This window comes from Excalfactoria chinensis, chromosome 8 (assembly GCF_039878825.1).
Source record: "Excalfactoria chinensis isolate bCotChi1 chromosome 8, bCotChi1.hap2, whole genome shotgun sequence".
In the NCBI taxonomy this organism is placed as follows: Eukaryota; Metazoa; Chordata; class Aves; order Galliformes; family Phasianidae; genus Excalfactoria; species Excalfactoria chinensis.
In genome coordinates, this window is record NC_092832.1 from 3,250,818 (window position 1) to 3,393,794 (window position 142,977).

The window sequence follows — 142,977 nt, forward strand, 5'->3', positions numbered from 1 at the left end:
TGCGTGCATGACACAGCCCTGCCAGGTCTCAGTGACAACCAAACCACCCTCAGAACCACAGCCCAGCACAGACCTGGGCAGATTTCCCTCGCGGGGCGAGCGGATCCAGTTTCATTGCTAATGGCTTTCCCAGGATTTGCAGATGTGAATTACTTGCATTCCTGACTCCAAGGTGAGCGCAGGTGCATCGGACAGTCCTGTGAGCACACAGAGCCGCTATTGTGTGGCCAGGAGCATCGCCCGGTGCGTGCCAGCTGCCCGTGGATGCTCGAGTGCAGCTCTGTGCCTTCTGGAGGGCTCTCCTCTTTCTCCTCCAGGCAAGGAGAGCCTTAAAGGGGGGTCAAGCCCCAGCCTAGCCCTTGGGCTCTTGGTCTGGGGTCCAAGGAAAGCAGACCTGGCTTTAAGCTGCCTTCCTCAAACTCGCTCAGCTCAAACTCCAGGACTATTTAACACACTTCAGCTTCTTATAAAGTTTCTGTCAAGAAGGATTAGCAGCAGGCTGACAGATTGCTATTACAGCCCCAGTGAACTTTTAATACCTGCCGGTAAGTTGTGCGAGCCCCTTAAATCCTCCTGTGGATGCCTGGTTTGGGGACGGAAGCCATACATGGCTGCTATGAAGGGTACCTCCACTGCTGCCAGCAGGAAGAAGTGACCTCTGGGGGTTGTGGTGTAGCTCATGTGTGTGCATCAGTATTCATGCACCTTCCCCTACTACTGCCATCATGACTAAAACAATATCTACCGAGGCAGGTTCAAGCAGGAAACTAGGAAAATATCCTTCTCTGAAGGAGTGGTCAAATACTGGCATGAGCTGCCCAGGGTAGTGATGGAGTCACTGTCCCTGGAGGTGTTACAGAACCATGACGGTGTGGCACTGAGGGATGTGGTCAGAGGTAGGGATGGGCTGGGGTTGAAGCTGGTGATCTGAAAGATCTTCCCCAACCTTAATGATCCTGCGGTTCTATGAGTGAAGAGGAAAGCTTGATGACTTTCTTTACCCCCAGCAATGGTGGGGCTGATGTCAGTCCCTCCATGGTGCTGCAGCTTAAGCTGGGCCCCATCCCTCCTCCACTCCCCACACCCCTTTTCCCCCCACAGATTTTTTTGCCTTCTAAATCCCCATCTCCTGGAAGCATGGCAACGTGCAGGAAGATATTTACTACACTGGATAGTTTCCAGTTGACCCAGCTGCAGAAAAACTTTGAAACCGCCTTTGCCAAACTTCTGAAAATCAGAGGGCAGAAGTCACCCAATACTTAGTTGAAGGCTCATGAATTTCTGCGTGCTTAGGACAAAATACTGGAAGCAGCTTTTGGCCAGAATCTTTGTCCCAGAGTGCATCTGAATATGTTCCCTTTGAGTTTCTCAAGGCTTTGCCTAATGGGACACACGTTCTCCCAGCAGGTAACTTAGATCCAGAGTCTTATTAGCCTTTTGAAATGCCATCTTTCTGTTGTGCAGCACTGGACAAATTTGCGTAGCTTGGCAGAGATACTGTCATTCAACAAGAGGCTGCAGCCCAGCAAGATGTCTTGTCTGGCATGGCCAATGCAGTGCTGCTATTTTGGCCTCCTGCCTGCAGGACGTGCCTCCAGGCACCCAGAGAGAGCTGCAGAGAGGGATGCTGTCACCCTGTTGCTGTGGGCTTGGACACCCTTGTAGAATTCAGGGGTGATGGGTCCAAATCTGCTGCTACACATAGAGCGCTTGAGCATGAGTAGAGAATGGGAGCCCTTGGTTTCCTGGTGCTCGTCTCAGCCTCAAGCTGGGTTAACCTGGGCGGCTGCTCTTCAAGTGTCTTTTTTTTTTAATTGCACAGCCAAATGCTTTTTGGAAAGGCAGGCTATTATCCCCCCAAACAGCCAACTCTGAACCCAAAAGAGAAAGGGGCGAGGGGAGGGAGAGAGCACCAGAAAGGGGCCTTTGAAGTGAGCTGCCCAAATGCGACGTGTGACATCAGAGAGATGGCAGATAGCTGGCAGAACAAGGCTGCCTTTCAGCCTGCCCCAGCCCCGGCCAGCACACACTTTACACCCCACCTCCCGACGTGGGAGATGAAAGATGCCCCAGGCAGCCTGCCTGACCCCATTGCCTCTGCTATCTCCACTTGATTGCACAGTGTTTTGCTCCAAACAATTCTTCACTGTCTGGGCTGCACAGGTGAATCTCCCAGCTTGGCTGGCGAGCGGGGATGCCGCACATAGCAGGGCTGCCTGCTCACAGGGTGGTTTCTTAGGGCAGGCATTGTTCCACAGCAGGGCATGGAGGAGTGCTGGGGAGAAAGGGATGCGGCAGTGGTGGGCAGCACAGGAACAGGTCAGGTGTGCTGGGGGTAAGGAGCATCCTTGAGGACCTTGCAGCATGGTGAGCAGGTTGGTGAGCCCAGCATTGTGTTGAGTGCCGTGGTTTTCACTCCAAGAAAGCAACTGAGATGTGAGAGTAATTGTCTTCTCTGCCTGCTGCCAGATTCAATGCTTCATGTCCAAAGCTTGCTGAACTGCTCTCTTTGGGTCATTGCTTTACAAAGGTAGGAAGAAGGATCTCTGCATGCACGTCCGTACTGCGAAGAAACTCTGTTGCATACACTTTCACAATATGAAGAAGCTCTCTCTTAGAGAAGTGGTTCCACCGTGAGATACACAATGAGTAGTGCAGAAAATGAGATATGGTAAAATGACAGCAAATTCGGCATGTGTTCAATGCCTAGGGGGACAGTGGGTCTCTGAGATACCAAAGAGGGACATGGGAAAGTTTATTAATTTGGGATTGAAGCTGTTCTATAAGAAATTACAGAAGAAAGGTCTGGATAAATACAGGCCACAATGACTGTGTGCTTCAGGGAGGGCTGAGGATCTGTGGACCTTTATTTCTTTATTCTTAGTTGAGTTGAAGTTTGGATACCTGCCATCAATCATGAAACCACGAACAGGCTCCTTCTGAGTCTGTCTCTGAGCATCTCCCAATGGCGTCAAGGCCAGATGGGACTTGTCTCCTGGACACCCACTAATGGATCACTCATGTCTGCCTGTGGTACTCCTATGGCCTTCCAGATCTGTTGGGCCAGTTGGGGCAAGCACCCTGTTAGTGAGAGTAAGTTTCTGGTTAGAGCATGGTGGAAGGGAAGTGGTTCTAGAGCTGGAAGATCAATGTCCAGTGAAACTCAACTTCCACATGCTCTCTAGATGGGCTCAAGAAAGCCTTGAGTGTTCACATAGGACCAGGGATGTGTATGCATATCCTTCTCAGTAGGTTTTTCCTGAGCAGATGGAGACTGAGAGGCACTTCCTAGATATGCACGAGTGGGGTAGAAGTCAAGGCACTGAAGAGTATTTAAACAGTTGAGCTGTCCTAAGATCTAAGCACCCTTTTGACCTCTACCAAAAAGATCAGAGCCAAGTTTTCCATTGCATTCAGTGGCTTGTAAAGACTGAGTGCCCTAAAATCAATGTTACCACTGGGAACATGGAAATTAATTGTGTCAATCTATCACTCATCTTGCCCTATTACATCCAGTGATTAGAAGTTGGCCTCAAACGCATGAACAAAGTGTCTTCTGTGACAGATAACTGCTGGGCAGGAGATGACAGTGCATGACTGAGTGGTGGGGAGTAAAGAACAGAAGGAGAAACTGGGTTCATCACTGGTTTGGGGGGATTTTTTAGTTTTATTTATTTTGTGTGTGTGTTTGTCAAATGCACTTATTTCCTTGCTTGGGACTATTCAGGTCAGTATGACGTAAAAATGGTAAAGAAAGAATAAAGGAGGCAGTAGAGCAGGAAATCAGCAGGTTAACAGAGGAAAGTGGAGGAGGTTTGGATCCTTGTCAACCATCTTAGAGCACTGCTAGGAAGTAAGACACCAAGATGACTGCTCACCTGCAAATACATCACAGGGGATCCCACATCACTGAGGGATGTGGTCAGCAGGTATGGTGAGGATGGGCTGGGGTCAGACTCAGTGATCTTAGAGACCTTTCTGAGTTGTAATGCTTCTATAGTTCTATGATGCTATAGGGGTACTATTCAGCGACCTTCTAAAAGCCATGTAAGGCCAGGCTCTCTAAACATGTGAAAGACAATGGTATATTTTGGACATTTGTGTGTCTCCAGCTACCAACCTACTCTATCCAAACCTGGCTGTAGGGAGCAAACAGCATTGCTGGTGATCTTTTTGACTTCCTTGTCTCCACACAGACAGCTAGCTTGTAGACTGGAGGTGGGGATATCTCAGCCCTGGCTGTGAAACAGCTGGGGCTCCTGATGACTGCAGGGTGGAGATAATGAGCTAATGGCATGAGGACCTAGCTGGGCAGCCCGTAACAGCTGTAGCAGCTCAGAGCAGATTTGGGGTGAAGTGACTCCACCTGGCTATGGTTATAAGTTCAAATGATGTCGTGCTGAATAGCTTCTCTAAGGCAATGCGTATGTGTATATAAAATGCTTAAATGTTGCCATTTTGATCATGTCAAAGGCTGCTGCTCCCTGGCAGCATTTCCACATGCTCCGTGCTGTCTTCTAGCAAAGCCTGAATCTACAAAACGGAGTCAAAGTTGAGGTGAAGGAAGTCACCTACTCAGCAGTGAAACAGGTATGCAAGCTCTGTGTTAGTTAGGATAAATAGGCTGCTGGGCACCAAACTGAAAGCATCATGCAAACACCTGGATGCATCCTAGGTAATGCCACAGCCACTCCGTGCCTCAGTTTCCCTACTTTTGTCTTCTCCCAAACTCAACTTCTCAAGCCACAACACAATCTCAAGGTTCATGCATTTTATAGACTGGTGGGTGCTGCACACCTAAATAGCAGCGTGGCTCCATCCAAGTTTCCACCTTCTGCGCCCAGTGCTGGGCAGCCCTACGGCACTGGGTTTTTCCAGCTCCAAGGGGGCCTTTGCCACAAGGATGGGGTTGCAGCTGTCCCCACCCATGGGACCTCGGTGGTTGGTGCCACGTGTCCCCTCCCTGCCTCTCCTTCATTAAGGCACCGATCCCTTCCCAATAACGAGGGGGCTTCTGTTCGACAAAACCTGCCAATTAGTCATTCTGGCTGGGTATAAACGTGGCACTTGAACAGCTGAGGGGACGGCGGGCAGTCCTGCCCCTTCTCGCAGCATTGCCAAGCTTGCCATTAACACAATGTGACAACTAATCTCTCTATAGCATCTGACTGAGCAATTTTAATTAATAGCTCTGTACGCCTGCACACACGGCCGCACCCCCTCTGCTGAGCACAGGTACCGCATGCCTTCAAATCTCCTTCCCTTGCATTGCAGCCTGTGCTGACAAAAGGAGAAAAAACTGGCATGTTCTGTCCCCAAAGCATGCACTGAGTTTGGTGTGCTGGATTCCTTTAGGAGAGCTTGGCAGAGGAAAAGACACCATTACGATTAGGAAATGAGCTGGAGTTTTCTGTTGAGGAGTATGGATGGAAAAGATGGGCTCAGGAGGAGGTGGGATGCCAGTAGGGTTTGGGTCACAGAGGGATGATCCCATCCTTCCCCCAGCATCTTGACTCAGTGTTTCAGTGCATCTAATACAGGTGGTGTTGGGGAGCTGAAAGCAAAGATGTGGTACCAGAGTGGCTGGATGGTCTGGGTAGAAGAGCATGACCCTAGGGCATGGTGTTGGGAGCCCAAGGGAACAGCAAAGGCATGACCCAAAGTCATGGTGTTAGGAGCCCACAGGAACAGAAACCCCTGCTGATGGTGGTCCACAGGGCCATCAGTAAGTCATAAATGTAGGAGCCTTCTCAGTCAATAGATGTTTATGCTGTGCTATTGGACAAGGCATTTCTGGCTGGGAACATTCATTCAGCCTGAAGAGTTGTTCATTATGGGTAAACACAGGGGTTTGTGCTTTGTTTTCTTCTTATGGAGTGAGGTGTCTCCCCTTGGGAAGATGAGAGATACACAGGGCACTGGGCTGGAGACAAGGACACGGTCTCCTGGACCTGCTGACCATGCAGCCCTGCATGCCTCTGCCTTGTTCCTTGCTGGGGCCTCCTGGCCATGGCTCACTGATCCCTCTGAAGCATCTCTGGGGCAGCTATCATCTGAGCATGCCTCTGCCTTGCTCTTATAATAAATCATCCTGCACGCAGTAGGGCTGGGGCTGCCCCAAAGCAACCTTGGCACCCAAAATAACTAGTGACCTTATTCGGGGAGGGCTGTGGTAGGATGTAATCCCCATCTTAGGGGGGGTCACCTGGATGCTCTGTGCAAGGGAAGCTTTCCTGCCTTCAGATCACTTAGCAAAGAAATCGCATGCTTTGGACAGACAGCTGGGGTGGGCATCTCCACCCTGAGATGGAGTTCAGAAATAGGGGGTGGGAGGGTGGTGTGTGAGCCCCCAGCCCGGCAGCGGCTTGTGGCCACGGCCCTGCCCCATCTGCCCGCACGGCAGCGCTGCGGGGAGCTAATGAGAAGCAAGGTGAGAGGCAGGAGACGCGCTGACAACTCTCTGGCTCTGCAAGCTGCGGACGGCAGAAGGACGGCATCTGCACCCGCCCCCCCCCCATCCCTCCCCACCCCTCCCAGCATCTCCAACCTCATAATGAGGTTATTACCGGCCCTGCTGCTTGATGGCCAGCACCAGCATCCCTCGCCTTGTCCCCACCCCAATTCCCACTTGTGGCTGTGGGATGGGAAGGTTCACCCTGCCCTTGATTTTGGCAGGGGGGTTGCAATGGCTTTGACCTTGCTGGTGGAGGAGACAGTGTTCATGTGTGCTGCCTCTCCATTGCCTTCGTTATCTCGTGAGCGCTCCTGGCCACGTTTGGTGGTGGGAGAGGTCTCAGAGATAATTAAGTTCCTACAAGTTCAGTGATAATAGACAGGAGCTGGAGAGAGGCAGGAGGGCTCATACTGAGGAGCTCATGCCGGCTCATTCTGTAGGCACAGCTTACTCTGAACATGGTGCTGAGCTGGTGGGGTTTCCTGCTCTGTGTCTGTTTGGAAAAGAATGGAGTCTCTTAAGGATGTAGAATCTAGTCTGTGCTCACAACCTGCAGTGCAGGATTGCTGCTGCAGGGCACCAGGGACATGCAGGGAGGGACATGGCACAACTATTGTGCAATGGTTGCCCTGTGGCTCTGGTCTGGAGCATTGGGTGCCCATTCCCTGTGAGCAGGTTGCCAAGAGAGGTGGTGGATGCCTGGGGCTGTGCAAACGTTCAAGGACAGGCTGGATGGGGCTCTGAGCTGTAGGTGTCCCTGTTCATTGCAGGGGAGTTGGACAAGGTGGCTTTTAGGTGTCCCTTCCAACTCAAACAGTTCTATGCAATGCTGCCCATAGCAGTGTGGGCACTGTGCTGCTCGCTGTGCCAGGCTTTGTCCCTTCCACCATTACTACACTGACTTCAAGCCAAAGGAAGAAACAATGCTGGCACTAACCTGGCACCGCACAGATAAAGGCAGCTCACCCTCCTCTGCCCATGCACAGGTTGGAAGGGGACACGGGAGCAAAGCTGCTTCACCTGCATGGGGTGGGTTCAGAGACCCAGGGTCTGTCCCCGTGTCCATCCGTGCTCTGTCCCTTTGGCTGTGTCACCCTTGCAGCGGTGGGTGAGTGCAGCAGGGCCCCGTGCCGCTGAGTGGTTGCATCTAGAGGTTGGTAGCTCAGCCCACGGGAGGTGCTGGAGCTCGGTGAGTGATCTTTAAGGTCCGTTCCACCTTAGGCCGTTCTAATTTCTACGATCTCTGCTCAATCTCGACTCGTCGCTCCGCTGAGCCCGAGTCCTCCCTTCTCTGCGGGCCAGGCTCTCCCTCTGCTGGCCGAGACCGGAACGGCAGGGACGGAGGGACGGGTTACCCGATGGCAAACTCTGCCCAACCCAACAGTCAGAGCAGGGAGACCCCAATACCATCCACTTTCCAGCCCGATTCTTCCCTGCGATGGGTTTTGCACGGGTCGCTCCGAATTTGGCCCCTCTGGTTTCAGCCTCTCCTTTATGACCCTTTCCCTCTCTTGCACTGTGTGTTGCTGTTAAGCCCAGAAATTTCTGCAGCTGGAGGTGCTGCAGCTCTAAGGAAACACTCCAGTTTAAAACTGGGAGCCATTTCCAGCTGGAGCTTCCCTTTAGAGAAATGTCTGTTCAAGGTTTGTGGTCTTGAAACTACAGGATAGAGAAGGTAATCGTGTCCCAACCCAAGGAGAAAGGAGAGGTGATGTGTGTCCCTACGGTGTTCCCAGTCCAAAATGGGTTGTGCAGCCTTAGAGCAAGCTCAATTCTACAGAAACACGTGGGACACCTCACCCTGATGGCAGGACCTGGAGGGGTGGCATGGAGCCCAGCACCGTGCTGCAATGGGAACCCCCATGGAAAGATACTAAATAGCAATGGGCGGTGGGATTTTTCCCCTTTCACATATTCCATGGGGGGTCATCTTCTCCTTCCCTGCACTTTGGAAGAAAAATCCCTGCTGAATGACAAAGGTTTGTAAATGCTGCGGGATGGTTTGGTCCTCACTGGGATAAATCTGGTCGTTTGCTGAAGTGGGACTGGGAGTTGGGTGTGATATGGGGTAAGGGAGGTTTCTGCAAGCGTCCGTCTCTTAGTTAATATTAATCCATCTCCAGCTTTTTATCTTTGCTTGAAATAAAAGGAATCCAGCCATGGCAGAGTTCCCACTGCATTAAGAAGCTCATGAAAGCGCAGTGATGGATGCTTCTAGAGATGGCTCTCATTAATGTCTAATCCTTCCCATCAGCCCCACTTGTCCCTGACAATTTGAGCTCGTTAACCATTTTTTGCAGCACGTTTCAGGGGGACTTAAGTTGTACTGGTTTGGGTTTCAAACAGGAAGGACATGGAAGAGAGATTTCTGGTTTGGGTGAGATGAGCAGCTCCACCACCCATCCAGCCATCCCAGGTCACTGCAAGTGGGCTCACCCAGGAACAGCATGAAGGAGCTTTGGGGGATGAGTAGTTCCTGGTCCTCCTGGAGGAGAAAGAGGACCTAAAATTGGGACAGATATACTTGGAGGGTGGCCAACCACTGGAATGGCCTCCCCTTCCTTGGAGGTGTGGCCATGGCACTAAGGGCCATGGGTTGGTGATGGGACTCGGTAGTGTCTGGGCTGATGACTGGATGTGGTGAACTTGAAGGGCTTTCCCAAGCTAGATGGGTCTTAGAGATCCTTACCCAGGGACATGGTGCAGTCACTCTCCGTGGAGGTGCTCAAAGGAAGGGTAGATATCACACTGAGTGACGTGGTCTGAGTGGTCATAGATGTGTCTGGGTGGTTGGACTGGGTGATCTCAGAGGTCTTTCCAGCCTTTGTGATTCTATGATTCTATGTCTTAGCTGCACGCGTCTGTATTTGCAATTAGAGCGTTGGGCTTAAGCACATCTCGCAGCTAAATCTTGTGCTGAGGCTTTAAAGTAGGTGGATGGGAAGTGCTATGAAGTAAATAAGCAAAGCCCTTCCTTCGTGTGCAGCCACTTCTGTCTGCTTTCCACTAGAGGTAGCTGGAACCACACACAGCAGTGCCACATCCCAGCCCCAAAGCAGCGTCGGTACCAGCACTCAGCCTGCCATGGAAGGGTGTATCCAAAGCAGAAGGAAGCTCCACGCAGCTCCCTCCTCGTGGTCCATCCTCCCCCGAGCCGATTGTAAGCCCTATATTTTGGGGTATTTTGTGAGCAGAGACAAAACCCCCCTCTGCTGCTCACACAGCCCTTCAGCCCCAGGGACAGATGTCTGCAGCGCTGGGGAAGAGTAAACTGCTTTCAGCTGTTTGTTCTCACAAAGGAGGAATTGGGTGGGAGTTCAGTGGTTTAAGGGCATGTTTGGTGGAAATAATGTGATTTCTGTTGTTTTTTTTTTTCTTTTTTCTTTTTTGAAAGGAAGGAGCATATTGTGCAGGGCAGCCGCTGCTGGGGAGTTGCAATAACCTTGCAAAGTGAGGAGAGAAATAAGGTCAGGAGGAGAAGGGATTATCTGCCTTCCCTGCTCCCAAAGGGATTGGAGCCCTGACTTTTAATAATAGCAAGGAAAGAGGCAGACTTTGTGCTTACCCAGAGGAAAAGGCCCACATAGCACAAAGGATAAAGCAGAAAAAGCTCTTCTTATCTCACTTCACCTTCCCCATGCAGGTGGCTGTGCCTGGAGGTGCGGTTCCTGCCCCACAACTGCCATGGGTCAGGTTCAACCTGGTGCTGGTGATACCTTGTGGCACCATCCTGGCTGATGATGGAGACAAAGGACCTGGCACAGCTTTTTGTCTTGTGAGGGGTTGGACTTTGGGGCTGATGTAGAGTTGGGGTCACCATAGTGAGAAGGCTTTACATGGGCTCAGCAAACGTGCCCCCAGTTGGACCAGGATGGAACTGGAGGGGCTCCTGTCACATTATCTTTGCTCAGATTTTAGTATCAGCCCTGTAAGTTCTGCCCAATGCCAGCAGCCACCCTGGTGAACTGGGCAGGAGAAGGGCAATGGGTTGAGCGAAATGAGCTTTCTTATGGCACCTACTCATGGCCACCTGCCTGTGACACCTTCCTATGTTCCATTCCTCTGCAGGGCTAAGTCTTGACCCAGCACTCAGATACTCTCCAAAAGGAGCTGTGGGTTTCCAAGGCCATTCTCCACAGAGTGGGCAGCATTGGAGGGCAGTGAAGTTCTCTCTCTGCCCAGTGAGGTGCCAGGGAGATTTGACAGATGAAGACTGTTAATATTGAAGATATCATTATGCTGGCCACAGCTGCAATTCCTTCTGCAGCAATGTGTAAGGAGGGCATCAATATTAAGGTGAGTTACTAAATGTATCCTAAAGGTGAACTGAAAGGCATTTTGGAGGCTCCCATCCCAGGTTTGGAATGGTTTTGAGTGGTGGCTGCAGGCAGTGGGGCTGGAAAACTGGTTTGGGTACTGGTGTAAAGCTGGGGGTCTGGGTACTCCCAATGGGAATGTTGAGTTTTCTTTTTTGATGGAGGAAAGGAAATAATTTCTCTCTCTCAAAAATGAACGAAAACTTGGAAAATGTCGGGCAGGTTTATTTATTACCTCATCTATTAAAATAGCCACGTATCTATTTCAGTGTAGGGGCTGCAATTTATTTTACTTTTCCCACAAGTCACAGAACATCTGAATTTCTCTTTTTTCCCCCCCCGAGGAAATAATATGGCTGAGTTTGTCCCAAGGGGAAACCATGCTGGAGGGCGCAGCCTTCCATGGGGCAATCAGTTAGGGCTGGTCCAAGGACACCAGCAGACCCTGCACTGAACCTCTCTACTACAACCGTGTTCTCAAATATTACACCATCAACACTGTTCTCCATCTCTGTTTGGCTGCACAGATTTGGGTGTTTCTGCCTGAATTTCTCTTTTTTTGCACAAGAGCTTACTGTGTCCTGGACATTTGTCACCAAACTCATGCTATGTACATACACTGTGCCCAGAATGGGGGCTGATGGATTTGTGCTGGAAGGAGCCACGCTTACCTGTTCTTAGAACAGTTGCCCAAAACACGTTAATCCAAACCCATGAATAGAAAACCCCTCCGGTTTTTGTTGTGTGAGACAAAGACAGGTTTAGAGTAATAGAATCATTAAGGTTGGAAAGGACCTCTAACATCACCAAGCCCAACCATCATTTACTGCGTACAACATCTTACGTTCAAGTTACCCAATAATGCTGCAAGCACTACTTGCTGAGTTTGACGTTACTGCATATTGTTATGGCTTTTTCTAAGGAAAAAGGGGCTATTTTTGACTATTTGCTGCATTTCTTCTCAGTGTGGCTCACGCCGGGAACAGCTTCAGCTGCATCCCCGAGAGGACATTTCCCTTGGGAGCCCCGTGCCAGCCCCCACACCGCACCCGAGAAAAAGCTTTATTTATACTCATTTAGCTGCTCGCCTTTTACATAATTGCAATCATTAACCTTCTCGCTTAATGAAGAACACGCCCAGGGGCTGGTGGACCCCTCCCGGGCCACACTGTGGATTCCTGCCCGTTGCCATGAGTAGGCCAGCTGAGACATCCTTGGGAGGTGGCCTCAGGAGTGGGGCCCCAAACCTGCTCCGCATCCCAGTGCTGCTGGCAGTGGGATTTCAGCTCACGGTGCCCGTGGGGACGGCGGGGCTGGCGCTGGCATCTCATCTTGGCAGAGAAGTCATCCGCGCTGACCACGGGGAGGGCTTTTTGCCCGCCAGGTCCCACTTTGCTCCCCTATATTTAGCCCGTTATGAATATGGAATAGCGTTGAAAATGATTCGCGTAGACATCCCTCTGTCCAGCCGAATAACATCAACGGCGGTCGCAGGGAAGGCAGTGTTTGCCCTGACAGAGGTCCCTGTGCTGGGCAACACAAAGCCACACTGGTGGCCATGCAGAGCCCACCCCTGGGATGCTTGGGGTGCCATGGGGATCCAAGGGGCACAAGCCCTCTGACTGTTGTTTAAGGTCTCAGCTGGCTGGGGCAGGACCTGAGCGGTGTCCAGCTGTGCACCTATCTCTGGGGGCAAGGCCATCCCTGGCCCCAATCTGTATTCTGTGGAGCTGTGGAGCTCAAGCTTTAAACCCCTGCATTGCCCATGGGTGTGCTGAGTTGGACTAGATGGTCTGTGGACGGACCTGATGATCTCAGTGTTCTTTTCCAACCTGAATGATTCTATAATTCTATGCTCACCGTAGTGCTTGGCTGGGGAGCTCACATCTCTTCCAACAGCATGTGGATACCCTTCTGTCCACATCCTCCTACCCCTGTTGCCCATGGGGTTGGGGCACCCCACTGGCTAGGGATTCTGTCCCTGGGAACCATCAAATCATTCAGGTTGGAAAGATTACTGAGATCATCTAGTCCACCCATCAGCCCATCCCCACCGTGTCCCTCAGTGCCACATCTCTATGGTTCTTGATGTCTCCAGGGATGGTGAATCCACCACTTGCCTGAGAGGGACAGTCCCCAGTGGGAGCTTGGTGGCTCCAGGGCCATTAGTACGGGTTGGTGTCCCCATGTTCCCAGCAGAGACAGGAAACAGTGACAAGGGCCATCAGCTTGGGACAGCAGTGGCATTTATTATGGCTTGGTAGTACTGCTTCCACTCATTGCCCTGTCCCAAAGCCAGGCAGGGTGGAGAGTAAGTCCTGCCCCCCAGCAGAGACCCACAGCCCCTCTAGCTCCATTTTGTTGGACTGGGATTTGAAGAGCATTTGTGCAAAAGCTTTTGGGCATCGCAGGAAAGAGGGAAGCAGCTTTATCCGAGCCGTTAATGAAATGTCATTTGTGATTCACATCCACGGGCATCATGTGGTGACAGCCCCCGGTTGTGCCAGCTTGGAGGGGGGGCTTTTTATGGATGGGGGGAAAGGTTTTGCACACAGTGATGCAGCAGGGGCCAGAGGAGCCCCTCTACTCCCCCTGTGCTGACAGCAGCTCGTGCCCTGAGGGTGACTCTGCCCATGGTGGCATGGATATGGTTTTTCTATCCCCCCTTCCTTTGCCCATGCTGGAGGTCGAGGCAGAGGACGGTCCACACCAAACCTCCCTGTGAGGGAGGAGCTCAGCCAGCCTGCAAAATTTGCACCTCTGCAAGGCGAGAGCTCTGGCTCTCATTTGCATTTTTAATTAGCTGGGATCTGTAAGCACCTCTGGGCTCCCTGCCCTTGCCAGGGTGCTTTGTGAATGGGGTTCACTGTGGAAAATTAAGCATTTCAGGGGCCCACAAGGACCTGAGAACATGGAGATGACTTCCAATACCCAGGACAAGGAGCGTGGACCATCATTTGTCACCTTTGTGCCCATCAGGCTTCTTCCTCCCAGCCCTCATCCTCCTCCATCTCACCCCTATATCAACTCTTGACACTTTATTACCCCACTCTTGTGTCCCTCCAAAGCTACTAAAGCTCAACCTCATTAGCAATAATTAACAGGTATGGCACACATTCTCAGTGGATCTCCCTCCAGGTTGGGTCGCTCTGTCCCAGCCTTCATGATGCCCAAGGGGGACAGTGCCAACCCCCCACTCCCACTGTGCCACGCAGACACCACTGTCCCCTGCCCACCCCGGGGCTCTGCCTGCAGCTCCCATGAAATATTTCCCTACAAAGCAGAATTACCCCAAAGAGTGATGGGCAGGCAGGCGAGACCCACTCCTGTTGATGGAGGCCATAAGTTATAGACTCCCTGTGAACTGGAGAAAACATAACAATCACCTTTTATGAGCAAAACTTCCCACAATATATTAAATTCTCCAGCAAACAGACACGGGGTTTACTGCCAACTATAACTTTAATGCCTCCCAACCACTCGGATATTTTGGAGGGGGTTATGGATAACCAGGAGTGCTGCACCTTGCCCTGTGCCAGGCGGTGGCTGTGATGAGGATGGGGACGCTCCCCAGTATGTGTGCCACCCCCAGGTCAGGCTTTTTGGGGCCATTTCCTTGGTGGAGCCCACTGAGACCTGGCATTTCTGTGCTGGGAGCCGGGATGAGCAGTTATTAGAAGGAAACAGCTGGGAGCAAGATGATATTTAAACTGGTATTAGGAGAGCACCGTTGTAGGGAGATAATGCCTGGGGTGGTTTTGCAGCGCCGGTGCCGAGGGGCTGCTGCAGCCAGCGATACAGTTAATTTGCAGCCGGAGCTGGAGGCTGGCCTGCACTGATATTGCCGTGTTATTTAGAAGAGAAAGGTCAGGCCGGAGATTGAATAATCATTGACAAGAAACCCACGGGGGAGCGCAGGCAGCGACGCCAGGAGAGCTCGGGCATCCTTGTGCTGGTAGGGATTTTGGCTGACATCCTGCATCCCATATCCCACGTAGCACACCCTGCATCCCATGTCCCACATCCCATACCCCACACAGGGTATCCGTCCCACATCCCAAATCACACATCCCGCAGCTCACATCCCATCCTACATCGCATCTCACATTATGAGATCTAATCGCATTATGAGACATGAGGATGGGGTGATGCCTGATATCCAGGCACACCCAAACCTCTCCCCTCCAGCTCCCACTTTTTCGTTCCCCAAAAATACACCAGGATTGGTTTAGATTTTTTTTTTTTTTTTTTTTTTTTTTTTTTTTTTTTTTTTGCAACAAAAGAAACTATTTATTTGGAATATGCATTACCAGTACAAATCAGGAAACTGTAAAACCTACACCTTGTTAGTATCGTCATAGAACATAAAAGTCTCAACTGGGATCAGAAAGACAGAGGCCTTTTCTCTTTACAGAAGCAGAAAAGCTTAAAGTTTCAAAACCAGGTCGGAACAGAGAGTCTTTTTTTTTTTTTTTCTTTTTCTTTTTCTATTTGGAATCCATTGGGAAGGGGGAGGGGGGAGATGGGGAAGATGGGGGATAAAAAGGAGAAAAGAAAAAGCAACTCAGAACAACGGCATCATCTTTACAAGGGACAGAAAGGGCTCTGCGAGGAGAACAAAAAAAAAGCAAACCAACAAAACCAACCCCCCAGGCAACATCTGATTTACATCATCTGAATAATAATAATAATAATAATAATAATAAAAATAATAAAGGTGTACGAAAACAAAAGGACTCCAGGAAACCTCGGGAGTAAAAAGAACACCCTGAACCCTAAACCGTCCAGTGATGTGAGAAGCTCAGGTGTTTGGTTTTTTTTTTGGGGGGTGAGGTGAATGGGGAAAACCATCTTTGAAGAAGAGATTTCTTCTCCACGAGCCCCATCTGCAGCCATGCAATGCTGGGAGACCTACACTGGCGCTTTGTCTGCATTCTCTCCCTCATTTCTTGTTCCTTCCCAGGGCCGTGCAGCTTGGTGGCACCTGTAAGATCCATCCTAACCTAACACTCAAGGTAAATGGAGGCCATGGGGGTTGGCACCTCTATTGCTTCCCATCCCTTATTCTTGGATTGAGTTTGGTCAAGCGATGCATCCAAGATGAGCTCTGGAGCAGATGTACGGAGTGATGGCGAGGGAGGCATGCAGGGCAAAGAATAAAGGCACTGAAGCCTACAGTTGGAGTTTGGGGGAGAATTCATGGCTTCCTATCCCTTCTGTACAGCTCAATGCTGCATGTCGCCCTAAGGCATCTGAACTGCAGGCTCAGAGCTGCATCCCATTGGGGCATCGAAGCGGTTGCCAAGAGGTCTTGGGCAGCCAAACAGGTGGGGAACCCATGGAAAAGGACCCCACCAAAAAAACAACAACACCCCCAGCACTTTTCACATCACCTAGATCCCAGCTCTGAAGCCAAAGGGAGGGGGAAAGCTGCAAGGCCATTGTCTCGGACAGGTCAAAAGAAAGTCATCATCATCAAAGACCCCCCCCAACCCTCCCAAAAAAAAATAACGCCAAAAAAAGGAATTTCTGGGTCTCGACGTTAAGAAACATAAAGTGTTAGAATGTACCTATTAATGCTCACTATTCCAACCAGCTTTTTTTTTTTCTTTTTTTTTTTTTTTTTCTTAAAGTCTTACAAAATGAAATTTACCGTCACTTCCTTTAAACATCGCGTAATAAGAAACGAGTGCTCACAACTCTACGTTTGTTTGTTTGTTTGTTTGTTTTCTAGCGTCCCGGAACTAATTCACAAATGCGAGAAAACTGGAAAGAAAAAATAAAATAATAAAAAAATAATTAAACAAAAAAAAAAAAAAAAAAAGGGAAAAACGAAACGAAAGGGGAGATGAATGTAGGTAGTCTGATGTTATAAACTATACAGGAATGAAGCGCTTGTTGCCACAGGAAGAGCAGGGATGGACCCTTCCCCCCCCCAACCCTCCCCCCTCCTGCTCCACTTTGCGTGCTAAGAGGGCCGTGTTTCATCCTTTTATTATAAACACTATTAAATTCAGACCTGCGTTTTTTTGGTTCTGGGTTGTGGTTTTTTTTTTGTTTGTTTTTTTGTTTTTTTAATTTTTTTTTGTGTTTTTTTGTTGTTTTTTTTTCTTCTTTTTCTCCTTTATCTGAATATACAAGAACATTCATTATCAAATGTTCGTTTATCATCAATACTACAAAGAACGAGACACGAATCGCAAGAAACGATGGAAAATGTTAATAAAGCTGAAAGAATCCTCGAGTTTTTTGTTGTTTTTTTTTCCCATGGTTTTTGTGTTTTTTTTTTTTCCTTTTTTTTTTTTTTCCCGAGTTTCTGCAGTTTTTTGTTTGTTGGTTGGTTTTGTGTGTGGAGTTTTTTTGTTGTTTGCTTCGTTTTGTTGTTTGTTTGTTTTTAGTGGGGTTTTGCTGTTGTTGTTTTTTTCTTTTTGGTATCGAAGTCATGTTTTTTTTTTTGTTTTTTTGTTTTTTTGTCTTTTTTTGTGTTTTTCTGGGCAGAAAAAAAAATAATAAAAATTAAAAATAATTAAAATAACCACAACACTTTTTTTTTTTTTGGGGGGGGGGGGGGGAGGTGAAGGAAAGGGATGGGCGGAGAGGGGGTAAAACCACTTAAAAAATAGCACAGACATAAGGAGAACGACCGACGACGCGACCCAACCTGAGGGTGCCAAGTACCGTGGAGGAGGGAGAGCGGCGCTGTCCTCGGTGCTGTCCTCGCGTGGGACCAACTCGCTCCCGGCCCTCTGGATTTCACGCCCCGAAGCAAAGCATGGCAGAGGCAGCCCTACGCTGTATGTGCTGCCCGCAGCCTGGCCCTCTCCGACTGAGGTGGCGTGGAGTCTCTCCTTTTGGGATGAATCTCTCAAGATTTGGGGCACTCGCTCCCTTTTGTAAGCTGTGGGAGGCGTGTTCGTCCCATCACCCGTCCAGAAGCAACCATGGCATCGGCATTTTCTTGATGTGGAGGTCACCGGCTGCACGTTTGGGAGCCCCTATGGAAAGCCACGTCCCCAGGGCCACCCCCGAGGCACCACGAGCTGCTGGCACCGGGCTGTGGGTCAGTGCTGCTGCTTCCAGCAGAGAGGGTGGAAATGTTTCTGGCAGAGCTTTAATGTGAAATGTTTGCTCTGCACTAGCCATATTCCCAGCTCAAAGGAGCCAACACTGGTGGGGCAGAGTGAGAGCTGCGGACGTGAGCTGAGGTTAGGAGGCCTTAAGGTTTGTTGCCAGGTTGTTGCCCCATGCTGCCTGACAGAGCAAAGTGCTGCCCACCACCCATGACATGAGGCAGCGGGTGCCACTGCAATTCCCTCCTGCTGCCCAGAATCCCGCTGCAGCAGGATGAAGTCCTGTTTCCACCCATCACCAGCTGTTCCTAAAACAGATGGGAAAAGCTGGGCAGAAAACCCCACGGTATCTCCCAGGGCTTTGGATGCCCCTTCTCTGAGTAACTCCAAGCCACAGTGGAAGCACAACCCCCAAAGGGATGTCCACTCGCCATGCAGAGCTTCACCCTCAAGCAAAGCCATTGTATGACCCATTTCCAAAGACACCCAGAGCGCATCTAGCCTGTGGGGTCCCGTGCACCAGGCAACAGTTTGGGGATGCAGAGGGGGCCACCAACCCTTTCACCAAGAAACCCACGTTCTCCTTTCCCTCTGGTGGACCTGTAGGGGGAAGCACGAGCTAACACCGCGCAATGCTCTCTGCAGAACTCTATCTGCTGCTGGCCTCCCTAGGTGAGAAAACCACTCGTGTTCCATCCATCATTACTTTATGCTCAATCACATAAAGCACCATGGCCGTGCTCAGCACTTTGATTACCAGCAGTGACCCACCTGCCTCTGCTTCCTGCCCTCCCCACCAGCAATGCAGAACAGTGACCAGGAGGGATTATGGCAGGGTGCCCCTACTCAGGGCCAACGCCTTTGGGAGCAGTGGCAGAGCAGGGCTGGGAGAAGGGCAAGCAGTGCTGCCTGGGGGCTGGCAGTGGGTTGGTTGGTACCTCCATAATGCAGTGGGGAGACCCCGGCTTCAGCTCCTGCGCACAGCACGGTTGCAATGCCTTCCCTGCAGCCCACAGTGCACAGGGATGGCTCCAAGGGCACGGCACGGGTGCAATCAGTGTCCAGAGCAGTCGAGGTGAGGGTGCAGCAGGGCAGAGGGCTGCCGAGGCCATTTCCTATGGAGAGGTAGCGAGTGAGGAACAGAGTGAGCGGGGCAGCTTGGTGGAGAAGGAGCGAGACCCGACCGAGGTTTGGTTTTGGCTCAGTGCGAGGCCATGCACTGCTTTTGGTTCGGTTGGCGTGGCGGTGGTTGGTTTTTGCTTTTCCTCCTTAAAATCCTTCTAGCTGTCAAAATATCCTTCAGTGGGGAGGTGGGGGGAGGGAGGTGTTGTGGCGGCGGCAAGGGGGGGAGAGCGACTTCTACCCAGAAAAGAAAGGGAAGAGAGTATAAAGAAGTGTCCAGATTGGCTGAAAAAAGCATCCCGACGAAGAGAAGAGAAGAGAAGGAGTCTTCTTCTGTGTGCTGATTGGTTTCACCTCCAGTCTGACTGCTGCGGTGTTAGGAGAGGCCCCCTCCCCTCCCGCCCCGCCGGGGCCGGCTCAGCCAGGGATGCAATTTGCTGGGAGATCAGTTGGAGGTATCAGAGTGAACGCTGCCAGGGCCTTCTGTGGGGGAGGTCACCGACGATGGGGTAGTAGCGTCTTGCCAACCTCCATTAGCCTGCAGGGAGAGAGACAGGCAGACATCAGTCGTGGCAGCACAGAGCCCCACTGTAATGTCTCTGCCTACCCCCGGTCTCCATTTGGATAATGGAGCGGTGTTAGGGATGGAGGGTAAGGATACCCCACTCTGCCACCCCCTTCTCACTGTGGACACCCAAAGTACAAGAACAGCTCAGGATAGCACTGATGGAAACCTGAAGTTCTGATGAATTTCAAGCCTTCATGGAAATTCTGCTCTTTAAACTAAGTATGGGTTTCTGCAGAAACCCTGAACTCTGCTGGTTTTTAGCTCCACAAAAGGATCCTTCCCGATAGAAGAGGAAAATAGCAGACAACAGCATTGTTTATTGAACTTGAAACCCCTTCCTGGAACTCCATCTGGACCCAGGTGCTATGAGAACACAGAACAAGTGCTGTACACCAGCACACAACACTCCTATGAGTGCAACGTGTCCATGCCCCCTGGCTTCCTTGGGCTCAGTGGGTTGGAATCCAACCTGGAGCTCCCACTTACACCACATACACCAGCTGGCAGCAGAGAAGCCCACCCAGAGGTGCAGCTGAGCATCCTCCTCATCCAAGGGGTCGTACAGCAAAGGCAGGCAACTTTTTCCTCCCAAAGCCAATGGGTGCATTCCCACGCAGAGCCCCAGATCTCTGCAGGGCAGAGCCGGCCACAGGGCCCTGACTGCCAAGCACGACAGCTCACAGAAGCTGCTCTTCTCTGGCTGCCGACCCCTTTGGAGAGGAGCAGATGTTGCCCCCACCTTCCCTGCTCACTCTGACATTGATTCAGTGCTCGGCTAATTAATCCACCCCGACTCCTGCCTGTGCTGAGCCAGCAGCAGCAGCCATCCTGCTTTGGACGTGCCCAGGCTGCTTTGCCTGCTCTGGCCATCCCTGTGCCTCCTGCTCTAGGGCATCCGTCGCTGGGCCCAACAATCCCACAAGGGACCTTGTGGGAGGGGGGACACAGCAATGTTTGGGGACATATGGTCTCACCCAAAGCCCCGCATGTGACCCACTGCGGCCCCACTGCACATCTTGCTTCCCAGGACATGGCACCCACCCTTCTCCACATCTTGGTCCACTGCAAGAGGCAGCAATTACCGTAGATTATCAGCCCCACAATGACAGGCCGTGTAGAGAGAGACACAGAGCCAACTCCGCCGCCCAGAGACTGGCATATTCAAGTACACTTAGGACATTAATAGCAATTTACGTGCCATCAGTGAGAGAGAACCACAATAGCGGCGCTGGCAGCCTCTTATTACGAAGCCTGTTATTTGTTGGAGTTACAAGCTATAATCACAACAGAAACTTTCAAAACCCTTATCTTCCGTGACGCACCAAATCTATTTCAGAGCCGTAATTGCTATGTCACCGGAGAGTTTGCTGCTTAATGCACTCAGATGCCATTTAGTGTTTGCAGGGTCATTACAGCGAGCAGAAGGGGGGAGAGGCGGCGGGGGCCGCTCAGAGCAGGGCTCGGGCCCTATTGTGTTGCACTATTTTTAGAGGCTTTTTCATGCCTGCCGAGGCTGAGAGGAGCGAGGGGGAGAATATCTTGCAGACAACGGCTGTGGAGCCTCCATGTCCAGTGCTTCTCTCCCTGTCTGTCCAAAATGCTGGACAGCCCTTCTGGTCTCAAGACTGGGAACCAGCCCTCACCTCTGCTAGAAAAGGTGGTTTTGTGCCCTGATCGTCACCTCAGTCCCACCTAGTGGGAAAAGGAGATGCTGCTGGGGAGGTGCTGACCTCTGTTCCCATGGGCTTGGCCTTGAAGGTGCCCCACACATCACAACCTCCTCGTCCTCCAGCCAGAGTAGCCCCAGATTACAAACCAAGTGATGGACAGGAGGGGGGCCCTGTGAGGAGCCTTGCACACGGCTCTTGACTTCTGCACGGGGGAACATAGCTAAACACACACCAATGTTCTCCAGGACATCTCTTCAAATGTCACCTTCTGGTGCCAGAGCACTGCCGTGGCCTTGGTGATTGTCCAAGCGTAGAGCCAGGGTGATGGATTGCTGAAGTAACTGGGTTTGGGGCTGGTTTCTGCAGGTCTCACAGCATTTTTCCTCCAGCAAGTCTGGCTGGCTCCCAGCCCGGCCTCCTGCATGGGGCTGATTTCCTGCCAGTTCTTCAAGGAGCTTGCAGCTTCGCACAAAGCCTGTTGCCACATCCCACTGTACGTGGTCAAATCCTTGTCCCGCCAGCAACGGGCCAGGAAGTCAGGTCAGCCTCCCAACAAACCAAGTCTGACAGAGGGGAACAGGCTTCAAAGAGCCCTCCGAGAGTGGTGAGGCGCTGCCATTGCTGCCAAGAGCTGTGGGTGCCCCATCCCTGGAGGTGCCCAAGGGCATGCTGGATAAGGCCCTGGGCAGCCTGAGCCTGAGCTGCCAGGGGTCTCACACAAACAAGGAGGTCTCACCTCCTGCAGCCAGCATGGCCACTGAAGGTCCCTGTGGTCCCCGCTCCCAGCTGGCAGGCGTGGATGCACAACCACTGTGCTACGGAGCAGCACCATCACAATGACAAACACTGCTCTGTAAATAGGCAGAACGGCATTTTTAAATCAAAACTGCACACTGACTGACTTTAAAAATAGCCTCCCGTGTTAAGACTTTTCAGTGATGTATAAACTAGCCTGCTCGGTTTTCTTCATTAGAGGGTTAGGGATGGAGGGCACAAAGGGGAGACGGAAAGGAGGAGCTGCGTGTCCAGAAAGAAATTTCTGACAGGATTTTTCTTTAAGATGTCTATAAACCATTAATTAATTAGCAGACTGATCAGAGTTGTTGCAGCAACCCAGTCTGCATTAACAGCGTGTTTACAGGCAGATCCACGGGAGCAAGCACAGAGCTCCCCATGCACACGGCAAGGAGGATACACACAGGGACATCCCCTTCCCAGATGTAGTCAATGAGGACTTGAGTCCGAACCCAGCAAGGCCAAAAGAGACCTTGTGGGTATGCGCTGCCCAGCACCATCTCCACCTAGAGATGTGAAGCCGGCTGTTTTCGCTCTGCCTCAGCCATCGCTGCAGGTCACGGAGATCCAGTGGCAGGGACACGGCTGATCATCCTGCTAACGATGCACAGACAGTGCCGGGCGGGCTGTCAGCCGCTGAGCAGCTGCAACCAGCAAGACAGGCTCACAGAAGAACCACGGAGGAAATTGGGCTCTGGGTGTATTTCTGTCCTCAGCTGTCACGACGTGCACGCGTTTAAAAATTCATCTTCCACCAAGGAAGGCGAGCCCTGCGTGTTGTCTCCCCTGCCGAGCTTTACAGCGGTGGAGCTGGGCAACCTGCTGCTGCCTTCCCAGACCTGACGGGCTCCAGGGATGACTTAACCTCAGCCCTGTGCAGAGATCTTTGTGACAGGGCTCTTGACTCGGTTTCGGCTCATCTCCTTCCAGCAGCTCCCAGGGATGCTCGGGTTAGGCAGGGATCGCAGCTCTCTGCATTACTGGCAGCTTCCCTCTGCATCCCACTTCATTTCTGCAGCTTTAACAGGGTTGAGGAGAGGCAGGGAAAACATGCCCACTGCTCTGGCTATGAGACAGCCCCTGCCTGCACGGACCAACCTGGGACCTCACCCAGCACCATCACGTCCCAGAAGGCAGCCAGGCTGCAGGGGTGGCAGATCACTCATCTGGGAGCTGCCAAATGCTCTGGGATCCAGATGGATGGAAAGACATGCTGTTACAAGCAAAGGGTCTGGGGAAAGAAACGTAACCCAGAAGATGGTTCCTAAATCTTCTGCTCTCTTCTAGACTGGCTCCAAATGTTATATAGGGAAACACACTAACTAGATAAGGAGTCTCCCCTGAACTGGGTGGGCTGCTTACCCGCTTGCCTCCCTGCCTGTTTCTGACCCTCATCCTTCGCAATCCTGGCCCTTCTAAGCAACTTTGGGTTCCCGTCCTCCTAGAAACAAGCCAACACCATGTGCCACTCATCTTGGGTCACCATTTGGGAAGCTGCCACCGTCAGCTCACCTACTCCCAGTGCTTCTACCATTATGATCACAATTGGCTGCCAGAAATACGAGTCCATCCACTGATGTCCTACTTGGCTTTCAACTTTCCACTCCTTCTTTCTTCTCCCCACTCCCCTCGTCCCCCCCCCCCCGCCTTGTAATCCCCATCAGCAACCCTCCCCCCCAAATTTTGGCTTAAACCAGCCCACTGTTATTTTCCAAGCCAACTGCAACCATAATCAGCTCAGCCTCTTTCCTTGGGGGTATTTTAATTTATACAAAAGTATCATCTCTTATCATGATCAGCCTCCGATTCATTTACTCTTCAAGTATTAAAAAGCCAGAAAGGGAATAAATTCAGCGCACAGAGAAGTTAATGCGGAACGATAGGCTCTTTCATGTGGCATTTCCAAGCACCGTTTTTGCAATGGGCTTATGTAATGAGACATAATTATCTGCACATGTTCAATTACATTACTTCACAAATCCTCCCTGGCTCTGCCTCGTGACGTCAAGCTGCCCGCTAAGCCCCGGCACCCGGCAGAGAGGGGAGCGCAGCCCCCATCCTGCAGCCCCTTCATCCTTCACCCCCAGGGACTCCCCACGTCAGCAATGGTCTTTCAGACACCAAGAGCCCCAAGTTGGTCAGGTGAAAGGTGCCAAACAACAAAGCCCTCCTTGGAGGGCGAAGGGACTCAAAGGAAGTTGTGGCAGGGTGAGGTGCCCCACGGTTGGCAGATGAGGCCATGTTCTCCCGTCCCTGAATGAAAGGCAGAGGCAGGGAAGGGCTGGAGGCTGCGAGGAAGCTCTTTTAATGCCTCCTCATGTATCACATCTCCATCTCAGTGCCTCTGTTTCAAACTGACAGGAAGCCACAGACGCCGGCTGGCAGAGCTGAAGCTCCCTGGGCGTCCCTTGGCCGCCTCACTGCAGGCGGCATTTTGCTGGAGCAGCCCATGCTGCTGTTGGCCCAAGCCCAAAGCCAAGGTTGGGCCTGACCCCCTCTCCTCAAAGACAATACTCTCTCAGTCTTCCCGTGAGCTACAACGGCAGCAAAACACAACATGGCACCCATCACTTCCCCACGCAGCCCAAGACCACCCCACCTCAACCTTCATCCTCCTCGCCACCCAATGGGGTTGTGGTGCACGCCGACCACAGGCCACAGCCATCTTCCTCCCCTTGCCAGCCCGGCTGCCACCACCGCCACCACCACCCACTCCGTGAGCACAGCCTCCTTTTCCAGGCTGCCCTCTTCTCCCAGCTTGCTGTCACCGCCGCTGAGATGGTGGACGATTGATCTGAGAAATGAAGTTGGATTGCTGTCCCGAATCTACACTCGGTTCTCCTTGTGTGTGTCTGATCGATTTCACCCTGTACGACACAGCTTGTCGCTACGAATTTTCATGCTAGTCAGAACCCGCCAGCGCACCCAAGAACAAGGAGAAGATGCTCCAAAGCCCTCCCTCCCCCTCGCATCCTCCCCCAGTTCGGTTGGGCGAGGTTTTCTTGGGTTGCACTCATATTTTTTTCCCTTTCTCATTCTATTTATGACCATTACCGCCGTCAACCCCATCATCGCCGTGCTTTCAGCCCCCTCCCGCCCGCCCAGCCCGGCTACAGACGCTGGCCAAGGATGGGTTATTTTTAGGTGGCCGCTGCAGGATGCTGCCATCAGCCTCATCGGCGTGGAGCCATCTCTGGGCCAGGGAGCTCGTGGTGACATTCCCCACCGCGGTTACATGAGGTGTCACCTGTTTAGCAGTTCCTCTCAGCCGAACGCATGTGGCCGCAGGTGCCACGCGAACGCTGATCGGCTCTGACAGTCCTCGACGCCAGCTGCCTGCACAGAGCCTGCCCAGTCGCCACTTTTTTCGTGGGCAAAGCTCTGCCGTTGGCGTGACCGATACAGAAGCAATAAACTAGGTGACCGTAAAAGCAAAGACAAGTCCTACTAAGTGGCATTCTGAGCCCTATGGCTTTGAAATAATTGGTAGTGAGAGAACAAAAATGAAAGGGAGGGAAAAAAATAAAACAAGAACCCAAGCCTTTTTTTTTGTTGTTTTTTTTTCTTACACTGATGCCCTGCGGACTATACATCTGACTTGCTGCGAGTCCGTCACTGTATCCTCCTGTCTGGCTGATAACATGGCGAAGGGTATCCACCTAAACAGACCAACGACAACAAAGACACAAATTAGAGTGAACAAAAGGTTAGTGGGAAAAGCCGCTTCGGTTCATGTTTGTCACGGTAAAACAAATAAACAGCAATAATGATAGCACTGATAAAGGTATGTATTAAAGAGGGGGTGAGGAAAAGAACCGTGGTTGGACTCATGGTGAGAGCCAAGTCAGAGGAGCACTCCCTTGCCTCCCCTGGTGGCCTACCCCCGTCACACTCTTGGTGGCCTCGAGCCCTTGGACACCAAGAGCAGAGAGGGAGAACAGCGTGGCAAGCACAGGCTGGCACCTCCTGGGGCACATTGCTGTGACCAGCTCCAGCATCGTGCCCAAGGACCCACAGTCCTACCCCTATCCCCTTCCACACTTTGAGCTCACATCAGTGGAAAGAGATCTTTGGAGATGGGAGAAGACAGCTCCTCCTTCCATTTTGGGGGGCCCAGAGAGAATATACCTACCATGGTAAGGCACTGTCAGCTCACCTCTGTGTGCCTCACTCCTCTCCCTCCACTGAGCCCAGCCCCGGCAGTGGTACGCACAGTAACGTGCATCCCTGTGTCCAGCACTGCGAGGGGAGTGATGTGGGCTTTAGAAAGCTCTCCTTGCCCAATGTGAACACAGTGGCTGTCATCTCTCAACACAGAGCCTTAGACACCAGAGAGAAGACTCATGGCATATCTGGACATCAGGTAGGAAGGGGAAGATCTGAGTGAGCTACCAGCTACTTTGAATTCTTTCTTCTTCAAACATAGGTTGATGTTTCAGTAATGCTGCTCAAAGCTCTGTCTTGCTGCTGTCTATATGGGCAGTGTGAGTGCCTGCACTTTGGGAATATGGGGAGACAATGAGGGGTGACTTTTAGTTTAAAATAAAAAGTAAAAAAAACCCAAAACCCTAACTGTGTATTTGAACATTTCTCGCCTTGCAGCAGACACCTGGTTTGGCATCAAAGGAGTAAGCAGAAGCCATGTAAAACGAGACACCAGTCCAGACATCTGACCCCTTCCCTTGGAAGAATAAAGCAAGCCGAACCTAGACCTCATCTGCTTTTGTTTGAGTTCTCCTGAATCTCCTTTCCTCCTGTTATGACTATCAAGCCAGAGCCAAATGCATTCACAAAGTGTGGGCAAGTCTCCTCAAGACCATGGTTGGTTTGGTTGGGTGTTCGGTTTTGGTTTCTTTTTGATTGATTTTTTTGGGTGGTTGTTGCCTTTGTTTTTTTTTGCTTTTTTTATTTTTTTTATTTTTTTGGTTGGTTGGTTGGTTGTTTTTTTTGTTTGCTTTACTTTTTTTTTCTTTTTTTTAAGTGTTGGTTGGTTCGTTTGTGCTGGTTGAGATTTGCTCTTTTCAGACGGGAGGGAGAAGTGCCAATACAATCAAAGGCTCCTCCAACACTAATGCATTCACTGGCAGTACATCGGATGGGTCCCTACCTGTGACTGCACGTTGGCTCCAACCTGGGCCCCTTGGTAAGAATCCCCATTGAGAGACTGCACGCTCATGAACAAATCTCCAGAGTTTGACATGTTAAAAGAACTGGAAGAACCTGGAAAGGAAAGAGTGAGGCACCTGAATCACAGAAAGGAAAAAGATCCACCCCATGACTCTCAGCCAAGAGGAAGGAACAACATGCAAAGCAACCGCAAACACAAAACACACAATCAGGTTAGTAGTATGAAGAACAGAGCAAGCAAAAAAAAACCAACAACAACAAAAAAGGATGCACTCTTGAGGTTATTCAAAGCCACATGTTGTTACAGCTCAATGCCAAGAACATTCTTCAACAGCTCCTCAGCTGGAGGAAAGATTCTTCATGCTCTGGACTGAGATAAACAAAACCCGGCCTGGAGGACTCAGACAGCCCATTCGTATCCTTTATTTCAGGGCATCAAAATCCCTCAGGCAGCTTTGCAGATCTCAATTTTTGGAGATGTCTACCCGGTAGACTGCACCGGAGAACAGAATTACCCAAAGACGCCTCACTACCAAAAGCAGAAGCCACTTCAGCACGGCTAACCAGGCCCATGCTGCTGTTGTCTCTGAGAAGCTCAGGTCAGTGTGGGTAAGCCTAGGCCATGCAGACTTATGGGGCCCTTCTGCTGGGTGACCACATCCAAGCACCACCCCTTTCCATGCCCAGAGCTGCCTTGAGGGAGCGGTGCATGGTTTGCCTTCAGGACATCAGAATCCATCCCTGGGGTAAGCACAACGCACCAGGAGCGAAGGTTCATAAAAACAAGAAGGCACCCAGGCCAGGCTCCCATTAACTGATCTTGTTGGCACCCTTCTTTCAGCACAGCAAGCTGTTAAGAGTACATGGGCGCCCCAGTCCCACGGGGCCAGCTGCCCCAGAACAACGAGCTCTGTAAGCAAATCCCCACTGCATGCACCAGTCGCCAGCGATATGCTAAAAAACAATAACAGCAAGGGCAACTGGGTGGGATCAGGAATAAAAACAACAACCAAGAGATGATAAGGAAAAATAAAAAAAGGTCCCACTTCCAGCTTTGAGATATCTGAGCACCTCCTCGACTCCCGAACAGGAGAAACAAACCTATCGTGTAACTGGAAGGCAGGGGAGGAGGGAAGGGGGTTAAAAATAAATAAAAAGGTTTTATGGGATTATTTCAGAACTCATCGTGCAGATCAGCGCGTTAAGTGTGAGACAGCTCAACGTGCAAGGTTTGGTTATATACATGATGTTAGCCTTGGAAAGGAGAGACTTCAGGGGCCCAGGTCAGCTCTGCTTTCAGCTCCAACCCAAAATACGCTCTCATCATCTCCGCTGCTGCTTCCAGCTTGGAAGATTGGCAACCACAGTCCTGGTGGAACTGCCCAACTATGGCTCGTGTGTGTGCTCTGAGAAATGTCCAACAGTTCCCATCTCCTGTTGGGGGGGAGAGGGAAGAAACCCTCTGGGCAGTCCCCAGGCTCTGCCCTGACGATGAGCCAGGAAGGACCCGGATGGAAGCCAACATCAAGAAGGCTCAGGGGTTCAAGTCTGCAAGTAGGAGTTCTAAATTCATAAAATCATAGAGTGGTCTGGGTTGAAAAGCACTACAATAATCTCGTTTCAGCCGCCCTGCTATGTGTAGGGCCACCAACCATCGGACCAGGCTGCCCAGAGCCACATCCAGCCTGGCCTTGAATGCCTCCAGGGATGGGGCATCCACAGCCTCCTAGGGCAACCTGTTCCAGTGTGTCAGAGTTCGTGTTCATTACACCCTACTGCAAATCTTACTCTTTGCAAGTGACTCTTTTATCAGGGGTGCACATGGCGGAGCAACCTACCAATGCTGTGTGAAGTAAGCAGCACTAGGTGGCAGGGCTGCAGCCAGCACCTCCCTGCTCAGCGGTACCCAGCTCCTGTCGCTTCCCCACCTCTCAGGTTCTAAAGGCAAACAGCTATGGATGTCAACTGGCAGACTGAGGACATTCCTCACTGACACTGCTCAACCTAAAGCGTGAAGATGGTGAAGATAGACACTTTTCAAATACAAATAGCTGCTTCCTACTGGCTTTTCTGAATGATCACTTTGACTACCAGCATAAAGCCCAGGGCAGTGTGATGGCTTTTGTGCTCCTACAGCGGCTGAGAACCAAAGGATTTTGCAGTTAACCCACACAAGAAGCAAAGAATATCCTGCAATTACTTTAAGGTGAGCAAAACCCTTTGAGATGACACAAGCAATCAGTGTCAGAGCTGGAAAGAGGACCTGGAAAGCCCTGAGCATCTGACAGGACTCCACCATCACTCTACCCCCAAGCAGAGCAACATTTCATTCCACCTTCCCCTACCAAAACAAGGCAACAATAATAATAATAACAACAAATAAAAATACCATAAATGCATCTGGTTTTTATGGAAATTTAACAAACCTGCCCCTTAAAGCTGAGACTGGGAGGGAGGAAATAAAAATAAACAATCACAAACTCTAGTTCTGAAGAGCACCGGTGTCTTAGAAACCATGAGGAGCACTGGAGATGTCACTTACAAGATATACACTGCTATCGGCACGGGGTATTTTTACAATATATGTGCATATCTAAACAGTAAATATGTCTTGCTGCTGATGTGGATGCAAAGATAAATATGCGCATACCAATGGCCCGCATGTATGGATGCATTTGTATCAGAGCCATAATTGCAGAGAGCCCTTTGAGCTGCTACTCTGCTGTTTCAGCACTCTGCTGCCTATGTGCTAGCCATGTATGAAAATTACAATGGCCCAAAGCCTCAGAGACACGGCTATGAGGGACTGATGCACTGGGGCGGAAAAGGGGGGAAGGAAAAAGGCAAAGAGTCCTCAAAATTAAGACACTGGTATCCTTTGCAGAAACAAGTCGTATCTGTCTGCTGGAGGAGGCTCCATCCTTAATCTGATCTGTCCCTCTGGAAGGCTCTGTTGGCAACACACCACAACGGCCACAGTTTGACACAGACCTCCTTGAGAAGTGAAATGTAATAACCACCTTTTGAGCTTGTGGACCCACAATGAAAGGTCTCTGAACTTGGCACGTGTAAGGCCCTTGATGCTTGCATGCGCAGGCAAAAGAAAACAGGAAGAAACATTCACAGCAGTGTGAAACAGTGGTCCATCTTCAGCATCCACACATCTTATTAAGCTCAAGTCTAATCACCATCATTCCTCAGAGGTGAGCTCCCATCACAACACCAGCTTCAGAAAAAGTGGTGGCAATGCTTAAAAAGAAACGAGCTTTGGCACTCGGATCTTGTTATTGGGTGAAAGCCTACATCAAAGCAATGCCAACAATGAGATCTCTTCCACTTCTCACCTTTATCTGCTGCTTAGTCCTACCACCTACCACCAATGAGACATATCCAGGACCCTGAACCACTGAAATTAACTCTGGTCGTATACAGGAGATTCCTAATTAAAGTCAATGTCAAAAGTCAACCTACATGCACCAAAAATGCTTAATTTAATGTAACTTTTCCTTGTGTTTCTACCATGGCCAAAGATAAGGGAAGAAGATGATGGACCATGCAGCAGCTCAGATGGATAAAGTCTTTTAATCTGACACAAGGTCTAAAAGCAAACATAAGCTTGGGCTGGTCCTGCAGGACACCTGCTGTTCTTTCTCACTTGCCAAGCAACACTGAAGACAGTGAGACCATGACGAGCACGGTTTCTTCGCTCGCTCTGGCATCCCATAAAAAGTCACTGTCACAAACAAATGGGGGAAGGCAGAGAAGATACAGCCATTAGCTGGTGCCTGATGAAGTGCATCTCCAGATCCTGTCCATCAGCAGCTGTGCACAAAGATTTTTATAAAACAGAAGGATAAGCAGGTAAAAAAAATATAAGTTTAAAAAACCAAAAAGTTCAGGATAATTTTGGCAGCTCTGCATGGAAGATTTCACTGGATATCATCACCTAAGTGCAATCCTCCAGGACTCTGGTTGGCAAAAGGGTCAGTCCGCATAAAACAGCTCTCATTTGCCACATGGTTTTTTGTGCTGAGATTGTCCATACAATCAAAGTGAGGATGGGGAGTTGTTAGCCCAAATGAGCCAGACATCTCAGCTTATTTGAACATCTGGCTGATAAAACCCAACTGCGTGTATTCAGGATGAAAAGGTGTTTGACATTCAGGCCTGGGTGACTGAGGGTGGGGGACCCTGTGCTGAAGGTGCCAGATGGCCAGCCAGATGCAGCCCTTGCCCTTGTCAATGTGTGGCCAATCTCTTTGACTGACTGTAGCCATTCACCGAGCTCCGGTAACATGGCTGTCAATGTAGAGAACAGATGGGTCTGTGCAACCACAGCAGAAATGAATTTAGCTCCTGTCCCAGGTCCCAACACATCCAGTTCCACCTCCTCTTCCAACATCATGGCCCTCCAGGGACTACATCGCTGGTTGCCTCCTTCTCATGACCTGTCCTCTGTCTGCTCCCCTTCTTTCCATTTGCCCTGTCATGTATTCAAACTAGAATACCCTACAGATTGACAGCAAATCTAGTCTTTGTTCAGGCTCCTTCCTCAACAAAGTCCAATGATCTATAAACAGAAAAAAGACCATGGTATTCAAGGAGAGGTATCATCCACCTCAGTCCTTCGCCTCTTCATGCAGCACACCTGGATGGCTCACAATCCTTGGTGCCATCCTCCAAGTCTCTGACAGGTACTTCAGACCAAGCATGCACAGTGTGCTTTTGGCTGTCGGCACCTATGGCTCAACCTGAAGAAGGGCAGGTCAGGTGCTATCGGGACACATTTTCCCTACAACACAACAGTATAGGGATGCCTGGCTGAGCAGGGGAAATCTCAACCTGGGGTGCCACTGCTGGAGATAAAGTCCCAAGGTCCTGTCAGCTGTCTTCTCAAGGGAGGATATAAGGACATCCAATCCCACTGTCTCTGTAAGCTTTCCTAGAGACTGGGCTGTAGGGTCTCCCTGCTCTGCCACTGCTGCAGCATACAAGGAGAATGGTCAGCTCAGAAACACTTTGCTTCCAACACAGCAAGGACCTCCAAGGTGCAGGAGCTTGTGTGCATCAACAAGCTGCTTTAGCATTGCCTCAGCATGGGAAAAGGGGTTGCTGTTCCCAGGGAGTGGGCAAGGGAGCAAGAAAGAGGACCCAGGAGCTCATTCTTACATGTTAATAACAAGGCTGTTTGTTCTTCCTTGAAAGCACAGTGTAATCCAGGGAATATCTCAACTGTTTACTGCAGGGTACTGGCCAATCTATCACTGAAACAGCCATGTTACTGCCTGTGGGGACGTCAAAGAAACAGACTCACGCTGGAGCACTGTTTAAAAGGGCAGGCACAGGGGAAATACCTATATCCATGAGCCACTTCCAAACCTATTTGGGTCATCTGAAGCTCCTCTCTTGCCCTTCCACACCTTTGGTTCTGACTCCAGTCGAAAAAGGCAGAACAGGAGGAGAGCTGTGCCTCGTGGGCACAAGCTGTGTGTGCAGGGCAGCATGTAACCAGCAGGTAACCAACCTCCCAGCACACAGTTTTCCATCGCTCCTGGGAGCTGGGCATAACCAGAACAGAGCATGTCAACCACAGCCTGGCATCATTTTGGAGTCAGCCACTATAGATGAAGTGAGCATCGTTCTCTAGCAGAGGAGTTGAAATCCAGGCAAAGTGCTCTGTGCCTTTGACCCTCAAAACAAACAGATGGAAACCACAGCAAATGGGCAGGAAAAGGGGGAACGGGAAGGGAACAAAGTGACCCACAGGTCTCTTGGGTTCATCCTGACACAAAGGGAAAATAAAATCACGCAGAGCACGCTCTTGCAGGTGATGCACACATCATCATGTAAGCAATCAAAGGGAACCACAACAGAAAGAAAAGCAACAGACAGAAATCTGCCCCAAACGGCACGAGTTCAGACATCCCAGAAATGTTGGGCTTTATTAATGAGGGCCACTCATGCCTTCTACCCCCAGTGAAATGGAACAATTCGAACAAGGATTTTGTTCTCCTTTTTTAGCCCCCCGCCCCCCTTCTTTTCCTGTCTTCCCAAAGAGTTAACAATTCCATCCTATTTTTGTTGTTGTTTTTCTGGTCATTTTTCTGCTTTTGTTTCTGTTCATGGAACCCAACACATCGTCATTCACTCACATGGTCTGATCACATTGCTTTTCAAATAAGAACCAGAACAGAGAAGGGGAACCGAGTATAAAGCTTAAACAAATCCCCCCGCGCCTCCCAAAACAACCCCAAGAACCAAACCCATCTCTCTTCTTCCTTTTCAAGACCACAGAAGTGAGCCAACCAAAACCAGAAAATAAAAACCGGGACAACCCAAAGGAGAAAACGAGAGAGTCATTAGAGGGGAAAAAACAAACAGAAAATCAAACATCAACAACCCAAAATAAAATAAAACAAAACTAACCAGCTGAATTGGGAGTTGAGGGTGAGTTAGCCTGGCTTCCATGGGCTGACACATTGGTAGCCGTGACAGCCGTTTTGGCAGCATAAATATTGGCTTCCTCTTGAAATTTACCTATGTTCTTCTTGTACCGGATTCTCTTATTTCCAAACCAGTTTGATACCTAGAGTGAGTTTAAGAAAAGACAAAGGCGTTAACGTTCCTGCTCTGCAAAGAGTGCCTGGGTGAGGAAAAGGGATTAGTTTAAGTTAAGCAGTGCGTCCTAACTGTTTTTTTCCCCATCCGTTCAGGCATGGGAGGGAACACCTTCTACATACAGCAATCCCTTGAAAGACATGGGGGATACCTGAGAACAGGGGGGTTGTGTGGGTCCATCTGGTACCTTCAGGGCAGGGCTGTGTGCCTATCCCCAGTGTTTAGGGGACTGCTCTAAGGCCTCACTTCAGTCCCAGGGCACAAGCGTGTCCTTTGGAGGTGGCTGAAAATGATGGGCTGGATGTAAAGGCAGAGAGAAGCAGTGCAGCTGTGCTCCTGCCAGTCCTGGAGAGAGCTGCCTGCAGGAATGCAACATGACAGCAAAAAGCCCCGAGGAGCGGTGTGAGCAGGTGACCCTTAAAGCCCAGCGAGGTGACATCCTGGGCTCAGTGCTATGCATGCCTCAAAGAACAGTCACTTGGCCATCCTGCCTGGTGTCTGGACAAACATCCCATAGTCTGCATGTTCAGCACAGTAATAGGAAGCTCTGAGTAGGAGAAATGGGGCTGTAGTACCCTGCCAGGGCTGCACCTCCAGGGAAAGGGTTAGGGAAACTCCAGCACCATCATACACCCAGCACTCCCCAAATCCCAGTCAGTGCCTTGCTGACATAATCTTGTTCACTCGTGGCTGCAGCCAACGATTTCAGAGATGTAGGGAAGATTCAGCCTAGGGTCTGGGATGCAGCTCCCAGCTTCTTCTTCAGCAACACAGAGAACTGGGGGATGTCTTCCTATGTGCAGGTATCTAAGTGGAGACTCGCAGTCCCTCCTGACCTTGTTTTAGGAAGCTCAACAGGATGATGGAGACGGGCAAAGGCCAGAAGATGCTGTAATTCTCCAACAGAAGTTCCTCCTGGGGTTGATCGGAGCTGCCATCTTGAGCTGGGACTCAGAACAGATCAGCCCTTTCGATGAGACTCAAAGGATGTTCTCTGCTTGCTGCTGAGCAGCTCATAGTGCCCCCTCCCTCAAACAGACCGCCCTGGTGCCAAGTCAGAGAGGATAAGACTGGATGTTCATTCTGGGAAGCTCACCATTTTTTTTCCTCATCTTATGGAAATTGTTTTGACTTGAGCTGGAGTGCTCACAGACAGCTCAGCAGCTTCTGTAGAGAAGCAGCTTCATCCACCCATTTACCTGGTACTGAATTGCACCTACTGCTGCTGCTTAGGAGGAAAAGGAAAATGTAACATGCAGAGACTCTAGGGAGGCAAAAAGCAATAACTCAGATCAGCACCCAAGCCAGATCTGGGACTGAATACTCAATGGCACTGGGAGCAGGCATAGGTTGTTAAGAGCTCCGTTCCACCTCTCAGTCCAGCTTTCTCATTAATGGCAGTGTGCTCCATCTCCAGCTTCCCACTTAGCTCATAAGCACAGTATTTCTCCCGGGCATTTTCTCCCCACCAGGGAGAAGTTGTAAGTGAGAACAGATGAATTAAAAGTGAGAGGGGAAGCATCAGGACAGCTGCAGTTTTACTTGAGCCAATATGTCCTGTCTCCTGCAGGTAACTCTGGGCAGAATCAATGCTTGGATCTTCTGGCACAGGGGATGCAGTCAGAGCGGCACAGCAGGCATTCAGCACAGTGACGACTCCTACCCTCGGATGCTGCTGCTCCTGCTGAAGGCAGACATGCTCTCACAAGGACACCAGATGCTGCTGCTGTCTTCAGTTTACTCAAGTGATGAGCAGGCATGTGCCTTGGGGCTGGAAGGAGGCCCAAGACGGGGAGTGCAACAGGAGCCTGGAGGGAGTGCTAAGCTCACACGAGGATACGACTACCAGAGGCAACATTCTGGCCCTCAGTCACGAGGCTTGCTCCAAAAAGTGAGAAAACAAAGGGCAGGCCTGAGTAATGTGCAGCCAAACACTTCAAGGACCGACAGTGCTCCTCAAAAATCCCTGTAGCTGGCAGTTCATAAGTAAAAACTCCAGGAAGTACATGGCTGCTTCAAATACACAGAAATAATTCAGTCTGTCTTTACTGACCACTTTTCTCTGAGGGATAAGGAAATCAGGGAAAAATGACCCTGAGAAAGCCCGCTCTCCTCAAGCACTAACTCTAACCATCGGCCTGTGTGACCCAACCCCTTCCCACCAGGACCTTGTTCCTTCTGCCTCAATGGGCAAACTCTGCTCAACTCCTCCTACTGCCTTCAAAAACCCCTTGCCCTGAAGAACGGTCTTTCAGCTCAAACGAGCTCTTCTTGCAAACCAGCACTGATTCCCTGAGGAGAAAACTGCCTCCATGCATTGTGCTGAACTGCTTCTGTGCTGCTGACACCTCGACTGCACACACAGTCACACACATTACGTCTTCATCCCATCTGAGCCCTCTCCCAGATTCTACTTTTTCACCCACGTTAAATCTGCTGTCTACCTTCCTACTCACCAGTCTACTCTGATCCCATTTAGTAATTCAATGCTCAACAGTGGGACATAAGTAACTAGACTGAGGTCTAAGCGCCCTTCAAGGTGTTTGGTTGCCCTGAGCAGCATCTGTCTTTGCTGTATTTCTGGGCTCTCTCACCTGTGAGACTGTGATGCCGCATTTCTTGGCTAGCTCTTCTTTGGCTTCCTCACTGGGGTAAGGGTTGCTGAGATGGGAATAGAAATACTCATTCAGGATTTCCGTAGCCTGCTTGTTGAAGTTTCTTCTCTTCCGCCTTATAGGGAAGAAGAAAGGGAAAAGCAGAAGAAAAAGGAATCAGTACCAGAGATCCAGAAACAGGGACATAACTTTCACAGAATCATTAAGGTTGGAAAAGATCTCCTTGCTCAACCGTCTACCCATCCCCACCATGCCCACTAACCAGCAGAGCCATATCTCCATGGTTCGTGACTACCCCATCTGCGCTTTGCTAGGGCCTCCTCTCTCAGCACCTTCCAAAGCATGGAAGTCATGTCTCTTTAACGCCAGCACCCAGATCCTGCACCTGGGAAGGTGACCCCCGACACCTGGCTGTCCTAGCAGAAGATGTCAGTGCTGCTCTGCACAGCTCTGTGCTGAGAAAGCAGACACAGATAAGACCTTGGGGAAATCTGTTCCTTTTATAGCTGGATACGGCCAGCTATTTCTTCCCAAGTTATAGCTGCCTAGCCTCCCTATCCCAAGATGTAGCCCAAGCCTACAGTCTGCATCTAACCAGCTTGGAAAGTGAATAATTCTAAAGCACACAGAGAATCTGGGACAACAGAAACAGAAGGAAAAGAACAGGAAACCAGAGGGAACAGGACAGGCTACAGGATCAGCTCTCATCTCTAACTGAAGTGTCGCAGCAGAATCAGCAGTGTGTAGTTCTCAAGGGAAGGATAAGGAGGATTTGGTCCTGGTGGCTCAAAACCAAAACTCACCGTGCGTCCAGAAATCGGGAGCGCAAGATCATGACGGCTTCACACGTGCTTTGCTTCAACTGCATCTGGATGGAGCTGAACTTGCGGTGGATGATGCTCACCATCCGCTCTATCTCCTTTGGTGAGATGGGCCGGGTCCGGCTCTGCTCACGCAGCAGGTTCATCACGTGGGTGGTGAATTCGTTGCATGCCTGGGATGGCAAGAAAAGCAAAAGAAACCCCAGGATCGGAAGGTCATTCGACGGTGTCAAGGAGAGCACAGGGGCTGAACAGCTAAAGGAGATGCAGGCAGTAGCTTCAGTGGTTAAGGTTTGTTAGGGCAGATCCACAAAGGAGTGCTGCCTCTCCAGGGGACGTGGATTCCTCTCACTGGAGGAGAAAATCCCAATGGACACAGAGCAAAAGGCAGGAGTCAATTGTATGCTCTCAGATCCCATAGGTGGGAGCTGGAGTAACTGAAGCTCTAGGACCTGTCAGGATGTTCCAGCCCTTCTACTTCTGGATAGGGCTGGAGGAGCTACAGATGAATCTGAGGACCGCAAGCCTTTCAACCAGCACCATGTGTCCTGCAGAGCCCCTTCTGCTTTATGGGAACAGCTCCACAGCCCTGTCCTGGGCCCTTGGCACTTTGAATGAGAAGCGTGGAAGGATAATAATGACAGTCTGACTGAGGAAGGAGCTCGGACAGGCAAGCAGGCAATAATCCCATTAGTGTGCTGCGAGCACAGCACTGCCTGCCTGCTCCCACTTCCATGTTGAGGACTCAGCAGTGAGGGGCCAGGGAGAACTCTAGATGGAATGGAACTAGATGATATTTGAGGTTCCTTCCAATCCAAGCCACTCTATGATTCTATGAGTCTGAGTCTGGATGAAGGCAACCCCATTGCTCTCCCCCACCCCTTGGATGGCAAAACCAGATCCTGTGATTTCCAGAACCAGTTTTGGATCCAAGCCCCAAAACCCAGGTGAAAGCAGCATATGGCAACTACTTGGTGGCTCGAGAAACTTTAGGTGCTCCTGGGACACAGGCAGCTGCTCTGGGGAAAGCATCACCAGAACCCATCCCATGAGATAGAAAATGGGGCTCAAACACACACTGTGTGGATTGGTAACCCAAGGCTGACTGTCTTTCTCCCATCCCAAGTAATTTCTCCCCCTCTGCTCATCTTCCCCGGGGTCAGCCCATGGGGAGGTGATGATCCCTTCAGCCAAAAGCCCTGACCTGCCTGGGCTGTGGGGTTGGGTGTGAGAGCTCTGAGCCCAGTGACTCTTTGCTCCCAGACAGCTGAGCAATTTCAGCTTGTCTCCTCTTAGCGTGAAATAAGAGCATTAAAGGAAAATTGCAGGAGAGTGCTGCGCTGTCACAGCGACAGCCAGACACCGTGTGAAGCCAGACAGAGCTAGAAAGAGGGGGTACAGAGGTCAGGAGAGCCATCCCAACCCCTGGTTTTGCAGGGCTGCAGGTGGTGGTACTTGCTCTGCCTCCTGCAGCTGTAAAAATGTGGCCCGGCACATTTGATCCCAAAGCATCTTGGTGGTAAAAATGACACTGGAATGGGTAGTGAGAAGAAACAAGCCAGAGGGAAGGCGCTAGGAGGGCTCTGCCCTTCCCACTGCTCTCACTGGGCTGGGATGCCAGACGATGTGGGGTCCTTCTCCCTCTGCAGCCAGGGGCCTGAAGGATGAGCTGCGACATGCCTTGTGCCCCAGCCACGTGAGTCGGCCACGCTGCCCTGGGGCAGCGGCAGCAGCGGCTGAGGACAGCCACAAAGGTCAGCCCACGCCATGCACCCCCTCACTGCCAGCCCTCCTCGCCCCATGGCACAGTGCCTGCAACGCTGAGGCCGTGCTCTGCTTCAGCACCCAAAGGAGGGATGCTCGGGGTACAAACCACACTCATCACAAGAGCGAGTCGTGCAGCCTGGAAAAAAGCTCTGCGGAACATCTGGAAGCATTTGAAAGAAAGCGATTCGGAGCTTTGGCTTGCAAAGCTTCTCATGCAATTGTCAGTGTTACTAATAGCTGCATTCATGACCCAAATAGTTTGTCTTCTTTTTTTTTGTTTGTTTTTAAAGTATCATTTGCCACAAGAAAAAAGGCACATTTTCTTTTTTTCTTCCTTTTTTTTGCTTTTTTTTTTTTCCCCTTCTGGAAAATGAACTTTCCAAGCAGAAGTAATACACAAGAGAGATTCTGATTCAAGCTTAAGGGTCCTTGGAATACTGCCTGCAATGAGGCCAGTGCCTCAAAGAGGAGTCCCCTTCGACAGCGCTCATTTTTAGCCAAATGCAAAGGGAGGAGAGAAACAGGAAAACCGAAGGGGGAACACATGCTGAGCCTATTCTCATTGCACACCCCAGCACAGAACAAGAGCTGTCCCAGCGCTAAGAAGACACGTTTCCACTGCTGTTCAAAGCAACAGCTTGCACTGCCCGCGCTCTGCTAACAATAGATGTCAGTAGCGGTCCAAGGCTGTTTGCCTGGCGTGGGCAGCAGCACCGTGCTGCTCCCATCCCATCCCACGCCACGAATGAGCCTGTTACCTGCTCGTACTTCTCCAGCTCCGTGTGGTAGATCTGCCGGATCTGGGATAGCTTGGCTCTGTAGTCGGAGTGCTCCACCGAGTTGTCGGATCCGGCTCCTCCCGATGCGGCGGCGGCGGCGGCGGCAGCAGCAGAGCCCCCTCCTTTCTCGGGGCCCGCGACGCCCTCGGCCAGCAGCATGTTGTCTAACCGCATCAGCTGCGGGTCCGTGGGCTCCTCTTCCTGCGCTCCCCGGATGCTCAGCACTGTGGGGACACAAAGGGAAGGAGGAGATGCACCGGTGTGCAGGTACGGAGGGTCACTGCATGGTGACCCACGTGGCACAGCCCTAAGCTGCGAGATCCCCCCGGCTTCTGCAATTTCTCTCTCTCATTCCTGCCCCTTTCCCTCTAGAAATAGGGCAGAAGCAGCAGGAGCCTCCCATCAGAAGTAACCCAGAAAGCTGCATTTTGCTGCAAACACACAGCAAAGCTGCTCGCCCGCAGCCTGCAGCATTTCCCATCGCATCTGCACCGACGTGATGCTCCCACAGAATCAAAGGATCATAAAATCATTAAGGCTGTACAAGACCTCTAAGATATCTAGTCCAACCGTGCACCCATGACCACCGTGCCCATTAAACCACATCCTTTCTCGGTTCAGTTCCAACAACACCAACCAAAACCATGCTGAATGTTCCCAAACTTGCTGGAATCATTAATAGGGACCACTTCCCAATTCAAGCATGGGATGGAATGGCTCCAGCCCAAACCTCAGCTCGCCCAGACATCCTCAGCCTCAGGAGGAGGAGGCAGCAGCACAGAGCACAGGGCAGGCCATGCTTCAGTTTCCCTGTTTCTATATACGGGTGAAGCCAAAGCACAAGGAGCTTTTAGCCACTCAAGGAAATAATCCTAATAAGATGTATGAAATAAAATGTATCGTTTTCAAAAGGCCTTTTTTAGAATCCGGTTGTTCGAGTGAATTCTAAAAGAATTTGCTAAGAAAAAGGGCACCGATAAATCAATCCGCACAGAATGACTTGCCAAGGAGAGAATTCTTCTCCCCCCTCTGTACTTTAATGACTGCTCCCACTAAAAGTCGTTCTTGGAGTATTTCCCTCCACCAATTAACAGTGGGGTGCGCAGCTGCTGGGTGCCGCTCTGCCTGCAGACTGGGCTGAGGGGGAATACATGGGCACAAATGCAGACCCATGCAAAACTCGAGGGGTTTCATCACATGGAAATCTCACCATGGTCCCACCTGGCGGCTGTTTGCACACACAGACGTGGCCCTCGCTTTCCACGTGCACACAAACAGGTGTGCGCATCTGCACGGAATCAAATACATCCTCGACAAGGCAACAACAACAACAAAAAAAAGACATCTCAGAAAAGAAGCAAATTGTATTTTCCTGTCTCATCTGTCACAGGGACTCAAAACACGGTGGAAGCGCGTGAGCATCCCTCACGTGGAAGCTCTTGCATTGCTGGAGCTGGGTGATGCTGTATGGGCTGTAGGGAAGCGGTGCCTGAGGTACCTGGGATGCTCATCCCATCCCTTCTGAACCCCAGGCCACAGAAGCAGCAGCAAGAGCAAGTGCTTTTCACCACATTTAAAAGCATATCTGAAGGCAGATGCCAGTAAGATGTAAAACGAGAGTGGATGAGAAACAGAGCCAAGCAAGAAGTGCCTTCCTCCTGGCTCTGAAATATGCTAAAGATCACAGGATCACGGAATCATCAAGGTTGGAAAAGACCAATATTAAACGACTTCATACTAGAGACAATCGTTTATAAGAAGAAGGATGGGGGCATGGCACCAAACTGGGGAGCAGAGGCCGATTTCTAAGCAAGAGGAGTCCCCAGCAGATGGGTCCTGCACTCCTCGGCTCACACTGACATCACTGCTCTTCCATATGGGGAAGAAGTGACAACACTGGCCATATGAACTTGCTGTGGAATGAAGGGAATAAATCCCTATCTCACAATTAAAAGAGAACATTAAACTGAAGCGCATCAAAAGCCCAAATACAGATGGAACGCAGCTCGGGTAAAACACTCATTTAATAAAACAAACCCGAAAACAAATCAAAAAGAGAGCTGTCGAAACAGCTGCATCCGGATTTCAAAAGGGAAATATTTTGAGATTAAAAATCTCGGGAATCATTGACCTGACAGGTAGGCACAAGTGATTAATTAGTTTATGTTTGGCGAGCTGCTTTGTGATGGGAAGCACGGGCCATCACCGTGCTGCTGGAGCACTGGGATCCCTGTGTATGTGGGTATGCGTGGATATGTGTTCCCAGAACCCAGCAAGGGCTGGGGGTCAGGTGGAATAATGCTGCTGGGTAAATAAATGGGAAGGGCAGTGTGTCTGTATAGAACTGATGCAGCTCCCAACCAGCTACATCCCTCAGCCTGGTACCCCAGTGCCCTCCATTTGCAGCTCCTGATTAAAGAGAGGGGAAGGAGAAGCCAAAGGAAAGATAAGGACCGAGAGCTGGGACTGGGGGAGGCAAATTCGTGGCAGAGCTTCTGTCCTTGGCTGCTTTTCTGCAGGCTTGGCAGCCCCGAGCTGCAGCAAATGCCACTAGAGGGTGCTCAGCCCTTGCTGAGGGTTCCCGCTGGCACACAACGCATCTCTGTATGTACGTACATACATACACATACACAAATACACGTAAATAGAATGTATCCATACTCTAAAATCAAAGCAAAACCACACTCCTTGTCCCCATTTACACTGCTGCAAACCATCCCTCAGCTCGCTCGCTGTGCACTGAGCATGGCCCTTCCACGGCCACTGGTGACCAGGGTACCATCACCAGCAGCTGGGGATCACTGAAACCACATCCTCCCATCACCCCCACCCCCACCTCTGCCTCCCACATTAACAGAGCCATGTTCTCCTTCTCCTGCTGTCCCCAGTGGTGACCCCCAGCCAAGTGTACCCAGCACATGCCAGTGGGTCTCGTGCACCAGGTCAAGCCCAGGCAAGGGATGGCGATGCCTTGGGGACAGGAAGAAGATGTGGGGCAGAACAGAGGCCAAGCCAGGTGGTGATATGAGTCGGACACCGACACAAGCCAACTAAGGAAAGAAGCAAACTGAGGGCTTTGAAGGAGTAACAGAGGGCTCCAGCCCAAGCGGGAATGCTTTTAAATGGCTTTTCTCCTGGCTGTTCCTGCCTGTTCCCAACTTGCTGCAGTGCCTTTCCAGGGGGATGTTTAAAGGAGAAGGAGATTTCAAGTAAATGATTGCAACTTATCGAAAATAATGTGCTACTTAGCATCGGAGACAAGCATCCTGGCAGGCAGAAATGGGAAGCCGTGCCGGAGCAGATGGGAGTAATTAGGTTGTGATTTTCAGAAGGGTTTTCTTTCCTGCCTCCACTGTGCCTAAGATGTACTGAGGGGGGAACAACGCAGCCAGCAGCAGTCGCAGGAGAAGCAAGGATCCTTCTGCCACGGCTGTGAGCTTCCTGCATGCCTTTTCGATGGGGAAATGGGAGCAGCAATGCCACTTGTAGAGCCCCGCTGGCTGCTCTCACTGGCTACTTCCATAGACACGGACCACCTGGATGCCTCCTGAACCAGTACATTACATCTCCCCTGGCAGCAGATGACCAAGTTCTTGCCCAAACCCTTTCCTGCACTGGGATGTGCCATAAGCATGGTGATGGCACTGCAGCTCCTCCGGGAACACAGGAACTCCTATGTGCCCACTTACAAGCACATCAAACATCAACTCTCTTCTCACCCTTTGCAATTTAAGCACCATTCACAGTATCTGCTTGGGTTCAGAGAGCTCCAGCTTTACGATTTACACCAGCACACTGTTCAACTAAACACTTTTAGGTCTGAAACAACAGCCAGCAACCAGAGGGACTGCCGTGATGCCAACACTGTGCTAACAAAACCACTAACGAATCACATTATTTCAAGCTACTCTCAATATTCCCTGGAGCTTAGTTCTACATTTGTGAACATTTGAGATCAACAGCACTGAACCTGGTACAAAAACACTCCCATCTGCCTCAGATTTGAGGACAGTTAAAACTGCAAGGACTTAACATGTGCGGGTTGCTTGTGGCTGGCTGGGGCTCACACCTGTGTGTGTGTGTCCATACCCAGGGCAGCTGGAGCTGATCCACGCTGGCATGGCCCTTCAGTTGCTCTTCCCAAATTTGGCTTTTCAATACAGCCTCTAATCACTGCACACCTACCTAAATTCCTGCTGTTTTTTTTTCTATTCAAGTATACGCGCAGCTTGCTTTCTTCTGCAACAACAAAGCAAACACAAAGGAAAATACAAAATTCCCTAACTTGGCAGCCCTCAAGCTTGAAATCCTTCATAAATCAAGCCAACGTACCCGCACTGCATCAAGCACACGTTCAAAACACAGACAGAAACTACGGCCATACCTTGGCCAGTGTGGAGAGACAGCTCGGCCAATGCAGGGAGAGGCATTAAACTGCATATCTCCAAGTCACAGCCCTGTAAAATCACCAGTCACGGCCAACAAGGTGGAGTGTTTCCATGCTAAGTCAACCCAGAGCCTCTGAGACCTCACTTGGGTACGTCCACCGTGCAAAGCAACTGAGAAAATCAGCATCAAAACATCAGTGCTAATTTCCACCACGAATGGAAGCTGGTATTTCCAAGTACGCAGGCACACGCCCTTCCACCAAGTGGGAATTAAGAAAAGTTAGGGTTATTTTTTCTTCCAGTTGACATCAAAGTTCCCCTCCTTTCTCCAACCTTTCCAAAACTTACAAATGGATGAACAGATTTTTGCTCAGATTTTCCAAAACAGGCTGCCATGAGATGAGGCAAAATGGAAAATTTCAGCTGGCAAAAACGGCTTTTTGTGCATCTTCTTATTTATTTCACGGAGAAAGGAGGAACACTGTGAAACTGACGGGCCACTTCTGTCACCAGCTTTTGCAGTCCAAAAGCCATGAAACGAACCAACGAATCCCAGCAGCAACGTAAAAGCAGTGGCTCACACCCATAAGCTTGGCAAACTCAGCCCTTTGCGCAGCCAACTCCTCTCTCAGTGTGGGGATGTCCATCGGGGCTGCTTGGAAACCAAGCATTTCAGTGATTGTATGAGAGGATTCTGAAGGTGGGTTAAGTGTTCATCCAGTCCATAAGGCACACACAGCTGTGAAAAAAAATACGTGATGCCAAAGAGGCTGCAGTGAGGGGTTGTACAAGAAGCTAACCCCAAGAAGAAGACCTACTGACCACAACGCCCTACAGTGCTGCCGAAGCACCTGGACATGCAACACCCTGTGCTCACTGGCACCAACACAGCATGCAAGAAAACATGCCCGTTAATTGCACAATGATCCACGAGCGCTGTGTCTGCTCAGATTAAAGGTCCACCCAGCCCTGAGCACAACTCCAGCCATGGCCAAGAAGCCCCAGTAGACCCATCAGGGCCATGACCACAGAAGAAGCATCAGATGCTCCAGCACTCCCGTTTGAGCAGCTTGCATCGCAACCCAAATTCAGCTCAATCAGAAAGCATTTCCTGAACCAATAAAGAAATCTCTTTCCATTTCATGTCATCATTTTCCCCCTCCCTCCTTTTCTTTTTAATCAAAATTTGGGTCAGCTTCAAAAGAATCAAAAAGCGCTTCAGAAAATAATAACTCTGTATCATTCTGGGGCGGATGAGGCCAAATTATTTCCTGAATTCAACCCAAATTCACACACACAAAAAAAGTCTGAACTAACCTCACACTGTAATTTTGGAGTGTGGAGAATGGGAGGGGGGGGACTTATCACATGCCAAAACATCTCTCATCTCCCAACAGCAGCTCTCCATCATTTCAAGGGGGTGCAGCTCATGTGTGCCATGGAAGCTGCAGAAGGGAGAAGTGGATCGCACAGGATGGGGGGAATCTGCTCAAGTTTTCTCCCAGCTCCTCCCCAGTGCCAAACCAGTTGCCATAGAGAGAGAATCTGGCAGCACAACGCTCAAAAGGTTTGGAAAATGATTGCTAACACAGTGGAAAGAAAAACCCTCCAAAACTGAACAGTGACCTAAAATAGCCCTTTGCACAAAAAAACCCAAACAAAAACAACCCAAAAAATTGGTGACTGCTGAAGACCAGATTCCCTGAGCAGTGTGACTCCTTGGGCAGCAGGATGAGCACACGTTGAGTGCTTCTTTCCAGCCCTTCCCCACACTGCCTGGGTTAGTGCACGGCCAGCCAGTGAGCTGGGTACAGACACTTGCCTCCATGAGCCCAGTTAATGCGACGCTGGGGTACAACAAAGCATCCTGAATCAAACGTCTGTATTTTCCATTCTTCTCCTTACAGTCCTGGCACCGCCAGCCATGCTTACTCACAGGTCTTTTGATGCCATCCCATCCAGCAGCAATACTCCTTTCCATGCCTACATGGGAGTGACTTGGAGACATGTGATGCTGGGAATCACTCATTTCAATCACTTGTGGGGAAGAGGGCAACACAACACAAATGTGCTGACGCCTCCTGGAAGGTAGCTGGGACTCTTTCTAACCCCGAACTGTGATACGGGGCAAAAGAATAAGATTTGGTGTTCTAACAAGTCAACATAGGGCCCCATATCCACCCCTCAAATGGCAGTGCCTACAGTGGTGGGACCTCACCCTCATCTGCTGGAGCCTGTGACAGAGCACAGTCCCAAAAAGGGACTCTTCAAAGGGCAGAGCAAGTCATTGCACTCACGCCAATAGCTCAGGCATGGCACCGGGCACACATGGAAACACTCCTCAGCTCTGAGCTGGGAGTGGATGTGGGATTCTCTAAGCCCTAAAGGAACAAATCGGCAGACAAAAGATGGGACTGCTTCGAGGACAAGTCCAGTCATAAAAAAAAAAGCACCCTGAATGCCAGTTGGGCTGGGATCTGCCTCCTGCTCCGTGTGCCGCTTTGCATATGAATTCTCCTTGCTGAAAAGAAACCAGTCCTTTGAATGAGCTGAATCTACTAATGAGAAGCCGGGGCCTCTGCAGCCCCTCTGAGGACAGGGGTCCCGATCCCACCGCCCCAGGCCAGGCCCAGAGGCCTGGGAGGAACAAAGGGAGGCCTTCCCCAGAAGGAAGCAGTCTTTCCAACCGCTCTCCTCCTGCTAAGGTCACCTCCCTGCCCCGCTATGCCTGCTGCTCTCCATACAAAGCAGCCAGGCCAAGGAGTCATAGGTGAAAGAAGTGGCAGCAGTGGCCAAGGGCCAGGCACAGGAGAGTATCTCCTAAGCTGGAGGTCTCGGCGCCAAGCAATGGCAGGAGTTCTCGGAGCCATGGCTCAGGGCTGCGCCTTCCAGAGGCCTCTGCAGAAACAGCCATCACCTCCATGTCCAGGCAGAGATCTAGGAAGAGAGCGGGCAGGGACAGACAACATGCAACTCCCACTTGAGCCCCAAACGTATCACAGCTGCAAACTGATGCTCAAACAGTCCAATTTTGCTGGGGATTTGTGCAAACAAATGAGGATGTACCCAGAGCGATGCTCAGCCCCTTGTGCCACCACAGCAACCTGCTGGGCCTGGCCACAGCGGACCAGGCAAAGCCCAGTTCACTGCAAAGCAACAGCCGGTCAGCAGCGTTTTAAGGCCAGAAAGCAGCTCCAAACGTTCAGTTCCTTTTTTAAATAGAGGCCCCTTCTGTAAATGATCTGTTTGGACAGGAGTGAGAATGCTGCAAGAGTCCAAGCGCTTGTGAAATAGGATCGGCCGCGTTTGCTTCGGCTCCATGCGAAACATGTGGGGGAAGAAAGATACCCAAAATGGGTCTTTGCTGCTGAGGACTGGGGAGGAGAGAGGAGAGGAGACCATCCACCTCCGCGTGCCTGGGAGACACCAGAGAAAATGGAGAAAAATCGTTAAAAAGGATCAATTAATGGCATTTCTGTTTCAAGGTGTCTGTGTTTAGTTCTATTGCCAAGCAAGATCTCACTGACACACATTTCCACGCTGTGGGGCCACGGTTTAACAGGATCTGGGATGGTTCTCCCAAAATCAGGCTACGTTTTCGGGGCACAACCAGAAAGATGCAGGAGACCAAGCAGCAGACCCAAGGAGGTGATGGATAACCCCGGACAGCCCGATCTTGGGTTTTTAACCACAAAGCCATCCTCTCCCACCTCCCTGCAGGCTCTGAGGCTGACACCAGGCCTGAGTTGGGGGGCTGGCCAGACAGACTGACGCACAGCCCCCCGGCTCCTCCATCCTCCTGCGAGAGGCCCACGCCATAAACGGGCAGGAGATTAAAAAAGGGAGCAAAAATCTTCAACAAACTCCGGCTGCGTCCCAGATCAAAGATCATCTCCAGCGGGCCATCTGGTCCTTGTAAATGTAAAACCAAATTGAAAGCCCTGCCCTCACCTCCTCCGACTCCCCTGGCAATATCGCTTTTACCGTTTGGAGATGAGGAAGGAGCTCGCAAAAGGCATCTGTATGTAATATAGAGCCGCCGTGCAGCTGGGCTATAGCCTTGCTACCCCCCTTTTGTTAATCATGAAGCAGAGGTAAATGTTTTCTTTGGTTCTCCAGGGGCCCCATCGCTGCAAGGGGATTTGGGAAGAGCCTGCAGGAACAGCCCCAGGCTGGAACAGGGCCGCCTTGTGCCCCACAGCTAAGGACATGGCTGTCACCCTGGCCTGGATTTAAGACAGGACGCATCAGGAGAGAAGCTGCGTCCCCAGGCAGAGCGATGGGGTGTCCTGCAGCACCCCAGCATCCATGCAGCACCCTCCCTCCTTGTCCTCAGAGCATCTCATGCGTGTCCCCCGCCACTGCCCTATGTTCAGGAGGCAAAAGGGGACATGGGGATGGAAAGGGAGAGAACTGAGCTTCCAAAAGGGGATGCAGTGCCTCTGAGGCACAAAGGAACGGTGAAGAACTCTGCCTCTGCCAGCCCTAATACTCTAGGCTTGGCTTGAAAGCTGCACAGGAAACGTAGCAGGCAAAGAGGAGGCAGCTTGAGGAATTCCTACCCATCAAGCTTTATTGTGTTATTCCAACTAAGCAGAGACAAAAAGACAAATCTCAGCTCCCTACTTTCATTTATAATTGAACCCAGTCCAGAAGGATGGAGCAAGTACCATCTGTAATGCAGAGTGCATTAGCAGCCGGCAGAATGAAATATTCAAATTACTGTAGGCTACCTCGCATTTTAATGACAGGGTTACAAAAACCTGACTTGTAAGTGGAGATTGGACTGGAAGAACAGAAAGTTTGTTTTTCCAGCGCATGAATTAACCGAACAAAATGTTACTTTCAGGAAAAAAACAAAACAAAACAACCAACAAACCTCTTGCCTGGGTAATCCTGCAACATATTCCAATGGGCTATCAAGAGAAAAGAATATTATTCCATTTAGCTATCCTAATTGATGTATTACCTTGGGAAATGAAAGAAAACTCGGAGAAAAACGGGCAAGTGCTTTTTCCCTTTGGCTGAAGATGCTAAATAAACACACGGATGTGTGCACGAACCTCAACAGCTTGAACATGTACATGTGATGTGTGGCAGCGTGCAATTGCATCTGTAGGGTGTATGGGTGCAATACCTGCATTAGCAGCAGCCTTTCAATGCTGTGCACAATTTGAATATGCAAATCACCCCTTGATTTTCCTGCTTGTGCCTGTGCTGGGATCCATTCGTTTTGATATCGTTAATCAGGGCTGCCGAAAAGCCTGACACAGTAAGTGGCTGTAGCCCCTAGCAGTAGTCAAGATGGAGTGACAGGCTCCATTTAAGATGTCACAGCATATAATAAAGTGTAAAACTATACTTAAAGTAAACGAGATAGAAACAATAAACTTGACTCTGTCTTTGAACTTTCACGGTGAGCGGCACAGAGACATGGGCACACACGTGTACAAGTGGCTGGTGGGCACAGGACGGGGGTTGGGGTTGGTTGGTCCTCCAGTGCTGGTGCTGCCGTGTGGGGTGGCACAGGGGCTCTGCAGCCCTCCCCCCCCGTCCCTACAGCTGCCAAATCTCCCAGGTCACAACCAGAGTGGGCTGTGCTACATGGGACCGTACCTGGGCACGGAACCAGGAGCACAGCAGACACTGGAGCAAGATGAGGCCAATGCAAGGGGGACGTTCCTTGGCCACCTCCCATGCCAACGGAGGTGCCCAGCCCAAAAGCCCCATTTCACCCACAAAGCACCCCTCGGTACCCCAAATCCTCCTGTCGTCAGCCCTCTGCGCTGAAACAAACCAGTCGCTCTTCCTCCTGCTAAGCAGTTAAATTAGAGAGTATTCAATTAATAACAGCTGAATATTCTGTCACATTTAGGAAGATGTATGGTAAGACAAGCGAGTTGTGATGTCTGTGACAGAAATGATAAAAGTTCTCCCGACACAGCCTGGCAGATACTTGGCTGCAGGAGCCGTTTGCGCTCATGGACTCCAACGTCAGCGCAGACACAAGACCCGGCGCTGGCTTCAAAGAAGATGCTCCAAACCGAGCACGAAAAACCTTTGCCAAATCATTTGCAGGCAGCTCCCTCCTGTCCTCCTTCTGCCACCCAGCTGGGCCGGCCAGGCTGCGGTGTCCCGGCGTGTCCCCAAGGCAGGACTGCCACCCTCGGGTGCACACAAAGTGCTCTCCGCAGGGTTTGTGGGTGCACCAAGGGCAGGGAACGTGCTGGAGAACACTCTCCACCCTGCCTCTCCCCCCGGCGCTGCTCTTCTGGGGGGTTGTTTTTCACTGGTGTTGTTTGAGAACACAGTTTTGTTGCTAAGAAACTACCTCCGTATTGCTCCAAGAGCAAAGACAAAGCAACCGTCAAAATAACACGTTATTTTGACAGTAGCCAGATCATAACCATAAACGATCCATCTTCCCCGCTCTCCCGTGCGCTCATTAACGTGCTCTAAACACAGGATCGCTGTGGATAACCCACATGCAAGGGGCTCGTGCCCCACACCGGGCTGCACCGTATCCAATTCATCCCCCAGTAAGAGCAGAGTGAAGCGGGGCTGGGGGGAGGTGGCATATGCAGGAAGACGGCACGAGGTTTCTTAGCAAAAGATCCATTGAGATTTGAAGGGAGGAAGAAGGTGATACCTGTGCAGCTCTGTGCCTTGGCTCTGGTTTGAGGATGGCAAAGGGACATCCCTGCAGGCCCCCCTGGGCCCTCACTGCTGGTCCCACTGCCACGATGGAAGGAAGTCAGGCTGTGCCCACTGCCAGGTGGGAATGGGCAGCACTCTGTTATCAGAAAACACAGTATAGGAGCAAAACAGCCCTACAAGGCAGCAGCTCACCATGCGGGCTTTCACTGCCAAAGTGCTGAGCTCCACCCCAGCGAAGGAGAAAAAAGGGAAGCGCCAGGAGAGCTCTGCTGAAACCCACCAAACACCAAACAACAGTTCGCAGCAGAACAAAGCCCTCAAAACCCATTCTCCACTTGGGTCCCCCAGCCCACATGAAAGCGGCGTTTTCTGGGCTAATTACACAGGCTGCTCCGAGCCTTCTGGCTTAAAGCAAGCCGCAAAGTCAGACATCAAAGGGGCAAACTTTAAAATGAATACATGACAAAGACAGCAGAGTCAATGAGAGATTTCACTGCACTGCCTGCCAGGAACTGGGCTCACAATACACAGGTGACCCCTGGGGATGCCTTCCTTGGTGCACAAAGGAGAAATCTCGGTGGCATTTAGGGTGTGATGCTTGCAAGAGCGGGGTCACAGTGAAAGGAAGAATGGAACAACCCCTCTACTGGCTTCTACTAGCAGGAATCAAGGGGTAAGACAAAGCCACCCCACCAGCTCCCCCTCCAGCCTTCTCTGTGTGCTCTGAAGGCCTCGCAACACAGCCCCTGCACGCTCTGCAGCCCTCGTGCACCGAGATGCCTCCAGAACAGCAAGGCGTGACCAGAAATCCTGCGGGTTTTAGGGCTCTGCTCCTTCCATGGGCAGAAATGACCCCGGAGCACTGACACGAGGCATTTCCGCAGCGCCTCGGACAGGAGCAAGGGAACCCACACGGGATGCTCCTGTGTTCAGAACATCAGCACGCAAAGCTGTCATCCGAGGGATGCCACCGCGCTCCTGGAAGCAGCCTCCATCCGAAGCAACTCCATGCCTCTCCCTCTCCGGCACTGCTCCCATACAAGCCACGAACGCCCAGGCTCCCTTCCCAGTTATGGGCTGCAGGGGCTGGACGCTGCTCCCATACACAGCCAAGCAGAGGGACGAAGGCAGGAGGAAGGCTGGGATGACCACGCGTGGGGTGCGAGGGGAAGGTGTCAATTAGAGCGATGAGCCCCTGCACGTCCAAGTGCCTGACAGCCGGGCTGAGCCGAGCTGACAGCCCGAGCCGGGCCCACCCCGCTCCCCCTGCGCACCCCGGCCCTGAACCGGCGTGCAGAGCAGCAGCGTGGTGTCCCCATCCCTGCACCCAGAGATGCTCCTAATAACGGTAATTAGGGTGATCGGAGGCTTAAGCAGGTCACCGCCAGCCTGGAGGCAGAGCGTAATGAAGCAGCCCAGGCAGGGTGGGAAGGCGGAGAGGCACCGGATCTCCCCAACACAACTAATGAGCGCTGGGTAACGAGGTCTTGGAGACACGAGCCCAGTTTGGGGACACAGAGGAGGTGGTGGCAGAGCAGTGGGTGCTGGGTGGCATCTGCGTGTGCCACAGCCCTGCCCTCCCCTCCTGCCGCCCCAATCTGATTATGGCCAATACACGTCTCCCGCAGGGCTCCCGAACACTCTCCTCCCGGCTGAAGGATTTGCAGGGACGCAGCAAACTTGACCTGATGGTGGTGTTAATAGCCACGAGGCCCACGTCATCACTGAAATGGCCTCAGGGGGTGAGCTGATGGGTCTCCGAAGTCATCAGGACTACCCCACCTCATCGTGCTCCCCTTATTAAAACCATTCATCCTGGGAGCTAAATGAATATGTTTCATCTCCAAATGCTGAGACACAATGGCAAGCAGGCAGAGATCTAATAGAACAATACCCATCTAATCATTCCTATTTTTCTCCTTCATGCCGCACGTGCTGCTGCCAAGCTGTGCCCCACGGCATGCCCACAGCTCACTCCTGGGTGCCACCTCTGCCCCTCAGCGTCCTGCTGGGATAACAGGGATGCTCTGAGGTGCAGCTTTCCACAGCCTGCTGGAAGCCGGTTAGCGCAGCGAAGCCCCGCTCTGCCTCATTATCACTGCTATGAACAGTGGCTGCCAGCTGCCCCCGCCCCACCTGGGGACAGGGGGTGACCCTGGGCTGAAGCTGGGTACCAACCCCGCAGCACCGCGACCTGCCGGGCCCACCCAGGCTGCAGAGCTCATGTTCGCTGCTGTGGCAGGCTTCATAAGGCTCCGCTCTTTGACTGGCGTTGAGTTTATGTGAAAGTAATTAACAGTAATTAATCCTTAATTACAGTAATTAGCCAAGTCGCAGTAAATTAAACCACATCTGGAGCAGATGAGGGCTTCTGAACGGGAGGCTAGCGCAGGCGACAATCGGAGAGATGCTGAATTCATCTGACAGCATCTGATTAAGGCTACCTGTTGCAGGCAGCTCATTTGCATGGTGTTTTTGTTTGCAGTAACCCTTTCAGCTGGGCTCCTGCCCTGCACCTCCAGTCCTGCCCTGCTCCACCTCCCCATGTCACCCCACACGCTGCTGCCCTTTCTGGGGGATGCTGGGAATCCGTGAGCAGGGAGGAGCTGGGATGGAAGAGCCGGGGACATGAGGGTGGCAGAATCAGAGAACTGCAGAACGGCTTCTGCTGGAAGGGACCACAAAGCCCGTCCAGTTCCAAGCCTCGCCATGGGCTGGTTACAGATCAGGCTGCCCAGGGTCCCACCCAGTCTTGCCTTGGGATGGGACACCCACAGCTCTGTGTCCATCCTACAGCCCCAGCTCATCCTGGGCAGTGGCACTGAGCCTATATAAGTCCATGGTGATGCAGCAGGGGACGTTACCAGGGCACACCAAATGCCCACCCCATAGCTACAGCTGCAGAAGCAGCCTCAGCTTCCCCGCATCCTGTCTTGTAGCAGCTACAATAATAATAGTAATAATAATAATAACAACAACAACAGACCTGTGCTCCAAAGCGGAGCACATCAGCAAGAGGGTTTTCCCAGCACTGTGCAGCCTCAGAGGCCTTTGCTGATGTTCAGTCATGCTTGCAGGGAGGGGGAAATTCTTCCCTTTCTCACAATGAAGAAACCACAAGACAGCGATATGAAGCAGAGCACAAGAGGCTCAGCTATGGTTTGTGGTATCGGTACGCTAAGAGAAAGAGCTGAAGGAGCAAACTGTGCTGTCCTGATTCATCTGCACAAGGCCAGGAGGTTTGGTTGGCTCTGAATGCCTGCAGAAACACTGGGCACAAAGCACAGCAACAACTCTCATGGGGAACGGGTCCCCTCAGCAGTTCCCAGGATGGAGATGTCCATCCGCACAGAGATGCCAATGGGTCTCTGTGAGGAGAGCTGTAACTGGGATGGCCCGAGCACAATGGCCTGATTTCAGGAGGTATCTCAGGCTCCAGGGCTTAACTGCACACAGTGAACGAACATAAGTTACAGCACACTCAGCCTTTCCATCACAGGACGCACTGTGCCTTTGCACTGAGCTCCCCAACCTCACTGTAAGCATTAAAACCCTTCGATACTGAAACATCTTCCCTCCTGCAGAAGTAACGCCAGACAGAAGTGCCAAAGCCAACAGCTGCAACAGACCCTGGAAACGATCAGAAGAGCCTCATCCTGTGAAACACCGAACGGAGCAACATTTGTCTTTCACTGAGAAACAAAACAAACCTTGTGAATTTCCTGTGCACGCAGAATGTGGGTTCTGCACCTCCACTTATAGGATTCCCACATATCATTGAAACCAAGCCATGCCCTGCCAACAAACAAGGGCCACCCACCCTAAAAGGGCACTCTGGGAGCTGCACTGGGCCTGGAGAAATGGGCATCCCCGTGTCCTCTCCTCCTGGGAGAAAAGCTGTGTCTGCACGTGGTGCCACAACGACTTGTTCAATGGAATTTACTGCACCTGAACCACAACCTCTCCAAGAGGGATGGGGATTTTGTAGTTGACTTCATGTAGTGGGGAGGAGTCCTGGTTCACACTCCAAAACCGAACCCACTCCGTCCCTTCTGTGCCCCTTTTGCTTTCAATCGAAAGGTTTCTCAACTGATATCCAACCAGTTTTTTAACTGAGACCGTTCACAGCAAACCTGAGATCCTTCACAGCGCTAACAGCGCATCACATGGTCCTGCTGCAGCCAGATTCTAGATGAGAAAACATTACTCTTATGAACAAAAGAAACCCCCACAAACGCCTTAGAGAAAGACACCCCTCAAATGTACCTGCTCCTCTCACTGCTGACAATTCCATGCAATGGGGAGCAGCCCGGTGCCTCCTGCAAGATGGACACACATCTTCATCACTGCGTCCCGCTGCACCCAGACTGAAAGCAATCTGCTCCTTCACCAGCCCAGGATGTAACAGCACTGCCTGCTGCTTCCTCAGAGTGCTTCCTACTTGGAGGAGCCACAACCTGAGTCCCGTTGGGTTTTACTCACCAGGACAGCATCATTCTGGGACTGCGGAGGTCAGGCTGGGTGGGCTCTGAGCACGTGATGGAGCTGTAGGTGTCCCTGCTCACCGCAGGGAGGTTGGAGCAGATGGCCTTTAAGGGTCCCTTCTAACTCCAATGATTCTGTGATTCCGTGATACTAAGTTTTAACCTGAAATCAGTGCCTTCGAGCAGGGAAATTCCCGTAAGGCAGAGCAAAACCGGGTCCCTGCGTTTCACAACAGCCCAAGCCCAGGGTTGGGGGGCAGGGCTGTGTGGATGGACACCCACGTGTGCGCGTGCTCCTGGCGGCCCAAGGACCGGGGTCCCTCCTCATCCGCACGGTTCGAATTAATTATACACTTTAATTTCATGAATTATTAATTCGATTCTGACTCGGCAGCTTACGCTCACCCAGCGCTACAGACTCTACCATTCCAGCTTCATTAAAACATCACCAGCTGCCTGAGAGACAGACATTAAATAGCAGAGAGCAATAATAAAATTAAGCTCCCTGCGCATAGCAACAGAGTCTTCCCCAGCCCCTCTGGTGCACGGGGCCCTGCCAGCAGCTCTGCTCCCACCCCAAGGCTCCAGCAGCAGGGGGCTGGGGGGGGCTGTAGGGTGCTACATGGAGAGGGGCATCAAGGGACAGCCACGTCCGCTGCCTGCAGTGAGGACGGGGACAGCTCTGGGGTCGGGAACGGCTCCGAATAAATAAAGCCGGAGCGCTGCCTCTCAGCGTCTCCCTGGCAAAACAATTTATAGAGGGAAAATGTCGGAATTTAGACATTCCATTTAGCTGCTTCAGAAATCTAAGGACCCCAAACCTTGTGGGATTTGAGAAATCGATGGAATTAATTAAGGGAGATGTCCAGCGGTCTCCGCTAAGTAATCAGCAGGTACAGTAGACCTGAAATTCTATAAAGAAAAATGGGAAGGGATGACATTGAAGGAGGCAGTGGGGATTAAAAAATGAGCATCCGAGTGGTAAAGGCGCACACCCATTGATCGCTGCATTACGGATTAAGGCTTCAACGAGCAGCCAGAAGATTCTGTAGCAGAAAATGGTTACAGAGGATGAGCATGAACAGAGCGGATATATATAACCTCTGACAGCCGGGAACAACCGAACAGAGGACAGCTCTGCAGAGAACCCGAGAGCACCAAGTTTTGGGGAGGGGGAGGCTGGGGGCCCATGGAGCCATTTTGTGCAGGAACAACAGCCTGCGAGGGGATGTGATGGGGACAGGGTGCCCAGGGCCCAACCTGGGGACCTCAGTGTTGGGCAGGGAGGTGACATCACCACCACAGGGGACCGCTGGCTGCGCCCTTTGGCTGTGCCGTGCCATGGTTTCTTGAGCATCTCCCAGTGCTGTCCTTCCTTGTGCAGCACAAACCTTTGGGACCCTGAGGACGCAGCGCCCTGCTTGGCCATCCCCTGCCCAGTGCAGGGGAGGAGGCAGCAGGACCGAACAGGGCTTGCTGGAACATTTCAATGAGAAATCTCATACTGAAGCCCTGCAGAGCAGCTCTGTGGAGGTCACGAGGCTGAGGCCAGCCTCACCAACCTCCCTTCATACATATGGATGGAGCGAGGCAGCCGAGCTAAATGTCATGGTGCCAGCAGGGCTCTCAGGCAGCGGCAGGGACCCCCTGTGCAGGGGAAGGGTTACAGCAAATGCTGAGAGGATGATCCCCACAGCTGGGGGTCAGTGGGGAGCAGTGGTGGCTGAATTTAAACCCTATCCTTTCTCATTCTGCCCCCTCCTTCTCACCGAGGCTGGCAGTGCCATCTCCTGCAGCGATGGCTGAGGGATATGGATGCTGTGGTAGCACCTACATGCAGGTGCACAACACTCAAGGGCTACGGGATGCAAGGAGGGAGCTGAGCCCAGGATGCAACATGATAAACACAGCCCATCCTCCACCCCAGAAAGGTCTGTGCTGTGCTGGGAAGGCTCGCAGAGCCCACAAACCCTCAGGAGAGTGCCCTCCAGCACCAGCCCCACGTTACCCACCAGGCAGGAGATGCTCATCCTGCAGCCCGAGCGCCTTGAAATCGCACTTGTGAGGCCTTACGGGTGCCGAGCAACACGCCAGGCGGTGTGTGCTTTACAATCCATGTGTCGGAGAGCCCAGAGCAAAGGCTGAAGCAGATGCACAGTGTTGAGCACATTCATTCCCCTGGCTGAGTCGCAGCGCCAGGCACGAAGCAGCCCCAGCCCTCTGCCCCTGCCTCCCCGCCCCCAGCGCTCATTTGGCATCCAGTGCAATTAGCTCCCGGGGCACGTGTGGCCTCGCCACAAACATCCTGCTCAGAGCAGGACGCCTGCTCCCATGGGGCAAACATTAGTGGGACAACTGGAAACGTTCAACTTGATTATAATGCTTTAAGAAAAGGTCATGGTGAAATTTCAGCGCTTTACCTTGAGCTCTGTTTGTTCTGTGCAGGACGAGATGGGAACAGTCAGCTTGCCCTGGCTTGTGGCAGCCACGCAGCTCTGCCCGCGCTTCCAGGGCTGCAGAGCTGCATGAACCCCACGGCCCCGGGGACATCGGGAAGCCACCACACCAGTGGGAGCGCACAGCAGCCTTCTGCTGCTTCACCCCAAAACCGTCTTAACCTCTTGTACTTCTGCTTTTGGAATGGGCCCGAACACATCCAAAACAACATGCCATTACCTTCCAAGGAGACTGGGAGGTTTTCTAGCTCACCATTTAGTTTCATCCTTCCAGGTCTCAAAGGGCAGAAGCTCTGCAGGACAGCAAGTCTGAACACGGGGACACGGCACACCCCAAAACATGCGGATGTGGGGAGGGAGCAGCCGGGCAGCCCTCCTCCTCCGTACACTGCAATGGGAACAGCTCTGACCACAGCACACAGTTTGCTTTCGGTTGGGCGAGAGGAAAACCAAGGTCAGTTTTGTTTGTGGCCAACTGAAGGATGCTCTGCCCCCAGCCATGTTCCTGCTGCGATAATTAAATCTGGCGTCCAACCATTCGCTGCCAGGGGAGATCTCGAAAGGTCTCCGTGCAAGGCCAGGAGACGGGCTCTGGTAGAGATGAAGCCCATCTGCACCCACCAGCGTGCAGGCTCCCACGTGGGCGAATGGAGGAGGAAAAACCACAGGGAACCAAAGGGCCATTCCTAGGAAAGGGCAGCAGGCAGAAAGTGATGCTGTTCTGAATAAGCATCTCAGTTTGTTCAGGGGGGATCGCAGCCCCGTGCCCCCAACGCTTGCTCTAACTTTCCGGAGCGCACAGCCGCACCTGCCTGCAGAGCCGGGATGCTGTATTCCCAGTGCCCCAGCGCCGCTCATGAGAACTCCCAGCTGCTGCCAAAAGGTATTTTTAGCTGCATTATTTATTTGAACACCTGCCTGAGACTTCAAGGCAGAGTACGGAGCCTGAGCGAAGGAGGGAGGGAGGAGCGGCACCGGGCGCTGGACCGCTTCCACTGGAAGATTCGAGAGCAGAGACAAGGAACAAGTTTGGGATGTGGCAATGATGGGGATGGTACATCCAGGATCGTGGCACCAGCCCGAACTCTGCACTAGCACAGGGATGCTCCATCCACCCTCACTGTGGAGGGTGCTGCATTACGCACCTGAGCATCACTGAAGATGCACCAGCCCCCAACGCGGTGTCTGCAGCAGAACATTCAGTTCTCTGGGCATCTCTGAAGATGGAGATACTCACAAGTACCCCAGGGTGCTTTGGGGCACGGTGCAATTCATGGGGCAGCGGGCACGTGGGAAGCAACACAGCACACCCCGCACAATGACTGCATGCCTTTTTTGCCACCCCATTTAGTGATGCGAACAAAACCTCCCTCCCCTTCTGCTGCAGTAATCCCCCCTTCTCTCTGAAATCAGCCAGGAACAAGGAGGGACGGGGGGAAAAGCATCTAAAAATAAAGGCCAGGCCAGAGAATGTGCCTCTTGGTTGGGCTCCTGTGCTCACAGATCTGCTTATTTTGGCCTATCTCTCCCCAGCGATAAGGCAGCTAACAGCCCGTTATCAGCCAGTCAGTGAAAATGTGCTCCAGCCTGATTAGGGCTCAGTCTTTGCCAAGGTTATAAACAGCCGTTATCGTTCTCCCAAACAGAATAATCCGGACAGTATCAGCTCAGAAACATATGGGCCACACAGCGAAGATAGCCGCTGACGGACACTTCATTTTAATTGTAACGAGTGGTTAGCAGCAGCCTCCAGACAACAGACACAACTGCCCAATTGGCAGTGGGTTCTTCTCCTCTGCACCCCCCTCCCTCCTGCTCGCTGCTGCACTTCTCCTCTCCCCATTCTCCCTGGATCTAGAAGGAGATGGGGACCTGCAAGTCACCTGCGCACAGACAGGGGTGCACAGGGAGCCACCTGCTCCCACAGTGCTTTGCAGACCCTTGGTGAGCATCACCGCCACTCCAAGAGCCCTGCTTGGCCCCCACTGCTGTAGGGCACAAGGAACACACACGTGGCACCCTGCCGCTCGTTCCCATAGGTACTGCCACCCAGTCCCATGGGACCAGCTGCAGCTCAGCCAGGAGAGCAGGGAAGAGTGAGCTGCTTCCACTGCCTGTGCTCCCCTCTTCCCAATGGATGGAGAGTGGGGACCAAGGGGCACAGAGATGCCTCCTGATAGCAGACAGAGGGACAGCAAAGGGGCCCTAGCAGAGCACACAGCCCTGCAAACACAGGCGTTGTGAAGGGGCTCCCCTGCAGCACTCAGCATCCTGCAGCCCCCATCCCTGCTGCGGCCACCCCCCTTGATTCCAGCCCAAGTACTGTTCCAGCAGCACGGGGTGCTGGAGGAGGGGAGGCAGGCCCTCATTTCACATTCTCCCAGTGTCCTTTCCGTGTCATACTTCTTTTTTTTTCCCCCTCTCCCCCCTCCCTCTTCCCAAAAGGGGTGGTTTAGCTCAGAGAGTCTTAAACACATTTGCATTCCCAAGACAAGCTTAGGCATAAATTCATCTCAGCGCAAGGGATTTTTTTTTTCCCCTCCCTATCCTCCTTATTTTCTTCCCTTCTCCTGTCCTCTCCAAACCTGCAATGAATTCAGCAGGAACCCTTGCAATGCCGGTGCCGCCACGCTGTGCAGTGCAGGATTACAAGGGATGCGAGGGCTTTCCTTCCTCTCGGCTCACCACGCCGTGTCTCTGCCTGCTGCTGCTATTAACAACACGCAGAATAAGGCTCTGAGCCCCATTAGCTGCAGCACCTCCCCAGCCAGCCCCGGCCCCAATATACCACTGAGCTCCCTCTCCTGCAGGAAGGGAGGGGGGAAACCCCCACCAAAACCAGCGTTAATTTGGGGAGGCAAGTTAAAAACCTCAGGAAGACCCAGGACTGAGCTTCAAGTCACGGACACTTTCTCACATCATCTGTATTCCATTCTCGGTGCCAGCGGAGCTGTGATCAGAATATCCAAGGTCTCATAAAAGATTCAGGGCTTATTGACTTCCCGATGCTCGCTGCTGCTCCGTGCTGCTCCTCTCGCTCCCTCTCAGCCTCCAAAGGACCCGCGGCCCTTCCAAGTTGCCATCACAGATACCCACGCTGAAAAAAGGCTTCTCCTCAGCTGTGCTCTGTAAGCAGGATTTATCCCCACTGTGCCCCAGGCTGGAGGATGGGCAGGGTGCTGGCAGGACCGCTGGCACCACCCCACCTCCTTGCGAGGACCGCTCTGCATGCACTGAGATACTCCATGGTCAAGCTGTGCCTGTCTGTGCTGAGCCATCACTGCTTCTCATTCATATTCTTCCTCCTCCTCAACGCGCGCATGCAGATACTGCAATTACAGGGAGATTATTTCTCCCCAGCTAAAACCTAGCTAAATCTAATAGAAACACTAATTAAAGAGGCTAGCACGGGAACAGGATGGAAAGCAACCAGAGGATGGAGGGAGAGATGGTGGCCATGCCTTGCTGTGAAGGAGTGACAGCAGCTTAGCAAAGCCCCAGGGCCACCCCATGACAGACACACGTCCCCACGGTGACACTGGTCACTGGGGTGGGCAGGTGGAGCTACACGCTCAACTTTGAGTCCAACACTGAGGCAAAATCATGCCAAAGCTGGAGAGCAAACCTTCCTACAGGGAGCCGACAGGGCTTCCCACCGGCCCGCAGGCAGGACGAGCTCTCTGTAGGGTTCTGCTGTCTCCAGCAGCATTACAGCCCTGTTTTGCTGCATAAGCAGCTCTGAGCAAATCTGCAGACCCGAGAATCCCGTCCCTTCCCATTCATTATCTGTGCACTCCGCTGCAGCCCTGAGGAGCAGGCGGCAAGCAGGGCAAGCTGAGCCCTCCAGACACAGCACCCGACAGCAGAGTGCAGCACAGAAGCCCAGATGGGTCTCTGGCTGCGGTATAAATGGAGTCATTTACACGCTGCAAATGTCCACACACGAGTAACGCAGAGGTGCCCACCAGCACCACATGCAATCAAACCCCAACAGAACCATCGCATCTATGCAGGCACCCTGGTGTATTTCTGTGCTATCTGAAAGCCTTCCACGTGCACCCAGGCTCCTCGCTGATGGGCACACAAAAACAAGGCACATGCAAACACGCACCTGTCTTACACACACTCCAACACACACATCTTCCATGTTGGCGCATGGGGATGCACACACAGCACCTACCTGCACAGCCCGGCTCACGCACCTGTACACATCCAGGCCTGTGCAATATTTATACACACAGCGACGCCCCGCTGTGTGACAGCTCAGATTTTCAGTAATATCATAATATTATTTTTTAGATCAGTTAAGGTATAAAATGTGCACTCTCTCAGTCTTTAATATTAATAAGTCTTGTAACTAGCAGTTTCTCGTAGCTCCGAATTCTTGAGCACAACTAGAAAGGGCACTTATCCTGAAAAATCTAATAAATTTACAGTTTTATATACTTCCTTCAATTGTAAAAGTCTTGTTCAATAAACTTTAAAATGCCACTATAGAGCAATAACACAGACAGTATAAACCCAGCCCTGGGAAAGCTGTGCAACCAGAAATTGTTCCCCTTTCTGCTACAGCAATAAAGTTTTATATGTTTGAACTGACTGTAAAAAGGTTTGAATGTTGGCAACTGGGGAATAATCTGTCTTCTTTATAGTTATTATCATATTTCCCACAAGACCCTTTGGTCTGTGTCAATCCTTCTCGTATATGACACCTTTGTACTGTCAGCGAAAGCAAGAATACTTAACTTTTGGTGTGTGCGTGCGCATGTGACTACAGGTCCTTCTATCTGTTTTCCCTCAGATTACAGCACCCGGGAATAAATTATCTGTGACACGCTGCATTGGAAGCAGTTTACCAAATCAAGCTGATTTGGAGAGCAGCCTTCCTTCCTTCCTTCCTTCCCAGGGAGAAAGCGAAGCACGCCTTCACAAACAAGGGGATATTTCTCCTTTTTTCTTCCTTTCCTCTCGACTGGCTCCAGTGTAATTCAGGGAACGGGAAGATGTAAGGACCTGTAATAAAAAGGGATTTGCAGGCTGCTTCTGGGCGCAGCGGAGAAAAGCTCTTTAACTGACTGCCTGACTGCTGCCAGCCCTGCAGCAGCCCTGGGGCCGGCAACCACCCCCGTGTGGTGGCACCCACCTGAAGAACACATCTGGGCCGAACAGGGCTCCTCCTGCCTCTCTGCTGATGCTGGAAGCTGGAGATGGGTCCAGTAGCAGCAATCCAATGTTCGGCTGCTGGGGACAGAGCACCCGGACACCTCCACCTGTCCAACAACTGGGTGAATGTGCGCTCGGAACCCATAGAATCCGACTCAAATCTTACAGCAGCAGCAGGCAAATGCAAGGAAATGCCCTGAACATGTTACACCAACTAACAATGGCTCCAGTGCAGGGTGCAGGTGAGAGGATCCCAAAGCTCGGCCTGCCCCCAGCGTGGGGATCCCACAGGTGGTGATTGAGATGTCAGAAGAAGCGATGCTAAAACACGTTTGGAAAATGAAAAATGAGGAGTCACCGGGACCAGATAATACCTGTCTAAGAGTTCTGCAGGGACTCCGAAATAAAATGATTGCATATTTTCATTAGCAGCTCAATCTCTCATTACACCAGAGGACACAAAGTGTCATACCCTATTTTTAAAAAATGGAGTGAGATGAGCCACGGATTCACAGGCTCGTGAGCCGCACTTCAGTACCGGCTCAGATGATAAATAGGCAGGATAAAGCACCGAGATGGACACGATACCGCCGAGATTAACTAGCAGCGCCGCTAAGAAAGAGGAAAACACGCCTCGCTAATCTATTACAATTGCCGCGCACCCAACGACAGAAGGCACCGAGCACAGCTGATGCTCCTCGGATTCCCCCAAAGTTTCGTCGCTTACACGAGGACTAAAAGTTGGCGGAAGAGGTGGAAGAAGAAAAACCATCAGCTTTTTCAACCAGAAGCTCAAAAGGTGCATCCGAAGGCTCGCTGCTGTGCGGCACGCGCATCAGAAGGAGCAGCGGGAAGCTGGGGGAGAGCACGAGCAGCGCGGATTAGCTTGTTGCACCAAGGCTCCTGTAAGGCCGCGCACCCGAAGCTCCGTGAGCCGGAGCTAAGATGCTAGGTAAAAGTCAGCGAGGGTGAAATGCGCAAGGAAGTAATTTAATTACTCACACACGCTGGCCACGCCAAACCTGGTGCGGCCGGCCAGCTGAGCGTGAAGGCGAGGGGCGGGCAGCGCTGCAGGCCTGGTACCCGGCTGGCCCTGCTGCTGCCTCCTGACCTCGTCCTGCAGAGGAGGAAGCGCTGGGAGAGGGGTGTCCTGGTGGCCCCCCGGTGCTAAAAGCCGCGGCACACACAGCTCAGGCAAAGGCAATAAAAACAAGAGGAGCTGCGGAGAGACTTTGTAATGAGCAGAGCGAGGAGAGACTGGAACGAGCACCAAGCGCTCATTAGGCTTCAAAATGCAATTTGATAGCTACGTGGACGACGGGAAAAGCCATTTACGCGAACCAGAAGAGGAGTTCAGAGATGCAGGCGGAGCCGGGAGCCAGACAGCACACAGCTTCTGCCTGCACCGGGCTCTCAGCCTGCCTGCAGACACCAGAACCGAGAGCTGGAACCCAACCTGAGCACTGCAACCACACGGTGATGGCTTGGGACCCCGGTACAACACATGAGGCACAGAGCCGGGATCCATGGCTGCTGCTGGGTAAGGAAGGGCAGCCAAGGGGCTGCCAGGCTTCCACGCCACCCTCAGCAGAGCCCCAAGCGTACCCTAGAGGATGCTGCAGCAGCCCATTGTGCCTCATATAGCACGAGTGGCTTGGCTAATGAGCACCCGGCTCTGGCACCTGCACACTGATGGTCCCTGCACATCCAATGGCCCCACGGGTGCGAGCCCCACAGCAGAGCAGCGAGGGTTAAGGCCGGGCAGCACCGCATCCCTGCTCCGTGTGTTGTGAGAGTCCATTACCTCCCGCCACATTACCTCATTCATTTCTTACATGCGGATGGTTTATTCTCCCATGAGCACCCTCGCCGGCAGACATGGCTAGTATAAAGTCCCCTCCCTCTCCTGTATTTCTCTATCCATCACATTTAACACTCTGACAGTAACAGTCTATAATGTTTCTATTCTACAAAACCGCTCTGTCAACTCCGGGCTTCCAGAGCAGCAACTGAGGAAAATAAATAACATCAACGCCAGGCCCGACAGTATCACAGCTTGCTTTCTGCTGGGGGTTTATTTTATTTTATATATATATATATTTTTTAGAGAAAGGGAAAGCAAGAAAAGAAAAGAAAAAGGAGGGGGGGGGGGGAGGTGGGAGGAGGGAAAGAAGCGTGTGCATGCACAGTGCCAAGAAAGCATGCAAGGAAGGAGGGAATTTCCTCCCCCAACAACAGTCTGTGCAGACAAAGAGGGCCCCGCTGCCCCCAGCCCCGAACCCTCTGACCCCGCTCTTTCATCCCGGGGCTGTGGGGAGGGGACACGCCGCACCAACCCCCCCCATGGCCTTTGTTTGGGGCGCGGGGCCTGGATGCTACGCAGGCCTCACCGCAGCCTCCTGCTCCCAGAGCCGGCCCACGGCCCTGAGCCCCCGCTCAGGAATTGCTAATCCACTTAATAATCCGCACGCGGCTTAGCGGCCTCACGTTATTTCCCATCTACTTTCACTGCTGTGAAATCCCCCTGCACACAGCTCTGTCCAGGAAGGAGCAGCATTGCTGTGGCCACGCTGGTCCTTGGGCTGAGCATCCTCAGCATACCATCGTTTTAGGGTTGTTTGGGTGTTGTTCTTTTTTGTCATATTTTTGGTTTCCCCTGCAAGGACTAGGAAGTCATTGGCTTAAAGCTAATGAGCTGAGTAGGCTCCACCAGCAGAGACCCGTTCAGGTGGTGCTTTTCATAGGGAAAAAAGACAACATACATGCACAAGGACTTTTCCCATCAATCAGACAGAGACAGAGCCCTTGACAGCCCTGCAGACCTGGGGCTCAGCTCGGCAGGCAGCTCAGAGAACAGAGCAGGGAGGCTCTGCAAACAGCAAAGAGCAGCAGGAAATGTGTGGGATGGTGAGAAACAAAAGGGCTGGGAAAGCGGGGAACTGGTGGGGAGCATGCAGCATGGGCACTAACCTCCTGCTTATACCTCTCCCCAGTCCCTTTAGCTCCCAGGGTGCCGAAACAAGGCTGAGACCCATCTGAAAACTATCGGATCCACTTCAAGCTCCAATGGGGCCCATGCATGTGACCACGTGCACCTCGCCCATGTGCTCAAAACAATGCTTTCCCCCAAAAAAGAAAAGAAAAGAAGGGAAGAGAAGAAAACTGTTCCCTCCTTTGTTTACACACCTGCCAAGGCCTGACACTGCCTGCTGTCAGTCATCTGTATGTGCTGACGGGCTCCCAGCCGAAAGCAAGGCAGGAAACAGAGGGCCAGACCCTGCTCTAGCAGCTCATCCTGCAAGCACCAGGCTGGGGGAGAATGCACCAAGCAACCTGCTGAGCTTCGTGTTAGGAAAACACAGGGACTGGGGCTAACAGTTGGGGCTGGAAGGGGATGCACAATGAGGGCTCCTGAAGCAGCTATTTTGCCACATCTCCTGGTTCTGCTCTGGGCTTTCATTCCTCTGAAAAAAGAAACTTCCCACTTGCAAGAGCAAGAATAAAGCTTCCCACAGAGGTCTGACAGCATAATACGCATGCAGGCCCACGTGTACACATATATACCTATATAGGCATACTTACAGGAGGAACATGCAAGAGAAATACACAGAATGCACAACAAACACAAGCCACAAACCAAACTCCCAGCTTTGATGTGAAAAAAGCTCACAAATGCTTTTTTTTGGGGGGTTGAACTCTATTATTTTCCATTCACAAACATCCCTCAATAGCTATATACATACACAGACAAAATTTGTATTTAGCTAAGCCCTGTCACTGACAAGCGTGTTATTTGCTCCCTGAGCACAGTCATTACTGGGCTCTGAAAAGCCCCTCTGCCCAGTGCTAGAGGAGATGCTGTGCTGATCCCACTGACCCCAGTGTGAAGCCAGGGAGCTGCCCTGCACCAGGGGTGCCTGCAAACAGCAAGCGGGCTGAGATCTGCCGCCGGAACCTCTGTGCAGTTCTATCATGAATCCATTTCCTATTTGCTTTGGAGTCAGGATTTGCTGACAAACAATCCACAAAAACTCTAAAATTAAAGCAGGGCATTTGGGAGCTGCAGGGAGGGCTCACCACCAGCGTTGTGTGCTAATGAACGTGAGGGCCTCAAGTGGCACTAAGGGAAAAGCAGCCTGGGCCTTCCCATCCCTCTGCTGGCAAGCGCACGGATAGTTCTTTTGGGTAAAAAAAGGTAGCCAGACCCAGCCACTGAGCTTGGCGTGCAGGTTTTTGTGACCGTTTTGACCCAGTTTACAAACTCCAGGTGCGTGTGGGGCAGGGGAAGGCTCAGTTTCCAGCTGCAGGAAGCACGAGGTTCGGGCTGGTCTCTGCAGGTCAGGAAGAACCTGAGGAAGCCCCAGAACCCACAGTTTTAACCCAGCACCCTGGGATCCAACCTAGGGCTCCCCAGGGACCCGGTCACTGCGTGCACCAGAGGGCAGCAGTGACAAAGCCACCCAGCAAAGAGAGGCAACAAGGCTGGGTTTGTAGGACATTTCTCACCTGGAGCTCACTTTAAATGGAGGAAAAGAGAAAAGAAACATCACCCGCCACTCAACTCCTCCCCTTTACAGAACGCATGGTACCATTTACCTGCCAGATGCAACCTTGCAACAACCTAAGCCACAGCCTCATTTGCTGCCGCTGTGAGGACATCCCCAAACACCGTGGTGCCACAGCGGAGCAGCCCCCACAATTGGGCACCCATAAAATTCCAGTGCTACCACAAGGGAAAGCAAAACCCAGCAGCAACGGGACACCACGGGGTGGGATCCAAACTCCTCATCCAGCAGGCAGGCGGGATGCTCATACCTGAAGCTCAGGTGCAGACAACGAAGGACGATGAGACCCGTGGCCTGGTGATGGGCAGGGAGCAGGCAGAGTGGAGGCAGGCTGGCGAGCGGGCTGGGATGCATGTAATCAGAAGGGTTATCTAATGCTAGTTTCATTCTAATTGAGTCACTACCATATGTCACCCTGCAATAACAACGCAAGCAGCATGCAACTGAATACATATTTAATTCACATAATGGGTACAACAGTAGAAGTAATCAAGGCAGTTTGCCATAAGCCATAAAGAAATGTAGCTTGTTCCTATCGAGAAGCGTTACTGTGCGCGGGGAGAGCGGGCTCAGCGGGGCGAGCGGCCACGCTGCATTGCTGCAGTGCTGCAAGGAAGGGGGAGAGCAGACCCCAAACACACACACACACACACACACCCCAGCAAGGAGAGAAGGAGCCCATTCGATGCGAATAGAAATCAATGGGAGAATACTGTTGACGGATCGTTAGGCCCTTCAATATAATTAACAGTAATGGATTTATTGGCTGCAACTTAATGATTCGAATGTTAAATACCGGCCTGGAATTTCACCCTGCAGTCCAGCTGAGGCGATCGCTTTCTTTCTGGTCACAAAAAAGAGGCTGAGAAGTGGGGAAGGTGCCCGAGGTTGGTGTGGTGAGATCCCCACGCGCTGCTCTGCCAGCACTGCCAGTGGCACCGGCAGCCCCATGCGCTCACCGCCTTCATTTCCTCCCGCAACGAGAAGATGAATACGATCGAGGGCCACTCATCAATATCTTTGGACAGATCAAGCGGAGTTTTCATTAAAGCCGTATTAATGCTTTTGGATGCACAGCTGTGGACAGGTTGGGCTTCAGAAATAAAGGCCAGAGAGGAAAGGAAAGAGGAGAGAAAGAGCAAGGGAGCAGCGTCCGCTCCCAGCCGGGAATTGATGGTAAGCTGGCCCCGTCCCTCATTAGGAACCTCTCCCACCAACATGTTTTGATGTATATTTCATGAGGATAAACAAACATTCATTTCACTTTGGGAAGGTGCTTGCCGTAATGTATTGGCAGCCTCACCAGCAATGAGGGGACATTAATTTCCATTCTGGTGTTTAAACACTTTGTTGAGCCCCCATCACTCATTCCCAGCTCAGCACGGTGCGGTGCCGGGGGCCGCGTGTTGGGGCACAGGGGCAGGCAGCCCCCCCAGCCAAAGCAACCACGCTCCCCATTCATACCTGCAAATGCTCTCCCTGCAAAACAGGCTCCAGGAGTGTTTGCAGCTACAAGGAACTGCAGCGGAGCTCCAGCCCCCTGCTCCCACCAAACTCTCTGCTCAGGCACTCTACACAAGGGGCAGAATTAAAAGAGGTTACGGTATCAGAGAGTATCAGCAGCTCTGGGGTTGCTTTGTATTACAAAGCGTGCACAAAGACACGCAGACACACGCCCCTATCTATCTCCACATAAATGCAGGCAATACCATAAAAACATTCCTCCTTTCGCTTTACTTTGTGTGATCTGCTTTGTGGGAACGTTGTAGAGGCAGCAGAACTGTCTCCCTGCTTGTCTATGTGCCTGCTTGTTTCTGAGAGCAAAAAGCTCCTTAAAGGAGAAAACACATTAATGCCTTAAAAACAGCTTAAGACAGGAAAGCTGCTGGGATCAGAGCTACCAGGCAGCAAAACACCAAAGGACAGACACCTCCTTGCCCTCAGGCACCTTCTGCAGTAGGACCCCTGTGACAGGCTTTCATCAGCCATCACTGATGGCTCACCTGGCCTCATCACAAGCCTCGTGCCCTCCTGCAGAGGCTGCAGGGGCCGCGTCCATCCCAGCAGCACCTCCCAAATCCCTGCCTTGGCTTTTCCAAGGAGAGACTTCCCCAGCAGGATTGGAACAGACACCATTAAGCCGACCGTAGATCCCCTGGAGACACCAACCCACAGGCTATGTGGTGAGAATCAAAGCCAAAACCCCAACCACCAGCTCCACCTTGGCCTGCTACAGAACACCCCATCCATACATCACATCCATGCCCACACCCCCATCTCTGCTTTGAAACGAAGGCCAGATGTCCCACTGCAGCCATTCCATACACACCCAGCTGTCACCTTCACCCCACGGCTTCCCAGCCGTGTTGGGGCTCCTGGAAATGGCAGATCCATGGTCTGGAGCAGCATGGAAAATCCCAGGGTGTTCCCCTGCCTCTGTCCCCCCTCCCACGTTCAATAATCCTGTTAAACTCAACCCTGGCTGGATTAATCTCTTTCCCCAGACAAATGGGCGATTATTCAGGCGTCACATTGGGACTTTTAGGGTTTGTGTGCATTTCCACTGATCTTCTCTTGGCTTCTTTTGTAAATGGCTTTCACCGCTCCCCCGACGGCACGCACCATTCAATTCAGCCTCTCCATTAACACTTCAGATACAAATACCCGCTCCCCAGGGCTACCCACAACAAATACCGGCACAGCTTTGGGAATCCTCCTTTAGCTCACTACCAACATCCTGGTGGCCATAAAATCTACAGCTACTTGTGTGTGTCCTTATGGCTTCTGAAGTTTGACGAGACAAGCTCTGCAAATCTGGTCCAGCTCCCAGCACCGAGCAGCGACACCCGCAGCTCCATCAGTGCTCAGAGCCCATCCAGCCTGACCTTGGCTATCAGCAGGCATGGCACCCACAGCTCTCTGGGCAGCCTGTGCCTCACTGCCCTCAATGGAAAAATCGCTTACCCTGGAGAAGAAGCTGAGACCCACCAGGAAAAGCAAGAAGAGACCTTGAAGATGGTGCTCAAGCTCCCGGCCTGGGCAGCAGATCAGCACCAGTAGGGAACTGACTGGCACATACATACACACGTACGTATCAATATCTGCAAACAGAGTGGGATCAGACGCTGTTTCAACCCTTTTGGTTCTTTGCAAAAATCCACTTTTAAAGGTTCTTCGCTCCCTACTCCAAATAACACAGCCACATGAAAGCCAGCGAACACTGCTCCACTGGCCAGATGTTCTCCCTGCATGTCTCCAGCTATATTTATATACTTCAGTGACTACAATAAGTTAAAACTAATTTATACTCCGGCTTGCCCTGCCAACGCAAGCTGAACAGGAGAGGCCAGCTGCACTGAGCACCATAGGACTGTCCTACTGAGCTCCCGTTCACTGCCTGTCTGAGCCCAGCCAGGGCACAGTGATGCAAAGGAGCACAGTGTCCCCTAGATGCCAATGGGACCCTCTGCTGACAGTGAAAAGGTGGAAACCAGAAGAGCTCAGCTCTTCAAACCCCACACACCTGAGAAAGGAGGTGCTGAGTCACCCCAAGAAACCCCTCATGCTCCCCTGGGACAACACATGGACCAAAAGGCTGTAAAATCTGATGCCCCCCCACCCCCCCCCAGCCTCCATCCCTTAATCAGGATGGAGATAACCCAGGCAAAATTCCCATTAACCAGCTAATGCATATAACAGTGTTTCCCAGGCATCGCCGCTAGTGGCTAAATAACAGTCTTTATCCCCCAATTTCCCTTCATCATTTGTCATCTTTCAAATCAACTCAGTATTTCCTGAATCCTCGAGTACTAACAGGAAAAAAAGCCAAGGAGGAAAAGTGCTTAACCAGGAAAACTGGTTAATGTTTCCCACCCCTCTCCCTTCTCGTCCCACCAAACTTCTCACGTGCCACCCTGGGCATCCAAGCACAATCCAGGCAGCCCAGGGATACTGCATGGGGAGAGAAAATACCATCAGTGGCTTGCAGCAGCGTTTCACACCCATGGCTCAGAGCAGGGTCAGTGCTGCCATCTCCAAAGCCAGCTTTTCTTCTGTGCATTTTATGGGTTGTTTTTTTTTCCCCCCTTTAAAGCTTCCCCCCCCAGCCCTCTCCCTTTGCTTTCTAACACCAGCCCGACTGTGGGAGGGCAATTCCAGGGCAAGTGGAAAGCAGAGCAGAGCAGCTGCGGGTGTGCAGAGATGGGGAAGCTGCAAAGGGAATGCAAAAATGAAACCAAACATGAAGAAAAGGGGCTTTTAGAAAGACACAGGACTTGGGGAAAAAGCAAGGGCAGCACGAGTGGAGGGGAAGGGGGGGAATTCCTCTGGAAACCATTAATACTCCTGGAATCTTCAGGACTGAACCTGAATACAGACACTTAAGCTCTCAGCTCTGCCATTAACGCCAGGGCCTAAATTATTGATCTTTTGCCTTTATCAGCATAACAGTCACGTCCCGGTATCAAGATCTAACTACACTGCGGTCCCTGTGCTGCAGCCACTGAAATAATTAGGAGAAATTCTCATTAAAGGAGAGTGAAAGGTTCAGAGATGGAGACAGAGGAAAGGGTCTGCCAGGGTGTTTAATGTCTTCCACGGGGTCGAGAGAGTGCTCTGATCAAATCCCTGCTCAGGGCCCGGGGATGACAGCTTATCAAAAGGAGAAGTGCAAGCACTGGGCTGGGTACAGAAGCACACACACAGCCGTAGTGAGAGCGTGCTGCAGCCATGCACTGATCGGGTGAGGAATAAGGGGGGCTGAGGGGCTGGGGGGGATGAAGGCATGAAAAATAAATAAGGAAAAAAATATTAATAATGGAAAAGCCACTGTGGGCTGGTTTGGGGTGTCGGTGAGAGTGTGTGCAAGGAAGGAAGGCATGGTGAATGGGTCTGGAACCGGCCCTGCAGAGCTGGGATTGGACCCTGCAGTGAGAGAAGGGCTGCAGCCCTGGGGACACAGTCCCAACCTGATCCCTAATACACAGCACCACTATTGAGCTCAGGGCACTGGAAGGAAAACACAAAGCCAAAAGGGTCACGGCAGAACCCAAGCGAGGAGGAACAGCCTGACTCGTGGCTCCGGCCAGGCCCCAAAGCACTGCAACACACCGAACCCCAAACCTTCAGAAACATCTCAGCAAGCAGAGGGAAAAAATAACCATGGCCTGGTGGGCAGCAGGGTAAAGTCACCGGGGATTTCAGCAGGGCTGGGGAGGAGTGATGGCGAGATAAGGCAGAGGCTGGGGAGGGAGGGAGGAGGATAGGATGGATGTAAAAAGCAGGTCCCCTCCCCCCCGCACACACAAAGTTTGCCTATATTTAATGTCAACGCGTTGTAATTTAAAAGAAAAATTCCATTTCACTTGGCTAATCAGAATGGTTAGAGAGACCATTACCACAAACACTGGGAACATCTGAAATTGATTATTTTCTTACTTCATTCGGTTAATGAAATCCTCTAGCAACCGGGAGCTGGAGCAGACGGCTCTGTGGGGCGGAGGGACGCCGGGACAGCGCTGACCTTTCTGCCCGGGGCTGCAGGATTGGGGCCGGGCTCCCTTCCCACCATTTTGTGAGCCCGGAGATGCTTAGCATGGACAGCACATCCCGTAAGGAGCACCACATCATTAATGTCTTGGGCTGGTGCGGCGGGGAAGAGAAATGCAGGATGTCACCGCCTGATAGGGAAAAGACTCTGAGGTTATTTATTAGCGGACACTTACCACAAACTGCATTTTCTCCATTTGCATTCGATACGCTGCAGAAAGCTCAGCAGATGGAAAACGCAGCGGGATGGAGGGAGCAGCACCCTCACTGCCCCTGCACTGCCTCCCACCCACCTCATCCCTTCCTCACCAGCCCCGAGCGCCATCTCTCCACTCTCCATCAGTGCCACATGGTCTGACTGTGACCAGGAACCTGCAAGGCTCCATCGCTGCAACCAAGCTCTGGGGTCTCACCAAGCTTTGCCGTGCCCTACAGCAGCCACCGGACCACCAACGGCAGGACCTATCCTGCCGCCCAGGATCAGAGCCTGAAGGATGTTTGGAGGCTCAGTGTCATCGCCGGGTATCAAATCCCCGCCAGCAGCACTGCAAGGGCATCCCTGCCTCAGGGCCAGCCCCTGGGGGCCACGCTCCCTTCCATCCCATGGCTGCAGCTTCTCCCCTACCTCTGAAAAGTGGCCGAGTGTAATTACGCAGAAAGCTCCTCTGGAGCTATATCAATAAGACAGACGTCTGTTGTATCATTCTCTCTCAGTAAGGCATTTCTTCTCCCCAATTGCTCATATAGAATCATAGCCTAATAGCATGCTATTAACATAATTGCCAACACAACTAGTGTTCCGTGTCTCACAGCCATTTGCTTATTTTGCCATAAAGAACATCAAAAAACAGCCCGAAAACCCACAGCTGGGTGGTGTGGCCAAGGGGACCGGCCACTCACCCCAATGCCAGCTCAGCTGCTGCTTCTGGGACCTGCCCGGAGAGGGACTGGCACTGGAACCCAAGTCACAGCCCCAACCACGGCAGCAGCGTGCTCAGACCAGACTCCAGAGCAGACGTGTGCTAAGATCTAAACGGATTCTGCCAGGCGAAATGAAATTCCCATTATTTTTAATTAATCCTTAATTAAAATATATTACTCCGCAGATTCCGCAAATCTCTCTTAATATGCAAATGCGGCCCATTCAAGGATATTTACATATCATTAATTAAAACGGCACATTCTTTCAGTCTAACAAGCTGGGAGCTGTGGCTGTTGCCACACTGGCAAGAGAGCCCAGCCTGGCACTGCCACACTCATCTGCCAGAAAGATGCTCCATGTCATAGCAAAGGTGGGGAGGAGCAAGACGGAGCTGGGCGAAAGGAGACGGCACCCAGGGCTGCTCACACTGGGAAGTGATGAGTCTGGGAGGTCCTGGTCTCCTCCCCTTGGCCATGGGTGCAGAAGGTGCCAAAAGAGCCCCCCAGAGCCTGGCTGGGGCAGTGGATGTGTAGCTGCAAGGCAGCATCCATCCAGGAAGAAGGAGGGCCTTAAGCTGAGCCTTGTGGTCAGTACCCATCTACACGTGGTGTCTGAAGGCAGACAGTTCTCTGTGGCATCAGGGACACTTTGCCATCCTACTGAGAGCTCTCACCAAGGAGCACCCCACTACCCATCTGCCCAGCTCCGGAGCAGAGAGATCTCTATGCTTACACTAGCATACATCACCAGCAACATCCAGTTCCCAGTTCCAAATTCACTTTGGGCTGCTTTGCATTCAGCAAGACAACCCAACCCATCAGAAAGGGCCAGACCCTATCAGTCCTCTCAGCCCTGCAGCCCTTGGCTAGGTGGAAAAGTAGGTGATGATGTGTAAAAGGGAGGAAAGCTTGCCCTCCCCTGGCAGCCCATTCCACCAACACCAGTAGGATCCTCTGCTTCCTTCCCCAAGTCATAAGCACTCACACAGCAGGAACTGAGGCTCAAAGGGCAGCCTCATTCCATGTCTTGGAGATCAGAGAGGGTGAAGGGAGCTGCTTCTACCTCCTCTTGGGCCATGCACCCTCACTGGAGGACAATCTCCCAGATCTCTCCCAACCAAAGGGAGATCTCCACACCAGGTGAGGCCGGGGAGACCAGAGCCTTCCAGCAGCTTTCCCATAAGAATACAGAAAGCACAGAGCCTCAACCAGAGCTACAAACCCGCAGCAAGGCTCCTCCACGGGTGATTCTTGACGTCAAGCTGAGACAGCTGGGATGCCGCCCCTGCTCTGCCAGATGGAGTTGCTGTAGGACATACAAGCCGTCACCGTTTGGTTTGCTGATAGCTGACCAGCCAAGGAAATCTGGCCCGCGGACCATCTGGGCTGGCAGCGACCCATCAGCTCAACAGCAGCGGGCATGGCGCCGGAGCCTGAGTGCATGGCATGGGAGCCTGCTCCAAGGAGTGCAGAAGCCTTTGAGATACAGCATACCTGCAGAGAAGCCTCTCCAGAGCAATAAAACCCAGGTTTTCCAAGTAATTGAGCCTGGGCATGGGTCAAGCACAAGCCCATCACCCCCCAAGAGCATTTGGTTTTGCATGCATGATGACAGCTCCCCATTATCACCTGCAGCTTTCAAGTCTAACTGGTGCCAACAAGGAAGTTCAGCAGCTGAACCCAACAAGCAGCTCTCCTGTCCTTCACTGCTGGGGGAAAGAGGGCAAAAGAGCAGCAAGCTCCTAGAAAAAGAAGGCAACTACAGCCATGCCTTCACAGGAACGTACCAGGACAGCTACTTCTCATCACAGCTTGGATATACAGCTCCTATAAGCCAGGAGGATTTCAGCCTGCAGGACTGATTTCCATGCGAATGACAGCCCCTCTCCGATTGTCTCAATACTGTCACTATCTTCTTCCAGACGGAAAGAGCAGAAATTCAGCAAGCAGCTCCTCGTGCCGGATTGACAGATACTCTCAACAACAATTAATAAGCCTCTGTCCTTCTGCAGTGCTTTTCATCAGAGGACTTCAATGTGCTTGAATGAACTCGTCTCTACCGTACCACGGAGCCACAGCAAACGCACGTCAACCTCTGTAACACTGGGGAAACTGAGGCATGCTGCTGGGTGCCCTGGACCCTACCATGCGAGAAGCTTTGCACTTCTGCACTTAGCAATGCTGACTGACCCCATGATTCCTGAGACAGGTAGCTGGGAAGCAAAGCACCACATCGCTGTGCTAATGAGGAGGATCTCACAATAATCCTCCCGCATTAACAGGAATCAGTACCGAGCCAGCAAATGTTATTGAGTGCAAACCCTGCTCCTGTGCTCCGAAGCAAAACAGGAGCCATGTGGCCGGGTGAGCCAATTCCTGTCTCTGCAGTGAGCATCACCCAGCTCTATCCCTGCTTTGGTGGGGACACTGGGGAAGGGTCCCCCCCTTTCCCATGGCTCTTTTTTGCTCTTTCCACTTCTCTGGCCTCCTGGGCTGCATGCACCATCAGTCAATGTAGCACTGAGAGCCCAAAGCAGCTGGAGAGCCCCGTGTCACAGAGGTGATTTCCACTCTGCAGCTTCCTGCTCTCCCAACCAATGCGCAGCCCTTCATTTCCCTGCTACTATTTACCTCCAGCAAACAGAGAATACAACATGAACTGCTTAAATCAGAACAGCTGGTTGCATTTCAGTGCTTCCCATGGAAGGGAAAAGTGGCAATATCCCCATGTAACAGACTGATACTTGCACTGAGTTCATTCTGGGCTACGCTCACCCCTTTCTGATGCACAGGTTGTCTTTCTTTCAGCAGGCCTATCCCTATGGAGATACCTGCATGGAAAACACTTCTGTTTTATCACAGACTGTTCCTCTAGCAAGCATTCACATTGCTTAACTCCTTCATCAGACCTCTTTGCCATGCCAGGTGTCCCAGCCAGCAAACTGGCACAGCACAGGGCCATCCTGCCCCTGCACCATCCCTGGCACCGAGTCCTTCCTAAGAAGCAAGCAAGGCCAGGCCAGAGAGGGAATCGGGCTGGGTCTGAACTCATATCCAGTTTGTTTGCCAACCTGCACAGACAAAACCTGCCACCTCCCCATGCTCACCCTCAGACAGGTGGTTCTGGAGGCCCTTCCCTCCTCCAGCCCCTAGTGCCACTACCCTGGGAGCCACCGGGTTTAACACACTTCCCATTAAAGCCTCCAAACTGCCCCAAGTCCCCACCCAACGCTGACCCCAACCCGGAGTGCAGGACAGTGCCTGGACAGCACGGCACCAGGTGCCAAGTGCTTGATGAATTATGACAATTAACACCCCCCTGGCACCTCCTGCATCAGAGAGGTGTTTTAACCTTGGTGGTCTTGGCCCACGGCCAGACGAGGTGATTAAATGGCGGCTCCCTCCACTCTCCCTTTGCAGTTCCAATTGCACGTGAAATTGCTCCTCACTTCCCATCGCACCCAGTTGTGCCCTGGGTGGGTTAAAGCCATCACCAGTGTCCCCAGGGTTGGAGACAGCAGCCTGCAGGTCCTGAGCACACCCACCCCAATGGCTCCGGTGGGATACTTGGAGATGGGGAGAGCCACGTCTGGCATGTCCTCCTCCTCGTCTTCCTCCTCCCACTCCAAGCCTGCCCAAGCAGCTGGAGGCAGAGCCAGGGTCTTCATCTCCTGCCAACAGCAGCCCTGAGAGCCAGGGTGGTGCAGCCAAACCCCCAGCACGGCTGCTGTGACCAACGCAGAGGACAGCTAATGAAGTGCAGCTGGCTCAGCACAAGCAGAATGGAGCAGCTGGCTCTCTGCCACCGCTGATCTCTAGGATTTAAAGTGGGAACGAGTCTCCTCCTGCCACGAGCTGTGGATCCAGACAGGGAAGAAGCCCATGGACACACCCTCCATGCTCACCGAGGTCACATCCACAAAGCCAGCCAGGGACAAGGATGAGGCCTGCTGCCATAATGACGCTTGGGAAGGCTGGGGGTCTCTGCACACTTTATCCCCATCAGGAGGGCACCCAAGGCCAAGGACAAAGTCATCCCAAGCCCAGCCTCAAGGAGAAATCCCAGCTGCGCAGGGAACAGCTTAAACATACAAGCAGCTGGGAAATGGGAAACCTGGAAGGCAGTGAACCCCCACAACACGCAGTGCCCCCCTTCTCCCCTCCCCACCTCCCCTCATGCCTTGTTCTTGCTCTCCTTTCCCAGGCCGGGTTTAATTTGACACCTTGAGCTTTGGTAACGAGGTGGGGAGAGAAGAGCCACAGCGGAATTCATTAGGCTGAGCACTGCAGGGCCCGCTCTCAGCGCGCTAATGACATCGGAGGATAGGGAAACGAGACAGCCGCCACGCCAGATGAAATAAACATGAGCACTGTCAGCGCTGACAGCAAAAGGGACAAAATAAGGCAGGTAGAGACCTTTCCCCATCCGCTCAATGCAAAGCGACAGCTTCCACAGCCCTCTTTCCGCGGCTCCCCTTTGCCCTGCGCCTGGGAAAGCGAAAGGGTGGGGGAGATGGGGAAGGGAAAGAAAACGAGTGATTAAACCACCCCAGCAGGACCCAGGTGCCCCTTCCATTGGCTCCTGCAGCTGGAGCCCTGCTCGTACCACCTCCTTCCCGTGGGCTGGGCATGAGCCCAGGCTCTGCACAGGGGCAGCAGTGCACAAGTGCCCCCAGCTTTCTTCCCTCACAGTCTCATCTAGCGATGCTGAGGTTGGAGAAACCAGCTCTCAAGGAAGACAGAGCTGCTGGCCTTCCCAACTCTGCTCCATCTTGGGATGACTCTGAGGTACAACGCAGCTCTGCTCCAAGCCTTCTCACCCACCGCTTCCCAAATGCATCAGCTAGGGCAACAGCTGGGACACGGGGGCCCTGATGCTCTGCAAAGTGAAATGCTTCTCAAACAGTGGCTGCCACCAAAAGCAGGCTTTCCTACAAAGCACAGACCTGTCCCATCACACCACCACGAGAGGAGACCTCCTGTCCACAGCAGCACACAGCACAAGAGCTCATCCGCTGAAGGCCAGGCAGACAGCTGGGGGTGATGGATACTCTCACCCCATCAGGAGCTCCAGCTCTCTCCTTGGCTTTGGGGGTAATGTCTTCTGGCTGGATACAGTTTCCAGATGGCTCTCCTTCAGCATCTTCACTCTGGCTCTTTTAATGCTCCTGGTTGCTGGCTCCGCTCCCAGGACACAGCAGGACCCAGGAGGGGAAGGAGGCAAACCTCTGGAACACAGGAGCCCAGGGCTCCGCTCCTGTCGTGGCTCCTGATCCGGACCCAGCCTCAACAAGTCACACACACCTCGGTTTCCCCTCTTATGAAAACAGCTGAATCCCCATCTGGCCCTTTATTTTTTCCTTCCTCTTTGAGCAAAGGATGGCACTGGTTGTCAGATGCACTGCCAGATTTGCTGGATGTTCACCACCCTGATTTTCCCCCCCAGTGAAGAACCCCACACAACGATGGGAACACGGGACCCATCATATGGTTTAAATGACCCAGGGCTGTTTCCAGAAGTCCACTCAAAGGCCAGGAACACTTCCAGGCTCAGCCACTCACCCTTCCCTCCATCCTCAGCTTTTCTTCCCTCCCACCACTCCCCCCCCCCAAGCATCCCTTGAAAGCGAATGGCAATTGAGTTTGTAAGTCCCTATTCATCAAGGAAATTAATTCCTTATGCATAATTCATTTCTTTTGTCAACTTTTTTTCTTTCCTTCCCCCAAATGCTCCCAAATGCATCAGGAATGGAAGCAGCAATAGGAGAACGCAGGAGGCTGAGGGGTGGGAAGGAACAGCTTTGCTGTAAGCTATGCCTTGAAGCAACCTGGCCCCCTCCCCGCCCCCGGATCCTGGGTGTCACACAAGGGAGGCTGTCACAAAGTCTGAGCCACCCATGAGCAGCGAGTTTGCTGGTGGGGAGTCCCACATGCTGAAAGTTTGTGCAGGTGAGTTGGGGATGGTCCCGCTGCAGCCACCCCCTGGGTTCAGAGAGCACTCCAACCTTCACCGTCTGTCTTGTCCATCAGGAGGCATCTGCCCGTCTGGGTTATTTGTGGAGAACTCTGGAGCTGCGTCAGAGCCCTGCAGATCGCAAAGCTCTGCAGGCAGGTTTACCTCGTCGCAAACACGAGTCCGGAAGGAGGCCTGCTGGTAATGCTCCTTGGAAGAAAGCTTGGCTGCACCAGGACGAGCTGGCTAGAGCAGCAGGGCCTGCACTGGGACAGGGCGCTGAGCCCTTGGTTCCTCAGCAGCTTCCAGTCCAGACTGGAAAAGCTGGAGCCACACACAACGTTGTAACGCCAGCAGAATGCCACCATTCCCAGCAGGGCTTGGTAGGGCAGCAGCTTGGGTTACAGGGCTCAGTTACCGCTGACCTATCCACATTTACACTCACATCTCCTGCAGCCAACAAACCAGCTTTAGATCCATGACCAAAAAAGACTGCAGCGCACAGGCCTGTGCTGCTAATCCCCCAACTTGACGAGAAGTTTGCATGCAGCACCACTCAAACCCACGTTCAGAGACTTCCCACCCCGTAAGCTGGGAAACCCCATATAAATAAAGCTTAATTACTGCTGCTCCGACACAGCACACCCAGGCACAACACATGGAGCCAAACAAAGCCCAGGGAATCCCCGACTCCCCCGCTCCTGCACCAAGCAGACCCTCCAGCTGACGCTCAACCAAAGCCAGCACAACCACCTCCTTACCTGCAAAGCACCCCCCTTCCACAACCACATTTCTCCATCTGCTGGGGAGGGGAAGACAACCGCTTAATTTGCTTATTGCTTCTGCGCTTGCAACTCTCAGTGGCAACTGAATAGGAAAGGGAAAATTAAGGGCTGGGCCCAGGTGCCACTGCCACCTCCATTTCCTCTGCAGAGGGGCTATGGCCCTGGCCGCATCCTGCCCCAGCCCAGAGCAAAACGCGGCTCTCGTGCCGTTCCCTGCACTAAATTTGGACAGTAAGTAACACCACCTTGTCACGGGGGTGCAGAGAGCGTTTGCAACGCCCCATTTAACTGCACTGTACTCCTATCCACAGGCTTCATCAGCATATTTCAGCGGCGCCCTGATGGATGAAGATAGATGGGAGAACATCATCCTTGGTGAAATCACTGTTTTATCAAGGTTAAACCATCCCCACGCTGCACCACCTCCCTTTGTTGCTTCGTTTCCAATCACGAAATTAACGGCAGATATAATGGACATTCCCAGACCCCCATCCTGCCTCCCCAGCCCCACGGATCCTCCATGGGGTGGGCAGGGAGGGGACACGCGTGGAGCCCTCGCCCAGCTCTACGCTGCTCTGCTGAGCCCTCCCATGACCCAATAAAGCCCAAATCCAGGTGAATTTCACAAAGCTGCCCCCACAGCAGGCTGCCCCAGAAGCTCCCATGAAAGCCAAAGGCCAACGAGTGCTCCCTCTGCACTGGGTGAGAGAGCTGGGTGGGGAGCAGAGGATGAGGGAGGAGAGGATGAGGCTTTCAGTGGAGCCAGATGGCCTTGTGGTGAAAGCCTGAGGTGGAAGGGGATGCAGACGGCAGGCACGGCCATCAGTGACCTTTCTGCACTGCGAGGCTGGATGCGAGCCTGAGAGCCTGGGCAACTGGAGGAAAGGGGCACTGGAGCCAGGCAGGGAGGAGACAGGCTTTTATCTCTGGGTCACAAGTTCAACCCAAGCCCAGGCCACGGCGACAGAAAGCTGTTACCTTCTGGCACCCTGCAGGCTGGCGGTGTCCCCGGGGCTCCCCACGTCCCCAGCTGGCAGGTCTGGCTTCATAAACCTCCACCCAGCTCCCCCAGTGTCCCCCCTTCAGACACAGGGACGTGGCCCCAGCTGCTGGGCCAGGCCAACGCCAGAGCCAAGTAACCCACAAACCCAGCTTCACCCCATGAGTACATGAAGTCTCCGGCCCCCACCGTGCCCCCCGCACAGGAGGGTCAGAACCTGCCCTGTCTTACAGGGAAGGAGAAATGCACGGCCTTTCACACCATCTCTGGTGTCCAACCCATTTCTCCAAGGACGGACATCACGTGCTGGCTGCACAGGGACCTCGTGCAGCGTCACCAGGCCCTAAAGCACCTCGGGTGAAACCGGAGCAGCCTCTGTGATCCACACGTCCACCCCGCTGCAAACCCCGCTGCCAGGCTCCCAGGTCCCCTTGGCCCAGCCTATGGATGCCTTTTGGGGTTGGCTCGTCCCCTCCTGGAGGCACCTGTTATCCTTGTGGCCTCTGGCCAGAGGCTCGTCAGAGAACATGATCCTGGCAATTTGGGAACATGGAAGGGCAGACAATTAAGGTGGACTGCACGCAGCTTTTAAGCAGCCTGCGAGACACCTCAGCACAACCCCAGCCCCTTAAATACCTGTTTAAATCAGTACCTCTTTATAGCACTGCTTCTCCCTGCAGGGTGCTATTAAGTTACCATAGCATCTCTGGTTCGGGGCCAGCTGCCCTTTGGGTGGTCCCCAAGCACAGAAGGGTCAGGGTGGCTCCTGCAGGGTTGGCTGCTTCAGCCCCAGCTCTGCACCACTAAGGACAAAGCCAGCCCAGCGGCTGGGACCACTCTCCAGTTTGCCACACCATGCCAACAGGCTGCAAAAGCTCCCTTAGTGCTTCATAAGCACGGCTCGAAAGGAAACAGATGGTTTGAAAGTGACTGAACATCACTTTTATCCACGGGGAAACTGAGGCACAGGCAGCCCCGAGGGCTGGCTCAGGCTCAGGACACACAGCAGCATCAGGGCTGCCAGCTGACCCTGCTCCTGAGGGATCTCTCCTTTGCTCTTTCAGCAGCAGGGCAAAGCATCTCCGAAATGCAGCACGGCGGCCAGCTGGCCCTGGTAGGAGGGTGTTCATCGAGCCCTGCCGGGTACAGCTTTGGTGTCACCCTGCACACACACACACACACACACACAGAGCAACCAGGACAGGCAGCTGGAAAGCTCCAGGCTGGCTTTGTGCTTTGGGACTGGTTCCCTACGCCCTAAGCCCCCTATCCTGCAGCACCCAAGCATGCAGGAGATGGAGCTGGGATATAAAGCTTCCTGGAAGTTCCCCCTGAACCCACAGTGCAGCAAAGTGCCCCAGTTTACGGCCCTTATAAAAACATCTATACAGAAACAACATGTTCCGATGCATATAAGGCCAGTCCCTTCAGCCTTGGGCAGGTCCCAACACCATATTCAGGCGAAGGGAACACGCCGGCTTCCCGGTGAGCAGCACACATCCAAAGCTGGGCACAAAGCAGCAGCAGCTCCAGCCTCCCTGCAAGCTATATATGGAGTGTGGAGAGCAGGCTGGCCAGCTGCAGGCAGGGAGGAGAGGCTGGGAGAGCTGTGCTGACCAGCATTGGAGATATGGCTGCAAGAACCAGTGCCTAAAAGACTAAAGAGAGGACCTAGAGCAACGAAAAGCAAAACAGAAGCAAGACTTCCTGCAGTACAGGTGTCATTACAAAGCCCCCAACTGCAGCAGCAGCCATGCAAAGCAGCACAGACATGGCTCAACACAAGGCGTTCAGGCTGCAAACAGGAAGCATATGAACCTCTGAGTTTTGCAAGTGTCCCGTGTGCTGCAGACCCACACAGCTTTCTCTGTATGAACCCACAGGTCGTCCTGGCCCCAAACCTGGTCCCTGTCACAGGTCCCTGCATGGCAGCATGGCAGCCGATGGGAGCAGAGGCGCTGTGCATGGCTTTGCTGTCTCAGACACATCCAAGATGCAGGGACATTTGGACTTCAGTTCCTGGAGACAATTAAGAGAAATAAATCTGGCTCCTTTATTCCCAGCACAGGAGGGGGAACGATTTTCCCTAGCACTAATGGAGGTGCTTTTCCTTACATATATATCAGCGGAGATGATGTCCAGGCAGAACATTAAATTAGCCAGTCCCTATTAATTACAGCACTTCTATAGCTCTTTCCATCTTCCAAGTGCTTCACAAACAGCTTTCATTCCTGGGCACGTTATCTCCTTTCCAAAAACCTCCCTGAAGAGCTGGCAAAGCCCAGCAGACCGGGGGAGCCTTGGAGCGAGCGCTCCCCAGCGCAGGCAGCGTTTGCCCAAGCCCATTGTTTGGGGATGGTAATTTACGAGTCACAGAAGCAGCCAGAGCTCCCCAACGAGGTCTGCCCTGAGCCCACCCCATGCCCTGGGCTGCTGCTACCCCCAGCGCAGCGTTCCTTCCTCCCCCTGTTAAAATTAACGAGGTGGATTTGCAGAGACGAGCTGGCTACGGAGCCCCTCCCGCACCCGGAGTTTTTGGTTTTGTTCAAATTGAGCTGCAAGTCTTCTAAGTGCAAAGTTATACTAAGCATCATTTACTTTACTGCTGAGCACTAAGGGTTGGGGAGGGATGCGGCTGCTCCCCTCCCAGCGCATCGTAAAGCGCTCGGCACGCACACACTGCCTGCAGCTCCCTCTGCTCCAGTCCGGCAGCGCTCCCGGTGCCAAGAGCTACGGCCTGGAAAATGGCACTTGTGCTAAAGTGCCCGCATCAATCACATCTTCCCTCACACCAGCAGGGAGACAGGAAGGCGGGGAGAGATCCCACCAGCTCCAAGCGGGCTGGGAACGCTCCTGCACGCTGCCAGCAGCCTGGATGCGATGTGATGGAGGTTGAAACGGGAGGAGAAGGCAATGAAAGCCACCGTATCAATGCTTGCAGGAAGGAAGAGGAAATTGCAACTTTTCTAGCTAGAATTAGCAACACAGGCTAAAAGGATCCAGGGCAGAACGGAGCCACAGGGCACACGGCAGGAGCATCAAGCTCTGGTTTGACCTGAGAAGCCAGCACCTGCTTTCCAACTGGATCCCGTCCTCAGGACCTCTGAGTCATCATAACAGCATGCAAACTAGGCAGCGACAATGTGCATGTCACGTGTTGGACCCCCAGAGAAGAGGAACGGCACCTATGGGGCAGCCACCTGATTCAGTGCCACCTAGCCCCACCCAAACACAGAACAACCTCGGCTTTTTGGCCTCAAGGAACGGGAGCAAAGAGATCCTCAGCACATCAGCACCTACCTCGCACTGGGAGATCCAACACTAGGCCAGGCTCTTGCTCCTCAGTCTTCCAGCTAGAAGGAATGGGCAGCCACGCACAGCCTGAGCTCCCCTCCAGCACTGGGACAAGAGTACCCTTGGCGATGCTCACCAAATCATTTGTTAAGGTTGGAAGAGAACTCTAAGATCATCTCGATAACCACCAACCCATCCCCACCGAACCCTCAGTACCACATCTACAGGTGTGAACAGCTCCAGGGATGGTGACTGCACCACCCCACAGCGCAGCCTGTGCCGAAGCACCTCTGCTCCTTCCAAGAAGTTCTGCCTCATCCCCAACCTGAACCTCCTGTGGTACAACCTGAGCCCATCACCTCTCATGTTCTCCTGGCCTGCTCTGGGGGACACTCACCACAGGACGAGCCTCACGTCCCCCAAGAGATTCTTGCTTTGCAGGCAGCCCATCCCATCCCACTCCCACCGTGGGCAGGCCCATGAAGATGAGCCCTTCCAGCAGGCAAGGAGCACGGCCACGCTCAGCTCAGCGCACAGAGGCAAGAAAAGGAGAAGGAGAGTCCATCCAAAGCCACTTTCTAACCAGCCTTAATAAGTTAATGCAGAAATCCTCCCAAAGAGCGTGGCTACAGGAGACACTGGTCTCCACTGAATCAAGATCCGTTATGTTGTAATATAATAGATGTAAATTAAAACAGAAAATCTATCATGCCTCTAATGTAGCCTGATAGCTGAGCGTGTGGATCCGTACAAGCAGAAGCACAGAGAGGAAGGGTGATATATGGCAAAGCTGGATGGAGGGTGAAAAGCGTGGCGAGACGAGCCGGAGAATGGCGCAGCCCGCTCTACGCTCCTCAGACCCAAGGGCAAGAGAGGAATAAATGTTGATTAGTGTTGATTTTGTCCAACGAACGCTTGTCGAGTGACAGTTGGACTAAGCTGCTCTGAAAGAGAAGCATTAATCTTGGTCTGGTTTAAGTAGAGTATATTAATTTGTGTCATTTTTACTAAGTCGCACTGAGAAAGGCTCCTTACTGCTTTGCATCTGACTGCTTTGGTGCTTTAGCCTACTTTATTTTCACTCCCCCCCCCCCCCCCCCTTTTTCCCTCCTTCCCCCCTTTTAAACAGATACGGCAGCAGCAGCAACATATTCAAATAGCTCAGCAGGAGAGCGGGGGACCAAACGCTTCACTCCTGGATTAAGAAAATAAACTCCCAGGGTGTTGGCATAGCAACAGCATTTCAGATGAACTGCTATATATTCCGTGATTAATAAATTAACATTTTTTTCATATGGTTGTTCCTCCTTTTCTTCCCCTCCTTCCGACGGCAGGGAGGAGGCGGGCAGAGGGCAGGGGACATGGCAGTGATGTCCCCATGGGCTGGGGATGGGGCTGTGCTCCAGCACGGCACAGGGATGGTGTGGGGATCCCTTCCTGCTCTGCTCACAGCACGGGGCCTTCTGTTCCACGTGTGGAAATAGCGCATGGAGGCACCGCTATGCCAGTCAGGGCTGCAGAGTACTGACCACGGGGGAGGATGAGGATGTAAGAGCTGGGCAGGCAGCCTGTGGCACGCAGAAGGCTGGGCCAGAGGTGTTGCAATGCTGGGACGAGGCTGGTTCCAACTCCCCTTTCAGGTCTGAATAGCACCGACTTGCCAAGGAGCAGAAACAACGCAGAGGCGAGTCTCATTCCCTGCCCCACGGCCAGCTGCAAACCAGAAAAACAGCTCGCTCCCTCCCCACAGCCACCTCAAACTCGCCAGTGGGGACAGGGGCTGAAAACAATACATGCAAATAAACCCCATCCAAAAGCAGCCTGACCCTGAAACAGCGCGTGAACAGCAAATCAAGCCCAGCTTGCTTCCACACCTTTCCCAAACAAACCAGGGAGGGATTTGAGCCCAAAACACCAGCACGGGGCCTCTGCATTGCTCACTGACGTACGTATTTATTGGCCAGGGTGCAGCTGTGGTCCTGCTGCCAGCACACAGCCGGGTGTGTGTGCACACTCGTGCCCAGGGGCAGGCAGCAGCATGGGCAGGCACGGCGTGCACTGCTCCCACCCACCTCCCTGCGTGGGACAGATGTCTGCAGGTAGGTCTGATCCCCTCGCTGATGGATCAGCCCTTCCACAGCCACCTCCTCCTTCTGCTGCCTTCATCCTCTTGCTTTCTTACACGGAAAAGGGAGAAGCTGGAGAAAACACAGTGAATTAAGAGCAAAAGACTGCAAAGTTCCCCAGAGCAAACTGCAAGCACAGAGTTAATTTTCCAAAGCTGAAGCAGGTAACGAGAGCTCCTGCCCATTCTGCAAGCCAGCAGCGAGCCTCTGCGAATGTAACCCGGCACTGAAATCAGACCCTCCCTGAGGAGCACCGGTCAGTGACTGACCCAAATTCAGACGCTCTCCCCCCACTGCCAGAGCTGGCAAAGTGACCGGCACTGCCCTGTGCCTGCCTGCGGGCCTCAGCCTGAGAGCAGCGGGGAGAAAGCCAGCAGGCAGGGTTAATGATAGCCCCGGCACCAGCAGAACATCACAACGATAGAAGGGAGCGGGATGTGATGAGCGGAGCAAAGGGAGCAGCGGGAACAAAGAGCCCTGCAGAAGCGCCTGGCTCCTGGGGGCAGCAACAGCACCTCCAGCCCCCAGCCCAACACCCACACTGCACACCTCGTGTCTGCTTCTCACACAGGAGCAGGCTTCTCACGAGAGCACCGCTCGGGCAGCTCCGACACGTCACCAAGGGGGTTAACAGCAAGCCAAAACCAGCAGCTCTGCGCTGCTGCCCGCACACAGCTTCAGGCATGCAGCAGAAAAACAAGACGAGTCCCAGCTGGTAGGAATCGGTGAAGCTCCCCTAGCACCAGCGGAACACCCTGCTGTAAGCCAGCTGCTGATCCCTCCCGGTCTCCTACCAGGTCTCAACACATCTCCCCCACAGCATCTCTCCCCAGCCGTGCGAAGCTGTGCCGTCGCAGCATCCCCTGTATGGCAGCAGGGTCTCAATCTGCGCCTCCGGGGCACCGCTACACCCACGAGACCTTCCTGTGCTGTCAGCAATCCTACAGACATTCAAACCTTCCAATTGCAGCCGCTGGGGAGAGGGAAGCCCGGAGCAGCCCCACAGTGCTTCCCTGGCCCAATGCTGCAGGGAGCAGCGCTGCCACGCTTTGCTCTTAGTGTTATCTCTCAAGTCGCAGCACAAAGGGCTACTTACAGAACCCTCACCGGCACCGTGCTGTTTCTCAATGACTTCTCTTATGGATCCTGCAGGATAAAGCATATGAAAGCGCTTCTGCAGCTGCATACGGAGCATTTGGGGTAGCTAAGGATTATTTATGGAACCGCCAGGCCCTGCACAGCACCTGTGTGTTCAGGGGAAGATGGAAGCAAGTGACATTTTAAGTGCCAATACCAAACTTCAGGGGCAACTTCAGTTACTGGCACATTCTGTGCTGCCCAACCCTTCCCTACTGCCACCCATCCAGCCCCAGGTATTTTAGGATCCATCAATCACTTGGAGCAGCTCTTTTCCCAGGGCACAGCACACAAAGAGGAGCAACCCTCTGCTTTCCATGGGGCCATCCAGGGCTGGCATCACAACCGACAGTGGTACAAGATCCTGCAGGCCCTGCTGCTGTCTGGATGCTGCCCTGCACAGAGGATGCCCCTTTCAGCAGTGTGACAGTGGTCCTCTCACTGCTCAGTCCTCACACCAGCGTGCTGGACCAGATGGTGCTCAGCACCCCCTCCAGGGCCAGCCTCAAGCATGGGATCCTCTTAAAAACTAGAGAAATCATTAAGGTTAGAGAAGACTATTAGAATAATCGAATCAATCACCAGCCCGCCCCCACCATACCCACATCTCCATGGCTCTGGAACACCTCCAGGGACGATGACCCCACCACCTCCCTGGGCAGCCTGTGCTCACCACTCTTCCTGAGCTGTTCCTAATATCCGACCTGAAACACAAGCAGTCAGTCAGCCAGGAGTGGGATGGGGGACGGACCTGCTTCTGACTTTGCTTGTCAGTTCATGCCTTGTCTGATGTGACGTTCACCATACAGCTCCCAGCCACACTGCCCATCAGGTAACCCTTTCCTTAGCAAGAAGGAGTTTCTTCTTTGAAAATGAATAAATAAATACAATTCTTTAACCACAACCAAATCTGGGGAGGACATGTGATTTCAAACTCAGGCCAAGAACACCAATGAGACCATTAGTCGTTAACTCCATACTGCTCAGCAATCACAGGGTAGTAGTTCAGCCTGGAGCACAACGCCCACCCACAGGACAGGTGTAGGGGTGCCTCCAACCTGCTGCTCTCCATTCAGATGCTGCACTGCACCTGTGCAGCTCCACTAAGGCACACCTATAGACCTGCTCTCCAGCATCTGCAGCCAAGACCACGCAAGAGAAACCTGCAAAGGATCTGCTGCCATCGTGCTTTTGCAAAAGACAGCACCGAGCTCCAGAGGGACGCAAAGAAATGATCCAAACAGGCAGAACACAATCCATGCCATGAGCAGATCTCCTTCCACCCGGCATCCTGGAGTTGCTTGAGCCTCCATACACCTCCACAGAGGTACAGTGCCAACACCAATCTCCCCTCAGCGGTGGTAGATCCCCCCCGTTTGTTATGGACCTTAACAAGATTCCACCAGGAAGGGAGAATTCCTCCCGGGAGCTCCCCAGCCCCACACACGTGCAGTTGCACAGCCCTCTTCGTTTTACTGATATTAATAAGATGTCTGGAGACACATGCCATAGGCAGTTAGGAACAGGAACTAAGATCTCTGCTGCTCTATCAAGTGTGGCTGCGCAGCCCAGAAAGCCCACCGCTGCACTCTTTTTGCCAAGCCACGCTGCAAATAACACATCTAATTTGCTCTCCGCTGTGCTCCTTAGGTCTTTTGCAACATTACTGATTTCCAGGAGCTTTCCTCCCACTGAATCTTTCCGGTTTGGATGGCGACGGCGCTATTTTGCAATTCCTTCCTCGCGCATTTATGAAGCGGTGCCGTTTGCCACTAAAAAGCAGCTTGCTGGGTTCTAACCCAAAGGCAGCGGCGTTCCAACAGCCGGGAAGCTAATACTATACATTACCATAGCGGTAGGCAGGGAGAGAGACACTGATGTCTGCACCATCCCCGCGTGCCCGACGTGGGAGCGGGCGGCACGCGGTGCCGATCGATAGATCAAGATCAATCGCTTCCATTGCGCCGGGCGCTAAGTGTGGCGGGGATTGAATTAAAGCACGGCCTGTAAGAGCAGCTATAAGTTATGCCTTGTTCCCTTTTAAGAAAGAGACCCATAAAACCCAGCTTTTTTTTTATTCCCACCCCCCCATCACTGCCCCCACCCTTTTTCAATTAGGTGAGTGGAAGGACGGATGGTGCAAATACATTCTGCTCAAGTTCTAAGTGCTTCTGAAACCCCTCCCCGTCACAGCGTTTAGTAACGCAAGATTTAAGATGCCCAATTAATTCTTCCCCAACAAGGAGCCAAAAGTAGATGCAGGAGGAGGTTAAAAGCTAAGTGTTTAATTAATATTAAATTTATACGATTCTTTATCACTGAAAGCATTGTAAAATTGAAAAAGCAGTTAATTTTATGGTCGCTGTGTAGTCCTCTGCTTTGATCCCTGATCTGTGGAATAAAATCACGGAGTGGAGAGATTCTCGTTGCTTTATGGCACCTGCCCAGCAATGGGAAGGCTGTGGTGAGCATAGGATGGGGCCATCCCAGTTCTCCCTCTGCCCCAGCACTGAGCGGGCACGGTGGTACCCACACACAGAGCCAGGTTCCCTATGGCTCGTGGCACACGGCCCGCAATCGCCCTGAAACAAGAATTGGGTGCTATTTAGTTAGGTGCTGGTTTGACCCCAATGGGATGCTGCAGCCAGGAGGACACGCAGCACTGCAACTCGCTCCCTGCATCTCCTCCCTCACGTCTCACCTTCCCTTACAGAGGTGGTGACTCTGAACAAAGAACACGCAACCACCCGGATCCCCACCATCACCCAGCCCTGCCACCTGTGGGTAAGGACCCTCCAGGGCACAGCTAGCAACCTGCACAGCTCCCAAACACTTCTGCACAGCCTCGCTCAGCTCAGCTCTGGCTCCTGGCCTCCCCCGTGCCTATCAGTGAGCAAGACAAAGAGCTATTATGCAGAATGGATTTCAGTGGAAAGAGGGGAAAAAAAAAAAGAAGGGGGGTGGTGGAAGAGGAATCATTTCTGCGAGGGTTTGTTGGTTTTTTTTTTTGTGGGCTTTTTCTTTTCTTTGATCCCACTGGGAGCTTCATTATAATTTAGTTATTAGCAAGGGAAAAAAAATAAAATAAAACTCAAATAAGTAGAAGAATTTCAATGTTTTTAAAATGTATCTATGTATTTGAAGGGAAAAGGAAAAACCAACTGGATGAAAGTCCTCCAAGCTTCAAAGCGGCTGCAAATTCCCAATTCAAACACTTTAAGCAGCCCAACCAGCAGCGCTCTGCTTTTGGGATGATGGATCCATCCCTGCTCCCTGCCCAGGGTCCCACGGAGCACACACAGCCCAGACAGAAGCACATCTCCGTGCCAGCAGGACCGGCTGAGCCCACTCCTTGCACCCAGCCCATCAAGGGGTGCCTTAGGAAGAAGCTCCATAAGGGTCAGCACATGGCAGCTCTTGCCGAAGGGCAGAAATGTGTGATGCTGACTCAGCTGAAGCCCACATCAAAAAAAAATAGGAGAATCACCAAGGTTGGGAAGAACCACTGAGATCCCCAAGTCCAACCCCAACCCGTGCCCACCACTGACCGCATCCCTCAGCGTCACATCTCCATGGCTCTGTAGCACCCCCAGGGATGGTGACCCCTGTGGGCAGCCCGTGCCAGTGTGCCCAAACCGCTCTGCTGGAGCAAGTTTCTCCCTAATATCCAACCTGAGCCTCCCCGGTGCATCATCTCTCATCCTAAACAAAACCAAGTAATGCCTCCAAAAATATCCGAAGCTCTTAGAAAGGCCATTCCCAAGTCCCTTCAATTCAGCGTCTCCTTGCCAGAGAGAGGTGGCCTGCATATACTCATACGTTGAAGAAGTGAGAGTTTAAATGAGAATGCATTTGTATTAAAACCTTAATTTTAGGGCAGGTTTGAGAAGCCCTGCATATAAAGATGCACAAAGCAACAAAACAGTGCAGCTCTCAGGATACAGCTGGGAAAAGCGTGAAGTCATTAAGAAAGGACAAAGATTAGGCTTGATATCATGAAACAAGATCTACTAATTGGAGCTGCTTCACGAGCAACAGGAATTAACACTGTTAACCATTTGCTCTCAAAGGAGGGCAGTCCCTTTGCTGCCCTATGGGAAGCCCCAGGTCACGCAGGGAGCCCACCACGGTGGTGGGTGATACTTTGCTATCTTTAAGGTCCCTTCCAACCGTAGCCACCCTGAGATGCACACATAGAATCACAGGAAGGGCTGCCATTAGGTGACATTGATGGGACACAGGCAGCATGAGAGACATGGTGCTGCTCTGTGCCCTCTGCTCGCTCACAGGTGGAGCACAGCACGTCCAACGCAGGCAGCCCGACTGTATTTTATACATACGCGTGCAGCTATCGACAGATGGAGAGAGAAAATTACTGTGTCCATAAATTGAAGCTTTGGTCACGTCAGTTCAAGAAGCAGAATGGGAAATTTAGAGCCACAAAGCAGCTTGTGTCAGTCAAGTTGACGGGCACCAAGCCCAGCCCCTGGCCACGGCCAGGCAGCGCAGCCCCGCTCCTGCTCATCTCTTCCAGCAACTGTTTGTCTGAGGCCACATACAACTGGATTTGTCAAGCCCCCTTTTAACAACTTCTTGTCACAGTCCATTACCAAATTGCATATAGTTATATATTCCACTAATTAGGCTTCTAAAATATCATTAACATGTCTCTTGATCATTAGCATAACGTATGAGGCGTCCTCGTTAGGCACGACTCGAGTTTGTTAACGCGGTAATGAAAGGCACGGGGCTGATGCTGCAGGAACTGCACAGAGATGGGAGGCTGGGAACATCAAAAGTGTTAGTGCTGGGCTGAAAAAATAACAACAAGTCAGGGGGAGGCAGGCAGGGCAGAGCCAACCTCTGGGAAAGCAAGGTGATGTGGAGATAGGCCAGCATGGAGATACTGCAAACACACTGCGTGTGCTCCTGGGCATAAATACAGCCCTCTGATCTGAGGATGGTGCAAGGTAGGGATAAATGGGCATGATGGCCCTGAACCCACCATCGTGAGGATCTGGGAACAATGGAAGTTATGGCCAGGAGCCACATAATAGATTGACCCAAACCCAGCATACAGCCCAACCTTGGGCTAAAGCTGTCCGTGGAGACTTAGGGCCATGGGTTGGCTGAGAGGTTTCTATACATCTCCTATACTGAAATAAGTCTGGGTATGGGGGATGACAGCACAAAAAGCACCTCCAGTTGCACCCCTTCACCTCGGGGCACCATCTCAGCACGAACCCCGAGCCCAACACCACACAGTGTGGGATGTGCACGTCCCTCCCTCCTTCAGAAGTGCTCCCTCTGCCCTACCTACAACTGCAGCACCAGCCAGCACCTGCATCCAGCTGGCTCAGACTGAGCAAAACCAAGCAACCAGCACAGCTGTATCAGTGACAGAAGACCAGCACACACCAGGCACGAAACAACACGAGATGGAACCTGCTGGAGGACCAGCCCAAGATGGTACCACGGCATGGGACCTCGGTGAGGAGCATAGAGAAAGGCCTGAAAGGACTCCTGTTCCCAGATGGGACACCCAGACAGCAACGCTTACAACAGACACCTGTGTGCTTTGACGCATCCAGGGCCGGGGGGTGACGGATGTGAATTAATAGCCCAAGGTTTGACCAGGACAGATGCTTCCATGTCCAAGCCAGCTCATGTATCAGTGGTTACCACTGTTGCTATAAATAAGCAGCATTGGCTTTTTTTTTTTCTTTCCCTCCCCTTTGAGCAAATAACTCAATAAGTCACCGCATGAAAGATATTGTAAATAGCTCCAGCAGAGTGTAAGTTAGGGCTGCTTCCAATTAGCTTTCACTTACGCTCCCCCTGCCTGTGCCAAGTTTGCAGAGTATGTTCTCAACACGCCGCTGTCTGGGGAAGGATGAGGGGAGCAAACCCCGGCGCAATCCGTGCCACCGCTCCTCCAAGTGAGAAACCATCTTCCCATTGAAGCTGCAAAGGAGTCAAAGCAAGTGAAAACAGCCCGCCTGCCTTTATCTCCATCCAGATGTTAATGCGAAGGTTGGGGGGCGGGGGGGGGGGGGGGGGGGGGAGACCAGGAAACAACCAAGAGCTTTTCTTCAGCTGCTGAGAGCTCACATCGCCGCCGCCACAGCAACAGCTTGGAAATATGAAGCAGCAGAGAACTTTCATCAGAACAAAGACTTGAGCTCCGCAAAGGCAGCCCAGGGGCTCCACTCACATGCATGTGAAGCGAATCCCCCATGCCCCTAAGAAACGGGCAGGATGCACCTCGTGGGCAACGCCGCTGCCAGAACAACATGGGGATGATGGATGATTTTGCGAGGCTTCATCAAAACATTCCTCTTCTATGAGATAAACGTGGCGTTAGGCTCCTTCTGAGTTTGCACTCATTCATACACACAACCTTTGCGCCCCGCACATGCGTGCATCTTCACACGGCAGCTGGTCCCAATACCAGAGGAGCATCACAGCCAGGAAACTATCACCAGCAAGATAAAACACAGGGCAGGAGAATGTGGGATCGGCTGGCAGCCTGCAGGAATAGGAGTCCCAGGGAAGGGGCTGGATTCCCCACACCTGGGAGAGGCTCTGGGAGAACCACGAGTGCCCGTGCCTCACTGCTGTCATCAGCACCAACATAGGTCTCATGGGTCCATCCGAACCTGTTGCAAAGGATTCAGGGAGGTGGAGGGGAATCCAATTCTCCCATTGTACATCAGGTACCAGCCTCACCCAGGCCCTTGGCAAGGGGGTCAGCAACGCTCTGGGGCCCTTCTGCAGCCAGGGGAGGAGCAGGAGGTCTTCCCATGCAGGCAGATGCATTCATTCACGTTACAGCCATCTCCCTTCCCTGCCACCCCAACCATAACACTCTGCTGAAATATGGACACTGGAAGCCATCCATTGCTTTGGGGAGAGGGGGGCTGCAGCAGGCAGCACAGCACATATTGCTTTTGTTTGCTTCCTGGCTTTCAAGCCAAAAGCAACAATTGCAAAGAAGAAAAGAGAAAAAAAAAAAAGAAGAAAAAGAAAAAGCCAGTAACGTTTGATAATGCTTTTTGATTTGAGAGGGGTCAGGAAAAAGTTCCAGGAAAAGGAAGAGAAACAACCCTGTTCTAGACCCTTGAATGCAGCGTCAATCAGCTCTCACAGACCTGCAGCTTTGTGTTTCTCGGTGTGGCTTTTCAAACACCTCTACCCCCCCAAATCCCACTTGTGCCTTCTTCCCCTCTCCTGAGCCCTGGAGGTTTTGCTCCCTGCTACGTTCCCAACTGGCTGCAGCACCCTACGGCAGCTCCCAGAAGGAACCTCTCCTCTCCACAGCAGGAGGGCTCAGGGTTCACCTCTGCAATCTGGCCATCTCCACAATCTAAGCAGCTTCCTGGTGCTCCCACCTCCCTCCTACTGCCCATCCAACTCCAGTCCCTTCGCTGAGCCTTCCACACAAGGGAAGTGCACATTCTGCTGTGGCATTGTGCAGGTAGGGCACGGACATGAGCTACAAAAATACAGCTTAAAAACACATTGAGAATTAGCTTTGCCATGAAGGAGCAGAACCCCTTTTGTGCAGCCTGGCAACTCTACACAAGGAAGAAGTTTTTACCAGGCTGACTTAGGCGAGCAAAACAGAAGATTCAACTAACTGAAACAAAAAGCCTCAACAGCAACCGACCTATACAAACCCTGTCCAGCCCGGGACAAGGCAGCCCTTGCTCCAGATGAGTTTCTCCTTGGGAGCACAGCAAAGTCTCGTGTGCTTTGGTAGGAACACACCAGAACTCCTGCAGACCTCATTCACCATTTACTGGTTTTCTTTTGGAAAGAAGCCTTACGGCCCACCACAGGCTGTGGCTGGAAGGAGCACTAAGGCAATCCCAGTGCTGACAACACTGCAGCTCAGCGCTGCCCGGGCTGCACTTCTCTGAATAAACAGCATACCACCGCTATTTGTGCTCCTGGAGCACGTCCAGGCCTCGCATTGCATCAGGGAAGCTCTCCTTTACATCAGAGAGCAGATACACAGCGAGCTGCCTCCTACAACTGTGAACGATTCCGACACAAACACGCTGCTGGAAGATCACAGGGATGCTCCGGTAGCACAGGGGGCCCACATCAACCACCCGCTCACTTGGGCTGCTTTTTCCCAGCAGCCTTGCACCCAAGTGCAATGGACCACGCACAGCGCACTCAGAGCAAGCCTCATCTCCACGGACAAAGCCCCTGCATGAGAGCCTCCCTGCTGCCAGCCCTCGCTGCAATCAACTTTGTTTATTTTTGTTTGAGCAGAACTTCAGCTCTGAGAGGCTGAGAAAGGCTGAAAGGGGGGATGGAGTGCTGGAAAGCCAGGCCTGCACGCGGGTCTCCAAAGGGATTCAGACTGCGGGGTGGGAGGAGGGGTGAGCTCTCCTTTCCAAAGAGCTTTCAATAGGAAACAGATGTTGAGGGCCCAAGCACCGAGAGCAGGGTCTGCAGCAGGCTTCCCTAGTTCCACGCTCCCAGCAGAATCTATTTTAATTAAAATATTTAAGTTCAAGCACGAGGCAAGGGGCAGCGGGAGCAGGGAAGGGCCGGGGTTACATGTGTGTTAGCGGAGCGGGTACCGGGGGGCCTGGCTGCAGGACCCCATCCTGCACCCCCAGCCCACACTCCCTCCCCTCCAGCAGGGCTTGACATAAATTCTGCTGACCTTGAGTGAAAAACTGCCTCGTTTCAGTACTGAAAAATAACATTACATCATGTAGCCTGTGTCAGGTTCCATAAATGCCCCCTTCCCTCCCTTCCTCCCTCCCTCCCTCTCCCAATGAGGGGGGGATGTAACCCAACACTATGAAAACACCAGCGCTGGAGAAGAAAAGGGGCCATTGTTGTGGACTGTCAGCTCCCTGCTCCTGCCTTAGGTGAAGAAAGATCTCGGAAAATGTTGGGCTGGGAGGTACAGGCCCCAGGCTCTCCCCTCATTGCACCATTCCCATTCTCTCCCCAATTCCCACCTTCCAAATCACTGCTTCTCCTTAGCTTGTGAGGGGCAGGCTTCTGCTGATTTATCCTCCTTCAGACCTATTTGTAGGGGTCAGCCCTGTGGAAAAAACTACACGACGGGAGGCCAGGAAGGCAAGCTACAAGATGACATGAGGTTAGGAGCCCGACTCGAAGCCTGGATGAGTTGAGTCAATCCACATGGTTGGGTTGAAGGAGTTCCCCCCAGGTGAGAATTTCTCCTGGCTTTTCTTCCTAAAGGAACGAAATGTCTTTGCAGGAAGGGGAAGCAGAGCAGAGGACATGTGGACACCCAAACCCAGCTCAGAGAGAAGAAACACAGGAACACTAGGGCCCATACGGAACAGAGCTGAGAGGAGCCCTGCCAAGCCACAGCCACCTGAGCACACCTCACAGCCTATAGGAGGCAAGGCAGACGCTGCTCATCCCATCGGTGCTCCTTCAGGTGGAGGCATGAGCCAGCAAGGAGGAAACCAGGACCTGCAGGACATCATAAACAGCATCAACAATGCACAGCACCCCAAGGCTGTGGGTACTGCAGAGTCCATCCTGTGTGTGTGCCCACAGGCAGCCCAGCTCAGCTCCAATCAAGGTGGCCCCACTTGGGGATGCGGGCAGGGCAGGCTGTGCTGCTTGCCCCAAGGCGAGCAAGCAGGCTCTAACCTGCTTTATTTACTTAGAGAGAGAGATGTGGGAGTCTGAGGCCCTGCAGACATCCACACTCAACTGAGTAAGGAAGGGGGGTGCAAACAGAGCAAGCCCCCTTGAAGCAGACACAGGGCAACAAGCAGCCGATACCAAATCATGGAGCAAAGTGTGCCAAGTCCAAACGCTGCACGAACCCCAGTTTAGGCACCAGCACTGTGCAAGCTACTGTGGCTCTCCCTATGGCAGTGCTGCAGGGGCAAAGCCCCAGCACTCAGGAGCAGAGGGGAAAGCAGCAGCCGGCTGCCTGCGACCTCGGGGCTGTGCATGGGTCGAGAGGAAATGGAGGAGAACACCCAGCTCGCCCCAGGCCCTCGGCTCTCAAATGTATTTTCTCATTAACGTGTAATACGGTTTTATTGTCTCAAACAATGTCTGTTTTCGATCAGTTCCTTTATCCCAGGCACCGCCGCTCCGAGAGACCGAGGCCAGATGGTTCCTATTGCAGGAGGCTTCCCGCTCTTCCCCTCCTCCCGTCCCCACCGCCACCCGCCCGGTAATTCCTTACAAATTCCTGGAATGCCTGTGCCCTCCGAAAACCAGCCGCAGGGAACGAGGCCTGGGTCCCCCCATGAGGGGCTGGGGTCCCCACCGCGGCTCACCCCATTCCATCACCACGCACACTCCTCCTTGCTGCTACACAGTGTGGCTGCTGTGCCCCTCTGAAGGGTTCAGACCCAACATTTGAGACCCACACACCTTTCCTAAGCCCACCAAGGTGTAGGGGAGGTGTGAGCCGCCCCCAGCCCCAAACGAAGCACTGACACATTACGCACTGACACATTACGCCCAGGAGGACGTTTGCCTGTAATCCCCACCACGTGCCAAACATCGCCCGGCCCCTGCAGCATGGCTCACAGCTCTGCTTTTCACCCACGCCTCCCAGCATTAATCCCCACACTCGCAGCTGGATCTCCACAGCGCTGCCCCTCCTTGGCTCACACTGCTCATCCCAAAAGCCAGGCGCCCACGTGGACCTTTGGCCAAACCAAAGGGAAGGCTCTGGGCAGCCTGCTAGGCCAGCCTCAGCATCCACTGCTCCAACAGCACGGCTCAAGCCCACCTTGAAGCACAGCTGTGGGGTTCAGCAACACCCCAACTGCTCCCACCATCCCCTGAGCAACCCTACGACAGCGTTCCCCAGAGGAGCAGGGTGCTTTCTGCAGGGATGCAGGCCTCTCAGCCTTAGAAAGCACAGGCAGCAGCCCCGCAGAACAAAGCCCAGCGCCGAGTGAAAGCAGCAGGGGGAAAGCAGGGAAGGAGAAAGCGATCGTTCAGCCTGGCATGGGGCCAGGAGACGAGTGTTAACACCCTTAAAGATGGGAAGAGCGCCACGAGAGCAAAAAAGAATCCCATCTGGGAAAAACCTGAGTCCAAGAGAAAGGGGAGAAAAAAAAGATGGCACCTTCTCCAAGGCTCTCAGCAACTGCTGCAAAGTCCCATGTAAGCATGCAGAATTCAGCTCCATTTTCATGGCCATCCCCCTGCCACGCTCCCAAGAGGAAGGGTGCCGGAGCCTCAGGAGCACCACCAAAATCCCACTTGCGCTGCAAGCAGGATGCCACCTTCTCCTCCATCTCATCCTCCTCAGCCACTCAGTTGGTTTTAGCAAGCGCTGCACCAAATCTGCCTCCACCTGGAGAAACTTCAGGCTGCACAGTTAAGAGTCCTGCCAAGCTCTGAGTGATGAAAAAATGGGAACAAATAAGGAGGCCGGAGGAGTCAGGCAGCCAGCTCTAACCTGCAGGAGCTCTAGTCATGCTCTACACACAGCCTTCCTACAGCACGACCACGAGCACCGAGTGCCCAGATGGAAACAGCCACTCCAAGATGCTCTAAAGGCAAAGCAACTGAAGCTGGAGGGCTCAGAGACGTTTGGTTCCAACTGGAGAAGCTCACGCACAGAAGAAAAGCTGGCACAGAGCAGAACAGAGGGACCCAAGGAGAGGAAACAACAGCACAGCAAGCAGGGGACACAAAGGCGTTTTGGTGATTTTCTTTCCCCTTAATTGCAAAGCAAACATCACCTGCCACCTTTGGGCACCTTCAGGCATTCCCAAAGAGCTTAACTTTGGCTCCATCCAGAAAGAAAATAACACAAAAATGTAAGAAGGGCCCACAGCAGGAAAGAGTGAGCAAGCTGAAACCTGATATCCTGCAATGCTGGACGCAGTGTCTGGCTTTTCTTACCGGCTCAGCCGACCTGTACGTGCCAGCCTGGGAACTCGTAATGGTTCCACTAACAGAACTTCATTAACTTTTTATACACTCGGCCGCTAATTTATAATCATTAGCGGACAAACAGCCAACAATTACGCAGGCAACACGTTAAGAAGAGAGGGAGAGAGTAAAGAAGCGGCGATGAGGACACGCTGGTGGAGCCATGGGGCAGGCAGAAGCTGGGAACATGCATCCCCATCATGGGGCTGGAATGTGACACACGGGGCCAGGAGAGACAGGGGTGACCTCTCCTAAGATTTACTGGTGCATGGGTTTGTGAGCTGTCATTCGTGCACTGGGCGGCTGAAAGGCAAACGGCGCAGGTGAGCGGGGGAGAAATCACACAAGCCCACTTCTTCTAAGAGAAAAAGGAATAATAAAGGAGGTAGATGGGAAGACAGCACACACTCCACATCACAAAGTCCCACAGCAGGCCAAGGAAGGGCCCCGCTGTGTAACACAGGGCAGCGGGCAGAGCGCAGCAGGCAGGCTTCCCTTCTCCCTCTACTACAACCTGAGCTGCTGCCATCGATCGAGCAGCCATGAGATGTGCAGCCGGCCCTGCAGCACAGCAGCAAGCTGGGTGACCTGACCGGCATCACTCAGCAACAAAACCAAACTGGCACCTCTCTGGCTCCCTTCGCCCCATGCCAGGCAGGTGAGCCCAGCCTTTGGAGATGTAAGCTTCCTGCAAAACAGGTCTAATAAACACTGCGTGCACCCTGCTGCAAAGCCTCCACCTGAGCTGCTCCAACCATCCAGCCCAGCAAAGCGCTGATGGCTTCAGGACAGCGTTTCACCTCTCTGCGTCCAAAACCCCAAGTACTGCATGCAGCACTGCAGCACCCCCTGAAAAAGGAGAGCAATGCTGGCGGATGGCCCTTGCTCCCCCCAGGGATTTGATGGCAAGATGCAGCTGTGTTTGAGCTGCACCACGCAGGACCCACCGTGCCCCATGAGGAGTTCCATCAGGGACTGAAAGCTCCATGAGCAGAGACACAGCAGCCCAGGCCCTGTCTTTCTTTAACATCACACGACAATACCGAGATACTGAAAGCTATAGAAGCGATTCTTTGTAAAGCTCCCACCAACATCCACTCTTCCACGTGACAAGCCCTCTTCCTTCTACAGCAGCTTAACAACCAAACGTGCAAGAAATAAAAGAGAATTAAAAACCTCTCCACCCAGAAGTGCAGCTCTCACAGGGTAATGCAGGGGATCAAGCAGCAAAGCTAATTTAGATGCAAATTCCAAGCAATAATCCTGCCTGGGACAGCCCCACAGCTCGCAGGATCGCTGTACCCACACACACTGCTTGTAAGGATGGCCCTGCACCATGGTCTGGAAGCACACAGCTTGTTTGGGTTGTTTCCCTTTGCTTGTTCAAAGTGCTACAAAACCCGCACTCTGCTCATCTGAGAAAAGCAGGGAGGGGAATGAGCCACACATTATAAGCCATCATGCAGTCCAAATTGGGTAATACCGTATGATCATACAATTAAAGGCGGAATGGCAGGATATGTACAGGGAGGAACAGTGGAGGTTGTTCGTGCAAACTTGGCTTTGGCATTTCCTGCCTTTGAACGCGCAGCTCGGCAGCGTTCATCTCCCGGCTGCAGGTTATGCCGTTGACAAAAGGGTTTTTCCTACCCCTCCTTCAAATAAATGAGGAAAACCCTCTAACCTGAGCACAACAAAAGCCAAGTGAAAGCCCCACGAAAGCAGCTTTTCCAACAGCTGCCCAAATACCTGTTTGTTTCAGGGCTTGCTATTCTAAGCAGCATCTCTCTAGAGTTACAGCTGTCCTTAAGGTTCTCCTAAGAGGGAACTGAAGTCAAATTGCAGAGAAATGCTTTTAATAAAACAAAATATAGGCAAAGGCTTAATTTCACAAATGTAAATATGAGACGTTTCCATCTTCTTTATGCTTCCCAAAAGCAAACCCAAAGAGCCGCCTTTGCTCAAAGACGTTGGGCAATTGAGCTGCACAAATTCACACAACGTTTCTGTCAACCCAAATACGTGCTTGTATTTCATTCCCTCCTCAAGACCTTTTAATTTGGAAAGGGGGGGGGGAATAAAAATAAATGAATTCCTCTTGCCTTATGAAACGAGGAAGGCAGCAATGCTTCCCAAGGCGGGAATGGAAAGGATGGGGAGAGGCACAAGCAGGACCCCACGCTCAGCCCCAGCCATGCCTCCACCACCCAAAGAAAGTAATAGGGCTGAGGTGGGATGTAGGAACACGATCATCCCATGGGAACCACCTGGTGAGTGCAAACAGCTCGGAGGAAGGCAGAGAAAACCCACAACAGGATCACATCAAGCTGGTAGGAAGCACTAACATCCAGGAACCTCTGACAGAGGAAGCTGAAAGCAGTCAGGCCCTATAAGGAAGAAGGAAGAGGCTCAAAACCAAGGCAGCAAGAATTAAGAAGACACCTGGACTTATCAGGTCCTGAAGATGCTTGTACAGCACGGGATGAGAGCAAAGGAATCACAAAGCAAGCAGTCAGTGCTGGAGCTGCCAGCAGCAGCCTGAAGGAAGAACACACTGAGCTGGGCCAAAAGGAGCCCAGCAGCAACGTTTGCATCACTGCAGCATCAGCGGCAACTGCTCTGTGCCTGGAGGGGCTCTCCTACAGGGGCTGCGCACATCTGGGAAGGCTTCCTTTGTTTGTAACCCCAAGAACCCCATCAGCAGGCAAGACTCCACGCCTCCTCAAGCAGAGGCCAGCCCCATCCACCTCCCATGAACAAGCAGGGAGGGACAGCACAAAGCACCCCATGCCATCACCCCACACATATCCACACCGAGGCTGGCCCCTCAGCCTGACTGCCAGCAAAGTACTGCCAAAGCCCTCCTGGGGGGGGGTCCATAACCCCAGCACCCCGTCCCCTCCCAGCGCCTCTCCCTCCCCCTAAGCTCACTCTCGGGCCCATCCTCCAGAACAATCTCGCTGCAGGCAGCTTTTGTAAGCCTCCAGCCCCAAAAGAAAAATGATGGGTTTGAACTCTTAACCCCGCCCCAGAAAAGGCTGGAATTAAAAGGGGTTTATGACTAAGTATGCAGATGGGAATACTGTAATAACAACAGGCAAAATGTTTGCCCAGCAGTTCTGGGCTCGTTCGGGAGGAAGGGAGAGCAGGGACGGGCGGCTTCTGGCCGGAGGATGACGCCACAGAGAAAGAATTCAGTGCCTCAGAGGGAAGGGAGGCTGCTGATAAATGTTGGGGCAGAGGCAGGGAGGGGGCCGGGACCCGAAGGCTCAGCTCCGGGGTTTCTGGCAACAGCAGCCGGCTGGCTCGGGAAGACACAGACATGGAGGAGGCAAGCAGGGGCTGGGAGAGACTGAAAAGAGACCTCAGCTCCAGGCTGACTTGGCTGCATCCCCAAGGAAAGGGCCAGCCGAGGAGCATACATCCTGCGGGATGCTGCTGTGTCCCTGTTCCCATCAGACAACAGGAGGCAGGTGGCACAGCTCCCCCCAGACCCTAAGTCCCCTCTGATTATTGGGGGACTGCACACATGGGCTCCTGTTCAGGGGCAGCCTGCAAGCACAAAGCTGGTTTTAAGAGCCCTCGGACACCAGCTCTGTTGAAAAGGTGCTTAAGTCACCGAGAAGTGTTTTTGGAGGATCTTACCTCTCAAATGAGCTGCGCAGAAAAGCCTCACAAACGGGGAGCTCAGACTAAACAAACCTCAGCCACCATACTGTGCTCTTAACTTAATGCTTCTGCACAAGGGGAGATGCTGCTCCTCTGCTGCCCATCCCTACAGCAGCCAGCTCCCACACAGGCTTGGATCCAAACTGGGCTCTTCCAGGCCACCAGGAACCCTCCTGGGGCAACAGCAAGTCCACCCAGGCCGCATGAGGCACCACCCAGCTCAACTTGGCGGCTCAGCAGCGCAGTGTCTTTTTGCAATGCTCTCAGCCCCAGGGAGATGCTCTTCAGCCCAAAGGAGAGGGAGGCAAGCACACATCAAGCAGACCACAAACTCCTTGCCAGGGAGATAGCTGACAGTTATTCACCCAGTGAGTCCTCCCACACTCTCAGCTGGCAGCAGGCAGGGCTCCTCTGCTGGCACCAGCCAGGAGAGCCACCAGCCCTGCACATTCCTCTTGGGAGAGAGATGGGCCCTTGCCCACACCCAGCGTGGTAGGAAGGTGCTGGGCACAGCCCAGCCTGATGCAAGAGCGCTTGTTGCCAAACCAACCATTGCAGAGTGCTTTGAGATCTGGAGCGAACACTCCCTAGCTGCTTCCCTGCAGGGCTGAGGACAAAGTCTGCAGAAAAACCATAGCACAATGGCAAGCCGAGAACTCCAGGAGGCTCCAGTTTGCAACACGGGATTTCCAAGCATCTCACACCCACCTTTGCTCAACAGGGACTCCAGGGCTTGCAGCATCAGCACACAGTTCTGACACGGCTCTTGTCACCTCCTGTTCACATGCTGCGTTAACCAGAGACTGGAGAGTAATGGAGGAGCCTTCAGGCCTTTCCCACTGCTAACAGTCCCTTTCCAAGTGCTACCTGTTGCACTTAGGAACAGAAATAGCCTTACCCTCATTGCTGTGGGACTGCTCTAAAGGACACCCTGGAACCATCTACAGCACCCAAAACTGCTGCTATTAACACAGCACAGAGATAAGAGATAAAGCCTCCAAGTTTGCTTCTCGTAACGTCCACAGAGATCTTTATTCTGCCTCACATACAGGGCAAGTGCCTCTAAGGACACGTGTGCTGCTGCCATTTGTGGGGTCGGGAAAGCCAGGCCCTATAAAGCAGGAGGATGCTCTGCAAAGGGCTTTGACAGCAGAGACCCACGCTTCAGTCCCTTTTAACAGCACCTGCCTGCAGTGGGTACACAGCGTGCAAATGCACAGCTCCCTTCATGGCCACTGCTCTGTGATGGTACAACAGCAAGAGCTGACATGCTGGGAAGCGCTCGGATCGGGTAATGGAGGGTGTAGGAGACTCACAAGAAGAGCCCTGTGAGTCAGAGCAGCTGGCTGGGGGCCAGGAAAGCTCTGCAAGACCAGGGAACAAAACAGGGCAATGCCTGCAAATCCCCAGCCCGTTCCTGCTGCTTCCGAGGTGACCCCAGAGCGGGCCAGGCAGACAGCAGCACACAGTGCTGCAAGGAGGCATGCAGGACCCCTTCCTGCTTAGTGCACGGCAGGGCCTCCAACAGCCAGGTATGGAGTCTGTCTGCATAAGGGATGGATATTCGTGTCTCCCAGCAAAGGATGATGACCATCTTCCCACAGAAACCTCACCCGCCTGCAGGCTTGTGAGATCCGTGCTTCCAACCCTGCCAAACTTGGTGCCACGGCCAACCCAGCTTCCATGAAAGCACCCACAAAAACCCTGCCGTGAGGCGCAACTTGCAGACATCCCTGCCAAGCTGTTATTTTTCATGTAAAGAAAGATGAGAGGAGGTGAATGGTGGGGAAGGCACCTGAAAGAGGGATCAACGGGATTCATCTGAAGCATCTGACAGTTGGACGAGATAGGTAAGTGCTATCCTGCAGCATCTATCAGCAGCAGGCAGAAAGGAGCAAGTTTGAAGGACGTGCTTTAGCGGACACGAGCGATGGGTTGATGGTTGGACTAGATGATCCTAGGGGTCTTTTCCAGCCTTAATGAGTGTGATTCTAAGTTTGCAGTGAGAAGCACAAGCCAAAAGCTGGCCCAGCAGAGATGGCGAAGGCAAGAGCCGAGCTGTGCCCCTTTCCCAAGGGCAGCCTCAGCTGCAGAGTGACCTCCATTCTTGCCTCCAAGGCACCCTTATCTCAGATCCATTATGGCCCTTAGCCCCTTCCTTCCCCTGCCTGCAACCAGAGGCACACCCAGAGCTAAGAGCAGCAGCTAACTTTATCCGGTCCTTCTTCCCCACCTCTATTGTCACTAAAAATTCATCCAGCTTCTGCCAAAAAAATACCACTACTCTCCAACAGAAAAGCAGCCCTGCTCTTTTAAATCTGCCCCCCCTAAATAAAGATGAGCCCACACCAACCCGGGACCTTTCCTCCTCCCCACCAAGGACTTTCACAGAGCCGGGTCCCGTCAGCCTGTCTGTGGCATTTGATTCCTGTCTGTCACTAAGTGATGAGGACAAAGGGTGAGGAGTCAGGAAAAGGTCTGAGCCACTTTGTTCATCGTCTGGATACGAACTTTGGATGAACTCCGTGGGGAAAGAGAAAAGCCGCATGGAGTGGGACGCACCATGCAGAGCTCTCTCTCTCCACCAAGAAAAAAAAAAGAAGAGAGCCTTGAACAAGGGGAAGGGGTGGGAGGGGAAGGGAGAGGAGTGCGGAGCATTCCCCATCCCCATGGCGGCGGGCAGTCCTGAGAGCTCCCTGCTCCGAGGAGACAGAAGGATATTCAAGCCGCCTTCCCAGGAGGCATGTTCAATAAAGCAGGATGCCAACGCAGCCTTTTCTCAAACAAATCTGTTAGCGGCGGGCCGGGGGCCAGCCACAAGGGCTCGCTTTTTAAAGCAACCCAATGGGAATTTCCTAATAAATTTATTTCTTTATTTTTTAAAAAAGGCCCACAGTGGCACGGTTTAAAGGAAGCTCGCTGGCAGCACTGAGAGCTGTCTTACATGCAGACCTCCCTGGAAACACAGAGGAAGGATATTGGGATGCACTGAGGGCCAGGCAGCCAAAAACATGCAAGTGTTCCCCATCCCCTCCCCAGTACAAAGCAGGGGAACCGAGCGCTCACACTGCGGCTATTGAGGCAAAAGGCTGGAGGACCAAAAGCCTGAAACTGCTACTCCTGCTGCCACAAACCCTCACTGATCTCAAGGACCAACTGTGCAAAGCAGTCACCACGAGGCACACACAGCTCCTTTGCTTCACGCTGCTCCTCCAAGCGAAGGCAAACCAGTTTGTGACTGGAGAGCCCCATGGCAGCCATGCCAATGTGACTTCAATCAGTCCCTCCTGGGCTGGGAATGATGGCAGCAAAACCACAATCAATTTTCTTTTCAGCAGCTCTCAGTGAGCAGCTCCAATGCTCTGGCCACAGAGGGGAGACGCCTCCCCCAGCAGCACCACAGGCAGCGATCTGGAGTTGATCCCCCCAGTGCCACAGCACGGGGATCAAGAAGAGCCCTGTGCCACACCACAGAGGACAGTTATTGCAACTGCATCCCTTTTCTCTCTGCTCCCTATCAGCAGTCAAACAACCCTGCATCAGCCAGCTCTACGTGGTACACAATCAAAACAGCCCAAAGCAGCAAAACCACAGAAGGCAAGGGAGTGGTTTCCCTTAACTAAAGGCAAAACACACAGAACACAGAGTCCCGATCAAGACAAAAGTTGTACTCCTCATGTAATGCCCAGCACATCCAGCGCAGGACATGGAGAGCTGCAGGGCTGGCCAAGGAAGCACTGACTCCAGCTCCAGCCTGGCCTGTCTGCTCAGGGAGATGACTGCTCAGTACCAGGCAGGATAGGGAAAGCAGAGCTGGGACTCATGGAGGCAGAAAGAATCAAGGCTTGAGTTCATCTGTGCAAAGATGCATGCAGCTCCAGCCCTCCCACAGATCCGCCCACTGCACGCAAAGACCAGAGAGAGAAGAGAGGAATGGGAAACAAGCTCATTTCTGCAGAGGAACCAGGCAAAGAGACAGCTAATAAGCAGAAGCTGGGAACACGGGGTCCTCCCTCTGCTGCCGGCCTCCTCCACGTCCCCCAGGAGCACATGCTAAGAGGGAACACACAGAGGCACTGCCTGGGACCTCTGACAGAGAAACTGCTCCGAGCACTGCCAGTCCCCAGGGGCTGCCTCTAAATTACACCAGCAGTGTGCCAGGACAAGCTGGCTCCACAGAGAAAACACGGTGTGGTTTGGAGGAGCCTGCTCCGCTGCATGCAGCAGAAAGGTCCAAAAGCTCCATCAGCAAGAGCCCCCTCCCAGCAGCACTGCCAGGGCTTGAGCTACCCCAGCCCTAGGCTAAAGGGACCCTTGGACAGGGCCCAAGAAGGGCTGTCTGATGGATGAGACCATCAGCATGACCTCTTGGAGTGCTGACAAGGAGCTGGCAGGCAGGGAGAGCACCTAACAGGAGCCCGTGAGCACCCAGATCCGCAGCCCTAATAGGAGAAGCAAATACAGTCAAAGGAAACCAGAAGGGATCAGGACAAGGGGACTCGGAGCGATGGAGGCCTGCCACACGCTCAGGACCTGAGCGAGCAGTTTCCATTTTAATCAGCAGACAGCCTCCTGATTAAACAGGAGCTCAAAAATTATTCTAATAGAGATCCTTTCAAACACAAACCGCAGGGACCTCTCCTAATTGTGCAGTTCCTTTCTCAATCACAGCCTACGTATATAATAAGGCAGGTCTGTCCTCCGCCCTTGCCTACAGCCACATGCCTTGATATTCAGGACCCAACGAGCTCCATGCAGGCCTACAGCATGCCGTGGCCAAGCCACACCAAGGAGCAGGAGGGATCTTCCAGCACAGGGGAGTTGGACTAGAAAACCTCGAAGGCTTCTCTCCAACTCAAGCAGTTCACTCAAGCTCTGTACCTCCATCTCCCCTCCTATAGTAGGGCTCCGCAATATTCCTTCTGCAAGCACCAGATCCCAAAACCAAGCAGTTCTAACTGGGGCCATCAAGGTACAAAGCACCACATGCTACAGCACTTGCCCCCTGCGTGCAGCCTGCTTGCTGTTTGCCCATGGAGCACCTCATCAAGCTGAACACGCTCCCATCGACAGGGAATGTTTCCGAGCCTTAATCAAACACCGCAGAAAAGGGATTAGAAAGCCTGTCCTGCCATCAGCATGGACTTTGCCACCTTTCTGCTGCACAGTAACAGCCTCAGATTCATTTAAAGATCAGGGACTTCCTCTACCTCCGTCCTTCTCTGTATGTTATCTAGTCTCATATCATATGTGGCTCTGTCAGATAAACCATTTCCATTTGCCCCAGGATGGTCTTCCTAAACCTCCACCGCAGTAGCACACATCATCCCTGTCCCCCTTTTGGCACTCCAGGCCTTGCTCTGCTCCCTTCCAGTGGCACACCTCACCCCCATCCGAATGCAAATACGAGCCTTCTACAATAGGAAACAAAGTAAAACAAACTAAACCCCCGCAGCAACCCAGACCTGGTTACCCAACTGATCCATCACCACGACAAAAAGGAAGAAACCAAGCAGGCTCGGAGCTCTGCAGCCTGGGCCAACAATGATCCAGCCAGCATCCAACCCAGCAGGGCCCAGATGGCAGCACGGGCACCATCACGCTCTGTAATGCGGTTTCCTTCCTTCTGCTGGGTGGAGGACACAGTGCCTAACAGCTGCTCCCACCGCTGCCTGCCGCCAATAAAGGACGGCAGAGATAAAAGATCACTTTTGCCCTGTGACCTTCTCTGCCATATTCCCCCAACCCCTCCAAAGCTTAAGCGGCCCAGGTGTGCAAATGTTACCGAATGCCCTTGCCAGAAGGAAAGTAAATTCCAGCCAGGCAGGGAAATGCCAGCCACAGTCAGACCTCAAGATGTGCAAATAGCAGCCAGGGACCTTCGGGAGAGGAGCAGCCCCAGCCCACGCGCTCCTGCCGATAATCCTTCCTGGGACACTTCCACCAGCAGCGCCTGGACCAGAAGAACCATGTTGAACTATCAGAGGGAGAGCAAAATACAGACATACTGAAATATGCCATTGCGCTACACGACCTTGTGGTCACTGGGGGACAGGACTACGGTAGGGCTTTGCAGGAGCCAGTGCTGCGTGCCCCAGGCAACAAGCCCAGGGATCAAAGGAGATGCTTTGCTTCTCCGGGTGCCTGCAGAAGGCTCTGTGCCTCCAAACAGAGCACCTATATGGGTGCGACGAAGTTAAGGAGCAGCCTCTTTGGGAAATTCCACGTGAGGTACAAAGGGAAAAGCGGGCTGCTAAGAGCTTACTGAGCAAAGCGCTTCACGCCGCTTCATTTCACACTGCTGGAAGCGTAAATCAGTGAGTCGCACCTCGGATTTTTCTCCATTAGCAAAGTATATTGCAACCCCCCCATCGCCGATACCAATTGCTACGTCACATCTGCTGACCAGCTCCAACAGCTCAGGATTTTCTAGGGCGATAATACATCCCCCAGAAACACCATTCCTGCCACCTGCTCCCTGCGCTGGGAGCAGGGACATGCAGACCCCTCGGTCCTTAGCAGGCAGCCTGGTCACACGGGACTCGTACTCAGCACTGAGCCAATACATTTGCAACCTTTTTAAGGATAGAGCCCGCTCAAGTTAGGAGCTGAATTCAAAGCCTGAACGTGGAGACCAACCCACCCAGAGGCGTTGCAACCAGCAGGCGCCAGGTATTGTATCATTCCTAACGTTTCACCCGAGAACCACCACGCGTGAGAAAAGAAGGAGCTGTGTAAACAAGCAGACACACACCCACAAGCAGCTTGGGCTTCCAAACACTAACGCTGGGATGAGAAAGGCACGTTTCAGAGAGTTACAGGCAGATTCACTTTCATTTTGGCTTCAGCCCTGTGCGTATCGAGCGTCAAAGGAAAGAGTCGCACTGGATTAGAAGGAAAGAAAGCTGCAGTGCGGAAACGTGTGCAGGACTGGGACTGCTGAAGTTGGGAAAGGAGCAGCAAGGAACAATGCACACTTAGCAACCGGAACGGTATTTCTGCCGCTTAACCTGCCACTGTTAATTTTGCTAATCGACATCACTCTGGAATTTGAAAATGTTATCCAACCAGGAGAGAAACTTGATTTTCCTCTTCTGGTAACAAGGAGAGGCAGGCCAGCAGGGCTAAACCAAATGTGTAGTTACAAAACGCCGTGCAGAGAGGGAAGGTAGGGAAGCAAGGAACCGAGCTTCTCAGTCTGGACTCTGATGAGAAACAAGTCCAGCCGTCCGCAGCAAAGCCGGGCTGGGTCCGCTTGCAGCTCTGTTTGTTTTTCCATCAAGACTGAAGTAAAATGGCAAAGTTATTTCAGCTCGTTGCGACTCCTTGCAGCACTGCATGATCCGAGGGGTTTCAATTGATCTGTATGTTTTTAAGAGGGTGGGAAAACAACCCTTCAGGCCGCTCAGGGCAAGGCAAAAAGCTATTTCGGGTAAGGCTTCTATAAATAAAAGGCCGTGCAAACTGAACGCGCTGGGCAGGGCGAGGACAGTGACAACGCTCTGCTCTCTCAAGGCGTCGGAGGGGATCGCTGCGATCTGTTCCATCAGCTCCCCAAAATGCTCAGATCAGGGACAGGCAAGGCCATTCCCCAGCACAGCACTGCCGGCTCTGGGGGAAGCAGCTGGTAAAGCACAATCTGTATGCAAAGGTTTTCCCAGCCAAGCTATCGCCTGGATTCCTCCCTCCATTCCCCAGCTCTGCTCGCCGGGCCTAAAGAAAGCTATTAAGGGCTGGGAAAGGGAGATTAGCAACAGCCAACAGAAGGCGAGCAGAGAAAAGGTGACTGTACAGGGAGGAGACCCTGATTTAAAAACACCGCTTAGACAAGAGAAGCACCCTAATCTGCAAGAGCCCCCTCCTGGAGCCCATTTTGGGGTGACCCTAGAAGAAGTAGCTAAGCCCTGTGAAAGCCCAGAAAGCTTGAAGATGGCATTCAGGGCCAAGCTGCTATGTTTTACAACAGGCAGCAGATGTGCAGGCTTGTTTCTGGACCAGGGAACAGCCCCCAGTCCCGCAGCAGGGCACAACAGGCTGTCCCCCACCCTTCCACAGCTTACACATGGCTGCAGGACTGCGTGTCTCAGGATCACATTGTTCTGACTTTGAAGAAAAAAAAAACAACACACAAGGGCAGGGCTCGTGAACAAGGCCAAGAGATATAATTCTTCAGTGCCTTTTTCTTCCCATCCCAATCCCAGCACAGGCAGTGCCCCAGCAGCTCCCCACCCCGAGCACTGCAGCATGTGAAGGCCCTGCTGGCAGCCCGATAGCTCCATGCCATAATGTGTGCAGCACAGAGCCTCCTCGGGCCACAGCTTTCTGCAGTTTATATCCATAGTGCCCATCACCTTGTGTTATTTAAGCCAGCTGCTGGGGGAGGCAGTGCCCCTGAGACAGACCCGTACGCAGCAGCTGACTGCCCAGCCCTCCAAACCACTGAGTTGGGTGGCTGGGCAGACATTGTTATATTGGCACCTAATGCAACCTGGCAGCATTTAGGCATCACGTGCTACTCCAGACTGGCAGCCAGGAGGCCTGATAACGTTCCCAAACAGCTCTGCCACCCTCCTGAACACTTGCCAGGGCAACCAAACCCAGACAGTTTCTGCATGGGTGTTCAGGGAAAGCCAAGGTACACAGGCTGAGGAGGGGAAGGGCCCAGGTTTATTAGATTATGGACTGTCCCCACGCAAACAGGGATGTATTGATCCAGCCTGCAAACACCTGGCTGGGAATAAAAGCAGCCCCTGAGTATACAGAAGCTGCTATAGATTATTAACCAGATCCACAGCTGTAAATCACATTACCTCCTTCAAAAGGCCGAATCAGGACCGAGTTCCCTTGTGTTAGGTGCTGTACAAGCAGGAAAGCATATATCCTAGCTGTGCAAGGGAGTGTTCCTTCTGGCAGCCAGAAGCAAAACATTCAGCACAGGAGTGGGGAGCCCTCCAGGAACACACTGCTCCCCCACACGAACCCCCAAACCAAGCATAAAGAAACTCACTGCCTAAGAAAACTGCCCTAGGAATGCAAGGGAACAAGAAAAATCAAAGAGCTAGGGAAATAATATATATATGTATATATATATATATATATATACATATATATATGCATATATTACTTATCTGGACACAAACTCACCCACTGCTCCTGCAGCTGCCTGGAGAGCTTTATTTTGCACCAGGTGCATGCATTGCAAACAGCCCCTCCAGTGCACAGAGCCAACAGCATGAGCTCCCTGCATCCCAAAGCACCCCAACTACAAACACAGGAAGGGAAAAAAGACAGGAAAATGCTTAATGCAGCTTCTCAGAAGATCACGAAATCCTCTGCAGAGCTTCAACAACAGAGAACACAGCAGCTCCTGGATTAAAGGAAGATCTGGGAAATGAGGTGCTACACCAGTGACAAAGGAGGAATCCCGTATTTCTCTGTTCTCCCTGCCAAGATCCCCAGCTCTGATTCAGCAGAAGCACGAACAGCAGCACAGCTTAGTGCATCTCACTGAAAACAAAACCATTTACATTTAAAACACCACCCTGCTCCCCTAAAGAATTGCTGCATGCAGTAATTTCCTTGTGACAAGGGTGGGGGGAGGAGTGAGGAAAAAAAAAAAGAAAACCAAACCATGATGAAATTGTCTGAGTTTCTCTGCATTTTGTTTACAGCTGCTGCCCTCAAAGCCAGGGCCAGCGCATAGAGCACGAGCCTGCTAACAGGAATAAATCCAACATTTGAGGCCGTTTAGAAAAGCTCTGCTTGCAGACAGTCAGCGCTCAGAGGGGGAAATCCCTTCGCTGCTCTCAAATAAGGGAACTAGAGCTGTTTTCCCTGGAGAAATTTAGGCCTAAAAGATCTTCTGAGTTTCTCGTTCGGAGCTACACAGCCCAATAACAGACCCTCCATCCCCAGACTGGATGTAACCACAGCACTTGGAAGCCAAGAGCACTCACAGGGGAGTGGACAGAAACCCATAGGATGCTGAAGACCCCTAACACATCCTTAAGAGGACATCACCATTAGACGTGGTTTATGTGGGTATTTTTCCAGCATCTGCCCCTCAACCAGAGACAGGAGGATGTGTGGCACAGGGGGCTCAGCCCCTTGCCTGCGATCAGCTGGGGCAGGGGGCTCAGCAGCCAACCCCAAAGGCCTCCCCACCCACTGCAAGCACAAGGAAGTTGATCTGACACCAGGCACCCCAAATAAACCCCAATCTCGGAACAAAGCCCTGACATTTGGGGAATTCTCTCCCCCAAAGAGCACGGAGCAATAAGGCCCAGCCATGGCCCCGCTGTGCTGCCTGAGGGGAGGGTTGAGGAGCCTGCTGGCAGCCCCCGCTTCCACCTCCTGCCCTGGTGAATTGCAGGAGGCCAATTTTGATTAAACTAATTAAGCCCGCTCCGTTCAAAGAGCTCCAGCCACATGCTACCAGGGGAGAGGGAGAAAATACAAAATTAAAAGGAAGAAAGAGCAATCTCGCTGCAAGCACTCTGCTGCGATGCTACCCTTCCTTGACAGGCCCTGACGGACAACACCTTGTTTGAGGAGGAAAGCCCAGAGAAAGGAGTCACTGCTAAACAGATCCCACCCCACAGAGGCAGCCTGCTGTCGCCCTGTGAGTCACTGGGCTGCACTGGAGCATCCCCATTAAGGAGACTGGGTTCCATCCCCACAGCTAGCCCCAGTGTGCCTTATAGCCACACAGCCTAACCCCCTTAAGCCAATGTCTCCAAGACACCATTTCCCTCCCATACCATCATCCCTATCTTTCAACCCTTCCAGAGCATCCCTATCTTTCAGCCCTTGCACATTCTCTCCCTCTCCCTTTCCTTCAAGGCAGTTGGTTTCTGGAAGCAATTTACCCGGAGCTGCACAGAGGTTTCCCTGCACACGCAGGCCTTGCCCTCAGCAGGGCTGAAGGGAAGGGGGAAAAACGTTCTGCTCTCCCTCCATAGGGACCCTCAGGCCCCAGGGAGCACCAGCCCCATGCACAGCACGCTGCCCCTCATCCTGTGCCTCCGCTGGAGGGGCTTCGGGGGCAGGAAGAGAAAGAAACCCCATAACGTAATTGCTAGATTAAAGAGAAACGGCAGGCAAGGATAATAAGAGAGGTGTCAGAAGTGAAATACAGTAACAGACATTACAAAAAAAAAAGAAAAAAAAAGAAAAAAAGGCTACAATTCTGTGATGGGGGTGTTAATTGAACACAGAGCTGCAGAGAACAAAGGGGTGTTAAGGATGAAGAAGAAAGGGGGGGGAAAAAAATCCTGCCTCCTCCAAAGATCTGATTTGAGTTAAGTTTGGTGAAGATAATGCGCGGGGAAAGGTAGCTGAGAGGCACCTTATATAGCTATTATGTTCTAAAATTAAAGAAACAAACCCATTATTCGACAACAATTGCACGGCTAATCAGTGCTGTCTATAAATATTCCACTTAGTAAATTCCATCCATTGGCTGCACGCACGCTTTTCTGCTCAACTCTAATCCCTGCGCCGTGCAAAGCCAAGCGGGGGCTCTGCGGGAAGAAGTCAAGGCCTTGACAGAAGTACCGTGCACCTTACGCCCTCACATCCCCCAAAAGAGCAGGGAAAGTGAAACGATAGGAAAAGCTCTTAAGGAGGAGGAATGAGATTAAGCAGCCCTAGATCCTGCGCTCGCCTCTGTCGGTCCCCAGCAGTGAGATGGGCGCTGGAGGCTCGCGGCCGAGAGACGCCGCTGCATTTTGACAGCAGATATTTTCCAGTTTGCCATCCAAGGACCCCACCACGTCTGCACGCCTTGCCTGCTTCTTCTGCTTAGCTATTCTGCTCATGCAGAGTACAGCTTCAAGAAAAGAAGGGGGGAAAAAAAACACACAGGGGATTGGTGGGGGGAGAGGACACCAGGTCAGAGCCCATCCCTGCCTTCAAACTTTCTATAAATCCACTATGCAATTTCCGATTTCAACCCTATCGATGGAGCAATTGATTGTATTCCGGACAACAATGCCTCTCCCATTTCCATAATTATTATTCCAAAAAGCCAGCCAGCCATTTGAAGGCAGTCCTGCCCCTCCAGCTCGTAACAAAGCAGCCAACTGCAAGTGAACGCACACCAAATGAGCGCCGGCAACTCGAGCCGAGATCCAAGCGGCGATTCTTCCCCTGCATGCTCCCCCCCATGGACTGACACTCTCAACTTTTACTACTTCTAAACAAACATCACCCAGAGGAGTGAGCCTGCGGATAAAACACAACCAACGGCTTCCAACTGCTAGGTTAGAAAAGAAACCAGAAAATGATTATAAGTGCTTTAATGTCATTGAAAGGGCCGAGTGCGGAAGGCCGGTAAAGACAACCTCTTTTTCTGCAAAACTTTATAGACACTTTGGGTTTGCTCAGGCAACGTTAGCGCTATGAAATATTATCCATAACGCTGCGAGAGACGGTGGTAAAGTCTCCGTGAGGCTCTGGAGTCACTTAAATCAGGCAGCGGGCAACTGAGTGAATGCTACCGCACATCACAGCGCCGGGGGAAGCTGCACGCAGGCACTGCCAAAAACCCCTCGGTGCCCACCAACGGCATCTCCAGCAGCAGCTCCCATGGCACAGAAAGGGAACCCAAAGGGGAAGAGCGAAGGGAGAGGTCGGCTCAGCTTACACGGCGCTGCCTGCACACACAGACCCCTGCAACCAAGGGGAGAACGCGGGGCCCTCGGCCCCAGGAAAAGCAGGCGAGTCTCCCACCACTGCCGAGCCCGCCGAGCAATAATGAAAGAAAAATACCATCTGGCCGTTTGCTCGCTGGCAAAGTGCGACTTTTGGGGATGCAGATGGGGGAAAGGGGAGGAGGTTTCTGTAATTTGCAAAGCAAAATTCACCATATCCAAGGGGAGATAAACTGTGCTCCAAGAGCCACCTCCGTTCAGCCTCAGGCTGCTGTACAGCAAGCAGCACATCCACGTAACCCGCACACAACAGCGACAAACACAGTTTTAGAAAGGCAAGACGGCCCCAACCCGCACCTGGACGTCAGTCATCCCCAACAGCACGGCTCTGCTCGCCACCTCGCCAGGTTTCACTCTGCTAAAGGCAATGAACGCGCCCAGTCCTTGTGCCTATCCCCACCCCATAACTTTATGAGTACCCTGGCACCAGTGCCCGTCACCTTGCCAAACAGTGCCACATGCAGCACCACACACACGCCAGCAAACAGCTTCTTTGCTTAAAGCAAAATAAAAGGGGAAGAAAGAAAGGAACCTGACGGCTCCTGTTTCGGGGAGGGGGCACACAGCAGAAATCCTAAACAGCGGCCATAAAATGTACTCGCACACAGCCTCCACTTCACACACAGCACCAACTCCGCAGAGGTTCCCCTATGGAACCCATGGCGTGTTACTGTGCAAACTACACAACGAAGGGCTGCTCGGTGAGGGCTTGGAGCTGAATGCCATCGTAGGTGCTTTGTCTGGGCTACAAGCTGCACAAACAGCATTTAACAATAGGCCCCTTTAGTCATTTCATATATATTGCACAAGTCAAGTAATTGTATTTTCAATCAGCTGCTCGCGCTAGGAGGTTTCATATATATTTAAGGAAAAAAGAAAGTAAGACCCAGACTCAGGTTTCCGAAAGCTGTTCCCCTTTTATGTGTAACTATCAATGTATATCAACCCGGCGCGCAATCATATTTATTGTCACTTTCATTCATGTCATGCCCTTGCTTATATGGTTTAGATATGAATTATTGACTGTTACAGTCCTCGTTGTAAAAGGGGGAAGGGGGCTGGGGGGGGGGTGGCAGCAGAATACTTTGCCGCGTGCTGAAAGCAGGCAGCTGAGAGCCTGCTGAGCACCCCCCCGGTTGGCCCTGAAAGGCATTAAGCACAAGTCAGCCCTCCACACCGCCTTCCTGCTCTTCCCTTTTCCCACCCCCCAACCAAAGGAAATAAAGGAAAAAAAGAAGAACAAGAAGGGAAAAAAAAAAAAGGGATTCCGGCAAATAAATAAATAAGTGGTGCATGTTGCTAAATGTCCTTCCCTGAGCATCTGTTGTTTAAGATCACCCTTGATTGATGACTGCTATTTTTTAATTGTTGCTTTTAAAATTTAAATGCCCCCCTGGGATGTGTTATAAGTGTGTTAGTACATGGTAGGAGGTCTGGAAAGTGGGAAACGGCAGAGCCAAGGCTCTCATGTCATTAGCTTCTTTAGAAGCCTGAGAACACCCCATGTCATAAAACAACAGTACCCTAAAGTAACTAACAATCTAATATATTGCTTTCACTGAAGGCAGCTGACAACTTGCTCTTACACCAGCTAGGATGGATGATTGGCAGACGTGAGCACTGTAACCCTTCCTTAAAAATTATTAAAAGGAAAAGTGAGAAACCTTTAGGTTTACCTTAGTGCAAACAGCAGGAACGCTGCACTATTTCATACCCCCCCCCCTCCACACAACGCTCTGCAGCCAATTATTTTTCTTAAAGCAATGCCACGCTTTAAGGAAGGGAAAAAACAAAAAAATACCAACCGAGCAAGAGAGAAACTGCATCGTATTCCCTCCCCCCCAGAAAAAAACAATAAATAAGAAGAGGCTCCACAATAGGAACTAAACCAAGCTATTCTCCCCGGCAGACACAAACCACATCAGTCGAGTCCAGCGCCAGAAGCGCTGCATACCAGTGAGCTGTTTCTCCCCACTTAAACACTCCCACACACACGGATTGGGGTGAGGGGGGGGGGGTCACAAACTTTGTGGAATAACACCTTCAAAGAGCAGAAAGCAAAACCAACGGCGTGGCTTCCCTACCTGTTTTTTCTTTGATTTCACACAAGACATTAAAAAGAGCCGGCTTCATCCTGTGGCAGTTTAAAGCGTGTTTCCTGTAGAGAAAAGGGGAAAAAAAAATAGGGGTGAGGTTAGGATGTCGTGCAGCTACAACTTCCCCAGACTCACAGCAGCCCGTTGGTGTGCCCCAAGGGTGGGGGGGATGCTTGGGGTAGAGCCCTGCTAGGACCTCGGGGGTGCAGCACCGGAGCAGTCAGCAGCCATCTCCCCAGTGGAAAGGGAATAAGGCCAATTTCGAATGGCTTTGAATGCAGCATTTGCTACTGAGCTGCTCTCGAGGCAAGCTGCTCCCCGAGCCAGGAAGCTCAGAAGCCAGGCTTGGTTTAACTCTCATTCACACACACGCAGCACCGCGGCGGGCTCCCTCCGTCCCCCACCTCCAAACTAAAGCCAGCCATGTGTTTCATCCTCATCCTGCACAGCAGAGGGGAGAAAAGTCCCCCCCCTCCTTCACCTCCCCCCAGTGCTGAAACATCCTCTGCTGAGAGCTGTCAACCCAGGCAATTTCAGCGCCCAACTTGGAGCACCGACACGCACAGCCACAGGCACGCGCGCAGATGGAGAAATAAATCCGGCTCTCCGCACCCGTGCCGCACTCCTTGCGAGCACCCAGCTCCTTTGCAGGTGGTAGGGCTGAATTCCTCGCAATTGGGGCAGGAAGTATTGACAAAACGCAGCCTGGCGCTGCTGGGAAGCGGTGGCACTGTGCTCTATGCGCTCTATGCGCTCTATGCTCCCTTCTCCAGGTCGGCTTTGTGGGGCTGGCCGCCCTCCGCCTGTGGGGTTGGGGGAACGGAGAGCTTTTCGGGGTGGTTTTATGGACAGGTTTCACAGCCCGCTGGATGCATGCAAAGCAGCAAGGCGGGATGGCTGTGGGTTCCTCCTGCAGCCGTACGACGGCTCGGCCGAGGGCTGTATGATACGAAGGGCTGCTCCTAGCAGGCGCCGGTTACGGGATTTCTGTTTACCAACCGAAACAACACGCCAAGCCAATGTGAACATCTGGCAAACATTCACACCACTTCCCCCCCACCACCCACAACATGTTGGGAGAGATTTATGCGGCCGACGAAGCTTCCCCAAAGGTGGATAACCTCGCGGAGCCACGGTGCGCCCCTTGATCAGATGGGCGCAGGAACTGGGGTGCACAAATCACGTATGGGGCCCTCCTGCAAATCACAGCGGGGGGAAGAGGCCGAGTCCCAAACTTAAGAAGGAAAACAACAAAAAGCAGCAGAACACCCCCCTATGCTAGCTGGATGGGTGCAGGAAATGCAAAGCTAAAGATCTTTGCTAAATAACGCGTGTTTGGCAGCTTTGGGGGGGAAAACAAGTCTTATGAGGATGGTGCGGGAACTGCCCAGCGAGGCAAAACCTCACCACCTCCTAGGGCTGCTCAGGTCTGGGCGGCTGAATTGGACCGCTATGGAGAAGAGCCCTAAATGCTCTTAATTCCCACAACTTCCAGGAGAGGAGAGCTCTCTCTGCCCTATGGCTGGGGAGGCTGCGTGCTGCATCCTCCTGCTGCCAGGAGCATTGCTGAGGGCACCGCCAGCAGCGGGGTGAGGGCTGTGCTCCCCATGCAAGCTATCCCGAAGTTGTGTTGTGGTTCCATGCCTTCTCCCAGCAGCAGGGGATGTTGTGGCACTGCACCCCACGGCCTCACGCTGGGTGAACTCCGAGTGCACCCCAACAAGGCCGAGCAACTCTTTAATTACCGTTATTTACCCCTCAAACCCCTGCCTTTAGTTGGACGGTATTTCCTTCTCTCCCCAACTTTCGCTCGCACCTCGGAAGCCGCACACGGGAGGGTAGATGAGTCCCCATACCCTACAGCCTTTCCTATTCCTCCTTTTATAAGAATACCCTGGGATTTACGGGGAGGGAAATAAGAACAGGGGAAGAAAATTAAAGGCAGAAAGGCAGGCGGTGCGCTCACCCTGCCAGCAGAGAAGCACGGCCTCGCCAAGCCGGCGCTGGGCCCCGCCGGGCAGCGGCACCGCGCTGCGGGAGCGAGCGGGCTGCGGGGAACTGCCCCAAAGTTACAAGAAAGGGAAGAAAAAAATATCTCCTAACGCCCACCCCGATGGAAACGAGGCTGGGAAGCAGCATCCCGAGCCGAGGGGACCGGGGAAGCCGCCCTCCCGCCGCACAACAAAGCCGCACAAAGGGCTGCGAGCCGGGCTGCTCTTTCCCCACCGCCCCCCCCCCCCCCCCCGGTAAACTTCCCCGCGCCCGCCCTCCGCTCACCTGGCCTGCGCCTCGTCCAAACTCTGGTCCGTGATGGTCATGATCTGCTGTAAGATGTCTCCGATGTCCTGCTTCCTGCCTGCCTCCCCCTCCGCCCCGCCTGGTCCATCCTGCATGTGCTGGGACAGGCCCGGGTGGCCCGGCATCCCCACCCCGCTGTGCGTGTGCATCAGCCGCGGCTGCTCGTCCATCTCCGGCCGCCGGCTCCCGCTCCGCCGCCTCCCTGCTGGCTGCCGGCCGCGGCGGCTGGGCTGCCCGCCTGGCTCCGCGCTTTCTTTTCTTGCTCGCTTTCTTCTTCTTCTTTCCTTCCCCCCCCCTCCTCCTCCCCGCAGCCTCTTCCTCCTCTTCGCTTTTTTATTATTATTAGTATTATTTATCCTTCACGCTGGCTTCCAGCTCGGCGGTGGAGAGGAAAAGGAGGAGGAGGAGGGAAAAAAAAATGCACACACACACACACAGACAGAGGGGAAAAAAAAGAAAAAAAAAAAAAAGGAAAAAAAAAAAAAAGAGAGAGAGAGAGAAAAGAAAGGGGAAAAAAAAATCCCTTTGGTTGCTGGAGGAGGAGGAGGAGGGATGGAACGAGGGAGGGAGGGAGGAGGGAAGGGGGGGGGTTCCGGGGAAGGGAGGGGAAACGGCGGCGACTCCGAAAGCAGGGCAGCGGCGCGGCCCGGGAGGCGGCGGCGGGGGGCGGGCAGGGCCGGCGGGCAGCGGGCGCCGCGGGGCGGAGCGCGGCTCGGAGCGGAGCGGGGCGGCCCCCGCGATGGGCAGCGCCGCGGGGCCGGAGCTCGGCGGGAGCGCGGCGGGGGTGGGCTCCAAACTTTCCCCCACCCTCCGCGCTCGGCTCCGCGCCCGGCAGCGGGGCCTCCCCTCCGGCCGGGCCTGCACGCGGCGCTCCCCCCCCCTCACCCCGGCCCTCGCCTCCTGCTTTTGTTCGGCTCCGGACTCCTCAAAGTGGCACGGAGGAGCCCGAGGAGGAGGGGACGGAGGCGGGGGGTTGGGGGGGGAGCCGAGGAGGAGGGAGGAAGGGGCAGCGGCGGCTCTCCGCCCCCCCGGCCCCATTGGCGGCGGCGGCGGGAAGGCCGGCCCCCGCGGGCCGCACCGCCCTCCCGGCGGCCGCCCGTCAATCTCCGGGTTCAGAGGTGGGCCGGGGGCCGCGCCCCGCCCGCGCCTTAAAGCGGCCTCGGCCTGGGGCGGGTGGGGAGGAGCAGCGCCGCGGTGCGGTGCTGCAGGCCGGGCTCTGTCCTTGGCCTCTCGGACATCAACGGCCCCGGTTCACAGCGGCTCGCAGCAGCTCGGCCCCGCCGTCACCCCCAGCCCTCCCTTCGTCCCCACACTCCGTGCCCCAAGCAGCTCCTTCCCTCTCACCTCAGCCATCCTCCTCTCTGTGCTTTCTCTCCTTCACCGACCCACGAGGTGCCACCGGTGGGGCCTTCCCGAGCAGTAAATCCATGCCCCCGTGCCTCCTACGCATAGGACTGCTAAGGTTGGAGAAGACCTCTAAGAGCATCAGGCCCAATGCCGTACACCAGGTGTGTGGGCAGGGAGCCGTGGAGGTGGCGTCCATGGAGGTCTGCTGGTCTCACCCCATCGTGGATAGAGAGAGGAAGGGCTGTAGTCAGTCAATGGCCCGCAGCTCATCCCAGAGGTGCTGTTATATGGCTTCCAGTGCTCTGTTGCACAAACAATCCCTTTGCTTTCTCTTGCACAGGATGGGTGGTGGGGAGATTCACAGGGCTTGGGGGAAGGAGCCATGATCTGATCCTTCTAAGGAAGGATGGGGAGAGCCAAGGGCAACCACAGCAGCCCCAGACAGAGAGGAGGGTGCTCACATTGACCTGCTGCCTCGGGATGCTTTGCAAGCAAACCGGGTGCATGGCATTTACTGCATGTGCATGCCTTGATGGTCCCACGAGGGATTCTGCTGCCAGCATTATGCCCAAAACATACATATAACAGGCAAGGGAAGCTGGTGGTGATCCAAAGGCCATGGAGAGCTCAGTTCAGATCTACGTGTCATGGTGCACAAGAGTGAAAGGACTTCCCAAATGCCCATCCAGCATGGATCTCATGGATCTAAGACTGTCCAGTGGCCAAACAGACCTCTGTCAGCATCAGACAGTGAACAAGGGCAGCTGTAAAGCAAGGCTAGCCTGCTAACTTGTCTTTAAACAACAGAGAGGGTCGTTACGGTGATCACAAGAGCTTCCTGCTTGGCTTCATCAGATCTGAGGGCTGCCCAGCTGTCCCTCACAGCATAAGGGAAGGCCCAGCCCCAGTCCCTGACCTCAGCCCAGGTCGGGGATGGAGCCATCCAACTTATGGGAAAGATAATAATAATAATAACAGTAAGGCAATTGTTTTGCTTCTGCCCTTCCTTTCTAATGAAACGCTTTCCAATATTTTAAGCAAAACACGACTTTCCACTTGGAAATTTCCTCTCGAGCCGCTCAGCTGTTGTGAAGCGGTTGAAGGCAAAGCGAGATGTTTTGATGTTTGTCGCTGCAAAGTGTTTCACTCGACACATCCTTTTTGTTTCTTGGCTTGCCAACGTTTTTCATCAGCTTTTCACCCAAGACGTATCTATGTCTTTTGTGTTGTTGTTGTTGTTGAAAAGGCCAAAAACGAGGAGAAAATATTCAGTATCTCCATGGCTGCGCAGGAAATGGAACTTAATCCAAGGAAGAAGGAGCCAAGGGACTCCTCTCCAAAGGCCCAACCTTTCAGACACTTAGTCATCCCCCTCACTCGCACACCGAGTCTAGACGTGCGCTGTCTCAACATTTGGCAGGGACTCTCCCCTCCCCAGAGGTCAGTACAGGATCTGTTGGGTTTGATCTTGAGCAGCTCCGAGGAGGGGAAGCGCGGCGGATCAGAGCGTGGTGACAGGCCAGTCGGGGGAGGACAGACAGCGGCACCCCGGTTGGGGCACGTGGGATGTAGTGGCCTGCTGAGCCTCCCTCACTTCCCAAGTCTTCAGCTCCATGCCTCGGCACATCAGGTAGATGCGTGGGAGATGAGGCACGTGTGTGGAGATGAGTTTTCTTTGGGGCAGAGGTGGTGCTATGAGCCCAAAGCAACCCTGTGGTGCGTCACAGGGAGAGGAACCTCGTGCTCCAAGCTGCTCCAAAGCGGCTGCTCCAAGGCAGGCACTCATCACGGAGCCTTGGAGGAGCAGTCAGGCATGGCCAGGACTCTCTGCCATCTACTGGAGTCTGCAAAATCCTTCCTGTCAGAGATAACTAATCCTGGGGCCTTTGCAACACCTCTCCCGAAAAGCACATTTCATTCTTCTGTCTCCTTCCACTTCCAAGTGCATGAGATTGCAATAGGTATTACTGAAAATATTCCCCTTGGGAGCTGACACCGGACTCCCTTAAAGCCCAAACACCATCACCCCTCCTTCCCCAACACACCAGCAGGCGCTATTCTCTATTATCTCTACACCCACTAAATCTTTCTGAAATAAAGAATAAACATTTCCACCACACATAGTATAAGTGTATACGCCAAGCTGCGTCGCTTCCTTTCCTCTGCGGTTATTGCAGAGTGGTTTTGTTTCGATGCTGAAGCAGATGGACAGGCTCCAAGCCTGCCGGCTCCGCTCCCTGCGAGTAAGTCTATGGCTGCCTTTGGTTTATCACAGATTCCTCAAGAAAATGTTTACGGGAGCCTCTTGTTTAAAATCTCGGCTCCGTCGTGACGTAATTCCTATTACTTATTAAATGAAAAAACAAGCTGTTGTTAATGCATCATCCTCATGGCAAAGAGAAGCCCTGGGAAATTGAGGCCAAGCGCACTGTTTGTCTGAGCTCAAGCAAAGCGTGTCCCCATCAGCATCACCAACACCCACATCACAACGGGATGAAAACTCATCTCCTGCCCTGTGGCTCCATAAATATCGCCCTTTCGGCGAGGAGAGCCTGAGTTCCATGGGCTCTTTTGCTTCGGGGTCTGAAAACAGAGACACCTCCATGCTGGCACCCCTCTCTGTTCCTCAAGGCCATATTCATGCATAAGCCCCCCTCCCAGCCCACCACAGCCCTGGTAGCGCAGTGAGCTCTGGGTGGATGGTCTCTCTTGGGTTAAACACGGCAGGATTGGGGTTCTGAGAGAAGATTCTTAAATTTACTTGGAAATGTTGTGTTGCTTTTTTTTCTCTTTTTGAAGTGATTGTTTATTTGTCAGTTCAGTCATTATCCTTCTCCCTTACTCATCTGGCTTGTGATAAGACAGAAAATGTCAAAGGGAAAGGAAATAGACTCAGAATAATTTCCCCTGGCGAAGGATCCCACTCCCCAGAAGCTGAGGGACTTTTCTCATCCATTTTAGCAGAGACACGACTTCACTCACCATGCCAGGCTAAATCAGCGTTCAAGCTTTTTGCCTGGTTTACACATTAGACCTCAGCAAAGTGCTTGGGTTTTTGGAGTCATCTTGATCTGCGGACCGCACGGCCTTTTCCAAAGGAGCTCAATATGGCTCTTCCTAGTTAAAGGATGGGATTTGCTGGTGTTCATCCAGAACTGGGAGAGCCAGAAATGGATTCCCAGCTTCACTCACATCCAGTCCTCTGCATCACACCAACTTTAACATCCTAATGGTGTGTTCTATTAAAATACACCTATTTTTCATTGCCCATTACCATCTTTTTCTCACAATATTACTCCAAACAACCTTTGCACGCTACAGCCACAGGGGAGAGGATCAACCTCTGTCCTCATACAAATGTGCCTGAACTCGCTGTTTGTTGCTTATTCGAATGCAAGTAACAAAACTCTTATCGTCAGAACTTCACCAAAAAGGAAAACTGCTTTTCCCAATAGCTGACATAAACATGTTAAGTGCTACCAAACATACTTACATGTTTGAAATAGATGGTATAATTACAATGAGTTATAGCCAATATTCAGTCTTTTCCCCGCTTGAAATGCTACCTTCTGATACAGCGCAACGCATCCCTTAATTGTGATCACGTGCTTCTTCTTAGAGGCTGCTGCAATGCTCCCCCCCATCCCCAGCCACAAAAATGCCCGTGATTGAAAAGCAAACGGCGCTGTTTGAAACGGATTCTCTGCCCTCCCAGAAATGAGCAGGTGACTTACCCTGCGGAATGGCCTTATTTCTGGGGCTTTGACATTGTAGCCAGCCATTGGCGAAGTCGTTTTGGATGCCATTTCAGATCTCCAACCCAAATGTCAGCGAGGAAATACGGTTTCCTGGGACTGAAAAATTTCAACGTGGGTTTTGAAAACAAGTCAGGTAAAAACGATCAGAGGAAATATCAGCAAAAGCACTCCGATTCCTCCAGTAAAAGCAGGCCTATTCCAGACTCAACAACGGCCTTTTTCCCTCTTTCAGCCAATACTGATGTTCCTCAAAGGATAGGAAATAGCCCTTAAATTCACTCTTATCGAGTGTGCCTCGCATTCTGCGTGGTACTTTTTAAAAGAGAAAGCCACATTAGAGGGACAAACACATGACTGTATTCCACAGCTTCTCCATCAGACCTCACAAGCCAGGCCTTTAAACAAGAGCTCCTCTTCACCACCGGCACTATGGGCTCATTTTCATAGCAAGCCCTTCTCCAGATACTTGGCAAAACAGGGACGCCCCTGGCCTTCGTTTATAGATAGGAAAATGAAGGGGCAAGAAGGGCTTCGCCTTTGTGAACCATCGGCAAGAGCTGCTGCTCGTCACTCCAAGGTGATCCCATAGGATCTGGCTTAAGCACAGTGTGAAAGAAAACCCCGCTGTCCCCATCCCAGGTATCTGGAATGACTTCCTTTGTGCCCCAGAAGCAGATTCGTGGTTTTGGGATGTCTTCCGCAATGTCACCTACCCTCATTTCGTGAGTTCATCCCCAAGCAGGAGTTATTTTTCCTCTCCAGAGCTTTCCACAGAAGTCCAAGGCTGAGAAAGGATGCAAAAGTACAGGCAGGTTTCAGGCAGTAAAGCTGGTGGGTATTGTCCTCTCTTGTGCAAAGACGTCCAGCCAAGGGGACACTTGCTGCTCTCCAGGCTAGAGCCTACCTGCCCACACACGCCATCAGCAGCGAGCAGTGAGCAGAGAGGTCACAGTGCGACACTTGGGTCTCTATGGCTCTCAGTAATCAACAACTCTAATTTGCCATCTTGCTTTTTGATAAAATCATCCCCTTGGCTTTTCCGTGGCTTCCTCCAGCAGTGTTTTTTTTGACCCAGTGTTCCTGCAGGCTTTCCTATTATCAGCTGTCCCATTCTTTCTATGCAGCTGCTGAAATTGGACCTTAGCCTTTCATTTCATTTTCATTTGGCTTCTTCCCCAACTTCCCATATTTCAGCACTTTGCTTATTATCAGTCCGGTCCCTCCTGTACTTTACTCAACTCCATTCTACTAATTGTTTGGAGCACGGGCACAGCATTCCCTAAAACAGGGTCATTTCCCCTCTCACGCAGCCGCTGCCAGAAATTCAGTGCACTCCCCTGTCTCCCAGAGCAGGAGCAAAACTTCCCCTGCAAAGGTGCCGGTGCCCTTGACTGAGCGGGTCTGAGACAGTGATCGATATAATCACTGATATATGGTCGTGTCCCATATTGGTTCTTCACAGCCCATGGAACATGTCCCTTGGCAGGCCCTGAAGGTTGCAGGACAGATAGATAGGTTTCACGACTGGACATCCATTTTCACTGCTGCTTTTGCTTTCCCAGTAACCTTGCTGTATCGCACACCACTCCGGGAAGCGCCACGTTACAAACAGCAAGCCAAACCGAAGATTTCCCTTTAATTCTCATGAATTCCTCCTAGTTGTTTGGATTCCTGTACAGTCAGCCGGACCAAAGATGCTCACACCACCCCTGCCGACGACCTTGTCTTCCCAGAACATGTCACTGCTGCTTCCCTGTAGCTCCCAGGTCATACAGAGGTGTCAAAGCCGCTTGCCTCTCACTTCTGAGGTAGGAGGCAGCGCTGCAGAGATTATAACCACAAATCACAGCAGCAGCTCTCCTGCCTCCAGAACCCAAGCCAGGTTCACCAAGGACTTTCACTTTTCCTGGTCGACTGGGCAGAAAACCCACAAAGCTTAATTTCTTACCACGCTTTTCCCAGGAGGAAAAAATCTCACCTAGAACTGCTGTCAAATCGCATATTGTATCTCCCCCCAGAAAGACTTAGGCAGGTTGAGCCTGGAAGAAAGAAAAACTCTCCAAGGCTGCTTGTTTGATAAAGGCACATCTGCAGTCCAGTGGCACCTTGTTAGTGTAGGACATTGGAAGGGGGCTGCAGGAGTGCATTGCCCTCCCTAGGAACAAGCACAGTTGTCCCAAAGGGAAGCCAGAAAGCACTGACATGCAATGGGTGGCCCACTGACCGGTCAGTTCATCACTTACTGGGACGGCAAGCCACAGCCCTGAGCCAAATTCAAGTTTGAGCTGGGTTCTCAGAAGCATTAGGCTGTCCCTTCCAGATCACAAGAAAGTAGCTGTGCCCCTGGACCACATCTGGCCAGCTGCTGCTCCTGAGCACTGTTGGGTGGTTGAAGTCAAAGGCACAAGGAGGAAGAGGAAAGGCAGAGCTTTATGCGAATGAACAACATCCCTTCCTGCCATAACAACACCTCCAGTTCTGCTGGTAGAGAAGGATGGAAAACTGGCCAGGTCTGGAGGCAGGTATCCATAGGCGGCAGTTACAAGTAGCACTCTACTTTATTCCTTGACCACCTCCATTGGTTGGGCTGACTCCATTCAGTCTCAGGGCTTTTTCTATTCTTGAAGCTCGGGTGATTCTGGTGACACAAGGATGGCGTTGCACCGCATTTATTCTGTGGAGCTGGAATCAGACTCCCACCTTAGCTTTTACATGGTTCTTCTATCGCCTCCCCTCACCACCACAATTAGCTCCAACCCCGAGTGCTGGATTAACCAAATGCCATCAATTAAATTGCCTCAGAGGAAGCAAAATGCACATTTTTACAGCTCTGTTCTCATGCTTCATGATGAAAGGACTTCTTTAGGCTGCACAAACCACCGGTGCTAAAAGGCAAACATTATTATGGCCTGCTTTTACCTTTGGAACCTAGCGCAGATGAGAGAGAATTCATAATGCAGAATCAGAGGGGTCCCTTAAAACAAGAAATCAATGTATCCAGTCTCTCAGTCTCTCTAGGACTGGATGGATCCTTCATAGGGACGGGGGGCTGGTCTTGTTTCCATGCTGGAAATGCAGCAGATTTTTAAGCAGTAGAGCTGAAAGGGAAAATCTGCAGCAGGGTGCAGGAATCCGTTCCTGCTGGAGTAAAGACAGAAGCACACTCCTGACCCTCCCCTTTCGGCGAGTGTTTCTGGAGTCAGCGTTTCTCCCCACTGGCTCTAACACCCTTCCCCTGTCCGTGCAGCAGTGAGCAGCGTTCTGTTGCTCACACACATCACACACATCACACACATCCCCATTCTGGCTTGTTTGAGGCTCGGCTTCCCAGGCTTTATCACAGGCAAAATGAAATCACCTGGATAGTGTCGCTTTAAAAGCCACGGAAGTGCAGAGAGCAGCACCAGCAGCAGTCAATAGCAATTTCCACTGCCGGGTCGATACCATCTGATGGCTGTGTAGCTGTAAAGATTGTTTCACACACATATCAGGAGGTGGGCAGGGGCAGGAAAAGTGGAATTGGTTTTAATGATTGCAGGATTCAAAGTATGCCTGGCTTTCTCTCCTTCCTCTTCTTTCACAAGAAACACATAGGCACGCACAGTCAGAAATCAGATCTCCTATCACACCGGCTCCCCAGCTGGATTCCTTCCCAGTTTGCCAGGGAAGCTTCTCCCAACCCGAGAAGTGCAGTACATGCAGATGGAGTTGCAGCCCACACTTCAGCAGCTCAGGCCATTGCCACCTCAGACACTGAGCTGAGCAGAAGCACAGAGCTCAGCCTCAAACCCATGGGGTCTCCAGGCACAGGTAATTGGCACTGGTATTGCTCCCTGGACAAGATCAGGATGTTTTTCTAAGGGCTGGATAGATAGCAATGGCAGGTACAATAAAGGGAGAAGGTACCCATTTTGCAGAGAAAGCACATGAATGGCCCTCAGTCTCTCTTCCAAGATGCATTTCATTTCATCCTTTGTCTTCTAGTTCATTAACCTGCTGGCATTAAACACAAAATTATCCCTCCTATGACAGAAGGAAGATCGTTTCCAAAGCCTTGGAGCCCCCAGCCTCTCCTGACCCTCAGTACCCCGGTATCAGGGGATTCAGCTCTTTGGGTCAGCAACCGAGGCTGTCGCTACTCAAGATCCAGCTTCACCAGTAGGTCTTTGTTTGTTTGAAGCCTGTGCAGTCACCAGTTCCAGCTCTGGGAACATCCTGGCCATGTAGAGGTGACCACCATCTACCACCACCAGGAGACATGGAGGTGACCAAAGCAGTGGAAGATGAATAAAGCCTAAACCCTGCTGTTCCCAGAATGCATTAGCCCAGCAGAGGGAGACGCACAAATGAAAGAGCCATAGGAACTTTGGATCCTGCAGGACCCCCACGTACGTGCAAGCAGGGACCCCCTGATCCCCATGATGTCCCGAGTGGGCTGGCAGCTTCATTAACTAGTCACTAAGCCAGCACCCTCGCCTCTTTAACTCCCAATCAAGCAAAACATCACAAAATTCCTTACGCAATGGAAAGAATCCCTCCGAATACGAGGATTTTTGTTTGCCTTTTGAGTGATGCTTTGATGCCTCTGCAAAATCAAGTCCTTGTGATGGTGCGAGTCCAGAGGCTGGGACTTTAAATAAAATCCCATGCGCTGGGAGATGCTCCAGGCAGTGGTAAGCGCAGCTCCTGCTTCGCCTGTGCTCAACCCTGCAAAAGGCTGAAAGGGCTCTGTCTGCTCAGCAGTCAGAGGAAATCTTCGTCGTGACTTGAGCCCAGATACCCACAGAGTGAAAATAGCTGAGACTGGCATGATCGTTAGGCTCGCAGGTAAAAGGCACAGTAAGCAGCACGACCCAAAATAAACAGCGCGAGCTGACAACACTGAGAGAGGGAACCTTGAATGGGAAATAAAAGACAGTTTTGAGCTGCGAGGGTAGTTAATCACCAGGTCCGGTTACCAAGGGAAATGGCCAGAGGTGGCACATGGAGACTGGATGTCTTCCAAGAAGAGATGCGGGTTCAGGACCAAGCCTTTGGCTTCAAGAGTGTCCCTCCGAGGAGAACAGTGCTCTCCATCACAGCCACTGTGTGATGCTCAGTGCGTGGTGGGGGTTGCGGTGCTGCTGAGCCCACAGCTCCCTTTGGTTGCACCAAGGCTGGGTTTGGGACTGAGTGCGGCCCATTTGCACGCAGCCAGACACGTTGGGGGCTGAGTCCTACAGCCACTGTGGCTAGCTGTGCTACCAGGTTCCCTGCATCGAGGCGGCAGAATAATGCTCTCCTTTCTTCCTTTTATCCTTTGTGTCTGCTCCTTCCTCCCTCCTCCACATGAAACCAAGCCCAAAATACACACTGCAGCTTCTGTTTACCCTTTCAGGCAGTCTCAGTGATGCCCAAGATGCTGATTTGATCTGACCTCTCCCATCGCCACCTTACCACCAGCGCAGCTCCCACCCCTCCATAGGAGCAGAAGCAAAAACCCAAGAGCAGAGCAGAGCAAACAGCCTCGGCATCCCTGACGTTTTCAAGCCCCTCGCCCTACCGACCACATCTGGGAGAAAAGCAGAATGGATTAGGGTTGGATTTGCAGCTTTTAATTGCAGGCAGAGAGCAGAATGCCAGCAGTACATCACGGTGCCGCTCACGGATGGGATCTTCACACCCCAAAGGGCAGAGCAGTGCTCCTTCCCTTCCCTCTGCCCCAGTCAATATGGCCAATTTAAAGAGGTTTCAGAAGAAAGCAGGTGCCTACAGCTCACGCTGCTTCCCTGACCCTTGTAAATCCAGTCTCTTGTGTGAATGGCTTGTTTGGAGAGAGCCCTCCGTTTGTTTGTCTGGGCTCTAGTGATAATAGCTCTAATTTATCTCTGAGCTGGGCAGGCATGTCTAATGTGTTTGAGTATTTAGAAGCATTACGGAGGTTTCATTTGGTCAATAGTTTCTTGAAATCCTTTCCCACACACAGAGGAGCAATGCAAAAGAGCAGCAGCTCCTGAGGCCTGTGCACCACTCAACAGCCAATGAGACTCCGAAATGGAAGCCCTGTGGTCCTCAGACTCACAGCCCCCAGCCTCAGAAACAAAGCCCAAGCAGCCAACCTGTGACAAAGACCATGACGAGGTGACCTGGAACATGCCACCATGCGCCTCCTCCTGCTGAGACCTTCTGCATCGTCTGCGTAGCCTCACTTGTGTCCTGGATCCAACCTGATTCAACAGCTTCAGCTTGCAGTCTGCACCAGGAAACATGGCGGTGTTAGGATGAGTGTGTTCTCCTTGTCCCTCGTGCCTGGTTACCACCCAAGCTCCTGCACCACGGTGCTGGGTTGGGGCATGATGGAGGCACCGTGCAGCCTGGACACAGTGAACTTAGTTATGGAGGCCAATTGTGATTACTTACCATGCCAGGAGGCCAATACACCAAGGTTAACACCTTCACTCTCAGAAGAGTGCCAGGGGAGCATGGATGGATGCTGCCAAGCCACTGGATGTGCATCCAACTCCGGTGCTGTGAATGGCCAGCTCCTACAAGGGGAACAAGCTCATCATGGAGTTTTTCATAAAGCAAAATAAAAGCAGCTTTCAAGCCTAGAATTTGAGGGATGCAAGCTCATTTCTTGGCTTTGCTTGAGGAAAGCCTCTGCCTGTGCAAAGCCTTGAGCACCTCACTCCATCTCCCAGCTCCTCAGCCCCGTGATGCCCTTGGCTATGTTGCAGACCTTACCAGGCTCCTCCGCTACCAGCAAAAGTTTCCCATGGCTCTGCATTTTTTTTTTGCGTGGGTTTAAATGGATTGAAATAGCCCTTGTTAAAAATAAGAGCCACCAAATTTAGCCTTCCTTCCCTCAGCCTCCCATTTCCTGGAGGATCTGCAAAAGGCGGCCGGTTGGGAGGGTTTTCCCTGAGGGGTTTTGTCTGTTATTTATAAAGCTTTGATGAAAAACCCTCAAGATAACAACAACAGGACTAACAGCAACAAATGATACCGTGCTCCCTGCAACAACAAGGCACTACAGGCACAAGGCCCACTTCCATTTGGGGCCAGTGCAGGGATTTCTCTCTCTATACCCGCGAGTACGTACTATGGCACACATGCGATGCATATTGAGATTAAAGATTATGGAGAACAAACATTCAATTTTGAAAGCCACCGTGTGGCAACAAGTTAATTATCTATCGTATCATCGCCGAAACCCAAACATTTTGAAAGCTAGGAAATAACTAATTAAGATCGCCATAAATCTTCCTCTGTCTCACGAGCCCATTTTCCTAAGAAATAAGGAGAAATACATATTTCATCACAATGCAACATCCTTAACTCTGACCTATAAGATATTAATGAGTAGTTCACACGGTTCCTCGATCTAAACACTTTCTTGCAAAGGTTACCATCAGGCAGCACAGGGTAATTATTCAGTTACACTCCTGGCAACCTGACTTGCAATAAGCATGTAGACAGATAGTTAGGAGGAAAAAATATGTGTAACACTGTGATCTTCTCGCCTAACATGAACTGTGCGACGTCCTTGGATCCATTTTGCTTTGCAGCAGGACAAAGCCTACAGAGGAACATAATTAACTGCTACCAGCTGAAGCCTCACTCCCTCCTCCGGCATCAGCCATTGCTCTATGGCTGCCCCAAACTGGCCAAACTGGGCTGCTCCTTGTACCCAAGCTCCTACCTGCTCCTGGGCTTTCTTCTGACGCTCATTTATCTGTCGTTTTGGCAAAGAAAATGAATTCATACTGATCCTGGATATGGAAATTCACAGGAAAAATGCACAAAAACTAGGGCAGAAGTAGGACGCTATTGACATGCACAACATGACTGAAGACTCGAACAGGGAGGAGATTTCAGATTTTTTTCCTTTAATTAGACAGGCAGGTGGAACAACCCTTCGAGCAAAGCTTTGAGCCTTAAGAGGAAGAGGGTATTCACATTTAGCATCGGGATTGCAAAGGGAAAAAAGATGAGTTGCAAGGGAAATCAGAAGAGGAAAACACATCTGGAAATGAAGAGATATGGGAGATGATACCTGGCAGGACTCAGGCAAGAACCTGGGGAGCCTCAGAATAAAACTCTGGGACTGAGAGCTGTCTGCCGAGCTCTGCGTCACCTCCACCTTCTGAGCCAGGGCAGTGATGGGAGCAGAGCAGTGTTTGGGAGGGGATTCAAACATCAAAACGTCGTGCCTTGCTCTGGGAGATTCTGACACTGATCAAGCAGCATTGGTGTTGTGAAGGCTGTTTGCAAATGAATTTAAGCTGTGGGGGGGGGGGGGGGGGGGGGAGGGAGGAAGCCCTTTCTGTGCTGGAATTAAAGTGTCTAGACAGAGCCTTCCTGGTGTAACTGGACCCCTGCATACTGATCATGATACACCTGATAAAACTTCCCCATGGAGACAGGGACTAAGAAACGCTTTGGCAGAAACTCCAGCAAGAGCCATTTTCAAATTCTTTCATCTTGAGAATTACTTATTCCGTGTAATGAAGCCTGCATTACGGTCATTCATTACATGGACCCTAAACATTGGAAAGCGAGTGGATTTTCTTTGGCATTCCGACAGGCATCGGCAGCAGGAGGAGGCTGGCCCTGAGCGTGAGGTCATATCTCCCTCTAGCTGCTGGTCCTGGGGACTCGGCAGCCTCTGGCCGCCCGACACCTGCACAGGTTGCCCTCTGGTTCCTGGGGACCCTCCTGCAGTATTGCAGGCCCTGGAGTCGCCTCTTGTGGCAATGGAATAGGATAGAGGACAGATAGAGGACAGATGCTCCTACAGGGAGGTGGGAGGCCAGGGGGGAATGACTCCTAGCAGGTGCAAACTGAAATCCAACCATCCTCAGCAACAACATGGAAACTTAATGTATTTTCTTCATGTGCATCTCTGCCTGCAAACACCCTGGAAGTGCAAACAGGGGCAAGAGACAAAGAGCAGCAGGGAACATTCAGCGTTTCAACACCAAGCAAGGGTTCAGCTAAAACACTCACGGTTCAGGAACCTCTCCAAAAAGTGCTCTCCGTGCACAGCAGAAACTTCCTCAGCCAATCGCAGAACTCTTTGCTTCACCTCGCTTTCCCACAGGATGTCAAGGCGATGCCTGCTAGTCTGCCCTTTTCCCTGAGCAAAGCTGGCTCTCTGCAGGGCTGGTGGAGGTGTACAAGAGCCTTCTCCTGGCTCCTGGAGGACCCTTGGTGTGTCCAGAGCCATGCAGAGGACTCCAGCCCCATAGCACGCCTGCAGCAGGGCCTGGTGTGCCTGAGCAGCCGTGTGCACGCACATGCTGTCCACCTTGCAAAGTTTCCCCTGGATTTTTGTTACCATGTCATCTATTAATTACCTAATTACATCTTCTAATTATGGGATTCCTCCAGTATTTATACTCATTACATAAATGGCGGCAATTACACTAATTAGGTTAATGATACAGGATAACAGTCTACAAATTGCTTCAAAGGGACACTCTCAAGGCACACAGCCCATGGACACGCTCCTGCCCCACAGGGCGCAGCCGCCCCATGGCCACCGGGCCTCACCAAGCTGGACTCTACCAGGGAGATAAAGGGAGAGGAGGACAGAGGACCTGCTCCGCTTCCAAACGAGCCCCAAGTCCTTACAACCCACTCAGCTCCCAACCACCAGCCCGGAGGCATTTCCAAAGGGCAGACTGGCAGAGAGGGAATCCAGCTCCCTCGAGTGCCCATGGAGCTCAGGAGGCATTTTGCAAAGCAAAGTGTGTCCTCGGGGCGAGCACAAGCCTATTTCTGAGCGCCCTACTTACCCAGATTTGCTGCAGGCCGAGCGGCGCGTGACGGCGCGCTTGCCCCCACATCTCACCCAAAAGCATCCTAAAACCCTGCCAAGCTCCATTACTCTCCGGAGTGGCCTCAACCACGGGGAGAAAAGTTTCAACCCCTTCTGTGGAGGAGCACGGGAGCCCTTTGCAGCAGTTTGGAGCGTGATGAATGGCCCTTTGTCCTGCAGCCACTACAGAAAGAGAATGTAATTACCCAAACTGGAATTCGGCCAGGACGCAATTTTACGCTGAATGAACTTCCCCCCTCCCCTCCTTCAAGTGTTTGCAAATCCCCCTTTAAAGATAAAATCCCAGAATAAAATCCAGCGCTTGCTTCAAAATTGGCCTGACTCCATTCCAAGCCGACGGAACAACTCCATTTTGCACCTTTAAGGCTGCGGAGCTCTCAGTGTGTTGTGCGAGAGATTTCATTATTGGCAAGGCTGAAGAACGCAGATTTCTGCTCACCGAACTGCTGTCTTAACCCTAAACTATATCCCCTTGTCAGCTGCCCATAGACACGTGTAACCAGGTCCATTTTCTGAGAGATATACGGCGGCGTGCCGCTCCTCGCTCGCTCCAACAGGACACGGCCGCGCTCCGGAGGCGCGAGCTGACCGGTCTGCCTCTAACAGGCAGGGTCTATGGCTCCAGCGGGAGTCCTGCAGGAGCATATATCGATTGTAAATAATGTCTCAATATCCTATAGTAGGTCATAAATCAAGAAGGGGTTGAAATATCTCTTCTCCCAGGGACTTTATTTTTTTTCTTGTAAAGGAGTCTATTTCTTGTTTAGCAGTTTTCAGAGTTACTGCGTCAACCTTTTAGCCCCGGTGCCAGGTTTGAACTGCAGCCAGTGATCCCTGCTTGACCTTCACCAGGTCATGGGCACAGACATCCCATGGGGAACAGCCACGGCTCCTGCCAGCCCCTGGTGGGGCCCTGGGGAAGACACTTGGCGTGGTTTGGCAGTGAGACCTGGGTTTTGCTCCCAGCACTTCCACCTGTGGCTCATTAGGAAAATCAGGGGGTGATGAGCTCAGGGGGATGATCCGTGTACCTGAAGGTAGGTCCTTCCCTTCCTCCAGACCTTCCCACTCTTAGGAAGTGACATGCCATGGTGACCGTGAGCAGAAGGAAGTGCCTGGGAAGGTGCAGCTCACATCTGAGATCCTGGAGAGGGGGAAAAAAAGAATGTCATGGGTCAGTTTTAGGGTTATTGAGTGGAGAGAACTGAATAACTGGTAGAAAGACAGGAAAAACTAGTTTGCAGTGTAGATAATCCTTGAAAATGGTCCATGTTGAGCTTCTGCTCTGTGTGGTGCTGTGCGGCACATGGGGACCTCCAATCCCGATGAGTGTCACGCAGCAAAGCCTGGGAGAGCAGCGGGGCTGAGAGCTCTGATAACACAGCATGGAGCCAGGAGACGCGCTCCATGGATAGGCAGTGTTGGGCTCTCCAGGCCTAAGGAGTGTCTGAGCTGCGCTGACAGTAAAATGAAGCCCAGAGGAAGGTGCGACGAGATCTCCTGGGAGCAAAATGAGAGCTACAATCTTTAGAGAAGCCAAGAGGGAATAAAAAGGAAGAGGGGTGGGAGGGGAGCTGCATTTACCTGAACAAAGCAAGAATGTCGGCAGTAACGCAACTCAGCTCTGGCTTGCATGGGAGGCTTTGGAGAAGAGGGTGGGAGGCAAGGTGGGAAATTACCAGGAGCTTAAGAAAATATATAGGTAAAAATTAAAAAAATAAAATCAAACTCTATCAGCATTGACTAATAATTTCCGGGCTCTGCGCAGATGTCATTAATGACCCTTTTTATTCATGCAGGAGTTCCCAAAGAGGAGCATAATGTTCCATTAGTAATAATTGAGAAAGTCTCCTGTCGGGATTATGTCAAAACCTAGAGATGCTGCTGCTGCCAAAACATTTTGGTGACAAACGTGTGAAGCGTTTGACAGTAGGTGCCACAGCAGGGTGAGGCTTCAAGAGGAGAATCCGAGGAGGAGGGAGGAGATGGCAGCAGGTTGGGAGCTGGGAGAAGGGCAGGAAGAAAACCCTGCGCCCCGAGAGCTGCATTTGTGTGGTACTGCTTGGAGTCCTTTGCTCCTCTTTGTACTTTCAAGGAAAAGGGAAATTTCCCAGCTAATGGTGGCCGGATCTACGCCCTACCAAGAAACACCTACAACGCATCCCAATAGCATCTTGAACCTGCCATGGGGATCATGAGGCATTTTGGCTGGCCAATCTCCTCCTGCACTCCGGGGCTTTGCAATAGAGATGCAGTATAGAACTTACCCTGGTTTTGTGCCACCAGATCATTTTGTATAGGGCGGTGAGGTGCTGGAATAGGCTGCCTGGGTGTTCCATCCCTGAAGGTACCCAAAGCCATGGATGTGGCCCGATCTGATAGGCAGCCTATGACAGGAGTTGGGGCTGGGTGGGCTTTGGGGCTCATTCCAACCCAACCATTCTATGATTCTAGCTGTGCCCTTGGCCAGCAGAGACTTTGTGACACACTTAACATTCCTTGGTGCTTACCACTGGTGGATCTTAGAGAGAAAGAAGTGGAGCTCCTTCCATCAAGCCCTTCCCAGTTGCAACCAGGCATTGTAATCTCTTGTGCTGGACAGCAGATGTGGAGCCCTGCTAGACCACAGCTGGTGTTGAAACAGTCACGGCTGCAAAACACAGGAAGAGCAGCAGGTCTCCTAGGCTCGATCTGTTTCCAAGAAAGGGTTAGTTAATGCCCTGTGAGAGCCAAAATCACACGTCCCCCCTCTGTCCTCATCCCCTTCATGCACCCTCCCCCCTCCCTCAAGGTCAGCGTGACACAGAACCAGGCATCCCCACAGACAGAAGAACCTTGGCACTGTTCGGCTATTTGGAGGAGTTTGGCACTCAGAGCAAATGTGTTGATCCCAGCCCAGCACGGGCGGCACGTGAAGCCATGAAATTTGGATTTGGATACCAAGCTGGAGTGGGAAAGCCACGGAAGGAAAGCTGCAGAAGGGGCCGACGGCTTGCTGCTCACCCCAAGGGCAGCAGAAGGGGCCAATGCCAAGCAGCTGGTGCTTCTCAGCCCCGCTAACAGCCATGAGAGCTACTCCGGATTTGTTTTGTTCATTGAGAGTCTGCCAAGATGTTAGCAGGGAGAAATACCCAGCCTCATCCTCCTCATCCCAGTGCATTGCACCAGGGTGAATGCACCCTGCTTTCTGCCCACTCCACACAGCAGTGCCCACTGTCCCCAGTGGGAGCACAGACACCCCCAGGGCATGGCATGGTGGCCGAGCTGAGCCAGCAGCATGGAAAGGAGCGTGAAGGCGGATTGCTGTAATTGAGCCTAGCAGGGGAATTTCGGTCAGGGGAAAGGCACAGTGCCTGTGCAAATGAGGGTGGAGAAGATCCCAGCCGCTCCTTTCCAGGACTAATGATGATGGGTTTTTGCAAGGACTCGAGCTGGCATGGATGAGAGCCCCCACAGAGTGCAGTCAGCCAAATTAAGCACCGGTCCTCCCTTGGAGAAATCCAGTCTACAAGAGTTAGTCACAGCATGCTGCCAGCCTGGGTGCAGCCTATTTAGAGAAAGAGGCAGCAGGCGAGGAGCCCAGCATCCTTGCAGGATTCCTGCTGAGCATTCAGCTAATCCTGGCTTTACAGCGTGTGTTATTGCAGTGGCAAGAGCCTGAGAAGTGCTGGCAAGGTGTTGCAGGAGGCACAGACAGGACAACACTCAGGCTCCCCTCATCACCTGGGGTCACAGAGCGGGTCTTGCGTGAAATTAACAGTGGAAGGAGAAAAACACACAGCTCTGCATGTGCAACACACACCTGTGCATGCCCTTATGAAGATTTCCTTCTGTACACAGGGCACTGAGGCTAGTGGACATGCTGGTGATGGGCTGACGGTTGGTGACCTTGGTGGTCTCTTGCAACCCTAATGATTCTACAATCCTTTGATTCTATGTGTAAATGCACTCCACCATAAGGTCAAATATCTGCTCATCATTCTTAACCATAAAGGATGCACGGCACCACACCAGATTCAGGTCTCATCACAAAGCTCTACTGTCTGAAAGGCAAACACACCAGCTACTTTTCTCCTTACCCAGCCCACAGAATTGCTTCTAAAGTTGCTCCAAACTCATTTCTGGCAGCTGGATCCAGAGAGAAGAAATGCAAGGTGCACATTGCTGGTACTTGTGGTTAATTGCTGCTTTTTCTTTTGGGTCTACTTTTTTGAAATACTAAATGCAGAAAAAACACCTATTTTTTCTCCATGCCCCATCAGTAGGGGAAGTGAAAAATGGTTTTATTCCCTGTCTTTTTTTTTTGTAAACAAGGAGTACAAACTGCTTTATAGTAACCAGCTAAAATTACACAGCACTGTACTCAATGGGGGAAAATACGGCCCTCCATGTGGTGACACTTTCCCACTGGGTGTGCATTGACATGACAACTCAGCATAGCTCTGCTTGGCAAAGCGGTCAGGGCATCTCAGAGCCAAGGGTCCAGACCCAGAGCAAGGGGGGGCAGGGGGGTGCTGGGGCACACAGGGACCTTCTGCCTCCAACCCCATCTCGTGCTGCGCCCTATGATGTATTCCCACAGCCCTTCTTGCTGGGAACTGCTGCTTCAGCAACTCCATGTCTTCTGCAAAAGCAAGAAGTTTTCAAGGCGAGATTTCATGGCCGTCAAACAGGATTTCTCCCCTTGACCCTGAACTTCCTTCTAGGATGCGCCATATTTCAGCAGCAAAACATTGCTACAGCGTTTTACGCCCGTCCCAATGGCTACTCTGAAATTTCAGCTTTTCCTCACCATGCAAAGCAAAAGCACTTTCCAGACCTGCGTGAGAGGTAGCAAACCCACTGGACAAACCCCAAAGGAAAAACATATGCCAACAGGTTTAGTTTCCCCACCACGCACCCAGCTCTACCTCCTCCACGTGCAGCCACGCAGAAACACTTCTTTATGTTTAACCTTTCTTTATCCAAGGGATGAGGGGGGAAAAGAAAGAAAGGATTGAACCCAGAAGCTGAGCACAGCAGCCTGGAAATCTGCATGTTCTGAGCAATGGGTCGGAGGGTCGTGGCTTGGAGCTGCAGCAACTCTCCCACAGAGGGAGCTTCCGCAGGGAGCAGCCATGACTGGCAAGTTCTTGTCATCAGCATGGAGCTCTTCCATTTAACCCTGTTATAATGAAGGGGCGGGGGGGGGAAGCTAATATTTCAGCAAAAAACAGACTCTGCAGCGTGCTGGCTTTCAAGTCTCCACCGCTGTTAAACAGCTTTCCATCCTACTGGGTACCACTCTGGGCTTGAAATATGAAGCCTGCTGGACGTTTATTTTTTTACCCGTTTTTAGCTTATTTCCCTGCACGCGGGCTCTGGTTCTTTTCCTATCAGGTCCTCCTTACCCTTTAAGCCGGGGGAATACCTCGAGGACAGCTGGGGTCTGGGCCATGCAGCCAGCTCTGAGGAGAGCTAAGGAAACATGGGGCATTTTCCCTGCAAGGCACTGGTGTTCAGGTGGCCGAGCAGTGCCATTAACCAGGGAGAATTGCAGACTCTCTGTTTTATGGTTCCGTGATAGGAGGGAGGGGGAGAAGCAGGGGGAAAACATGATCAAATCATTTGTTCTGCTGTTCCAACTTCTGGAGAAGGCGAGAGGGAAGATGCAGCTCCGCCCAACAGCTGCATTTGATCTATTGGGCTTTGAAATTAAACATTCTCCCCGCAATGGGCATGACTGAGTCCCGAAAAACACTTCTCCAGGCTGCTCAGGCTGGAGTCCTCCTGTACCCGCTAAGAGCACCCAAAGCGGCTGAGCCCCCCTGGTTTGGGTGCACCCCATGCATGGGATGCTCTCCACACCAAGGCCTTTCCACCAAGCCTCCTTCCTAAACACCTCGTGAATGAGGCACAGACAGATAAAACCACTTTGAATCTGCACAGCATCCAAAAACGATGAGCCTGTTGCATTCACTGTGAGAAGCAGGAGGGGTTGGGGCACATAACTGACCATTTACCATCTGAACCAGAAAAAAAACCAACCTCCATTTGCTTGAGCAGATTTGGCACAAGTATCCTCATTCACTCCACCATGTGTCAGCCGCAGAACAGCCAGGAGGATTTTCTCTCCTAATTTCAGCATCTCAAAGCCATACCTCCCAAAGCCTGCCAGCCTCAGCACTGCAATAAGCAGGTATTATCATGATGCTACTGATCTCTCTACTTGCAGCTGAACCAGTACCAGCACACAGACATCCAGCAGGTGACCAGTGAAAGTAGACATGAAAGTGAAGTGCAATAATATGGTGAGGCAGTGGCTGCCCAGAGAGCTGTGGGTGCCATCCCTGCACACAGCCAAGGTCAGGCTGGATGGGCTCTGAGCACTGATGGAGCTGTGGGTGTCCCTGCTCAGTGCAGGGAGCTGGACCAGATGGCCTTGAAGGGTCCTCTCCAACTCAAACAATTCCACTATAGGGATATTCTCCCTTCCCCAGCACTCTGCCCACCTTCCAGGCATCTCCTTGGAGCTGCTGGTGGGAAGGCTGCACCCAGCTCTTCAGACACCCCAGGATGAAGCTCACTCATCCCAGTTCTCAGGGAGCACCCAACCCATCCCTGCAATGCCCAGACATCCTCCCGAGGCCATTGCTGTTAACCAGGATCCTCACCGACCTGAAAGGTGAAAACAAATGGGAAAAAGGCACAGCACGCTCCTTTGGCATCATCTGCTGAGCACTTCTCTTCTCCCCGAGCACCAAACCAAAATTGCAGCCCTCCTGCGACTGCTAATGTGCTTCTGGAGCGATCGCTCGTTACACTTGATGTCCCCTGCTAATTGTATCTCACCATGTGCCTTGGCTCATCTGATCTTCTCTCTGCACGCGCTGCGCTTTTCTACTTGATCTTCATGGCCTGACCTACTTTTGATTTCCCCCAGGTTTATTGCTCAGATCTGAGCTCCGTGATCTTTCCCCACGCTTTTTCTCTTTCTCCTGCAACACCAGAGTTTGGACTGTGCCCATAATAACTGGCAACACCCCCTCAACGATGTTTTCCCCCAGGGATGTACTCACCTGCCCATGGATGGGTGACCTGCCAGTGCTGGGCTTCCCAGTTCTGCTCATAGGTTCAGTGCTCTCTCCTTTCCCCCTGCTCAAGGCGCCAGCTCAGC

General features: G+C 52.3%; 1 protein-coding gene across 3 annotated transcripts; it reads right to left on the reverse strand.

Annotated features, from left to right (window-relative positions):
* Window positions 1-17,341: 17,341 nt before the first annotated feature.
* On the reverse strand, window positions 17,342-121,245 carry PBX1 (PBX homeobox 1). 3 transcript variants are annotated; one of them, XM_072343024.1, is made up of 9 exons: window positions 120,873-121,245; window positions 118,584-118,657; window positions 39,702-39,946; window positions 37,159-37,349; window positions 36,335-36,470; window positions 33,549-33,708; window positions 27,103-27,215; window positions 25,565-25,654; window positions 17,342-19,500 (listed from the first exon to the last, which is right to left on the reverse strand). In XM_072343024.1, exons 1-9 carry the CDS (start codon window positions 121,061-121,063, stop codon window positions 19,408-19,410), a joined length of 1,293 nt encoding a protein of 430 aa, XP_072199125.1. In that variant the 5' UTR covers window positions 121,064-121,245; the 3' UTR covers window positions 17,342-19,407. The 3 variants fall into 3 exon arrangements, with proteins under 3 accessions (XP_072199125.1, XP_072199123.1, XP_072199124.1); XM_072343022.1 differs by having other exon boundaries at window positions 39,702-39,950; window positions 118,587-118,657; window positions 120,873-121,011; XM_072343023.1 differs by lacking the exon at window positions 27,103-27,215 and having other exon boundaries at window positions 120,873-121,210.
* Window positions 121,246-142,977: the final 21,732 nt, after the last annotated feature.

What these genes read in the sequence shown, in the direction of transcription:
- PBX1 (XM_072343024.1), bottom strand. Translation starts at nt 121,063, where the DNA reads ATGGACGAGCAGCCGCGGCTGATGCACACGCACAGCGGGGTGGGGATG. An exon ending in AGCTGGAGAAGTACGAGCAG is followed by an intron (nt 37,350 to 39,701) that starts GTAACAGGCTCA and finishes TTGCCATCCCAG; the next exon opens with GCATGCAACGAATTCACCAC. An exon ending in CTCAACTCCCAATTCAGCTG is followed by an intron (nt 27,216 to 33,548) that starts GTTAGTTTTGTT and finishes TTTCCTTTCCAG; the next exon opens with GTTCTTCCAGTTCTTTTAAC.